Genomic DNA, 144179 nt, shown 5'->3' on the forward strand with positions numbered 1-144179 from the left:
CCACCTGCCTTGGTGCAAGCAGGCCAACACCAAGGGGGTGCACTCCTTCAGCAGGGCTGGTTTTCCAGCCCCAGCTCCTTGCCGATGGCAGGGACAAAGCCTGCAGGGCAGGAGTGGTGCCCTGCTCCCCTCTGTGGGGTGGTGGCTGTCTGCGGCTGGCCACGGTACAGTGAGCATTGCCCTGGGATGCCCTGGGATGCTCGGGGTGCTTGTGCTCTACAAGCCTGAGCGGTGGCCACAAGGAGAAGTGCTTTCTGGTGAGCTGCTGCTTCAACCAGGAACTCTACAGCCTTATCTTCTGCCTTGAAGGACTCTGAGAAAGGAAAAACACCACCTGTGGCTGGGGAGTTCCTGACTCCCTGTTTGCCTCTCTCAGCCTGGCTCCAGATGAGAAAGGCAGGAAGGGCAAGCACTGCCTCTTCTCTTAGATACATCTCAGTAATGAAGCAGGGAGGATCAGGAGGCAGAGATATGAAGGAGTCTCCTTCCTCGGAGACCTGCAAAAGCTGCCTGGACTTGGTCCTGCTGGCTCTGCAAGGGGGTTGGACCAGGTGAATGTCAGAGGTCCCTTCCAACCCCAGTCATTCTGCAATCCTGTGACAGGAGAACAAACCCTGTCCTGTTGGAACTGCTTTTGTCCATAGCAAGGAGACCTGCGTGGGCTTTGCCCAGGCCTGGACATGGCTCAGCGTGTCCTTCCCACTTCATGTCTGGCATGTGGCTGTGCAGGGCCTCTCTGAGAGGGCTCGGGCAGAAGAGGCAGCATGGGTTTGTGCCACCAAGGGTGCAAGCTCTGGCTCAGCTGGCACCTCTGGAGACAGGTGAGCAGAAGGGACTAGGGCAGGGCACTGGGAGCTTAGGCTGGGGTAGAGCTGCTGATGTGCAGAGACACGGAGATTTGGAGATGCTGAGATGAGGAGATGAAGAGACATGGAGGTGCAGAGATGTGTAGATGCAGAGATGTAGAGATGTCGAGGTGCTGAGATGTGGAGCTGCAGATGTCACTCCTCCTGCCCCGGAGCTGGAACAGGAAGCGTGAGTGAGCCCCATCCATTTTTGTTCCTGCAGTTGTGGGGTTTTAATAATGCATGATGCAGGAGAGCACTGCATACAGCTATTACTCATAAATTCCATCAAGCACATGTGAATGAAGACCTAAATATTAAGTTTGCCCTTAGCCCTTAATAAGGAACACGTTAAGTCCCATTTGTATCAGTGGTTTCAAGTGAGAGTTCAATGGCAAAATGCTTTTGACATATTTGCCAGCTCCATAGTTTCCAGAAGTTATCTGCTGCTGCTGTGTTTTCAGCTTCCCTTCTGACTCCGAGGGCAGAGTTTGCAGGCGTGATCTCCAAGAAGGGACATCCCCAGTTACCTGGCTGCTGGAGGCTGGCCTCCAGGATGGCACAGTGCAGACACTGGGAGCTATGTCCCGCTGCTGGCTGCTCTGGGGAAAGCCCAGGGACAGGCAGGAGAAGGGCAGGGATTCATCCACTCCTGTTGATGCCAACCCATTTCCCTTTTCAGGGTTTAACCTGTACGCTAGGAGGTCCTGGGTGCAAGCTCATGACTGAACTGACAGGACATGAGGTTGAATACAAAGCCCTTCCCTGATGGGTGGAGATGTCACAGAACTGGGGGGCTTTGGTTCACACTTCATGTCCACACATCTCCATCAGCTTGTGGGATGGAAGCTCCCTGCTGGTGGAGACCACTTCACTCTGTGAAAGCTGCTTTGCCAAATTTCCCAGTGTGTTTTATATCTTTTTGCATTTTTGAAGCAGGAGCACTCCACCACAGATACTCTTCCATTTTCTTGTTTTCCTTCCCTGCCGTTGACAATGATTCAGATCCACCGAGGGCAGAAAAGCCACCCAAGAACATAAATTGTGAAATGTAACGCTCAGTAATTAAATAAAAACTTGCATGGAGATTAGCCAATTTTCTGTGATTAATAACAAACTATAAGCTTTATTAATGAGCATTTCAACCAAGGAATGCATTTTCCAAGTCTATAAAATATCTGCTATGGTTTCCTGAGTTCCTTCATAGTCCTATAATTATAGAAGCCTGACGTGTTTTTATCTCCATAATGTAATTGTCAGCTGGGATCAGGAAGAAATTTGTCCTTATGTTATACAGCCCTGTCCCAGGTGTATTAGTGAGGGGGGTTGTGCTCAGAAACATGCCACTGCTGAAGAGATATGAGACCGGTGGTGAGTTCTGGTATCACAGTTTGTGCACTCCTCTGTGATCAGGGCATGGGATGTGGCTGTGGAGTCCTGGCCTCTGTGTCAATGGGATCTTGGTCCTTACCCACAAATGTGTTACGCTATGTTATGCTAAATTTGCTTTGTTTTCATTCTATGCACAGAGAGAAATGAGAAATGAGGAGTAAGTGCCTGACGAGAGGAGTATCCTGGGAGTTTCTGCTGGGGCAGGCCTGCACCAGCGGGCTGCATGGCTGGGCTGCAATACAAGGAGACCATGTACCATGTACGGCTGACCATGACCAGGTACGGGCTAGGCTCAGAAGCAAGGAAAAAGAAGAAGGGTGTTGGTGGGTGAGGGGCTTCCACCCCTGCAGCAGCATTGCAGGGAGCATCAGCAAGGCCAGGGCTTTGCCAGCGAAGGCAGGTAGCTTCTGAGGGCCACCATCCTGCAGCATCAGCATCAGGGATGTACCTCTGGGACATGGCTGGAGATGGATGGTGCTGTGAGGAGACACCTGAGGGCAAAGTCCTTCCCCCTGCCCTGATGGTCCCCGTCAGGTCGCTGCAGGAGGCACAGCATCCGCACAGCCCAGTTCCTTGACACCTTTCCAACAGAAGTGAACATTACTTAAATGGGCTGGAGGTGTTATGAGGTGATTCCCCAAACTTAAGATGCAGATGCTGAAGGAGCAGTTAGTGATAAATAAATGATGTGACAAAAAGGAACAGGAGTGCATGTGCCAGCGCTTCCATGTCTCACACACACGGGCTCGCTCGCCTGCACAGCACAGATTTTCCATGCCAGCTCCTCACAGCCTTTCTTTTCTTTATCCTTTCTGCTTCGTACTCATATGACCCTCCCAGTTATCCCTTGCATTGCAGATTGCTCAGACTGACCCATCTTTCAGATAATTTACTTACGCTCTTTCTTTGCAGTGCTGATCTTAGCAGAAATTGCAAAGTGCCTGTTTTTCTGCCTGTGCAGCAGCAAAAGGGGGGCACAGCACTCACGGAGCTGTTCTCACAGCCCTCAGACACACAACTAATCCTGCTGCCTTCATGTAAATGAAAAGTGCAGGAACAGACCCTTAAGGGCTAGTAAATACTCTACTCATGTTAATATTTATTCATTCTCATTTGGCAACTCAGCTTGCATGTTGATATGTAAATGCGGGAACGGAGGCATGGGGGGAGCAGAGCATCTTGCCAGCTTGGAGCTGGTGAGCACACAGACCAAGCAAATGGTGACATGGACATCTCCATCCCCACCTGATTTTCCTGCTTGGATTGCAGACTCCTTGGGGCTGGGTTATCAGCTGAGCACACCTCTGTTACGGCTGGGACTGGAGATAGCCGATAACAACAGGTGGTATTAATTCCCCTGAAAGTTAATTGCTGGATGTTCATCTCCATGGATGATTCATTATTAATGGTCTCAGCATGAACATGGCTTTTTTTTTTCCTTTTTTTTTTCTTTTCTCTGTAGTCCCTTTTAAATTCACTTACACAGATATTTTTTTTTCTTTTTCTTTTTTGTAGAGACAGTTTGTAGAAAAAGAGTTGCTGAATGAACATGTCACTGGCTTGTCACTTCTCCATTCTTCTCCGTGTCTCTGCCCTTCCTTTAATAGTCTGAACCAATTTTGGAAAAGTCTCTGATGCCATTGATGATACATTGCCTCAGAGAACCAGCTAATAGTCAACGTGGGCACACGGCTTGCTGCACGGTCACTGCTAATGAAAGAGCAATGTGAGTATGGGCAGCACTGGCAAGAACCTGATTATGAGTTGTACATGCTGCCACTGCTGTTCAAAAAATCCCATTTTAGTACTTTTATTTTTAACCCTATTAAACTGACATGCTGCTGATAGATCCCACACCTTTTAAAGAGACATTTCAGGCTGCACCAAAGGCAGCTATCACGTACAGAGGCACTGAAGACGTGACAAAAGAAAGAGGTGAATTTATTTTAAAAAATGGTGGCTTACAAGGAGAGTACTTCCCATCTGCTCAGGGTGGCCCAGCCCTGCTCCCAGCACTCCTGCTGGAGCAGGGGGATGTCCTCACCACATTTGCTTATGCAGCAGTAGCAGGGATGACGAATGGCCAGCCTGGTACCTTTGTCTCTTCCATCAGCTTCCATGAGAGTGAGGAAAAACTCAGGCAGGATGAATCTGCAAAATCCCGGGCTGCAGTCCTCTGTGGGTTTCAGCATCTGACAGATTGAGAAGAAAAATCAACACGTGAAACCTAGCCAGGCTTGAAAGATATTGAGTAAAAGTGAGTGGTGTTACTTAGGGATTATATTGGGTTATTTAACATCTTCTTTGTTGGTGACATGGGCAGTGGGATCAAGTGCACCCCCAGCAGGTTTGCCGATGCCACCCAGCTGTGTGGTGCGGTCCCCACACAGGAGGGCAGGGATGGCATCCAGAGGGACCTGGGCAGGCTGAGAGGTGGGGCTGTGGGAACCTCGTGAGGTTCAACAAGGCCAAGTGCAAGGTCCTGCAGCTGGGGGGGGTCAATCCCAAGCACAAACACAGGCTGGGTGATGGGGAATGGATTGAGAGCAGCCCTGAGGAGGACGCCCTGGGGGTATTGGTTGATGAGAAACTCAACATGAGCCAGCAATGTGAGTTTGCAGCCCAGAAAGCCACCCGTGTCCTGGGCTGCACCAAAAGCAGCGTGGGCAGCAGGGTGAGGGAGGGGATTGTCCTCCTCTGCTCTGCTCTCCTGAGACCCCACCTGGAGCCTGCGTTCAGCTCTGGGGCCCCCATCACAAGAAGGACATGGACGTATTGGAGAGGGTCCAGAGGAGGGCCACAAGGATGACCAGAGGGCTGGAGCAGCTCTCCTATGGGGGCGGATCTCCTATGGGGGCAGGTAGGAGAGCCATGGTAGGAGAGGCTCCGGCTGGCTGGAGGCAGGGCTAGCATCACACTCAGTGCCTCTGCTGTCGGCAGCTCCTTGTCCCGCTGCACACTGCAAGGAGCTGCTCAGGCCTCCTCACCGCAGGCTGCTCTCAGGCTGGCGCAGGAGGGCCACGCGCTGCGAACCTCGCAGTAAGCGTGCAGGCCGCTGCAGGGCAGCTGGCAGGGAGGCCTTGGCTCCTGCCCCGTCTCGCAGCCACCCAACCAGTGTCAGGCTGTGTCACCTTGCAGGGCAGGGCCCCTGTCACCAGCCTGGGGTGCCAAAACCCAGCAGGGGCCCTTCTGTCACAGCACCCACACAGAGCAACCCCAGGGCAAGCACGTGGATCAGCAGGCAGCTGGATGCTCTGCTTCAGACACACCCATCATAAACAAAAGCTCTCTATTTTATGGCTGACCCTCCTCATTTTACAACCGCAAATGGTAATTTATCTCTGGAGAGACTTATAAATTCGTGATGCCAAAGCCGTGGCTGTGGTTGGCAGGAGACACCTGGAACTGGGTGCTTCTGCTCCTGTGCTTGGCCCAGTCGGGTGGCCTTCCTGCCCGAGTCACAGCAGGGCTCAGAAAAGGTAAATCCGAGTCCCAGCCCTGCCAAACGTTTCCCCTGATCTCTGCAAGAAGGCATATAAACACCTGAGCTGCTGAATGGATTAAAAATATGACTTATGCTCTGTCTGGTCTGCTTAGACTGACCAGCCGCTTTGGGCCAAGAGATGCTTCTGAAGAGGGGCTTGTATGTCTGACCCCGTGTCTGGATGAACTCTTTTCTCCATCTATGACCATATACGACAGCCCAGGGAATAAGTGACGCACTCCTCCTGGGCTGCATTCACGTAAGAGGCTGCATAAAACACCTCTGCAGGGCGCAGGGTGCAGCAGCCCTTCTGCCAAATGGGGCTCGCAGGCTGGGACAGGCACCGCAGGCAAGCAGCTGAGATGAAAACAGGCAAGCCAGATAGTACACTACTAGTAAGATATGTATGTATATATATATAAATTATATTTTAAATATATATATATATTGCATATGCTTCTATACAGCTGGAGATAAAGTTGATTGGTGATGGCTGTAGAAAACAATGAGGAAACAGCGAGCTTGCCTCTCTGCCTGCCCCCATGTCATGCCCTCATGCATTGCCAGCACCCCGAAACACGACGTGCAGCTTGCTCCTGCTCATTCACCTCCAGTACCTGATGCTGAGGTGCTGGGACAGCTCGTGCCAGCCAAAACTTCATCCTGCTGTTGCAAGCCGCAGCATGCCATCGCTGCAGCCTACCCCAGGCACAGGGGAAATGGTGACACCGGCACCTGGCAGCAGGTGACAGCTCTGCTGGGTTTTAACATGGCCTGCAAATGCAGCTGCTGAGCAGCTGCTGCATCGCCCTTAGTCAGGCTGTGTTTGCTGAATGTCACGTCAGAGAGCTTTGCTGCTGTTTTGTCAGGTCGCTGATCCTCTGTGTAACAGTTCTGCTTAGTGCTTGCTTGCTATGTCAGTGAAATGCACTGCAAAACAGGCATTTGTTCTTACAGGGGTTAGTGTGATCCAAACACAATCTAGCCCATGTTATATACATTTTTTAAGAACATATCCACAACCTTCTGCAGAGCTGATAAGAAGAGACTTCTGGAAGTCATCAAGCTCCGTGAAAAAAAATCTTAAATTATTCCATTTGGGGAATTTCACTGGTAAGATGACACAGACTGATGCACTTCATTCAAGTGTCCTTGAAAATACATTTTTTTTGCATCACTTTCATGTCAGGAAAGTGCTGAGAGTGCTGCTGGAAAAATTCCAGTATTCAACCTGCTCTGCCTGAAAACAGAAGCTTTCCAGCAAGAATACAAGAGCAAAGCAAAAGCCTTGATTTTTACTTTATTAATATTTGCATGAAAATCCTCATCAGAAAACACTTAGGGGTGTGCTTGGAGATACCAGCAAGCTCTGTATGGGCAGTGGCCAGCTAGCGGTTGGGATAACATTTCCCAGTGCAAAAAGGCTCTGAACGAATATTTTGTCCCTCTTCCAAAGAAGCAGCAGCCCCTCTGAGCTGGCCAAAACTGAGGGCTGAGGCAGGAAACCTTCCCCGTGTGTCCTCGTGCAGGGTCTCACTGCTGCAGCCCTCTCCTGTTCTGCCTGCCCATGGGGCTCCCATCCCTGCCATCTCCGAGCCTCACCCGAGCAGGAGAAACACAACTCGCTTCTTTGTCTAGAAAGTGATTTTAATTAACAGCAATTTACTTAATAGTTCTCATTTGAGCAGTGAGAAGGATTAACGTCATGCACTGAGAACACACTCGAGTGACAAATGCGTTTCTGTTACAACATCTGATGGTGTTTCAGTTCCAGTGGGCACGGGAGGATCAGGCTCTAGTAAACGTGGTCCTGACCCAAAGCTACCTGAAGCAGGGGAATGTCTGTTCACACCACTGAGGTATTAATTACCCCGACAAACGCCTAGCCCCACTGAACTCTCCATCACCTCAGCCGATTTCCCAGCAGGGTTTGTGTGACAAGACACCATGCGTCCTGCTGAGGGGCATCTTCGTGCTGATGTCCCCAAAGCCATGCTGCCCCACAGAGGCTGCCCGTGAGCCAAAATGCGGGTGCTTTAGCCATGGTGCTTGCAGGAGGAGGGCTGGAGGAGCTCCGAGGTGAGGAAATTGCCTCCTCAGAGGTTTTGTGGCTGTGGTCACAGAGCGTGAATGAGAAGCGAGAGCCGCACATGCTGCAGGACACAGCCCCGTGTCCACGTGTGCAGAGTGAGGTGCCATGGGCGTGCTGCCCACATGCTGTGTTTTATAGCACCGTGCCCCACCCCAGTGCAGTGCTCTGGATTTGCAGAGGCTTTCTGCTTAAATTCACATGTTGCTAGCTAGCAAACATCAACTGTGCATCTTCAAGCAGCAACAGCATCCGCTGGGCAGCGGGCGAGCGGCGGTCAGTGAGAACAGAATGGACTTGAACGAGGACGCCCCAGTTGTTCGGGCTTAGCACTGCTCATTTCAGAGCAGGAACAGAGCCATTATCAGGGACAAAAATAAATGCCAGTTGTTGTTCAAAGCCTTCAAAACAAAAGCAGGAGCAGGGCACAGCGAGTGCCCTTCTCTTTCTGCTGCCACCTCTCCCATGAAGCAGGGGAAGACAGGCATGTGCACCCTCCGGACACATTTATTTTAGGAGCCAAACTCTGGGCTGAGCTTCAGAGGGGTAAAACGAGAACAAGCACGGGTGGCTGAGCTCTCTGGGAGCATGACAAGCGGTGTCTGCTGCCCCTTGTTGCAGGGGTGCTGCGTGGTGCCTGGGTGGACCTGAAGCTCCTCCAGCCCCATGAGGCGGCTGCGAGCCTCCTGGAGATGCTGGCTCCAGGTCAGGGAGCTGCTTGTTGTGGGAGAAGGATGGGCTTGAGGAGCACAGGAGCTGCTGGGGGGAAGGCTTGCTCAGTGCCCACCATGGGACAGTCTCCAGGGCTGGCTTCGTTGCCCCCTTGCTTGCCCTGATGCGGAGGAGCCAGGCAGAGTTCAGAGCTGCGGCTACCCACCGACCATCAGGGTGGGCTTCTCTGATCCCCAAAAGGGTCCTGCTGAATCAACAGCCTCAGAGCACATCACATAACCGTCTGTGGCATCAAAAAAATAAGCCAGCTGGTGCATGGTCCTCCAAGGAAAATAAACCCCCCTGTGCTCTTATCAGCAGGACCATAAGGAGAGAGCTTGAGGTGACTGCAGGACAGTCAGGCAACAGAAATGACACAAACAATTCTTTAGAGATAAAGGGGGAAAAGAAACAAAGAAAACTTTGCCAAGGCAAACACCACTGGTAGAGCACCTGGGCAAAGCAGAGCAGAAGGCATCTGGGGCTTAGGACGGGCAGACAGTGGCTGCTGCTCGGCTCTGACTTCTCCAGGCAGTCCCTGAGCCCAGAGGAGCACAGCACAGGCTGCAGGTCACAGGGAGACCACGAGCCCATGTTTCTGGCTGCAGAAAGCAGAGGCTGAAAGCACAAGGACTGGGGAGGCCGGGTGGCTGTGAGGGGCTGCAAGGTGAGCTGCTCCTTTGCAGTTCTCCTCCTGCGGTTCAAAGGATGGGAATTGTTCAAACCCAGCTGGGTTTCCACAGGAGAAAACCCCAAACGGTGCTGCTCCAGGGCTCTGATATACTGCAGGCACAGTTCCTACAGCTGCATTGCAACCCAAACCAAGGGCTCTAACTCGCTGGCAGGCAGGCTGGGGCTGGATGGTGTCACCACATCTAGCACCATGGGGTAGCAGCAGAAGAGGATTTTGGAGGAGTCCAGTCCTGAGAACTTGTGGCTGGAGCTGTGCCCCCAGTGAGGCTGTTTCCATGGGGTTTTGGAGCAGGCAACCCTGCTGGCTCTGCTCTCCTAAAGCTTTGTTCTGGATTCAGTTTCTTAGGATGAAAAAAATCATTACAGCGGCTGAGCTCCCAGAGCATAACATCTGTTTGTCATCCGAGGCCAAGAGAGATAAGGAGAGGAAGAGAGAGAAACAGAAAGCCGGGGGTGCACAAGGCAGGGAAAAAAGTAGAATTAAGCCAGTGCAGCACTCCCTTTTCCCAGCCCGGTGCTCACGCAGGAGTCAGGTAGGTAATGCAAAGCCTGGCTCCTGAGTAGGATCTCTCTGGAGCTGCCCATCCTGGTGTGGCTCTCCAGCCAGCAGTGATGTCCCCGGCCAGCAAAGCAGAGCTGGATGTTCTCCTCTTACCTGCTGTAGGAGATCCCGCGTCCTCCGCCTCCTTAACTGGTAAAAGCTGCCTGCACGTGGATGAGGCACCTGGAGAAACTCCCGCTTTTTGGGGAGATTTTTGGTTGCAAGCCACCCACAGGTGCCAGCTTGTGACTCCCAGCTCTGCCCTACAGTCAGCTCAGCTGGAAATGGACAGGAAGATTTACTTGTTTCACTCTATTTTCTCCGTTATTTCCTATTTATTCAATACAGGCAGCGTTGCTCATCCTATAACATTTCTTAATGACAAGGGAGAAAGAGCATGACAGAGATTCATTCACGCAGAGCAAAATTTATGTGGAAGTCTCTGTTTATTTACTGTGAAAAGAATTAAATTAAAACCAGAAGGGAAAGAATCGAAACTGAGAAAAAAATTCTCCAGAGACTTTCTCCTCCCTCGGAATAGGACGCCTGACTGTCCTTTCAATTTACTGCTCCGCTCTAAGTGACTGCAGCAGATTTATGCCAGTGTAAGGGAGCTATTAATTAGCCCCTGAGATTTATTTTCCTCTGGAAGAATGCAGTGTCTGGCTTTGTTCCAAGAGGGACAGGCCTCCTCGCGGGTAACCAGAGGCTGATTACCAAGACACGAGATTGGATGCTGCAAGAGGGCCTGTCTGAGGGGGCAGGCTGGGGAAAACGCAGTCCTTTTGAATCAGAGCTTTGCACAAGGCGTCGTTGTCACAGAAATCCAGCTGAGTCGGAGGCAGGGAGGAGAGGCAGCGTGTTGGCTTAGCTCTCACACCACTGGCTCAACAAACAAATGTTAGATGTTGCTCTGAGGTTCCTCACACTGACCGCTGGCTGGGTGCTGCAGCCACTGCACACTCCCATTGCTCAGGTCCTGGGTCCTGGTTTGCAGTGTCAGCCAGGGTGTTCCCCGGGGCTGATGTGGCAGCAGGACCAGGTGGGGACAGCCCAGGGAAGGGCGGACACAGCTTCACCCGAGCTCGCAGCGGTGACCCGAGGGACCTCACCTGCGTGTCGCAAGAAGTCGTTCTCCCAGTGCGTTCGGTGCTGGTGCAGCCTCACCCTGAATGCTGTGTGCTGTCTGGGCCCCACAGTACAAAAAGGGTGTTGAGGTGATGAATCTCTTTCAGGCATGCATTCACCCAGGATAAGGCCAGGATAAAGTCAGTGGAGGTGATTAAATAATAATAATAAAGAATAAACCCTTCTTTACACATGGCGAGAAAGTGGCTCTATGGACATCTTTAATTAAAATTTGGGAAGGAGAAGTGGCTGGAAAATACCTGTTCAAGACAGCTGTATACCTGTTCAATACCTATTCAAGTAGACAAAAAGCCTAGAAGACATGAATAATTGTAATTAAAAAAAGAGTTTAATTACTCTCCAGAAGCCATCTGCTGTGTGCTGGGCAATGGAGCTGTAGCAGAGAGGTAAAGCCTGTGGTTTTCTGAGGCCAATGCAGACTCCAGTGTGAGAGCTGGATGCAAAAGGACATTGGTGCTTCCCTCTGTAAATTAAAAGGCTCCAGCACGTGGCAAACCTATAGAAAACTCCTGTGCATCTGCAGTTCTTCCATCAGCACTGAATCCAAATGTAGGTTGCACCCCTGGAGTGATGCTGTTCACCTCCCTGGCCGGAGCAGGAGCAGCACGCAGGAATGGAGACAACCTGCATCTGGGAGAGCCTCTTGTGAAAGCGTGCTGCTGGCTTCCCCTTCTGCCCCCGCTCCCTCTCTGGAGCCACTGCAGGACTGCTGGCAGATTCCAGGGAGAGAAACAGGGAGATTTTTCCCAATAGCTTGGAGGGGAAGCGGGGAGAAGTGGCTTTTGTTTTTTCCAGAGTTCAAGCTGCTGTGCCTGATACACACAGATCAAAACCACACGAGGAAACCGGGTGCCTTTTTAATTTACATTAGCATCGCAGGATATGACAGATTAAAATGCTACAATAAACAAGGCAAATATACTTTAATACATTTGTGGTTTGGATTGCTAACAGCTATTAAGAATGGACGTCTTTTTGTGATGGAGAAAAGTCCAGAGTAAGAAATGTTTCCAGCAAGATGCTGCTTTATGCGATTCAGCGGAGTGAAGGAGAACCTGGTTTGTGCCCTGCTGTTCAGTAACAACTCGTTTGCAGGCCCAGCTCGCTCTGAGCACAGCAGCAGTGCAAGCTGCTTACCCAACTGCTGCAAAATCCCGTGCCTGCGGATCCTACCTGAGGCAAAGCAGAGGCTCAAAGCCATGGTTGCGAACCTACTTCAGAAATGAGCAGGGTTATTCCTACAGGAGAACAGAAAGCAGCAAACAAACACCTCCTCCTACCCACAGCTACTGGTGGTGCAGCTGGACCAACTTCGCCTTTCCCGGAACAGCAGAAAAAGACTGGGTTGAACAAATGTACGGGGGCAGGTTTAAATATCGGGTTGTGCTCTAAGAGACTGGCTGGGGAGAACAAAAAAGAAGCTGCAATTAGGGAAAGGGCCAGTTTCTGCCTTCCAACTGGAGGATATAATATGCAATATTTTAAGACCGTGAGTAGGAGTCCTTTTGTAGGATAATTCACAGGGACCGCTCATTACCTCCGCTGGAAAGCACAGCAATTCTTAGTCAAGCTACCGAGTTACTTTAGGACAGCACAGTGAAAAAAAATAAATAACAAAAACCCAACAAAGAGCCAGGTTTGCAGTATGCATCTCAAGAACTGGACACATGCCAGTCATTTAAAGGTTATTCGATCCAGCAGCTTACTCGATGATTTCGGGAGATTTGAAGCTTGCTGTTCCTCCGCTGAGGAGGAGCTGTGCAGGAGGCGAGGCATGAAGATGGCTGCAGCACCTGGCTGCGGGGCACGGCCCCACGGCCCTCGCCCAGAGCCATCCCCGTTGTGGTGGTTTTACTCGGGTGGGCAGCCGAGCTCCACCTCAGCCGCTCTCTCACTCCCCTTCCTCAAAGGAAAATACAATGCAAAGAGCTCAAGGGTTGAAATAAGGACAGGGAGATCACTCAGCAATTATCGTGACGGGCAAAACAGACTCAGAGTAGGGAGACAGTAAAATTTATTGCCTATTACTAACAACCTAGAGAAGTGAGAAACAAAGGAAAGAAACCAAAAACGCCTTCCTCCCATCCATGCTCTTCCAACTCCTTCTCCTGAGTGCCACAGGGAAATGGGGGTATGGGAGCTGCGGTCAGTCCCTAACGCTTTGTCTCTGCTGCTCCTTCACGGTCCCTCTCTGCCCCTGCTCCACGTGGGGTCCCTCCCACAGGATGCCGTCCTCGAACTGAGCCTGCCTCCACAGGCAGCAGCTCTCCAAGCACTGCTCCCACATGGCTCTGTACCACGGGGTCCATCCCCCAGGAGCAAACTGCTCCAGCATTGATCCCCCACGGGTGGGTGGCAGCTCCCCCCAGACCCCTGCTCCTGTGGGGGCTCCTCTCCACGGGCTGCAGCTCCGGCCTGGGGCCTGCTCCTGCAGGGGCTCTCCATGGGCCGCAGCCTCCTCCAGGCCACGTCCACCTGCTCCACCGGGGGCTCCTCCACCCATGGGGGGGCTGCAGCGTGGAGATCTGCTCCATGTGGGACCCATGGGCTGCAGGGGGACAGCCTGCTTCACCAGGGGCCTCTCCACAGGCCGCAGGGGAACTTGTGCTGATACCGGAGCACCTCCTGCCCTCCTGCTGCACTGACCTGGGGGCCTGCAGAGCTGCTTCTCAATCCTCACTCTCCCAGCTGCTGTTTCACAGCATTTTCTCCCTCCCCTTTCTTAAATCTGCTCTCACAGAGGGGCAAACATCACTTATTGGATCAGCTCTGGCCAGCAATGGCCTTACCTAACATGGGGCAGCTTCTGGATTCTTCTCATAGAAACCACCCCTATGCCCCCCCTGCTACCAAAACCTTGCCACATAAACCCCCCTACACCCATCCCCTCCAGGGTGGCCAAGCTCAAAACATCGGGGCAGCCCTTCCAGGGGACCCTGTGCCAAGCACCAAGGTCTGTTTTAAAAGGAAGCCGTGTGGAAATGACCACTGGTGACCACTGGAGCTGATAGCGACACCCTACTGCCTCTCCAAAAGGGACTTTTGACAGTCAGACAGTCACTGACAGTCAGACACAATCCCTGGCTGTGGGGAGGACTTTCTGCAAGAGCTTTCAGCAGATGACAGCTTTATCACGTAACACAAATTCATTTGCAGCTACCCCTTTTTGTACTTTGGGGCTTTTATTCATTACTTTTCTGCCTTTTAAAATTCAGTTTTCAGCTTAATTCTTAGCTATTACTCAATATTTTCATCGGTGTTAACTAAACCCAGGGAGCATTTGCGGGTTTAGCCCGGATTAAGCCTTTATTCCTCATTGTTCTAAATGCATGAAAGTCAGCCGGGTTGTTTTGTTTGATGCTCTCCATGCCACAGTGAATTCTGTGCAGCTAAGACTGTAAATGGGCCACATCACTCATGAATTACTAATCCCCGTCACTCACATTTTCTGGGGAATATATACTATATTTAGTCCTTAGGCTCGGAAAAACAAAGCTGGAGAAGTTTGAGGCTCTTTTTCTCATTAGGAGTCTTTCGAATGCTCCCTAAAAACTGGCAAGATAATTTCACCGCCATGTATAAGTGCAATTCATTAACCGTGGTGGAAATTAGACCCTTGAATTGAGAGGCTAATTAAGATAATTAGATATAAAGCCTGAAAGGAAACTACACAGACATTTCTTAAAATCTCATTTATACTTATGTAAATCTGGACCAACTCCACCGTCATTTTTTGGATTTATACCGCAGTAATTGAAATCACTACTGAGCTCTTTAAAGCTCTCAATATCAGCAAAAGGCATTGAAGTAAAACAATTAGTAGATAGGTTACGTTTTTCACCGTTACTTCTAGATGAACTTAATATCACAATGCTGTTATTTCCAAAGGTAATTTGCCATTCTGGTGGGTTATTTATTAAAAAAAGAAAAAAAGTTTGATGAATTTAGCAGGCCATCATCAATTTAAAGAGCTGCCAACTTTTACAGCATTAGCAAATGAAGAGAGCTGAGAGGTTTCAGCTTCGACTGCTGCCTCTTCCAAGATGGTCATTACTTTTAATCAGCGGCCTCTGCTGTGCTTCTTTCTGCCACCAACTGCACCGAGACCAGCGCTTGCAACAAGCGAAAACACTGAGTAAAAGCTCTGCACAAACCACATAGAAAAGTGGACAAATTCAGCTGGGGGTGGACAATTTAGCTAGACAGAGATATGAAATTGAACAGCGTGCCTCTTTTGTGCAGCTGGCTGCTGTGCAGTCCCCAGGACCATGAGCCTCTCCTGGCTTGTGTTTAGCAGGGAGCACTGGGCAGATTTCTGATGGCGTGACCTGCTCTCCCCTCATCCCATCAGTGATATTTGGCTGCAGACAGAGCTCTGCTGGTCTGTCTTAAATGGAGCTGATGCGAACTGAAAGGCAGCCTGCCTAGCCAGCAGCGAAACACCGAGCCCAGCAGTCTGCCTCTCCCTTACGCCCCAAATCCAGATGACTTCATAATTGTCATGAGGAATATGGAGAGCTTGTGGCTTCAGGGCACGCACCCCTATGCCTAAAACCTGGGATATAACAGCAGGGATTCAAAAAAACAGAAAATCCAACCTCTGTCCATTAAAAAAAAAAATCTACAACAACAACAAAACGCTGACAACAACCCCCCAACCAAATAATAACAACAAAACCCAAGCCATTCCATGCTTTGGAGCTATTTTTCCTGTTAAACCAACAGCCTGCAGGAGACCAGATGCTTTCTTGAAAGCTGCTGGCAATCAGGTTACAAAAAATGTTAACAGCAAGGCAGAACAGGGATAGGAATAAGGGCAGCAGACCATAGCAGAAGGACAGCCCTTTGCCTGTTGGTTTACACCCCCACATGTGTGCCTACAAAACATCTTGGTTCTCCTGGTTCCTCCATCCATTCCTTGGTGACATTTCAGGCAGACCAGCAGGGCAGGGAGCTGCACCACCTCCACTTGGTACCACTGAATGCTGTGATGCAGTGTCTGGGACAGTAAGGAAGGAAAAGGAAAAGGGAGAAGAAGGAAAAGGAAAAAAAAAAAAGAGGCTTCCCTTCATTCAGGGTAAAAAAGAGGTAGAGGGGAGCCAGCTTTCTTTTGTGCAAATGCACCTGCACAGCTTTTGTACAGGGCATTCAAGAGCATCCAGGGCACAAAGCAAATGTGGCAGCTGAGGTCAACATCTACTTTTGTTACTGATATAAAGTGTTGCTTTTCTTTTTTTTATTATTATTATTTAATTTCTTTAAATTTTCTTCTTCACAAGCCTTTCCAGAGCCGTTCGCAACAACCGAAGAGGGGCTCGCAGCCCCAGGGTGGGGGCTGTGCCCCCGGCAGTGCTGGTGGCTGGCCTCTGAACGCCTGCCAGTTCTGGCTCCTGCGGCTTTGGCAGCTTGGTGGGAACGGGCGTCATCGCCCTGCAGACAGCAGATATCCCCAGCTGGCTCCACAGGCTCGCTGCTCTGACTGAAACCAGAGATGAACACAAACAGCCCCCCTCGACCCAATCCCCACCTCCCCTTCCCGTTGCACACCACTGAGAGCCAGAGTTAAATGTGTTGAGTCAATGCAAAGCATCTTGTCAGCATTGTGAGTTTAGGATCAGCCCTTCCCAAGTGTCCTTGGCCTCATGCACCTGAACCCTTCACACCTCTGCCAGGGGAACCTGCACTCTGAGGAGTATCTTGCATGTAGGACACAAAGAAAGAACACATAAAACCTGAAAGAGGTCTCCTTTTCACCAAATACGCAGGGGAGTTTAGACTCCAGGATTGCATACCCTGTATCCTTTCCATTTGTGTCCTGGCATTTGATTTTTATTTATTAGGACAAACCACTGCACGTGACCTCTTTCAGCATGCAGTGAAGCCAGGCAGCTTTCCAGCTATGTGTAACCCAGGGCATGAGACCACTCTGTCCTCCTGGGCAAAGCCAAAAAAAAACATTCCCCACCTTCCCAACTCCATCAGTGCTCTGGCATTTAATGTCACCTGATGACACGCTGGCATGGCTGTGGTTCTCTGGTAAATCTCCTTTGCAGCAGCAGTTGGATTTTAACCAAAATCTGTCATTTGTTTTATGAGCAACAATATGCATCAACCATTTTTTTGAAACAGAAAATTGGGGTTTCAGTTGCTAATGGCACATGATTCAGTTCTCTCTGACTTTCCCATATAACCTTCAGGATATTAGTCAGCTTTTTAATACAGTCATGGCTCTCTGTTCTTTTACTTGCTGCTAGGATGCTCTGTCAAGGTACCCATGGAAATTAAAGTTCTGAACACATTAAACTCAGAACATGATGGCAAGCTGACTACACCTAACGTGTCCACTCCCATGAATAAACACACAACACCCTACACGTTCAGGAGGGCTATAGAAATGGCAGCCTGTGAATTATGGATTAGACAGCTGTCCCCTAACCAAGCTAAATCATCTTTGATACCAGAAAAACTCAATCCCCAAAACAAAACAAAGGGTTGGTTTTGGTTTAGTGGACAAAATCTGAACAAAATTGCTTCTTTCTCTTTTGTACATTAGGGCTGATGCATTGAAATCGAAGAACTGTGGATTAGGATCCCCCAAAATATCTGGTATTATTTTGAACCAGAGGTTTGGGACGGACCTGTTGTTAGTAAAAGCACAGTGTCTGGCCTGTTCAATAAATGTGATCTCCAGTATCTAAGGGGAAAGAAGCAAAATTCCAGAGATAAATGAGTAACATGTAGTCATTGGACGCATTTTAATGGAAGCAGTCTTCCAAAACGTAGACTGTTTTAGAAGGACCGTTAAGGTTTAGCAGTGAAAGCAGAATCCCAACACTTTTACCTGTGCCAGTGATGCACAGGAGCACACGTCAGAATTTTGTGACACGCACAGCCCACAAAACGGTCCCCATCTCTGCGCATTTAATGCTCACTGCCCTCCCGTGGGCCAGTGGCCTCAAAAACCCTCCAGACACAATTCCTGACAAGACCCCAGCAGCAGCACCCAGGTGCGGAGGCCAAACAGCGAGCTCGGAGCCCACGGCAGCACCTGGGGCCTGCTGCACGAGGCCTGCCCGTGCCCTGTGGCGGGCGCTCCTGGCAGCCACCAGGCCCTCTGCAGGCCCTGTGCCTCTCCTGAGGCCGAGGGTGAGGAAACCGGGCTCTGGCCTCGCTCTGTTTCTATTTCCTCGCCACAGTGAATGCCGTATGCAGCAGATGGGCGCGTTCCTCCCCACGGCTTGTTTGTGCCAGATACTCCACTCACAGTTTGTTCCCGGCTCCTTGCAGCTCGAGCCTTGTTTAGTGGCTCAGGGAAACGGGGGAACAAATGCACGGCTGCAGCGAGGGAGAGGGCCCGGCTTGTTAAAAGCACTGCATTTTAAACATTTCACCGTGCTGCGTGCAGAAATCCTTTCTGAGGGTTTTTTTCTTTCCTTTATTAGGAGGAAAGGAACATAAGAAATTGTGTCTGCTTCCTTACTAACGTCTCAGTTTTCCTACACTTGTCAGAGGTAAAAATCAGAACAAAATATCTATCTGAGATCCCAGTAAAAAGTTTTCCACAGCTTATGAAGATAATTGAGACACTGAGTGGAAGTCCAAATACTTTTATATTTTTAACACTCTATGATTGCATACGCATCCATCTTTGAATTCGCAGAGACTTAAAGCATGGCCTGAAACCTTTATGAATATGAAGCCCACTACTATCCCGTGATGAAAATTTAATCACAGAGGCATTAAGCGACTCACCCTAGGCTTTGCAGAAAATTAGTGGCAGCTATAATAAAACCCCAGGGTCTTCATATCTGTCTCCTGATCAGCCAATGTCTCTTATCCCATGATATTTGACAACCATTCCTGCAGAACACCAACTGCTGGTTAGTCATTTCACTAGAAATGTAGGTTGCTGTCTTGCCATTGCACTAACTATACCAATGGCAAACTACTTATATGATGACAAGGAACAACTATAACGACACTCTGGGAACTTTTGGTAAATAAAAGCCATTTTAGGAGAATCCAGCTATGATCAAGTCTAAGCCATTAATTACAGTGAGAAGTTTGAAAAGTTCTCAGGACTTGCCTTCTTTAAATTGAATATTCATACCTGCTATTCTCTATTGAATCATTCAATGACTCTCGTACTAAAATAATTTCTGAACAGGGTAATTAAAATATATGTGAACAGATAAGTAATAAGTCAAGAGACATTCTGACATCTAAGGTTTTAACAAAACATGACAACGCTCAACCTTGAGGAAAAAAATATGCATAAATAATGGCCAGCGTCACGTGGCGCTTCAAAACAGCAGAAGGCAGGCAAATCAGAGAGGGAAAACACGACTTGGCGCATTGTGGAAGCTGAAGAAAGGTGCACACACACACACACACCTTCCTACAGATGTGGGTGTTTTTATGAGTGGAACAAATTTATTCAAAGCTGAAAACTAGAGCGTTTAGAAGCTCACAATGACAAGTGCAGTAACATTAGGAGCTGTAGAGGCAGCATTTCAAAGCAGGAGCATTTATTCTAACTTCTGATGTTAACACCCACTCATTCTGACAACAGCAATCCAGAGGGCATAATGATGAGAAATTTATTTCTCTGCTTTTTGATATAGATTCAGACATTGTTATCAACCCGAACAGTACCAAAATGTAAAGGTAAAATTGTTGAAAAGCTTTGCAGTTTATGAGATACTAAACACAGCCTGCAGATGCTGCTGATCTGGGACCCCTCAGGCATACATTGTGATAAAACTCTAGAAGACAAAATTCATTGTTTTTTTCCCCAATGGTTTGCAGTAATAGATTTCCAAGATATTCAGAGGTGTTTGTCACATTTTTATTTTAATTTGATCTTTGCAGCTAGAGTGTTACAGCCAGAGTCAGGCAATTCCTGAATCAATACACAGTTTTAAAAGTCAGATATTAGTCATATTTATAAAAACCTCCAGACACCATAGAACGAAAGGTTAGAACTGAAATATGTTTTGTATAAAGCAAGATAACAATTTATGATCTTGTTTATGCATTTTAATATTTTTGTACTGTGAAAAACAATTAGAAGTATTAATTAGGAAAAATGTGTAGATCTATATAACATATAATACAATATGACAATAAAATATAATTAAAAACTGTACTGGTGTTCTACCCATAGGTTTGGTATCTTCAGTTTAAAATCACTTGAATACATCTGGATTAGAGGTTTGGGCATGAAGACGCAGAGGTAGATCTCTGCTGTTTTCAGCAGGGATGAACCACTAGACTTCTTTTTGTAGGTATGAGAGCCAGCTATTAAATAAACAGGACACTATCAATAAGAGAGATTGGTATATGAGTTGCTGAAAACCTGTGATTTCAGAATAATTTTTCCTCTTGAAATGTTTCAGTCACATGAGAAGTCAGAATGACATGAAAATAGATTATTTTTCCGTATTAATTCAATAAGGAGACTAAAAGCACTGAGTTCGTATATTTCACTATGTAAAATAAACTTAAATGCCCTAGACAGGCTTTCTACACCTAACACAAGTAAATTTAGATTAATTATCTAAGGCCTAGCAAGTGGCAAATTTATCAGATGATTTATGAGTTCAATAAGAGTTTGTGCAATTATTTTCAAAGCAATAAATCCAGTAGCTTCTAGGCTCCATGTCTTCCCATTTACCACATGCCTGTAACATAAGCTTGCCCAGCATTTCCCAGACACAAGCAGTCACACGAGCTCAAGCCAGGAACCCCTTGCCACTGAGGCCAGGGAGCAAACCCCAGTTTTACTGACGACTTCAGCGCGTATCTTGTAAATACCTGAGGATCAAAACCATTCCAGAGGCTCAGAGCAGTGAGGACAAGCTGTTCTATCTCAACAAATCAAATCCACACCCAGCCATTTCTGCATCCACCCCTAGACTCTTTGAGCTTCAGTAATAGAAATCTGAATTGTTATCTCAGGGTGTTGCAAGTTTATGGCCCAGACTGCTCTGGTATACACGGATGGGCTGTCTCCGGGGCTCCTCCCAATGCTTTCTGAAGGAGCTACTTTCATACTCCAACACAGAAGAAAAATAGTTTCAGGACTTTATTATTTTTTTTTTCCAATTTGGCAACCATCTCTTGCCACTTTTCCAAGCAAGCAGAATATGATGTCTTCCCCTTCTTACTGCATCCCCAGGGAAGGCAGTATAGAAGCTGTGGCTGCTTCTTCCCATTTATGTCTACCACTATATTTTTCCTTCTATATGACATGTCTAATGTCTATGCTATATTTGTCATTCAGTTTACATCTTCCCCTGTCCCTGCCTTTCAAACTGGGTCTTATTATCTCCTGTCTTCTCTTATTCTGGCCCCTCCCTCTCTCCACCCACACATCCATGCAATTACCCCTAAATTATACTGTCTCATGATCTCTACAGTCAAGCAGAGAGTAGAAGCGATAACCCAGTGATACAGGAGAAGAAATTTTCCCTCTTCCTGCCTGTTTACTAATCAGTTCCTTCTCATTGATCCGAGCCATCTATCTTCTATTACACTTAGGATTACAGCCAGGATGGCGAACTTTTGAAATAGGATATGTCACTGAGACACAGTGATGCTGATAGCACTCGCTAATAACCATCAAGGCTCAGAAAGTGCCTCTATGAATAATGTTGCAAGGTGCTAGAAATGACTCAGACTGCAGCGAACATACTACACATCCTGATTTCCAGTCCTTGCTGTGTTTCAAGCACTGGTTGTTTGGAAATTCCACAAAATCCCTCCACTTACCCACACTGTAGAGTTTGTGAACTTTACTGAGTTGGCCATATCCATAAATACTGCGGTAAGCTGCGCTGTCTCACAGATAACTAAGGCACAACAGGACTCTTCTTATACACAATTGAGAAGCTTTTGTATTTTTCAGTCACCAAAATGGATCAGGCAAGGAGACAGCCCAGCAGCACCTGATATCAGACCCAGGACAGGAAGCAGGAGATTTGGCTTCAGATTTTTTTCGCTCCCCGGTTCACATCTCTTTCCAGCTCTCTCAACAAAGAAGAAACTGGAGAACAGCCCTCCCAGCAGTGAAGTAAGGGGACTGCAGAGAAGCTCAAATACAAGATCAGATGAAATTAAGATGAAACAGTGTTGTTTTTTTTTTGTTTTGTTTTGTTTTTCTGTTTTTTCCTAATTCCTTTTCCTGAAACAATTGAACTGTTTGGCCGAAATTCTCCAGGTATGTCAGCAGGAAGCAGTCACTCCTTGCAGAGTGAGGGAAAACTTCTGCCCAAGAGAACATCCAGGCTGAATTACAAATGCTGAAAACTGATTTTTGTTATGGGAAGCACAGGTAATTGTAACCGAGAATTGTCCTTAAAGTATCACAGTTCTAAACCACTCTGGCTTTGATGTGTAGGTTATGATAAAAGGCTTCACACGTACAAAATCATCAATCAGAAAATCAAATAAGCTCCCCTTGACTTTGTTCTGCGAGCTAAGAATGCACTGATGAGAGGCAAACAACAGACTTCTGGAAGCTGAATGTACCAGCAAGGCTTTAGAAGTGCAGCAGCAGCTCCATGCTGGAGAGCAAGGCTGAGCTGCTACCCCCAGGAAGGGCAGCAGCAGTCCTGCAGTGGGGGGATCCACTGCCACAGCTGCCCCAGAAATTTAAACAAACAAACAAACAAACAAACAAACACTCTTGCCAATAAACATCTCTAACACAGTCAACACTGACAGCAGATTATATTTTTTGCAGCACTGTGTAATTACTCTGTACTTTTTTCAATACTGCATCAGTAGTGAAGAGCCTCAGAGTATTTCTGGGTTTAGGAAATGGATCCGCGTCGTTTATTTGCCTCATGAATTTAATCTAGCAGCTTCTACAATGACTTTCATTGTTCCAAAAGCCTAAATATAATCCTCATACATGATACCAGACACGTATCAATCCTGATGGTAAAATCTCAAGAGATGTAACTCTCATCTGGAGCTGCCTTTTCCCCATATACACACAGAAATCCCTGCCATGTGTTCACTCTCTGCATTTACATTTTAGGGTAATATTGAAGCAGATGCTTAGTCTGGAAAATGAAGACTCCCACTGAAAGTAGGTCATGATTATTACAAAAAGAAAGATCCCCGTGCTGAATTGTTTTACGGGAAATCTCAAAACAAGAATGGGTTCAAGACTCTGTTCTGTAAAACAACACATTTTTAAAATACCTTAAACGAAAATATTATCCTTTGTAGTGAGCTCTGCTGCAGGTGGCTTAGGACGCAGCCACACAGGAAGCAATATTACGGATGTGCCCCTAATCCTGCACTGAATCAAAGCTTCCGTGTAATAGTCTTTTATCTGCTGGTGGTTTCATGAGAAATAAACTGTCCACTAAACCAGTGTTTTCTGTCAAAAAACTATTTGCTACTCATTCTGCCAGAAGTGTTTTTAAACAGAGAGCACAACTCAGCTCTTTTTTTTCCCATCTACCACAGGCATAAGCATTACTTCCAAAGTGTTTTACCAATTTATGTAATAACGAAGCCACTACATATTAAATCTATTACATATTTGTGGTCATCATTTTTAGTCTTGGAGTGCTAAAATTAAAATTCTTACTCCTGAAAGCAAAAAAAAAAAAAAAAAAAAAGTAATTTGTATATTAGATCCAAGCATCTATTTCTAGCTTCATTAACGGAATACAAATGCTGCCTTACACAGAATGCTGCAGCAGAATTATAATTGTGTTAATTGCAGCCAGCATATTTCCAAAGCCACTGTTTACAAATTCAGACATTACTCTCTTGATTGGTTCAGTCTTAATCGTAATAATGAAATAAATAGCACAGTAAATACAGCTTGTACTCGATGTTAGTTTTAATGGTGATTGAAAAATTTACGTATTTCTTAGATTTCAAGATAATTCAAATGCAAAAGTCTCTTCACTTTAATATTGAGCTAACTTCTCTCTTGAGATTTAAAAGAACATTGAAAATAATTAAAAAAAAAAGACAAGGGGACTGATTAACGTAAACACTTGTAGAAAAAAAATTAGTAATGAGAAAGATAAAAAAACAGAAATGCAAAAGGAAGTTTCTACAGCTAACAGAAGACTTGTTACATAACCAAAAAAAAACCAAAAAACTAATACAAGCTCAGGTGAATATTACTGTAGTGCAATTCTAGTGCATATAACAAGGAGATATATGCAAGTGAAGAATTTAATCTTCCTTAATCTTCTCATGCGGTATGATTAATCACCCCCCTGTGGACTTTGGAAGACAGTTATAAAGATAACAAGAGAAACAGTATAAAAGTACTGCACTACACAATAAAAAGCAATTCACATTCAGGACTGTTTTAAGATAACCACAGAAAGCTTTTGGTTTAGAGGCAACAAAGAATACACCTTTGTAGCTAGCATACTTTAGACGTAAGCACAGTAAATGAAGAATGCAGCTGACTGATGATTACATCTGTAGTATTAAGGCACCCAGTGATTTCCAAACAGCAACTTTCATTTGGAACCAAATCTGCAATATCACTATGGTACCTATCTCCTATTTAAACCAGGGGAGAAGTATCTTACAGATTTTCTGAGCATGGGCCCTACTGTCTACATTAAGGCAGGTACCAGTTCTTCTTAAAAATGGTTCCTGCCTTTTTGGACATTTCTGCTTCACAGGATGAAAAAATTCCCTTATCATTTGATTCTAAACATATAATTTTCTCACAAATAAAATTAATCTTTCAAATATGTTTCAGTGACTCATAAGTTGTTACATATTCTTTGTGGCAAGTGCTTGTTATTAGCAATAACATCTTGGCAAGGGTATGCCTTGCCTTGCCTTTGCCTTACCCTTGCCTTGCCTTGCATCACATTATATATCACCATGCCACATATAAAAAAGCATTGCTGCCGAAACACCTCAAACACCAGCAGTAGATACACTATCCTGAAGAAGCTCAAAAACAGAAACCAACAACATAAACTAATGGGAAAAAATCTGATTTCTAGTTGTAAACATCTCAGATACAGCAGGCAAAATTTTTTGCCCATGATTTTAGATATCCTCACTACATTTTATTGAATGGTAAATTAAAAAAAAAAGTCAATAAATTCGTTATTCCAGCTATTACACAATACTCTCAATGGCACACAGAGAACCACTGTGATACACCCATCAGCTGTAGCCCTTCATTTACAAACAACAAGTTTTTCACACAGCACCAAAAGAGGTAAATTCACATCCTGGTAATACTAAGCTTAGAGCAAATCTTACCAGGGTGAAAATGCTGTGTGAAAAACAAACAAAAACAAGCAGAAAACAGAATACTCCTAGTAACTAAACTTGGAACTTAAACACTATCCTAGGTTTTCCACACAAAACTGCATTATTACTTGAGTAAATATTCTCCACGATTACACAACCTGCTTCTACAGGAGCACAATTCAGCCCAGAAGACCAAATACTTGTACTAAATAATGTCATGTAAATTAACTTGCCACAGCAAATGCTGGCCAGTCACTCCATGATTTTCCTCTTACTGCTACTAGTTTGGCTGATGCCAATGGAGCACAAAAACGCTGCATCTCACATGAGCTGGGCTGCCTTCACTGGTCACCAGGTGCCCACATAGCTGCTTACCTCACTGCTGCTCCTCAGCACAATGGGGCAGAAAATGCAATGGAAAAAGCCTCATACGTCGAGATAAAGACGAGATCTCTCACCACTTCCTGTCATGGGTAATGCAGACTCAGGTACAGGAAGATTACTTTATTGCAAATTAATAACAAAATAGGACAATGAAAACAAACAAACAAACAAAACCCCTGCATACCTTCCCCCCTCCAAACCCCCCCTCCTTCTTCGTAGACTCAACTTCAGTCTCAATTCTCTTCTACTGTCTCCAGACCCCAAAGGGTACAGGAGAATCGGGGCTGTGGTCAATCCCTTACTTCCACCCCTCCCTCACGGTCCCTCTCTGCCCCTGCTCCATGTGGGGTCCCTCCCATGGGATGCCGTTCTTCTTTAACTGAGCCTGCCTCCACAGGCAGCAGCTCTTCAAGAACTGCTCCCACACGGCTCCACACCACGGGGTCCATCCCTCAGGAGCAAACTGCTCCAGCACGGGTCCCCTATGGGTAGCAGCTCCCCCCAGACCCCTCCTCCTGCATGGGCTCTTCTCCACGGGCTGCAGCTCCGGCCTGGGGCCTGCTCCTGCGGGGGCTCTCCGTGGGCCGCAGCCTCCTCCAGGCCACATCCACCTGCTCCACCGGGGGCTCCTCCACCCATGGGGGGGCTGCAGTGTGGAGATCTGCTCCGTGTGGGACCCATGGGCTGCAGGGGGACAGCCTGCTCCACCAGGGGCCTCTCCACAGGCCGCAGGGGAACTTGTGCTGATACTGGAGCACCTCCTGCCCTCCCGCTGCACTGACCTTAGGGGCTGCAGGGGTGGCTTTCTCTACATTTTCTCACTCCTCTCTCCCAGTTGTCGCACGTCATTTTTTACCCTTTTACGTAAAACCAGATCTTTTCATTTCTAGCAGTGAATTTTGAAACATGACCACTTCACAGGAAAACACATCATGAAAAATATTTTTTATTTATGTTTTCAGAAATCATCATCTGAGTCATTATCCTCAATTTTTTGTAGGGGCCGCTTAACACCGATTATTAAATCAATACTGAGAAGCTCTGTAACACAATGAAGAACTGAAATTACTAACTGGTATTTGCAATACACTGACTCCAAGCCTTTCTCATTCACAGGCAGGGGCTGATTTTTCCTGAGGGCATTTGTGGTGTTGAGATAAAATTTGGCAAAGCTGTTCCCTTCTGTGGTCCCATATAAAGACTTTGGAATAATTAACAAAGCATCAGCAACTACGCTGGATATGACAGTTACTGCTGACTGCTGAAGCTGCTTTGCGTAGTACTGAATATAATAATGTAATAAGATTTCAAAGTAACCTCCTACTGGCAAAACTGATCCTGCTTCTATGATGGAGCTAGAATATTTCTGAGCAGGACTTACACAACCCTCTTCAGGTTTGAATGGAATGATACCACCGCTAGCTTTCTCTAGATCTTTACCGACATCTAGGCTGTCACACACGGTAACTGTGTTAGTGTTGTCTGTTGTTAATACAGCAGTGCTATAATTCTTATGATGGTCCACTGATAAATCACTTTCATAGCCCTTGTGCATTTCACCTGAACACTGGCATTTTGCATGTGGTTCTTGTGCATCGCTTGAAGAGCCAGCCCCTTTGCAGGGAACGCTTAACTCTTCACTGTGTGAGGCAGGATTTGAGGGTGTCTGCAAAGCTGTTTGCATACCTGCTGGATTTTCACTTCCCTTTAGAGTGGAGTCTACATTTTGTGTCTCTGTTTCACCCCTGTGTGTTTTCAGTTGATGTTCAGAAACCTGATTCCTGTTACAATAAATATTTTCTGTTGTAAATTGTTTCTGAGTAGCTGAAGAATGCCTGCTACAAGCATCTGAGGCATCATTCTGGCTTTCACCTTTGGACCCCCATTCCTCCCTCCCTTCAACTGTTTTAAACAGCTGTTGTAGCATGGTGAACGCCCCCTGTACGGCAGCAGCATGTTGCTCATTAACACCATCCACCGGCCCACAAAGCACGAGGCAATGAGGCTGAAAGGCACATGTGCTGCTGGCAAAGCCGATGTGAACGTATCTGTTGGAGCCCAGCAGCAAGGGCCGACAAAATGTCGCCACTGCAGTGTCTGTGATTTCACCACACCCCTGATCACCAGAAGGCGAGTAGGGCGAGACTCCCGTCAGCTCACGGATAAGGTCAACTTCTTCCGAGGAGAGGCACTCCACCAGGGACACGCCGTGCAGCTTCGCGTAGTAGACAACGGCGTCGTGCTGCTTCACGCTCGACAGCAGCAGCTTTACGTTGCTGCTCCGCAAGCGCTTCACCACGGCTTCCGTCCTGGCCTCGCACCAGCGCCGGGCAGCCTCATACTGACCCTCGGAGCCCACCACGAGCTCGACGCCGGGTGCTGAGAGGGCAGCGTGCAGGGGCTCGCTGACCAGCACGGCCCCCACGGCTCCGCTGCTGGGGCTGTAGGCGGCGAAGTCCCTGCGGAGGAGGACCCCGGGCAGCACGGTGGAGCCCTGGAGGGGCAGCCCGGGCACGGCGGCGTGCAGCGCCCCGAAATGGCGGCCGAGGAGGCGCAGGGCGGGCGGGCTGCAGGCGGCGCAGCGGGCGAGGAGCTCGCAGCACAGGCGGGCGAGGCGCGGCCGCTCGCCCGGCCCGACCCTGCCGCGCAGGTAGGCGTCCAGCAGCGCCTCCAGGGCCGCCAGGTCTACCCGCCGCTCCGCCTCGCCCCCGGGGAAGGCGGACAGCAGGTGGCGGCGCAGCCCCAGCGCGGCGGCCGGCTCCAGCACCGTCCTCTGGAAGTCGGGCAGCGCCCGCCCGATCCCGCCGGCCGCCCGCAGGCCGCGCAGCAGGGCGGCCAGCAGCAGCACGAACGTCTTGGCTCCGTCCCCCGTCGCGCCTCGGTGCCGGCAGGCGGCGGCCGCCATCGCCCTGCGGGCACGCAGAGCCGGTCAGCGCCAACCGCCCGCCCCCGCTGCCTCCCCTCCTCCCTTCCCCGTCCCCCCGCGGTACCTGGCCGTCGGCGGCTGCAGGCAGAGCGCCTCTAGCAGGCGCCGCCCGTCCCTGGTGAGCAGCGGCCGCCCGTCGGGCTGCAGCACTAGCGCCCGCCCGCCCCGCGGCCCCAGCGCGCCGCGCACCGCGCCCGCCATGGCCGCCGCCTCCTCCGCCAGCCGCCCCGCGGCCGCCACCGCCATGGCCGCGGGGAGCGCGGGGAGCATGCGCGGCGCCCTGAGGCGAGGGGGCGGCATGGCGGCACCCGCCCACCTCAACGGGGAGTCCCCCGTGGGGAGAAAAGAGACAGAGAAGGGAGTTTCTGTGTTTATTTCACTACGCGAGGGAAGCCGGTTCTCAAACACACAAGCCTTGACAAAAGGGGGGCGTTAGGTATGGCACAAAGTCGACAAACCGTACACCCGCGTCTCGGAACAGCGCGAAGCCCGTCGAGAAGGCACTGTTGACAGTACTCGAGTATCTGCGACATTCTCAGTGGTTTCGGGATAACCCTTCAAAAAAGGATCATTAAAATTTACAGAGGGGCAGAATTCTTGCGATACATCACTTACATAAACGGTGGGGAAATAACAGCCTTTAAGAAAATAGACTACACATCGAATCCAAAGTCTGTTTCATAAACACCAGTCCGGCAAATAAAATAAAACAAATCCCAAAGGCACAAGAGGGCAACAAACAAATAATAATAATAAAAAGAAACCACCATCATCGCATTTGAAAGGTAGACCTATAAAATAATTTCTTTACAAGATTAAACTGGAGGCAAAAACCCCAGGCTATGCCCTCAGTAAGTAATGTCACCTACTTCAAAGTAATCGACATGTGAAATGCAAGGAATGTCACCTGCTGCTGAAACTGCTACTTGCTACGTTTCACATGGCTTATTTACTCTTTTTAACCTTAGGTCATCCGTACCTAACTAGGCAATCTGTACCTAAATGGCAAATTAAAGGCTTAGAGTGCGTTTGAAAACAAAACAGAACAACAAAACCACATGGCAACAAAGTCTGAAATACTTCCTGTACAAGAAACAACAACAACAAAAAACATTTGTAAATCAAATGTGGAAACAAGTGCTGTTTTAAACTTTAAAAACCAGTAGGAGGCTACAGCCCTCAAAAATCTGCAAACTGTACAGTCAAGGTAGCAACTCTGTGCAGAGCTCAGTGTTAAGTACATAATATTCAAGATCAGCCACACGTCATGGTTAAATGGTGATTCTCTAGCAGTGGTGATGTGCTAGAGAAAAGGCTTCGTGCACCAGGCCTGTGACCAGCTGTACTGTAAGAGTCAGGCAAGAAATTGCTTTGTTCTACTCACATAAGGGAACATCATACAAAACCCTACCAAATGCTAGATTTCAATGTACTTTTTAGAATTTAAGAAATCTGACCATACCGTCAAGCAGAAGTCTGCAGTTTCAATTGTAAAAAGTTTCATCATGTCCTTTACCTTCCTGGACCATGATGAAAAACACTTTCACAACAGAAGTGACCTCTAAAAAATAAGTTGAAAAGGAAAATAAGCATAGGCATTTTGTTTCGTTCTGTTCAAGTTTTTCTCGTCTTGAACCACGCATGAATTTCAGATATGGAGCATTTGTTTAGTCTGATGCTGATACCATACAGCCTGCCAGCTAGCTGTGTCAAATCCACATTCACTACCATGCAGTTCATGTAGAAATACATCCAGTCTGTGTTAATAACTGATCTTAAATACACATGATTAAAATCAACATAGAAGGGCAGAAGGACATTTCTATTTACAAGGCAGATAAAAAGCTTTTAACTATCATTCAGGAGTTTCAGCACCACAAACTTAGCTGAGATATTTTAGTGGATTGAAGTTATTGCCCCAATTCTGATTTATTTTTTACCTCGCTCATTTCCTCTTATATTAGCCCCATGTACAGAGGGACCTGACTTGGATTGTAAGACAGGTGAAGCTTTGACATTTGACCACTATAGTGAATGGTCAAATTTCATCCTGAGAAGATTACAATAATACTATAATATTAGTAGTTTGCCATTTTATATATGGCAAACAACTTCAGTTTCTGTTAGAGAGCTAACTTAGGGATTGTTTCTTTTTATTAAAAAACAAAACAAAACAGAACAAACATCAGAAAACGTAACAGTGAGGGACTTTCTACATTCACAAATTCTGTCTCATCAGTTGTAGACATAATAGAGTCCCCATGCCTGAAAAAGACTTAAGAACTAGCATTTCTAACATGAAGCTGTAAGAAATAAGCTGAAGTCGACTGCTCAAGCAAAGAACTTTTACATCACTGAGGCCCAGAGAAGGGGAAAGGTAAAACAAGGTGAGGTGCTGTGAAGATGTCAGCTGCAGGAATGTAAGAGCTTGAATGACAAACAGCAGTAAATAATATTTTCACCAAATACTGGACAAGACTGATGCAGAACAGAATATGACATCGCTTGGAGACTCAGTAAGGCTGTCCATAGCAAAGGGATCGACAGAACATGCCAAAAAAGCCAAAAATGACCTCTGAACTTTCCACTGTGCAGGATGGATTTGATTTCTGACAGGATCCACTGAAAACAAACCTGGTTGCATTTTGCATTGTGCCTCCCATCCTCACATTGTCTCATCTGGGTAGCTGAAAGTAGCTTTACAATACTACAGCTCCTTTCTGACTTTATACAAAGGTGGAAAGGCTTGACTTGTGTAAGGAAATCACCAGATAAACACTGGCACCGATTTTTTTTTGGATGAAATTTTACAAGTTCTATACATGCATCTAGTTCTTCAAATTAAATGTTGCAAACCCTGCTTCTAAACTGAAACTTAAGCTTCACATAAATGTGTATGGCTCAGCTTAATGAACAGGTGCATCGGGGTGTTCAGTTAGCAGATACTGTAGGAAGGACAAATCTAACAAGCAGTGTTTCCCTATCGTTTGTTCCGACGTGTGTTGTTAGCTGTCCCACAGTTCCTGAGGCTGGTTCCCTTTTAAACACACACTTCTCATTTGCAAGTGAGATGTTAGTGGCCAAATTCTGTTCTACACAGTCTTTCCTTTGGGAAGCTCAGCTCCTGCTACATACTATGCATAACTTTGCATCTTCACATTTTGTTTCAAAAATAAGAGTCCTGGCATCAGCAGTCTGTCTTCTTACTGTGATATGGCGATACACGAATGTAAATTCAGAGCTGTTCATTTATCAAGGCTTAAAAAACATAGCCTAAGTCCTCAACATGTGCAATTCATGAATATGAGCGGACAGTTACCTTTCCAGGTGCTGCACTAGTAGAAATGTGCTCTGTACAGGAGATGCAGGAATGTAATTATGAAGAGTCTGAAGTTTTAAAACTACAGAATTAAAACAGCTGGTTTATAAGCCACTACAGTTATTCAGGATAAAAACCGTCATACCTCCAGAACAAATTAAGGACATTAAATTTCACAATTCCCAGAAACTTCAGCTTTTACTCAACAGTTCCTAACATTCATGACCTTTTTACAGTAACATATTTGTTTGACCTTAAAGAAAAGTTTACTTCCAAACATCCAACACCATTTACAAAAAATGTTGGTACGCATGGCCACTTTTAAAGTCACTTCGTTACAAAAATAGTAAGTTGAAATGTAACAAAGTCTGCTTGTTTATTACTCTACCATACCAGGAATCATGTCCTATCTACAGTGCCTGACCTCTGAATTTTCAATTTGATCTATTCCGTGGTGAAGATTCATCAGTACAGCGTGTGACGTGATATAAAACACAAGGCTGATGTTGTATGTCTGTGAGACAGAGGCACAAACCAGGAGCAAGAGTGTACTGGCACTTACACGATTCTTACTTCAACTGGGTAGACAGAAGGATGATTCTGAACCATGGACTCTGAGGCAAAAGTTCTGTAAGTTGTTGCTACAGGGCTCTTTTAAATAATATTGCATCATTTAAAGTCCAGCTTAAATATGGTCCCCAGTAACTGATCATTCCAGTTCCAAAAGGCCCTTGTTCACACTTCCTATTTGAACAAGAAATTAATGATAAGCTGTAGCAGAACCAGGAGTAAAATGAAGATATAGTGCTTCAGCTGCAGGAACTGGTTGTCCACAGTTGGTGAATTAGAAGTGACTCGATTTCGTAGAGCCATAATGTCCCTGTAAGATACAGAATAATATCCTGTAAATTCCTATCTAGACATTTTGGCATTTCTAGTATTTTAAGGCTCTCTACAGACCACAAACTGTGAGGAAAACTATGAAATACTGATGAGTAACTGACACTTGGGAAGAAGTGTAGTCGAACTACTTTTCCTACTCTTTCAATGACATCAAGGCTGTAAAGCAGAAAGATAGATACACACCAGCCTCTCCCCCAAAAAAACAGAGTAGTAGTATTCTCTAAACCCCTTTAAAGCATTTTATTCAGTACTACCTCTTAATGTCTTCTTGTGTTTCCTTTATAGATTCAATGGCACTCTGCAGTTCACCAAGATCCGCCCCTTTTTTCCTTATTCTTGTATTATGCTTCATGAGTTGTGCTAGAAAAATACAGAAGACAGATGTAATTCCCAGAATTACAGAAGTCCTTAGTCCAAAACTGAACAAACTAACAAGGACAAACTAAACGCTTTGCAAAAACCAGGAGGAAGCTTTCTAATCAAGTTTCTAGTGAAAACTAAAGCTTTATCCCAAAGTCCCGTATAGCACAGGGCAGCAAGTTAAGTGTTAGAAGTGTCTTACAACTCTCACTGTACTGTCAAATTTCTGCAAGCATTCTCAACAACAAAAAATCTGTCTCTATCAACATACTGATCTACAAATTAAAACAATTCACCTTGTTTTAAGAAAGAAAAGAGCTTACAAACGCAATTTGTTTTCGAGATACTAAATACGTGCAGCACTGAGGCCTGCCTTATACTACATATCGGTATTTAAGAGGACAGGAAAGGCAATTAAGACCAAAAGCAGCCATTCTGCTGCTTTTGTTTTTCCAGAATGTGCTTCGTACTGAAGTGTTATCTAAAGCACGTATTATTTTGTAATACAAACATCTTGAAATAAGAAGAGTACGTGTGACTACAGAACGCTGTTTAACTGTCAGATAAATTTATTATATTTGTACAAAAACATTTTTTCCTACCTTCACTTCCAGAGGAATCCTGATTATCAGGCTCAGGGGATGAGAAACCACACTCCCCCTTTTTCTGGCTGGTTGGTTTTCGCTTGATTTTTGGAACACTAACCTACAATTAAGCTTATGAATTATTTCCAGAGAACCAGAACTGTAGCAAAAGCAGCACATTCTGACAGCAATAGTTAAAAGCACAATATCTTACAGAAGTCAAAGCTAAGATTGTTGATAGAAACATAACCTGAAGTTTGTGCATCTTTCTGTTTAAGGGAAAGGTTGTATTAAACTGTCGAGTTCAAGTTTGCATTATTTCATATCCCTACCCAATTAAGTCATCCCTACCACTCAGGATGCATCACAGAAGTGAAAGACTATGGACCAGATAAATTACATTTTTGGATGGTAAAAACAATATTTTCTAACCCTCCCAATGCTCTGAGGATGTTCATACACATCATGCAATATATCTGAGCACTTGTATATATTGTGTGAATCTTTCTGTACTTGTTAACAAAACTGCTACATACCATTGGTGTCCGGTGCCGAACTTTTGTTTGGATTGTGCCATCTTTTTCAAATTGGATCATATCATTCAAAGGGTCCCATGGCCTGGTACTAGACAAGGTGAATACAAATGATTAATACCACAGCAGTTTAAATGAGAAGTATTTTCTTGCTCCGAAACTAGTCAGTACATATAGGTTAGTGATCTTTTTCCCTAAGCAGTGTTAAGAATACAAACCATCATATTAACCAACCATATTATTATGGAATCATCTGGCCAGAGCTATGTACTCGTCAACATAGAGAGGTTTTCTGCATAACATAGTTATTATTCTAGAACTACAGGGAAATGAGGGGATTTTTTTATTATTATTACTTTGGGCTGCTTTTTTGCCTTTTTTTCTTCCTTTTAAAAGAGCAAGGTAAAGCAGTGGATACTGTATGTTATTGACTTCCATAATAACTCTAACACTTTTGTATTTGTGTTTGCCAGTATGCCTAGGAAGATGAGATTAAGACTCAGTCACCCCTCTCACTGCTTACATTCCAAAGTGGCTAATGGTAATCAACACCAGTCAAGAGGCAGCACTGAGCTACGTACAGTTTGCTTGTTCAGATTTTTAAGAATGTTTTTCCAGGTGCAGGTTTATATAAAATTAAAAAAAAAAACAAAAAAAAAAAAAACCAAGGAAAAGACAGAGCTCATTGGAGAATGACAAGTAGCCAAAGGCAAAGACAGACATCCTCACTGAGCACGGCCTTTCCAGGACAGAAACTGCAAGTCAGCTGCATGGAGATCATTCTGATGTGCAGCTTCAGCAACTGCAGATTAAACATGGATTTACTTTCCTCTCTTCCTGTATGCCTTTTAAAACATTTGCATCTGTTTCAGATGTCGTAAACATACACCTGCATTTACATCTCAGCTTAAGCTGTCTTGAGTTAAATGTCACCTAAAGTTAACTGGGTAAGAACAAGGCATTCCTCTCCCAAAGGTCTTTCAAATCTGCAATCCAGATACCTATATCCCTAATCCTGGCTTCTAATTCAGGTATCTTAAATTCCACAGCTCACTGAACACATCTTCACAGTGAGCATTAAAGACTCTGCTCTCTATGTGGACCAGGGGGTGAGTTGGCCTCAGATGCAGAAAAAGAGTCAGAAATTTATTCCAGAGACTGCTGACAGCACAGACTGCTTTCTAGCACATTCTAACACTTCTGTGGCATGTACTTGAACCACAAGGCCACAAGGAGACAAGAAATATGAACAATGCATCCCAAAGCACTGTGCCCTAGAAAATTCTAGAATATAGCATGAACGTGGAGGGGCACATAACCAAAAAAGAAAAATAAAATAATAATAAATAAAAAACAACAACATAGAAAAGCACATTGCAATGATTACATGAAACATATTTTCCTGATTTAGCAATCACTGTCTTTTCAGCATTATTTATTAATGCCCTCTCTTTGGTGAAGTTCAGCCCAAATTCAGCTAAAAAATTATGGATCCTGGTTGAAGCATATTACTAGGAATATTGAGTAGCACTGCATATTTGTCGAGTTTAAACTCGGATAACTCTGAGTTTTTGTGCTCCCGGACACGTAGCAAGAGCTTCAGAGGCACTACCCAGCATTTCAGTAGCAGTTTTGGTATAAGCATTCCAGCACTCACTCAGCATATTTATAGTGCCATTCTCCTGTGACTGAATCCTGATCAAACAGCTTGCATGTCCACTCTTCACCCTTAAGTTTCCTCTCTCTGGCACTCCTTCTCTGAGCTTCTTCCAGAACATATTTCTCTTGAGTAGCTTCTGTTTGGTCTTTATTATTTATTGCTTTAGTCACTTGCTGCCAAAGCCTGACAAATAAGGAATACAACGAGTTACAATCTGTTTATAATAAGTGATTGAAAACACTTCCCTAATTATAGGCTAAGTGAGGGGATCAACCTCTAAAGAAGACATTACTGTATTGTAACATACATTTTATCTACATTTCCAACAAGACCTTCTATGATTGTAATACTTATAAATTATAAACTTTTAGTATTTAACACTATTGCTTTCTTGTTTAACAGCTCAGTATCAACAAATACATGAAGGAAGGAAAACAACTGCTACTTGCTGTTTTTTGTAATTTGGAGAAAACAATGAGTTCTATTTTGTAAAAAACAGTTGTAAGTGCTTCCAAAGTGAACTTACTTCTCTGACTCAAAGTCATCTTGCTCTTCAAACTTCACGGTGTATCTAGGTAACCTACGCTGCTTGACATCAGACGTTGGGTTCCAGAATGTCTCCGACACATCTGTTTTCTTGTCCCTAATAGTAACTTCACTATCCTGTAACAGATCGAGTTCAGTTACCTTCACTGTAGTGATCTCAAAAAGTGTCAAAATAATACAAACAGAAGGAATAATCAACTATTTTTTCCAACAGAATTTATTTTGTTTCAGATGCATGCAGTTAAAAGTAATTACATATGCTAGTTACAAAATTTAATTTCTGCACTCTGCGCTGGCTCTACCTTGGAATAGGTACACAATGGAACCATTAACCACATCCAACAGTGGCACCACTGTCATCTCACCAGAACTAAAATTTAAAAATTTCATGCTGATGCCGGAACAATTCTTCATAGTACTAACACTTATATTAAAACATTTTACAAGTTGAAAAGTATTTTCATCAGGAACTACTCAAACATACTCAACTTTTCCACCTGTAAGGGCTGCAATTAACAGTACATTGAATCCAAGATAATTCTTGAGAACCGGTTAACTATAAAAAGGTATTTCAATGCAAGTGGCATTTAATCATTTATTTTTATTTTTTTTTTAATTTAGTTACAAAAAAAGATACCTAAGTGTTATTTTCACTTGCCAGAACTTACACAGCACTATCACTCACTACTTACCCAGTGACCTTCCAAAATAGCCAGAACTTCTTTGCCAAGCTTTATTTTCCCTGATATTTGATTAACACTGTCGTTGTTACCTAAAAACGGCTGCAAAACAAAACGAAATGCCTCCTGTTTATTTTAATAGCAAATTACTGGCATACATGTTGAGCGTTAAGGAACGAAGTGATTTAAGAAATCTGATGTAAACAGCCCTGATTGCTTTCAATATCACAACCTCTGTCAAATAATCCCAGAAATAAGTTGTTCTCTCTGTGTTTTCTCAAAAGCTTTACAGAACAAAAGCATATGAATAGTCTAAGCAATCTGTCAAGAAAAGGGCAAATAATGCAGAAAACAGCGACATGATGATATCTTGGAGGAAATTGTCATTTGCTATACAAATCTCACCACTTTGCCAAGGACTCTTTGTTACTAGAGATTAACTCTGAAAAAAAAAAAAAAAAAAGCAACAAGAAAAAATGATTGCCGGGAATTTTCTTCAGCCTTTTTGATAGTCTGCACATGTATCCTGTGTGTGGCTGAGGCAAAACTTCCATTAATACAACCTCCTAACTTTTAAATTTCCTCTATAATCTCAGCCGAATACAGTTTTCCTCTTCATATGCACATTTCTCTTTAATGGCTATTTGCTTAACTTTGAATCAGTTTCTGCCTCAAAGATGGCAAACATATTTTTCAGAATCTCAAGCTATTTACATATAGTTGAGAAACCTTTGTTTAGCCTTTGCAACTGGGTGGGTGCTTCTACAGCAAACAGAGCTGCCAAAAATAGTGCGCATAACTCCTCCTTAATGCTGGGCATTAGGCTGATCCGAACGTTAGCAAAAACCCTTGCACCACCTCTGTTTAAAGTTTTATTCAGGGTGGAAGAAGGGAACCTGAGTTTGAGCTCTCCAGATTAAAAAGGCCCTGAATGTTTTCAGAGAACTAAAAATCTCCATGAAATATTCACAAGACATAAAAAACTGAGCTGCTGATCAGTTCCTGTGCAAGGTGCTCCCCTGCTCTTGCACACTTTCCCAGACACACACAGATGCCACTGCTGGAAATGAGACCAACTGTTGCTTCCTCCTGCCCCTGCCCTAGCCAAGTTGTTCTAAAGTTTCATAGCAGTATGTTAGCACTGTGACAAAAGGGTCCTTATGACAAGAGGTTAAGGCAGAGCTGTAAGTTTCAGTCAAGACCTTTGGACACAGAAGAGTACACTAAATAAACAGATGACAATATAATTCCCTTTTTAAATTTAATCACTATTTGCTAGATACACATAGCTAGATACATGGCAATTAATGAGAATTCTTCAGTTTCCAGAGAAGACAATTCCATATTAAAGAAAAGGAAATGAGATTGTATTATCAAGCCAAGCCTTAGATAAAAATATATTTAATATTCTAACACTTATTCTCATGCCCACTCGCAGCGTTCACTGACCTTGAGTTTGAATTCAATTGTTGCACTGTAGCCTGTTTTTTCACAGGTGATATTGACCGTTCCCCCAAGCTCTAAGGTCATTGTGCCATACAGAATTCCTGCAAGAAAAAGCCAACATGTAAATTTCTAACCGGACAAGATAAAAATTAAAGTTCTTTGGGCCCAATTCCTAGAGTGGGATTCCCCTGCAATCCCACATTTGAAACACTGAGTACATTTTACATACAACAGATGCCTATGCAAGCATGTGCATGCTGAAAAAACATTCTCCCTCCCTGAACGTTCTTCCACCTTTCTCCTTCTCTGTCGGCATTACTAGTCACATTAGTTCTTCTTCCTGTTTGGTTTGATTTGATTTGATGCATGTAAGGTGCTTTTTACCCGTTACACATTATTTTCTCACCAAAACCATACAAAAAAAGAATCTGATAATGTTAAAACATTCACAAAAAATAGAAAAAGAGCCTACCAAAATAATGTCAAATTACATAATTCTGCAAACTCATTTGCCATACATCCCTAAGAAATCTTAGAGTTGCTGATTCTGGCTTCTGATAAACAAATTGTGGCAGAGAATGTGAAAGAAGAATGCCCAGCAATGCTGCAGTGTATTTTGTACAATTACTAACCTTCCAGAAAGGAACTACTATTTCCCAACAGCAAAACTAAAGACAAATGGTCATGTTTTGCACTCAAATCACACAGTGAGGTGTAGATACTACAGACTTTTCCAATAGGAAAATATTGGAGAAACTCAAAACTATTATTTAAAAAAGAAAGCAACTCAAACAGTAAATTCTCATGTCATGACAGACAGCTATATATGCTCTTAGTATTTATGAAAAAAAAATCCATTTCTATGCCAAAAATAGATGATTGCTTAAACAACATTTTTCTCACAATGAAGTATGTGGAAGCATAGAACGACCAATGTTGCCCGGGTTTAGAAGATTCTTCTAAGATGACAAGCTCGAATCTGACATGGTAATAGAATTTATAATAATAAACTATCGATAATGATAGACTTCTGTTCTCACAACTTTGCCATATAGAGAATGAAAAAACCAGTACCTTTACAATGAGCATATGGCATAGTCATTACATAATCCTCTCCCCTGTTTAGGAACGTTAGCCGTCCTTCTCCATCTAGTATGGCAGATAATGAATTCCCTGAAATTCAAACAGAGAAACCCATTTCACACCCTGCAAGACAACAGTCAACATTTCCTAATAACTGAGCAACAGAATTAAGAACATCAGTATATTTAGCACTGCAATATATGCTGTCTGGTGAAGCCACCATAATATACAACATTACCAATTAAAAATTAAAATACTGTAAAGTAGAAATTAAAATTCTAAAGACCAATTGTAAAAACTTTGTAAGACAAGTATAATACAATAATCAAAACCCTGATTCTTCTAAAAGTCTCCCTTCATCCACATGACAGAACTCATTTGCACTGCTTTTATACTCCTCAGTAAGAGTACAACCAAAAAAAAAAAAACAAACCACCAACCAAACCAAACAACCCCCCCATTACTTACCATAGAATTTTGATTTGGCCAGAATGCTACCACTAAGGCAAAAACCATCTTTGCGGTTGCTAACATAGAAGGCAGATATTGGAGGATGATGGGATACCTGTTGAAAAAAAAATGCATTTGAGAAAACAACAGGCAATATAATACAAACCTTGAGCTAATAAAGACAGAACGCAAAATTCAAGTTGCACGTAATAGAATACAATTAATATATGAGACGTGACTGTAATCTTACAGATCAATATCAATCAAACATTTAGTGAATTTGAAGAATTAAGAAAACTACCTGACTTATACTAGAGAAAGACAACAGAAATGGTAGAACCACCTTTCTCTCTGTCTAAGAACTATGCTCATCAGGAGAGCTTTTAGGATACTACACATCCATATAAATACTGCCACATCATTTGTCTAGCACAAAAAGGTCTGACACATTTATTTTTCTTAAAAATATTTGTGCTGGTTATATCAGCTACCTGTTCTGCAATGTAAAATGTCTTGCTATTCGTCCTGGGATGAATCCACATGCAGCGGAAAGTCTCACCAAGTATAGGATTGTACGGCTTTTTTAATCCCTAAACAGAAAGAGAACAGACAGTAACCATACAATGCAGGTAGAGAACTCACAGAATAATTTACCAGTCTGTCACTGAAGATTTAAAAAAAAAAAAAAAAAAAAAAGCATAATACATCTGCTAAATCACATTGTACTTGATTTTGACATTTGAATATTATGCTCAGTTATTCTATTCGTCAAACTAAGGAAACTAGCACAGAAATCTGTGTATCTGCTAAGCCATTCCAGGCCAGAATTTAAGCAAACAGAGTTTAAGAATTGATGCAGAATTAATATAGACATTGTCCCTGAAATTGGGTAGTAAGCAGCCTTATCTTTCAGTACTATTTCCTGCCAACATAATTGTAAAGAGTATTGAGTATACAGCTATTTCCACTATAGTGCAAATATTACCCCTCCAACCACACCATGCTATCACTGAAGAACACAGAAATGGCTCAACTTTATGCCAAAATGTCCATGGACAAAGGTCCATGATGCATTTGCACAAATGAAGACTTAACCTTGCTTTTTAAAAAAATGTGTAACAATATAATTAAACAAAAACTCCAGCACATCCCCAAGCCCTCATACTAGAGACAACCTCTAAAGACAAAATAATATGTGAAAAAACACCTTTGGTTTTTTGTAGAATCCGGACAGATACCACTTCACTACTTTTTTCATGCGGTTGTAAGCATTCTCTTCAAGAGCAGCTCTACAAAACAGACAAAGAACAAATCAAATATCGGTATTGTTTCAATTATAACACTATTTAATTTATTAGCTTTAATAATAATCTAATTTGTTATAACAATATTTAATTTATTAGCTTTCTTTAAACAGGTAAATAAATTCTAAATCTTAATGGAATTTAACAATTTATTAAAAAAAAGGCTAACTGATACTGATCTACCACTATAAATATGCATTCCAGAGAAAGGAAAGGAAAAAATAATAACAATTTTGAAAATTCTTCCAGTCAATCTCCAAAACAGCAATGTTTGTAACACAATTAGTATTAAATTACTAAGAGGGAACAGACTTCAAAATGTACCTTATAAGCTCTTAGGCCATTAATTTTCAGAACAGAAGGGCATTTGACAATTGATCAGGCAAGCATTCAGACTAAGCAGTCCACGACATTATTTAAGTAAACCACAACAAGCAACAAAGACTTAGGTATCTCACTGGTCTCTCATTTCAGCTTAAAAAAAAAAAAAAAAAAAAAAAAGAAAACCAGAAAGAGGATTGACTCACTCGGAGAGGAAATCTGCATGGTAGTAGTAATCAGACAGCTTGTCAAGGAAAGAACGAGGTTCCAAGATAAACGTAGGCAGTACAACCTTGGACAAGTCCATTCCTGGACGGACTTGCTTCAGCAATGTCCAGATCAGACTTTTGTTTTCTTCTGACACTACTTCTGTCTGAGCAGCCTCCCCTGCCTAGGATGAATGAAAAACTGCTTACAGAAAGGAGAATGAAAATAATCCTCCAAGAGACAGGTCAGTCAATACATCCTAAGGATGCAGTAAGAATGGAAAACATACTCAAAATGAAATGCTCAGAGAAGTAGAAAAAACAAGTTGCTATAAATATACTTCAGATGCATATTTAATGCAGGATGCTAAATTACTATTCAGCATGAAAATCTGCTTTTGTTTTATCAGCCCTGAAACAGAAAAAAATTAGATATTGTTCAAAAATATCTTCCTTAGCCTTTTTCTAGATATCAACTATGTTTTTCTGTGTTCTCACACAAGGGATTTATAAAGCAAAGGACTGTTCATTCTGTCATTTTTTCCCCACTGTAAAAGTTGTTATATTTATGCTTTTCACTACCTTGACCAGTCAATAGTATCAGCAGTTTTCCTCAAAGAAAACCACTGCTTAGGGGTAAGTAAGCATAAACAGCAGCCACACACGGATACGCTCTTTTTTCTCCAAGGAGATATTCTTCCTTACAGTCTCTGAAATGTAAAAACAAGGGCTGTAGGAAAAACATCTCTCTTTCCAGAACAGTTCTAAAAATGCAGATAACAAGAATTCATTGTCAACTTGAACTCCTCAGCTTTTCCTAAACCATTGCTTTTTCTAGAAACAATACTGGAAAGCAACAAAGCACAAAGTTTATACATCCGGTAGATATACGTGCATGTGCGCATGTGTGTGTGTGTATAATATATAAAACGAGGATTATGTAATAACTCATACTTAGCACTTGAGAAAAGGAGAGAGATTTTAAATAAGATTTTAAATAAGTTAATCTCAATTTCTTCTTCAATTTTTAGTACCTTTATAGCAAGTAAAACATTCAAATCCCTCTCACATTTGGCTGTGTAGGTGTGTAAGACTATCTGCAGAAGTGGAACAGAAACTTTGGGCATCATAATAGAACGCAAGGGGAAATCAAAAACACAGCAAGCCTTCCATTGAATTCTGTAAACTCCATAGCTGCTTAACTTCCCTCTTGCAGTAAAAAAAAATAGATGTGCCAGCTTGCATTAAACTTCAACTTGAGTATTTTTACTTGAAGAAAAAAACACAACAAACACAACAATAGGAGTTAATAAAAAACAGAAATAGTAACAAAAGTATGGGCAGATATGGTCAACTTCTGCTGCAGGTGGCCCTTTCAAAACGAGCTTTTTTTTTCTGAGGAATACTCCAAATAATCTCATTATCTTTCTTACAGACTCAGAAGCACAGAAGTGGTGTAGTAGAGCAGAACAATGGTGGACAGATTTTTTCCCCTCAATGTTGTTGAAAATATGAAAGGCAGCTTTCAAAGGCAGCTTTCAAATACAGTATGCCCCTTAAAATATCAGCTTCCATTTGGCAAAGCAGCCTGTTCACTACATAAACAGCACTTTTACCTCCCCAAGTTCTTCATGACTTTGCTCCAAATAAGTAGTTTCCTTGATATCAATTGGTTCTGGATCAACATAAGAATCATCCTGTCGCTCTGATGTGTCGCTGTCACTTTCTTCGCTTTTCCCCAATCCATCATTATCAGATTCATCATGATCATGATCATTTTCCTTATCAGATTTATCAGAGTACATATCCTGGTCTTTAAAGTGATGTCTTTCAATTTCACTGTCATTTAACCTACAAAAAAATACAAGCTAAATTAAACTTTTAGCTCCACACAATAATCTAATGTTTCCTGATTAAAACAAAACAAACACACAAACAAAAAACACACACAATAAAAGTACCAGTATTAACCCTGATCTGGCAGCAAAATCAAACTTGCTTTGCTGGAAATACACAGCATGCAGTGTTCTCACTGAACCGTTAAATACACCAAGGTTAGTTTGCTTTTACACTTAGCTACTATATTTTTAACCTCTGAAATAAGGAGGGGGAAGAGACCCTCTACTGGAGACAAAGAAAGATAAAGTGAAGAGGGGATTCCATAACTGACGTGATACTTCACCCGAGGCACTAATTGGTAGGTAGAGAACATCACCACCTTTCCCACATTACAGCAGTATAAATAAATAATGATTTTCAATTCCTCATTAACTGCCCAACATAGTTCCTTCTGCAGGTTATGCAGTTGTTCCCAGGAAGGCTGACGCACCCTCTGCTGTGATGTCATCAAAAAATGCAAAAGGCTAGCTCTAAAGTGCTTTCACCTTTTTCCCCTCTCCTGCCTACACTGTTAAAACTACGTCTGCAGTTTTTATTGCTTAGATAGTTAAGCACACTGAACACTCTTACAGTATGCTATATCCAAAGATCTATTTAATTAAACTATTAGTCTTAATTAGACTTAACAGACGTAGCTAACTGCTCTAATCGTAATCTGGGCCATCTGATTATATTAAACTATCATTCACAACCAGAGACCTCCAGCTGAATTGTACGCAGAGGTTTTATTGTTTCCATGAGACGGGGGAAGGAGTAAAACTCTACCTGGGCAAAACACTGCATGGTCATCTTGACCAGGCCTTGAATCTGGTCTGGAAGCAACAGTTTGCCTTTTCTCAGCTTTTCTAAGACTACCTATGCCAGAAAGAATTGCATTTCTCCTTATGCATGCCTTTACTTTTGTTTCAGATACAGGAGTGTACTCTTCACAGCAGTACCGCAGTTCTGCCTGACCAGAACAGACATAAGCAGCTAAATCTTTGTGTAAGAGGGATTATTCAAAGTGAATTTATGTCAGTCTGAAAGGATACTGAATTGGTGGAAGATCACTGAGAAAAAGATCACTGTGCAAAGTGCAAGCTTCAGACCCAATTATTTCAAATAAAGGACTAAATCTTTTATATTTTTCTAATGCACTTTGGTGCTACAACTGAAGCGCTTAAAAAAAAGCGCCACTCATTCACCCTGCTTGTTGTTGATGTATTTTCACAAAAGCCTATATTCCCCCAAATCTGGCTGAAGTCATTTATTGAAATGAACAGAGTTAGCTATTCATGGGCGCTCAAACATTTAATACAGGTAATAACAGATGATTTCAACTTTTGTTTAATTTAATACAATAGGCTGACTGAAGCACGATTGATCCTTCTAATGATTCAAAGCTGAGACATAACTAAAACCATTTAAATAACTTTAGCATTATTCATACTTTAACCAAAGAACTGCACTTATATTCACATCAGCCTACTTTTGTCACACAAACAACTTTTTTTTTTCATGTGAAGAAAACAAGAGAGACCAACTTCAGGATAAATAAAATTAAACTTTAATAGTTTAACTGAGTACTTAAAACTTACTGATGTAATAAGCAACTTTGAGTTACTTGGGACAAGCTGCCCTCTGTATCTGCTTTGCACAAAATATATATTTTTTTTCATGTTATCCACTTGTAGAAAAACAGTATAAATAAGGCATATAAAGAGAATTCAAGAGCAAAAGGAACTGCAGCCTTAAAAAGAGATCCTCCCTTTGGAGAAGTGAAGTTATTGCTGCCAGAAGAACCAGGTTTAGTAATTCATTTACTTACGGTAAGTTTTCTCCACTGTTTAAGTTGTTAGCACGAAGCAGACCATAGAAAGAGACATGAGCACTGTCTGATGAAGAGTTCAAATCATGTTCTTTACCTTCCCTAATCATTGTACGTTTAAGTAGACTTGAACATTTCAAAGCCAGCTCCAAAGCATCCATCCAACACCTGCCTAAAGAGAAATTTATTATTACACAAAAATTAAGGATTTAACTGAACTGTACTACTTCAGTTTCCTAAATTCACAATCCTTTTGAGTCTGTTTACTTTATGCTTTGAAGACGCACTTTGGAGCTGTTCTATGTTACGTGCACTGGATTTTATGATCTGGTAGGGGCATAACAGCAGCTCACAACTACCCAGCTCTGGTAGAAGATATTTCAGGGCAGGCCAAACGAGATAAATCATGATTCAGTCACAGCATATTCTAGCATTTCTTCCCTAATGCAAGTATGGCTCCATTAAGGCCCTGACTGTTGAATTTCTTCAAACTTGCCTGCAGCCCTGCTCTACTTTTGAAGACTAAGTAACTGTGTCACTTAGCATAGCTTTTTGTTAGCGTAATACAATAACAATATGGAAAAGAGTTTTAACAGTATATAAATACCATTTCAATATTGGATATTCTATTTTTTTAAAAGCATGTTTTATCCTCTCATCTCTTCATTTCCCTGTATGTAATCAATTTTCCAAAGTAGTAGTTTTTCATAAACAATAAAAAATAAAAGCATTTAAAATTTAAAAATGAAAGACAGTACAGTTTTACACTTAATGATGAATAGAGTATAAAATCCCAAAATATTACTTCTATTTCTCTTCAATACACTACATTTAAAAATAATTATGTATTGATTTGAAGGCAAATAGTTTTACTTTTAAGGTCTTCAGGGACCTTAGGTTTAATTATCATTAGAAGAAAAGCAGCTGTTAAGAAGGTTATACAAGTCTTAAATTGTTTCCATTTTGCATCCTTTCAAGATGGTTGCACCAGTATTAACCACCACCTTTCCTCACCGATGAGGTAAAAATCCTATATTTAGAGGGAGCTCTTGCTACTAAAACTCTGCAAAACTGTTGCATTTTATAATACAACTAATACTTTCAACACAAAGAAAATACATCCACATTTGTATTTTTGAAAGCAATTAGCTTGAATATTTAGAAATAAATTCATATAATTAAGTCTGAAACAACCTTTTCCCCCTCCTCAACTCAGCCACAGCTGGGGAACTGCAAGGAGTTCAATGACAATTTATTCAGTTCCGCCTCCTTAATGACTACAAAAAACCTCCAGTACCAACACAACCAAAAGTACAAAGCTAAGGGAGACCTTTTGCCAGCACGGAACTGCAATCGCAGTGCTGTAACAGACAGTAAGACAACCGAAACAGTCTCTTTCTAATAACTGCCTGCTGTCATGGTGGAAAAATACTGAAGTATCTATTTACCATCTGATTCTGAAGCGGCTCGGATGATCAAATAACTGCTGGGTAATGGCTGAGTTATAGAACCAACTGCTTCACCTTTCGGACCCTTGAAATACACAAAACAAGCAACAGCATCAGGCATTTATATTCAGTTTTAGAGTTTATCATTCATGTAATAAGCCGACACACTGCAGGGCTATTTACTGTCACTCAGCAACATCTAATGAAAACATGAATGGAAAGATGAACAGCCCTCTTTTACTGGGTTTCTTCTTCAAAGACTTCATGCTACACCTAGCTCCCAATTTATCCCCATTTTAAAGAGAACAGTCGTTGGGATTCAAATAATTTTTTTAATTTTTATTTTTGGTAAATCCGACTTGCCATAATAGCTTGGAAATGCTCTGCTGATTCCACTTACATCAAAAGGACTAAAGCATCAAAAGCAATGCTACAAGGGGTCACATTCTGGTGAACCTCACTTTCAAGGGACTGCAGATAGGTACAGAGAGATCACATGGGGCAAGTTATTCCTCTTCAACTGTGCATTTCAGATGAAGAGGTAAGTTTGAAAACAAAAGACATGTCTGTGGGGTGATTTAAGGGAGTTGATCTACAATCAATGTTGTCTAGCAAAAGACCCCACATTTTTAAGGTTGCTAACTCTTCCCCCTCTGGTCCTCATTCCCTCTTGATGAGGGCAGAGAACCCCACCAATTCCTGAGAAGATGCCATGGTTCAGAAAATGTATAAAGACACAAGGGCAAGGCAAAACACTGCAGAGAGCAGGCAGCTCTTCCATGATCCACTTCATGCTTATTTTACATGAGAATGCGTTGGGAATCTCAGCAGCTATGCTCCAGCACTGCATGACTGTTGCCTGTCTTTAGATAAGAGTCAATGACATTTGATGAGACAGATGAATCTATCAATCTATCAATATTTAAATAAAATGGAGGTAACTACTCCCACCCAAACAGTAGGCATTGCTACATGAACCCACTCTTCCTTTCTTGCTTCCTCTTTCCCTTCAACCTCTCTACCACCTGATAGTCAATCCCAAAAATGTTTAGATGCCTAAATGTATCTAGATGCCTAACTGTAGACTTGATATTTAAAAGAGAGCAAAAAAAAAAAAAAAAAAAGATGATGCCCAGGCCCATAAGAGATTTAGATGCTTAAGTCCCTCAATAAAGAGAATCAGCAGGACATCGTGACATTGAGTTCAACCAGAAGAAACACAGAGGATGTCAAACACCAAAGTTTAATTTTCACTATCAAGTTTTTCACATTCAGAATTTAAAAGATAAATCCCAAAGACCCTTCTATTTTTTTCAAGCTTTGCTTTGAAATAAAATACTATGCAATCATTTTAAAGCCCCTTCAAAAACTTTTACCCATGGGAACATCAAAGTTACTGATAGGCAAAGAGGGCTGTACTGAACACACTTGAAGCTATTGTTGACAGCTGGGTTAAGCCTACCTAACTCATGAGTTACCATACTTTGGTCTTGATTGATTTCCTCACAGAAGCCTAATGAAAAGCCAGTACGAGGCTTGGAAGAGGGAATTTGAAAGCCAGCAGAAGTTTTGAGCAAAAGCAGAGATCAGCAGATATTTTAGAAGCAAGCATATGGAACAGCCAGAACGTTTCTGAGGGTGAGAGGCAGCTAACGAGGAGTCTTGGTGGTGCTTAAATACCAATGCACACAAGCTAGTGCTGGTGTCAATGATGTTCAGGTACTTCTGAGTAATACAGAGTAGAAGCAACCTGGGTGTTAAAAGCGAGATGCTATGTTACAGTCTCCCTTCGGAGCGAGACAAAAGGTGCTCCTATGCCAAGTGGTTGGTGAAGTGGCAACTTGGGGATTAGGAGTTAACAAGAACCAGGAGACAACACCATGCAGAGCACGCCTCGGCTTGGCTTGAGGGCGGGCCACTAAGGACCTGACATGCTGTGGGAGGCAAGGGAGAGGTTTCACTGGGCCCTGGGGGACAGAAGGGGTGGGAGAGGTCCTGTGGCGCTGCACAAAGGGGATGGCACGATCCTACGGCACCGCGCCAATGCCTCAGCCACCAGAAGGCCTCAGCACTGCCTGACCGGAGGGCACAGGCAAAGGGCAGCGCTCTGCACCCATGAGAACTTCATTTAGGGCTATATTAGGGGCATACAGGGTGTGTTCCTCTGTAACAAACAACTGAAATTTAGAGATTAAGGCTTTTTTTGTTTGTTTTTGTTTTTTGAGAAACCTATACTCCCTAGATGCAGGGACAATGCGACAATTAAAACTGAGTTAATAACCTGACTAAACAAATAAGTAGGTTGACTTATTTTGGAGTAACTGCTCGTACATTATGATTTTCTTTGATTAATATTCCAAAAGCACTGGACATTTTTCTTTGGTATCACTCATCATGATTTCAAAATCAATTTTCAGAATATTAATGTTCTGTACAAGAGAGACATTAGTTTCTATTTGTTAGGTGACTTTGTTTGAACCGATTGTACAACTACTCCAATGCCAGGTAATGGACAAGTCAAAAGTTCCACTAAATTAAAGAGAAACTTTGAAGCTTACTTCAAAATTACTTAGAGAATATTCATGCCAGCAAAACTCAAGTGCCATGAACATTCATAGAAAACAGCAAAATCAGGTAAGCAGTCACACGTAACTAAATCTATTTATGAAAATTTACTTGTGGTGACTTTCCTAGTTATTAATCTTAGAAAACTGAGATGGCATCAGGACTGGGCACGTGAGGAAGAAAGAACAAGGTACAGTGCATTGGGTACCTCAGAGCGCAGAAGGAACAGAAAGGCCACGACGATGAAGGGAGCACGTTAAGTGACTGGCTGCAAACTACTGCAGACGAGAATTTGCAATCTGCCAGAAGGACACACTATGGGAATTGCGTTCAGGCAAGAAAATCTCCTGCAGTACTTATGACTGTGTAAATATTTCTTGCAGTGTCATCGCCCTACGCTGATGGCAAACACTTTGTCTTAGACTCCTCGCTTGTTCTGGTGTAGCTACTCTGTAAATCAGCCAATTGCTATTATGCTTATCAAAGTTTGCCTCACAGTAATAAATCCGTAACTAGGAAGTTATAATTGACTAAGAAAACAGGGCAGAAAATAGTTTGAAACTTTAAGGCCTCTCATCTAATTAAGTCCAGTAATTCTCAACTGCAAATAGCCATACCAAAATGAACAAACGCCACTCCAGCTCTCAGCACATTTAGAATGGACAATATCAATTTGTTCAGGTTCAAAATTTGACCTACCTTAAAAAAGTAAAAATCTGGTGGGGCATGTCCTCTAAATTCTAAATATCTAGTTAAAAAAACAAACAAATCCATTTCTCATTGCCAAACAATAAAGAAATATAAGACTGATTTGTGATCTTCTGCAGACAGGCCACCACTTGGCAAAAGACCATAAATAATTAAATCACATTAACAACAAACCCTGTATTTTTCAAAAAGGATATGAAGTTTGTGTTTGCAAATGTGAGATCACCACTACGTAGTGAAAAGTCTTCCTAAGCAGCATTAAAATTATTCAAATGGAACTAAAAATGATTTGATGCAAGTTTAGTAGATTTAGATAATACTGAGAGTAATTCAGTGAGAACATCACAAACATCAGGAATAACACTAGCTGGCTTCCCAGTTTGATATAAGGAAGAAACAAAACCAATGCAGCATATTCTCTAGATGTAGCAGCACCACTTATATAAAATTCATAATAATATCAGTCATAAGATACATTCTCACAACTAGTACTAGTATTATGATGTATGTTGCAGAGACAATAATTAATTTATTATGACAAGGATTCTAATATTGTACAGTAATTTCATCTGAAGCAAGATGTCATTTCAGGAGGTAAACACGTTCACTTGTGCTGCGCTTCCGCACCCCCTCTCCGAATGTAAAAACAAAACAAGGACTACAATTGTTTAGCGAAGTATAAACAATGAGTAATAGTAAACATTAAAATAAAAATGCTTACAAGAAATTGCAATAACTCTTTGTGGTGCAGAACACACCGTGCTTTTCAACGCTTGCAGCTAAGAGCTGCTGACAATATTACGCCATGTATGGCAAAGCAAACAGACACCAGAAGGGAAAGGGAACATTTATCTTTCTAAAGCCCCAAACAAACACTACAATTAGCTAACTAGTTGCAATATATGTTGTTATTGTACAAGGAAGCTATTTGAATTTCTACTATTATACGCAAATTGAACTAGACTGACATTTCATTACATGAAAATCGGGTTGGAAACTAGGAAATACTTATAACACATCTCGACTCTTCCATTTTTTCAATCACTTTCCTCCATAATTTCTTAGACTGATGCAGAATGCAGTATCATATTCTCATTCCTTCCACTTAGATGACAGTCAGTGACAGCACTACCTTCTTTAATGGCATCCCTCTGCACATCATATGTCTCAACTATATAGAGCAGCAAAAATCAAACACTTTTTGTGATGAAGAGGACTACGTGTTAGTTTTATAGTCTGAATAAACAAACCAAATAGAAGTTATAAAAGAAAACTCAGCTCAACTTTTCATTAAGGTTGACTTTGCTCATTGTTGGCTAATATTAGTCACCCATTAAGAACCATACATGCTACCACTAACCTTTATAGCCCATATGGACTGCTCCAAAGGATGAAAAAGTTTGAAACAAAAGCCGTCTTTTTTAGAAGGTCTCTCAATGAGTTCACAAGCGTTCAGGAGCACTGTTCCTACCCACTGCCCATTCTTGGGGGTTTTGTAAACAAGCAACACTCCTGGTTTCAGTACACACCACAGTTTGGTCCAGCTCTTCAAGGTGCCACGAATCTAGAAGATAAATAGTTACAGCTCGTTAACCCAGTACACCCAGCGCTAAAATCATGCCCTTTAATCAAATGGAAATTAAAATTGAAGTTATTATTTTTTATTCCAAGCAGAGTTTATCGAAGTCTATTCAAGTTTATCCATTATATCAAAGACAAGAAAAAGGTATAATTTCGGTGCTCATTCTTCTACTCTTCCTTGGTGAATCCTTATTCTGCAGAAGGATATCCACACATCAAGATATGTGAAGTATGGAGATTCATCTGAAACCTTCATGAGTTTTTCTACCTCAAACATATTTTATCACTAGTATAGATACAATAATCTTTGGAAACAGAGTTCCTCTGAAAACAGGACAGACATCTGACCAGAAAAACAGGATATTCACAAAATAAATCAGATATATTTAAATTTCATAGATAAAATCTCTCATAAGCAGCTGTTAATATCATCTCATATGTGCTATGTAATATCCTTTCAAGTCCTTGAATTTGCACATCTGGTTAGATTGCTTGAATCAGTTTTGTCAACTTTGGGTTTTAGTTTCTTCCGTTTGTAGGGCAAAATGCGAGCTTAACCTCAGAACAATGTTTTAACCTGTTTACGTGGACTTTGCAAAAACCCGAGAAACTTCCCAGACAAGCTATTGTTTGGAGCTAAGTATAAAATGGGTAAGAGATTATTTTTTTTCTTGTACAATTTCCAAGGAATACATTTAAATGTCTAAGGAATTATGACTACCATCTTTGACAAATTAATTTCTCACCTTTTGTACAAGTATTAGAGAACAGTTAGTTCTTAGAGAGGAAAGGAAAATTACCAGAAATAAATACAAAGAAATAGGTATATCTAATATGACTTAACCACTTCCACTGCTGGTAACAGATATAACAGGACTTTAATTCAAATCGCAAAATAAAAATGGCATTATTGGAATTGTAAAGTTAACTTATAAGAAGTTGATAGCTATACATTCAAGATGCATGTGACTATGGCGACTGCAATAAATGGGAGTAGGTTCCTCTATTATTCCCCTAGGATGTGAGGACAGAGACTCTGGGACGCAATTAGTATCTGCTGTGTTTATAGAAAAACATTAACAGCAACTAAGCGATCAAGCCTTTTCTATTCTGGTCAGAAAGCAGCAGCTGCTCGATCTTTAACTCAAGTTTCATGTTTAGGTTCTGACCTTCAGCCAGTCAGCCATAACAATGACTGATGGGTCTGTGATAGTGCTGAGTAATTCTTTTGTAGCTCTCTTCTTTTCTTCTCTGTAATTTTTCTTTTGAACCTGTAAATAGTAACAAAAATATTTATAATGCCAAAGACATAAGCAATTAATCAGAGCTCAAAAAGACATCTACAAATGCAAGTTGAGGTAAAACCTGCTCAATTCCATTTGCAAGAAAGATAGAGATAAGTTGCTTTAAAACACAGTATTTGATCCCAAAATGTAAACAACTATTCCATGCTCTATTTCAAAAGCTGCTACCAATGTAGCAATGTACCAAATTCAGATTCTTCTGCAATTTGCTTTTAAGACTGAGGACTGTGAAACTCCTATTAGAATCATGGGGGGGGGGGGGGGATGGGATAGACCAAAACAAACAACATTACCCTCTTCCTTTCCTGGTGTAAAACACAAAACCAAATTTAGGGTCAGATCCTGATCTTTACAGTAACCTTATCTGATGAGTAATTTTTCTCCACCTCTTATTTCCCTCCCCAGTAGAAATTCGCAGCAACATATATTCCTCTTTTAGTGGCAAATAATTTAACGTTTCCCTGACATGGTATTTTCCAAACTGAAGAGTATGGTCTTCCTACAACACAGGGGTAACAAGTCAGTAAAAAAAAATAAAAATAAGTACTGCATGCAAACTCTAACTTTGATATTACAGTTTGTCATTTCATTGCGTGTAGATGTCCTGAGGCCCCTGGCAACCTGCATTATTTTATAAGTTTCTGAGTTAACGTACAATTTTATGCATTCTCAAAGACTATGCTATAAAAGCTGACTCTCAAGTAACAGTTCAATGAGATTTGAAAACTGAAGAGAACCAGCAACACTAATTTTCACAATACTCGGATATTTCAGAGGTCTCCTCACTACTAAGCATTTCTCAATAGAAATATATGGTAAAACTTTGTACACATATTTATGGAGATTAATTCACCTTGAGAGATTCTTTTTTGGTAAGCTTGCTTGAAGATAAAGAGATGTCCTTCTCGGAGCCATTGAAAAGCTTGGATTCAGACTGAAATTCACAAAAAGGCAAATTAAAAAAAAAAAACACAAATAAATAGCGACAGATATGAGGCCATATCACTGTTTCAGGCACTTCTGAAACTGAAGAGTATAATTATGTTTGTAAGTTCCCCGTTCCTATTCACTCTTTGGCTGTTTCTCTCACTCAATAAAACAACAAAGCCTGTAACATGAGCTGTTCAATACCTGTTTGAGTCATTTTTCATAAAGGTTTTGGGGGAAAGAAGCCTGCAATTACTCCAGAAGCTGAACTATATACAGTAAATATTTAGGCCTTGATATGTCACAGTCTTGGCTAGGTAGGTATTATTTCAGCGGAGACACAAGGTTTTAGGAGAATCCTGGTATTTAAACACAGGAATCGTTCCCATGTCTGACATGTGAATCCCAATATCTTCCTAACTTGCGAATTCCTCAAAAGTCGATTGCTACAAAGGCACTTACCCTGTGACCCATGATGGAAGATACAGCCTCTTCAACCTAGAATTCAATGCTAAGTTACCAGAGCACAACTGACCACTACTGACACTTGTTTCCGCTCTTTCCTCCCTAATTCCACACTCTGGTTACTCTGTAAGTCATCTTAGAGAAGCTCTCTGTGGTGATAGGCAGGGGAAGACGACTCAAGTTTATTTATGAAACCCAAGTCTTTATTCACGGCAGAACAACATGCTGCCTCAGCACCATGTGGTTTCTGCCCCACAGCCTCTCCCCACATCTTATAAGGTTCAAAGTTTTATTTCTTGGCATCTGCTGACCACTAGTTGAAAGGGAACTACCAAAGATTCACCCTGGGATACAGAGCTATTTTTGTAAAACAGGAGGAGACTATCACAGAGTTATCACATGCCACTCCTCTTCCAACTCAGAGAACACTGTATAGGCATCCACTATACGTAAACTTCAGATAAATTACAGAGTTAAATTTCTTTGTGCGCTGAAATGTAAATCTGATGGGCCCAAAGTCTCTGCCTAGTCAAAAAAATAAATCAATATTACCTCCTGAACTGTATAAATTCAAGGGCAGGTTTCTGAGAACTGCTTCTCAAGCTGTTCAACGTTCCTGACTAGTCATTTCAAGTCTCAGACTACAATGCAAAGTTAATTCACTGAATTCCTATAAAATGACAGTCAAAAAAATATTGCACGTTCTGAGAATGGTTACTTCAATAACAAGAACAGTGCACTTGCGCACTCATTTTTCTTAACGTGCATTACTCAAGCCAAAGAAATGAAAATTAATGATCGACAAATGAAATAAAACAATCTAACCTTGATGTCACACTTTACACGAGTATACTTAGATAAAAACATTAGCAATAGTATCAAAAAGACAAGTGCAATAAATGGGAAAAAGTAATTTTAACTCCAAATCCTTTTGGGTAAATGACTTCATAAGTAATCATTTACCCAAATCGTAAATAAGTAAATGTTCCCTAACTTTGATATTCATCTTGGAAGCTGGGGGCCATCTCTTCATTTTGTATTAAAGATATGTTTTTAACACTCAAAACATTTAAGATGAGCACGCACCTTGAAATGTAATTCCTCTGTCTAGAAGTTAGAGGATATACAGAACTTTAAATGTAATAACAGAGGGGGGAAAAATGCTTATCATTGTCAAATAGGAGGTAATGAACTCATTATGCAAGGTATAATGGAGCAACGCAAGTAAAACATTCATAAATACTCTAGTTGCTCACTAACACAAAACTAATGCAATATAAAGTCCATGCATACAAAAGCCCCAAAGCAGTGAGTATCACAGGTCAGAGACTCACTTCCTTGGTATCGGTTACAAAGCTCACTAGTGTGACACTGAGGGAAGGTCCGTATTTACCTGTCTAATGGATGATGAGACAGATCGGTGATGCGGGTATTTTAAGCTAACGACCTTCTCAGTGTTACATCCATACACAGGGAATGGGATCAAAATTTACAATAAATCCTTATTTAGAAAGAAGGCTTGCTACTTCACCTCCATAGCTGGGAGTTGCCATCTTCTGCTGGCCTGATGTTTATTTTGAAGTTTATTTGTTGGGTATAAAGGAACCACTAGTCTTTACAGGCCCCATTGCAAAAATAAGGATAAAAAGAATTTTTATTAGGAGAAGCAGGAATATCTCTATCTCCTCCTCAATAGCAGAAAAACACAAATAGAAGTAACAGCAAAAATCATACAAAGGAAAAGAACCAATAAAAATAAGGAAGAGAAAAAATAGAAAGAGATGAATGAAGTTTGAAATATATGTAGGTCAAAAGAAACAGTATTAACTTGATTTCCAAGCCAAAAATGATTTAGAGATTTCTGGACCAATGAAAATATTTTGATCTGAAATGAGCTGGATGGTAAAGTATGCTTTCTTGATCTCCCTGAATACGATGCTGAAAAACTGGAACACTCACAATTTTGTGATTTTAAGTCAGATGGACGATACCAACTACATGAGATGCTTGGCTCTGACATCGCAGAATCGCATCAGGCGCAGAAGCTAACCTGCTCTCCCACTGTGCAATTCTGATAACATGATTTTAGAAGGGGACTGTTACTATAATGTTTAAATCAGATTGATTTTCCTCAGTTTCCATGTAACATTTCTCCTGAAGTCTCAGACACATGAAATACTGCAGAGAAATTTGTGTCGAGGCCTTGAGTGTACTCCCCCCTACTCCTCAGGCTGTGGCTGCCTGTACCTACAGCCAGCTCTGATGCACCACACTTGTGATCCAACCTTGGATCGGGCTGCTGTGAAGAGAGCTGTGCCAGAAAGTAGCCATCTCCCCCACCTCACCTGGGAGGTGGATGCAACGAAGCTCAGCTCCCAGCCCCTGGTGCCAGCCTGATCTAGGCTACAGCTGTGCCTGGCTGAGCACCTTGCTGACCCACAGATTTCAGCTCTTGGCTTGGCCTCAGGCCTGCCTCTCACTATGGATTTATGCCACAAGCTGAGCCTAGTTCTCACCGCCAGCCCTGCTCTGCTCGAGGTGCCCGGCTGCACTCCTGGCACTGCTCCTGCCTGCCGTGCTGCCACTCCTGGCCAGCCCTCCCTGCAGAGCTGCTCACTCCTGCTGCTCCCTGGCAATCTGTTTGCAGGGTCTACTATCACCTTTTTCCTCCCTGAAAGCCAAAAAAGCCAGTGGATGCACTAGCAGAAAATACCAAAACATGTAATTGAATGATTTAAAGCCTTTAAACTCTATCCCATAGCAATGCTTGAATATGAAAAGCAATTTAACTTAGCTACTCAATTCAGCAATCAAATGATATAGAACTTTCTCCTCCACAAAACACTATCTTTCTCCTCTTTAAAGTCTTAGGGAGAAAAAGCCATCTGTTTTAAAAATTAGAAACATTTTTCTGGAATTTCACATTCTAAATATATAGAAATAACTTGATAAAAAAATTAGTATTTTGACATACCAGGCACTTTAAGAGTTAAAGGCAATATATAAAAAATGTTGCATCAGAGCAGCCTGTACAATGTCTTAGCATTTAAAGCTTCTGTAAGTGTAATGTATAAATTTAAAAGGATTTGGGAAAGAAACAGATAGGTAAGGTAGATTTTTTGCTATATTACTACAATGACTTTTTACGTTATATGCATACTGTATGAAGACCATCAAAAAGAACACTTCATTCTGAATGAGAATGTTATTGCAATCCATTTATGTAGGTAAATGTGATCAGAACAAAATAGTTCTGGAGAGAAAAAAAAAATGAGATCACTACTGAACAGGAGTCTTTTTTGGTTACTGCCACATGTCTCCCAACTCCATTTCATCCGTTCTTGGTTTTCACTGCATCTCAGCACATCTTTCTCATCTTGGGACTACAACATTATGATTATGAATTTGCAAGGCTCCTGCTTTTTCCATTTCTATTAATAAAGACAATCAAAAAGCATAAACATGCACTACCAATTACATCTGCTTTAATATACTGCTGATGGTTCAGCTGTACATTACATTTGGTGAGGCAACATCTGCACCACGATCAAAGTGAGAGGACTCCACGTTTCATTTTCACTAATTTGAACTGTATACCTTCATGTGATGTCATCTTGAGAACTACATTAAAGTTCATTTTGGTCTTTATCTACAACCACATCTGAAGAGTAATCTCCAAGATTACTTGCAATGAAAGTTGAATACATTTGCATTTATTAAAATAGACACTCAACTCCTTTGTATGCTGACATTTTAAACCCTAACCAAGGCTGCTTTCCTTACCTTGCTTTTTGACATAGAATGTGCTGTATCCTCTTTATTTTGTGACACATCATCCTTCCCTTTGTCAAAACCTTAAAGAAAAGACAGCATCATTGCAAATGATTTGAGTGCTTTACATTTTACAAGAGCTAGCCTTTGAAATAAATTTGCAAACTGTATTTAACATACAAAGCACAACCAAATCAGATTTTCAAACATCATATACATACTAGATCATCACATCAATTGAAAACGTATCAGTTATTGCTGTATAGGCTGAATTAAAACCCTCCGAGAGGTGAGAACAGTCCACTGCATTTGGACGGTGCTGCACCCAACCCAATGACCTGACCAGCTGAAAATACGATCAACAAAATTTGTCCTTTCAGCTCCCCATCTCCCTTACCCGCACACACAACACCAAATAAAGTCAGTTTGGGTTTGTTCATTTCTTTAGCTACAAATAATCATTAAAATCCACACATGTGAAAGCAAATCTACAACATGGATTAAGATTGCCAGTCGATTTCTTACAAGTGTGTTTCTTACAAGTACATGAAACAGGTTGCTCGTATTAGCCTCGAATTTATACTTTTGCCTCAACATACCTTATATTTAAAGTTCAAAACCCCACACTAACGTGAATGACTCACAACGCAGCCCCACCAGTTTCTCAGCACCCACAGAGCACAGTGAGTCACTGATGGTGGCCGGGACATGTGTGGCAGCAGAAGGGGGCCCACGACCTGCAGAAACGCTGCTGTGCAGCTGCCACGTCCCATGGGACAGCACACGGGGCTCTCCTTCCACGTTCAGAAAAATAATCTTGTGCAGTTACCAGACGGAACACATTAGTGACCCATTTTCTTTGAGAAGGTTGGTTCTAGCATAAGGTCTTCCAGACTGGAATAAAACAAATCCCTCGATGCATTTATTTGAGTCGAAATGCCACCACTTGCATGCCCCCCTGCCACACGGCAGAGCTGAAGGCAAGGAGCAGCCCAGGCAGCTGAAAGCCCGGAGGCCGGGCCCACCAGAGGGCACCACACCCGCACAAACTGCGGGCAGGAGGAGGCCCAGGCCCCATCCCAGCTCCCCCTGTCCACCCAGGCCACAACTTGGTCGGAGAAATTGGCCCTAACTCCTCTGACAGGATGGGATTCACCAGAGAGTTCACTTCATGTGCTTCAGGGGAGTGCATGCATGAGTATGCATGTGTGTGTAGGCTCCGTGCGGCCCACAAGAACTGAAAGTTTCTGTAGCAGTGTTGAGTAGTTTGTTTAATGAGGGATTTTTAAATTATTATTATTTTTTAAATTAATATCTTCACCCTTCCACCACTTACACCACCCAGAAATGCTAAGACAGCACTAATACCTCTATCACAAATACACATCTTGGGAAGTTTCAGCAAGTTATTGGGAAATCAGGTTGCTCTTCAGGTTATGTGAGAAATACAAGATTCCTCTTAGTTTTCATTCAGTAACCATTTTTTTTTCTTGTTATTTTCTTCTTTAATTTATTACCTTTTGCAGAGATTCTGATGAAGAACAGACTTAACTATATATATACATACTGCAATACAATTACATTTTACGTCTGTCTACACAAAACTTTACATGTCTTTACAGAAGCCCTTATACCCAGTTCATTAAACCCTTCCTTTTGACATGCTTTTAATGCATCTGTGAGGGCTTTGTTCAGCTAACAAAAACGTATAATGCAGAAGGCTATTTGGCCACAGGGAAGAAGTACCTAGACAGGCAGAAGATCTGTAGCACTGGGGAATTTGGCAAAAAATAATAATACAAAAATAATAGACGTGTCAAGATCCATAGCACAGAAGCCATGTTGGATACCTAAAACCAAATACTAAAGCACATTTTCAACAGGAACAGTAATTAGGTGCTGGAACAAAACAAAGGCCACCTCAAGCCTTAAAGGACAGGCCTACGTTCAGTGAGAAGTTACTGGATGTGATGCCAGTCTCAGGCAGTCAAACATGCACTAGAATCACAGTAATGATGTCTTATCCTCACCCCACACCCAAAACAAATCTCTAATTAGGAACCAAGTTCCACTGAAAATGTAACGTAGGGACTTCCTAATGACCTTCCAGGTTTCATTTATCTCTTTAAACACAGGCACAAAATACCTAGTGATGGGAATTGCCGAGGAAGTGCTATGTCAGGGTTGTGCTAACAGAAGAGAAGCTGTAATTCACAGCTTTCTTTATAAGCACAACAGCTTTAAGGACTTTATACACCCTTATCTAACATACACACATTTTGATTTTTATAAACAAGCTTTTCATCAGTATCACCAAGCAGAAATAGAACAGAGCAGTGTCAGAGGTGAAGACCAAAGCTGTGTTCCTGAACCTCACCTTCTCACTCCCAGTGCCTCAAGGCCAAGAGGTACACGCACTTGCTGCTTTACAAATGTGCCACCACACTTACTGATCCCTCCCTTAGCCACACAAACAGCAAAATGATGTCTGAGGGACTTGCTGGTGAATCCCAACTACTGAAGTCACGGTGCTGCAGAGTCTGGATCACTTCGCTCTATCTTGTCTCGGTTATTAACAAAAACCCAAGCAGTCAGCTCCATGTCCTGAGCTATCCTTTTTCTAGCTCCCCTCTCAGTGGAAGGAATAAGCTAACCCAGAATACAGCAGAAGGCCTTTCTCTCCATGTGACAAAATGTATGTTAAAAAAAAATATCATTATTCAGGTGCTACTCCAGTCACAACCTTCCTCAGCGTAACACACACTTTTGCCAGTGCATTTCCATAAAGACAGGGGCATGTCCATGCAGTAAATAGTTTTGTTTCTTATGAGAATAACTTGAGATGATACTTGCAGGGAAATCTGTACTGAAACATCACAAAAGGCTATATACAGGCCCCAACTGAGGACAACACACTCTGCTGGAGAAATACTTGGTCAAGGAAACAACAACATCCAAACAATTATTATTGATTCTGTGTATATTGTAAATGCTGTTTTCTCCCTTCCTGCTACCAGTTATGAACCAGAAGTTTCTCTACAGATATCTGACAAGGATAATAGCATAGCCAAGAACACTGTGCCTCAAAATGATGCTTTGTGTTATTGCTCTTCTTGTAGTTTTGTTAGCCCCAGAGGTACTAAAAGTTATACTTGATATTAATAAACACAAAAAAGTCACTGAAGTCACTGCCTGGAGCACAGGCTGCTAGGGCAGGAGGTAGTCTCTAATAAAAATAAAGTGTTTCAAGTTTTTCAATGTTTATCATCAGTGGTTTGAGGCTTAATATTTTAGTGTTCTTGCTACTTCCAGTCCTATAATTCAATAGGTAACTCTTTAATAGGGTAACCTTAACCCACCTTTCACAATGCAGAACTTCAAGTGATGAATTCCTTTTCTGTCACTCCTCACTATTAAATCTCTTGGATTTCTCTATCATTTTTTAATTTAAACTCATGAGAGCAATCTTCAGATGTAATAGCAAGCAAATGCAGTCTGAATTAGCCTTCAGAGCTGCAGATTAAGCCCCTAATATTATTTAAGGCACTTGCAGATTTATTTATTTTTAAGCACAAGTTGCACTACTGTAGCCTCTAAAGCAATTCTGGATAAGAGTTTCTGTTCAGAGCAACACTGTGTTTTAACAGAACCAAAACCCAGTGAAGTCAGCTATAGTTCATGATATGATCTTAAGAGTCCAATGAAAACTTTCAATGACTGTGTTCCCATTGGGTCATTCTAAAACTTGTAGGCTTAAATTTAGATGAAAACTGACAATGAACTTCCAGAAAGATAGGAGAGTCGGACAACTGCGTGCAACTTGAACAACCAGAACTTCGTATGTGCAAGATGATGTTTTTGAAACAAAAAAAAAAAAGGATGCTTGGCAGGGGGGGCTGGACTAGATGATCTTTAAGGTCCCTTCCAACCCAAACCAGTCATAGAATTGACACACTGTCAATACCAAAACAAAGACAAGTCCCCAAAACATCATCTTGGTCAAAAAATTCTGAGTAGAAACACTGCAAGATTAGTGTTCAAGAATCTTTAGGATTAAGTCTATGGTAGGGTACATTTTAAAACAGAAGTGTTTGGTTAAGAAACTTTGATTTTGAAGGTACCATTCTTTGAATTTGTACCTGCAGTCTGTCTCTTAATCAATCTCAAGGGAAGGGGAAAAAATAAGCAAACGAACCATGCAATATCTTCTGTATCTCAAATATTGCTTTTGTACCTCTCAACAAATATCACCTGCAGCTAGAATACCTTAGTGAGAAAAAAAATATTACTTCTTAATACTAAGTCTATTTTATCCAAAAAGAAAGAAAGAATTGCTACCCACTGGAGGTGGTTCTTTTTTTTGCTGGTGGTGGTGGTAGCATTATTTATTTATTTATTTATTTATTTTCAATAGACAAAAGAACCAGTAAAAAAAAAAAAAAGGCAATAGAATGCATGAAAAAACAGCAAGCTAAGCAACAATACTACTAACTTGCACATTAAAAACAAGGAACAGACTGATTTGCTTACTGGTGTAATGTGCAGTTCTGAAGAAACAACTTATTGAGCTGAAAAATGATACGCTTCTGGAAGAACAGAGTAAGCTAAACTTTCTGGGAGGTACCAGAACTAGTGCTATTTACTGAACATTGAAAAAAAAGAAAAGAAAGATCTTTTAGGATTCAATCACAGGAGACAAGTATTTTTAACTGAGTGATTTTCAGAAGCTTATTTTGACAACCAGTTTTAAGAATATAATCCCATATTGATTTATTCAGATTCCTCCATGGATTTTTAAACTGAAGTAATCAGAAGAGCAGGCAAAGCCCTTTAACCTATCTTCTCAGTCATATTTCCTTTTTCAAACACCATAGAAAATGAAATCATCATAACCAAAGAACTCCCTCAATGTTAGGCAATAACTACTCCTTGCTTAAACCAAAACTAAGAGTATACCTTCCAGTATATTAATCGTTTAAATTACTCATATATATGGAAGATTCCAGGAGAGAACACATCTCCTACTTGCGTGTTAACACCTGATTTTATTAACTAAAAGCTCATTTCCGTTTGTTCTGCATTTTAAGAAGTCATTCATTGTTCACTTACAGACGCTGATCAGCTTTGATGTACAATCCCATACAGGAAGGAAATAAATAGGAAACTAATCTGTTTTTATTTCAGTCATTTCCAGATTACATGCATTTATTTCAAAGGGAGGGAGGATCTGTCTAGCTGCCAACTCCATGCTTTCAAGGTTTGAGACCTTTTATTTCCTGAGCAGCTTTAATAAGGCACAGTGTTAGATTCCTGGTAGAAGGCTGATCATTTCCTGACACACATGGAAAGGAAATGTTATATTGTAAAACAGGAGGGTTAGGAGAATGTGGTCTTCCAAGGGACTGCCCCCAGCTGCCAGTGGCTGAGCATGCCGCTCTAGTGATTCTGCAAGCCACGAGCCAGTGGTTCAGACAACTCCTAAATTGCCAGTCCACAACCTCCCGTACACTCTGCACCCCAACTCTTTTTCACAGCTTTGGAGCCAAAACTTAGGAAGTCAGTGAGATATTCTGTGGGATGCACACAATAAGAAGTGAAAGCTATTCTTTTATTCCCAGCATTGGGGACCCATGGGAGTGCAACAAACTGTGCACGTGCACACGCACAAGACAAATCACGCAGAGAATCATTCTGCTAAGAACGCACAATTTTTACAGTGTGGCTTTTCAGAAAGAGGTGACCTTGTATGCAGTTTCAAGGACTGAAGTTTACTGAAGTAAACTACTGAAATTCACGTATCAGCAATACTTATGGACAACAAACCTCTACATTTCACTTCAATATTCTAGCACAGACTTTCAGGAGACAACAATCTGACCAAAAAGAGAATCAAGCCATTTCTTATGTTACATTTCTTTAAAGTCTTGCAGTACAGAGTTTAGCAAAGCTATGGTTCTAGCCTTAATTCACTCTATCTTGTCATTATATGTCAAACCACTAATTACAGGCAGGCAGATTCTTCAGTAGCATAAAATCCTTATGCCCTGTCCTGTTATTTCAAGGAAAGTACAGGGAAGGAAGAGACTTATAAACCACAATACAGAACTTCAGTCATAAAAGCCCCAAAAATCAAAACAAAATATTCCAGTCGGCACCAAGTAAGCAGTATCCTTTCAAACAGATATTTGCTGCAGGGTAAGCCAAATTATTTGTTTGCTTATCTACAACAGCTCTTGCTACTACAAAGAGCTATTATCTAGATGCATACAAGCAATATTCCTTCTGATTTCTGTTAACGGTGTCTACCAACGTCTCAGTAGATTACTTTCATTCAGGTTGGAAAATTTGATGTGGAAATTGTATTCACTTCTTTACATTTTAAGAAATGCAAGACCAAAACAAACCTGGTGAAGCAGGAGAGAGTTCATAATATCCTCCAAATGAAGCATTCCGGACAAGTTTTCGGCCATCAGCTCTTGGAGAAAACACAGATGAAATCCCAGCACATGAGGAAAACCTACGTCGCAGTGGACCCTCTTCCTTCATGAGTTAAGGTGTTTGTGTAAGGATTATGTTCTCTGTGAAAGCTGGTTAGCATTAGCTGGTTGGAACAAGAGTGTTGCAGTAACAGCCTTCTACCTCATATTCTGATGAGTAAGATACAAAAGGAAAGAAACAAACGAAGGGCACACGTGAAAAATGCAGCGAAGAGACAGAGGCTGCCAAATCAGCAGCAGCCAAGCAACATTACACTGTCCTCGTCAAAGCCATTAGAACACTTAAAGCAGAACGGCTCTGTTTCAGCTTCGCTTCTCCACAACAGCAGCAGCACGTCTCATTTTTTTACATCTCAGTTTTGGTCCTACTCAGCTTCGCTTTCTAAGCACATAAAAAGAATCATTATTTAGGTTTTACAGATTCATAATCTCCCCCCCCCCCTTTTTTTTTTTTCCTGTTAGTCTTTCAAATCCCAAACTAATATTGCACTCAAGAGCTAAGGTGGCTTCCTTATTTGATATCTACTATGGGTACACTATGGGTACCTCAAAATAGAATTGATGTGTTGCTTTATCTTCCTTCTTTAGGCACTTGCCTAGCTAGTTTTCATCAGCTGTTTGCCATGGTTTCTATATCATCATTTCTTATTTAATAGCTGAAATGACAGCTTTTTCTAACACTCTGCCATATTTATATACGCAAACTGTGTGACTCCTGGAACAGTTGCACAAAATAAGCTCCACAAAAAAAGCTTTTATTTTTAATGCCCCAAATGTTTTATGCAATGAATACAACAGTTAAACTAATCAACTTAAATTTTAAACATAAAAAAATCCCAGTAAATTGTGCTTCAAGACTAGGAATCAAATGATCCAAACAGATCTAATTGATCAGTGCCAGGATGAAGTCAAATAAGCTCTCCCTAACCCCCTTCATGCATTGCTCAGCTGATGGGCTGTTTCTTTGCCCTGACAACTAGTGTGCATGACCACTTTCTTCCATGCGTGGAATATTTCTTCCTGTCTCTGCTAATTCCACTTCCTCATCATACCACCTTTCTGATGAAATACACTTTGAAACCTACTCTGTTTGCTGGAAAGTAGAAAAATAAAACAATAAGAATATACTTGAAAACAAGACCTTATGCTCTCCCTTACTCCTACAAGAGGTCTTCTTACAATGTGAAATGCATCCCCTAAATCAAATTAGTGGTAACATGAATTTGATTAATCCTTTAATAATACTGTTTACTCCATCTGTTTATGTAAACAAATGCACTATTTGCAGATGAGTAATTTCAGTTCACATTGGCTGAAGAATAATACATCAGACTGAAATATTTTATAACCTCTACGAAAGGTTTTGACTGTGAAGAATGGCCATCAGTACATCTGGTAAGGTACATACAGAAACCACTGAAAGTAATTTTTCTGATTACGAAGCATAGTAGCTTCTAGGATGCTATGAATTGCTTGAATTTCTTCATGTCTCTTACCAGAAAAATTTTCCAGTATTATGTCAAAGAATAGAAACAAAGAGGGAAAGATGCAGCTGAAATAACCAAATACAAGCCATCAATAGAAATTATTACCTGTGACATGTAACCTTCACTTCTTTTGTAGGAGAAGTGAAAAACTATTTACTTGAGCACAGTGTGGGGAGAAAGTAGATGAGTATGTCTTGTATTAATGCCTGTTTCCATTTATGCATCATTTCATTTAAATAAACACAACACCACATCAGTTCTCCAAATTTATCTTCTGGGCTACAAAACAGTGCAAACCACCATGGTATGAATTTTATTTTTTTCTAATTAAAACCATGAGAAACCTACAAAAGAAAAACTCCCCTTGAATACAGAAAGAAGCGTATCATCTTATTACAGACCGATCTTGCCCAATTAATGTCTGTGTTAAGCACTATTTTGACACTGGGGCTTTGACCCTGCCCATGATCACTGTACTGACACTGGTCTCAGAGGATGCTTCCCACATCCTGCCCTGGCACAGGAGGGTCACACAGGCTGACAGGAGACTACCATCAGCCCTCCAGACCACTTCTTCTGCATCTCCAGCTGGCATGCCAGCTGGTTCCGGAGCCACTCCCCAAAATATTCCTACCAGGCTATTAGATTCCTTCCCTTTGTATTCTTCTCTACCGCACTGTGTTCATTTTACTGAGAAGTGGCTAGACATCCAGGGGTTGGAGGAAACAATACAATCCTGAAGGTTTATCCCTCATTTCTTCCCATGCTCTCTCAGGTCCCTTGGCACTGTTCACGTAGCCAAGCTGTAACAGAGTACAGACTAAAAACCTGTTTCTCCTTCCTATGTCCCTTTCTCAATTTAGAAGCAAGCCTAAAATCTTTGGCTAGAATTCCAAGCATGATAATGTTACAGTCATGTTTCCCTTCTCTGAAGCTATCTCCCAAACGAGGCAGCTGCTGCTAAGAAACTTTTCCTTTATTAACAGCAATACAGCAGAGGCAGACTGTGCCTTTTGCCAAAGATGACTGTCTCACCATCACAATGAGACGGGGAAAAATAATCTAATTTAGATTTTCTCCTTCATCTCCCTCTCCCCCACTGTGTCATCTTCATATTTCACTTAAACCTGCAGTGGTAAACCAGTTCAGGACATGGTTTGGCTATGAAAATTCACTAGATCTGCACTTTTGCAACAGCTTCTGATTTATTATGCCCACTAGTACTTGGACACATATGTTCATTTCCTTCAGTTACTTCAACGCAGTATACACTGCTGGAAAGATAACTGATACACAACAGAAAGGCTGTTAGGTCAAAAGAAAGCTGAAACTTTTAATTAAATGTTTATTATGACTCTTGAGAATCAGCCTGCAATATTAAAGAGGTTTCTGCTCTCCATGCACTCGGTGTCCAAAGCTTCTAGAAACCCTCCTCATTCCTTGCAACAAACTTGATTCCTGAAGCTTCCTGAAAAGGTATTTCGAGTAGTTTGGAATTGCTGCTGTTTGCACGTTCTGCAGGTAACAATGGCAAGGTGCACTTCATTAACCACCATATAAAGAAAAAAAAAATCCTTTTTCTCTCCAACCCCAACCTGAAAATAAATTCCTATGAAATTAACTGATCTATTGATAAAAACCAAACAGCCATCATTCATTAGTCTAGCATCACAGGAAGGCTTCTACTCTTGACAGATTTGGTTCTTGGTACCTTAATAATTTAATAATTGAGCTAGAAAGTGCGTTAACATACAAAGCTTGTAAGTTTACATGGTTTCAAAATATTCACAAATAGAACTACAGCCAAATCCAGCCGCAGAAGGCAGACTTATGTAAATGTCTGTGTAAACAGGAAAATACTTGCATGCTAGCCCAGATGCATCCAGGTGCATGCCCCAATGTATCTGTGCATGAGAAAAAGGAAGATTCTTCATACGAAAAATTAAGTTCTTCATAAAAGCAAACTTAAATGGAGAAAAAAAAGCTTTATGGTTTCTGCTTCACATAATATCTACATCAGTAGAAAGAAGAAAATGCCCATGACTGAAATACTTAGTTTATTTATCTCAGACAAAAAACAAACAAACAAACAAAAAGACCACAAAATCCAACCCCCATCATAATCTGTTAAACATCTCTTTAGAGGAGGAAAATTTATACCTTATATGTATATTCTAAAGAACAGAATGCCTTTCTGCTATCAGCTACTCAATTCAATCAGGGCTTCTTTAGTAATAAATGCTGGCTGAAAACCAAATCATAATCCTGTGCTTAAGACATTCTTTCAGGATATTGCCTGAGGCAAAACATAAATCTCTGCACACAAATGAAAAGGACAACGCATGCCATTCCAACAGCATATGAACACTTTTGACAAAGCCTGGTTTTAGTTTTAAAACATTTCTCCAATTGGTAAGTATTCACAGCTGAAAAAAAAAAAGCACAGGCTTATTAAAAAAGACCTCTCTGAGCTGCACAGGTATGAGTCTCCATGCATGGAAATTGAATTCTAAAAATCAAATCACATTCTGAACTATCCTACTGAGGAATTTTAAACACTGTTAAGTTTTTACATAGATTTTAGTAATTTAAAATGATGAACACTGAACAAACTGATACTGATTCAATAATACAACTCAGGAGTACATCTAGTAATGCAGAGTAAAAAATACTCCTTTTCCCCTTAGAGTTGTGCAGGCAAAGCCCAAAAACATTCATGAAACCAAACTCTGTACAAGCTAAAGGGAGGAGCACAAAGAAGGAAAACTGAGAGTGAAGCAGAGAGGACAGAAGCTTTTTAGACTCACTCTTCAAGTCTGACAATCATCTGCTCTGACATCTCGACAACACCACGTTTCCAGCAGGATCCTCACCCCAGTTCAACAAATGAAAAGCCCATAGATAACTCTCTACGCGCAGTATAGACACATTCCATACAGTTTGCAGAAAGCAGGAAAAGCAAACTGCTAGGCTACCATACCTACAACTGGGTTTTATCCAACATAGGATTTTTGCTTGGGGACTTTAAGCAAAAGTGTTTTTCTCCCATTTAACAGGAACAGATAGTAAAGATGTACTTGCCTTCAGACACCAATATTTGATTCACAGAGAGACATCTGAACCAGGAGGCTACAGGTTGTGGTAGTTTACAGTAGCAAGTTTCTTTCACCAAATGCTCTTCTGTTGTCTAGTATTTCCGTGTCAAGACCAGCCTAGCTGAGGAGTAATTCCACAGGCATGTCTGAGAATGGTTTATGAACTAACACCAAGGCTCCCAGCACCCCAGTGGCAACTGTACTTGCCTCCACCTCCCTGCTTGCTAACACTCCTGCACAGCTCCACCCACCCAAAGTAAATAGGCTTGCTCACTGCTCAGGTTTCAACACTTTTCTTCTCAACACTTGCAAAATTCAAGGTCACAGTTCAGGTTCAAGTACGCCAGCTTTGCCGAGATTTACATGGAAAAAAAAAAAGAACTTGTTTGCGAAGTTTCACAGTAATCAGCCCTGCTGTGCCCTTCCAACCCTGCACCACACTTTCACAAAGCCATACCCCACACAGAAAGGAGTACGTGTAATTTACCCAAGCCACAAATGCTGGGTGGAGCAGCATTTCAGAAACAGCAAGTTTTAATAAATGCACAATGACTTGCAGAGGAATGTGCCAGAGAATGCATTACAGTAAGAAAGCAGGACAGCAAGATAATAGATGCAGAAGACTAACCACACACAGCACAACTTCAAACATCCACATTCACAAGAAAGTCAGTCTGGCAACACAAACTGAAAACAAATTATATAGGGTCAAACTCTTCCTTCTTTATTGTGAACAAACCTTATTCACATCCTGTTTGACACAAGTGTCAGTAAAGCTGTCCCAAGTAAGTCGCAGATTTACAGAACTGGGGCTTCACCTCTGTCATACTGTGGCACATGCAGCAAAAGACAAAATAAGACAAAACAAAATACCTCAGCAGAAGAGACCAAAACAGTCCACGTAATAGGGGTTGCAAGATTTTAGACAAAATTCCCACATTGCACTCAAAAGCAAAAGTAACATTTACTGTTAATGTGGAATTGTTAAAAACGGGGGGGGCAGCTTGTCAGGGAACTTCAACAAACCCTCAAGCTGTTTCCTTTCTAGTGCTGAGTCAGTTTTAAGGGAAGATAAACTCAGGTAAAATCAGCATGACATACTCAGTAATAAGTGGCTCGTAATGGGTCAAGGTAATCAATTATTTAGCCATTCTTCAGTTTCTCTATTCAACAAACAGATACAGTGGAGTGAAACAGGAGATTGCATCAAGTTATTTGCATGATTAAGTCTGTCAGAGAAAAGTCAAAGGAAATGTGAGAAGAAACACAGAAATCATTATCAAAAGACAGTAATGTCTGCAAATCTTGTGTTTTCTTGGTCATCACGGCTCCCAAAGGCATCTCATCCCTCCAGCAGGTAGCAAATTTTCTTCAGGAACTAATGCTTAGAAACACTTATTTTTCACTCTTCACTTTCTTTCTAATGCAAAAAATAGTTAAATGTGTATTTTCTCTCCAAATGCAGCATCTTACAGAACAAAATCTGTAGGATTTTAGTCCTTCAGATGTTTACTCCAGAATAAACACCCCTAGTACAAGCTCCACACAACCAAAACCACCCTTATTCTCCCCCTCCCAAAGCACTTCAAACTTCTCCTTTCTATTCGTTATGATTTCATGATCATTACTGGCAGACCAATCATTCTGCTTCCACTGTCACAATCCATCTCCCTGCATCTAAACCACTTCTGTTTCTAAATCACATAACACAGCCTACATTTTCATCCTAGTGCAAACTGAATTAACAGCTGCTTCTTGGAAATGAGGGGCAGATCCTACCTCTTAGCTCAGCTCAAGCTCCTGGAAAGACTTGCCCATTGCTTAGCCTTCTGTGATGAGCATGCACTTAGTCACACAGTAAGGCAGTCTAACACATAAAACAACCAAACCCTTAAAGCTGAGCACAAAGAGAAGTGCGTTAAACACAGAGCTGTTAATTTACCTCAAAGGTCTACGTTTCTACAACATATCTTAGTCTTTATCATCCTAACATACTTTTGCCAGATACTACTCACGTTTTCACTCCCTCTGCATCTTGTTGGAGCCGTGGATAAAGATAGGAGATGTTCTGATGGTTGATGCATTCAAATTGATGAGCTTGTCTGCAAAGGTCACTGTTCTCCACATGAAAAACAGAACCTAGAGCTCCAAAACCCTAATGCATTATCTGCTGAGTTGCCAGCTATAAAGTATAAGCTTCAATATTGTCCACATGAGCATCATTACTGTTTGTTCCATTGGTTTGTTCAGATCAGTTATCCTGGTGTACTCAGCCTCCTGACCTCAAAGTCTGGGACAGGGAGCAGAATAACCCCCCCACGATTCAGGTGGAAGCAGTTAGAGACCTGCTACTCCATCTGAGCTGTCTGGCAGACATGACTCCCAAGCCCCTTTCCATCATCTATCAGCGGTCATGGTCAACCGGAGAGGTCCCAGATGACTGGAGACTCGCTAATGTGATGCCCCTCCATAAGAAGGGTTGTTAAGGAAGACCCAGGGAACTACAGACCTGTCAGCCTGACCTTGGTGCCAAGGAAGGTGATGGAGCAGGTCATCTTGAAATGCAATCACACAGCATACGCTGGACAACCGGGGGATCAGGCCCAGCCAGCATGGGTTCATGAAAGGCAAGTTCTGCCTGACCAACCTCATCTCCTTCTATGACTGGGTGACCTGCCGGGTGGATGAGGGAAAGGCTGTTGACATAGTCTATCTGGACTTCAGCAAGGCCTTTGACATGGTCTCCCACAGTATTCTCCTGGAGAAGCTAGCAGCCCGTCACTTGGACAAGTACACGTTTTGCTAGGTTAAAAACTGTCTGGGTGGCTGGGCCCAGAGAGAAGTGATGAATGGAGTAAAATCCAGCTGGCAACCGGTCACCAGTGGTGTTCCCTAGGGGTTGGTGTTGGGGCCCATCCTCTTTAATATCTTTATTGATGATTTAGATGAGGGAATTGAGTGCGCCCTCAGTCAGTTTGCAGATGACACCAAGCTGGGGGGAAGTGTACCCTCTGCTGGAGGGTAGGAAGGCCCTGCAGAGGGACCTGGACAGGATGGGTCGATGGGCAGAGGCCAGTGGGATGAAGTTCAACACCACTAAGTGCCAGGTCCTGCACTTTGGCCACAACAACCCCATGCAGTGTACAGGCCTGGGGCAGAGTGGCTCAACAGCTGCGCAGAGGAAAAGGATCTGGGGTGTTGGTCAATGCTCCTGAACATGAGGAGGCAGTGTGTCCAGGTGGCCAAGAAGGCCAACAGCATCCTGGCTTGTATCAGCAATAGTGTAGCCAGCAGGATCAGGGAGGTGATCGTCCCCCTGTGCTCTGCTCTGGTGAGGCCACACCTCGAGTACTGTGTTCAGCTTTGGGCCCCTCACTACAAGGACATTGGGGCCCTGGAGCATGTCCAGAGAGGGGCTACAAGACTGGTGAAGGGCCTGGAGCACAGATCCTATGAGGAGCAGCTGACGGAACTGCGGTTGTTTAGTCTGGAGAAGAGGATGCTCAGGGGAGACCTTATTGCTCTCTACAACTACCTGAAAGGAAGTTGGGGGGAGCTGGGGCCGGCCTCTTCTCACAGATAACTAGTGATAGGACTAGAGGGAATGGCCTCAAGGTGCACCAGGGGAGGCTCAGGTTGGAAATAAGGAGATATTTCTTCTCAGAAAGAGCAGCCAGGCACTGGAACAGGTTGCCCATGGGGGTGGTAGAGTCAATGTCCCTGGGGGTGTTCAAGGAAAGGTTGGATGTGGTACTTAGGAACATGGTTTAGTGGGTGACATTGGTGGTAGGTGGATGGGTGGACCAGATGATCTTGGAGGTCTTTTCCAACTTTAATGATTCTGTGATTGTTCCTGTATAAGTCTGGACGATGCTCCCATTATCACAGCTTGCAAATTAAGACTCCTCATTCAAATCCACAAAAATCTAGAGCAGCAAAATTCTCCTATATTGAATATTGTGAATTTTGCACTCCTCTTCATGGATTTTCATTTCCTCACACTCTTAAAAAATAAACTCAGACATTATATCCTGAAGAAATAAATACACGTGCATGCTATGAGCAAGTTTAAAACCAAAAAAGTATTTCATCATATGCACTTTGTAACATATACTCAAAGGCACATGAAGAACAACAGCACAAACTCTCATTAATTAAAGCCATAGGGATACAACACAAATAACAGTAAAAAAACAAAAAACAAAAAACAAAAAAACAACAAACTGAAAAATATTTTAAAATGTCTTATTATAGAACTTTTAATATTACAATTTGATTAGATTTCTGTCTTTTCCACAGGTACAGCTTATTAAACTAAGTTGTTTTCATAACAAGTTTGAAATATGTTTTTACTGCATATTTATGAGTTGGAAGATATTAAAAACCATTCCTGAGGAGACTGGTGAATTTTTTCATGTTTTCAGTGATCACTATTTCTACTTAATCCATTTTATCAAACACAAATAAAGTGGTATTCTGATGTAAGTCTAAGTTAATAAGATTTACAAGAATCCAATTTACCAGGGATAATTTGTGTAACAACATAAACAGCTTACATCAGCAAGCACTGTTCTGCTTTACAGCTTTTGAAAAATGCAATCTTGAATTCAGTATTTTTATGCTCTTTTTTTTTTTTAACTGCAATAAAATACTTTTGTCAAAGATTCGTTTTTGTCGCACTTGCATTAGGTTAAAAAAGTGATGATCTTGTCTCATCACCAAAAATAATCTCAATAAAAGTTTAGTAGTTTTCCCACTAATGGTTAACAACATTTTCAGTTATAGAACGCAAGCACAGAAAATGAGCTAAATTAACATTCTTCAATCTATGGGATGACTGCCAGAATTGAAAGTTGTTTTAGCAGTCCTAAAATCTGTTATGTGCCATCCTGTTACAACAATATGGTCTTGGTGAGGTGGCAAGGCCATGCTAGCTCACTACAGTGCTTAAAAATTCAGTCCTCCAAAAGTACACAAAGCTCTGCAGCAAAAAAATAACAATCCAAATCTATCAAAGTTTCCATCAAAAGGCTGCTGAACTGTTTAAGTTCAATACCAAATCTGTCTATTCTAAAAGGAAGATTAAAAAAAAAAAAGCAGTATGATCACTTAGTATGTTAAAGGCACAGAGAACTAGGAATGTTTCATTGCCAATGCAGAGTTCAAAAGAAAATGTATAATCTGAATATGAGATATAATGGAGGCAACATTTACATGCAATATACAGCATTGATAAATTAGAGACCAGCTTAATTTGGCAGGTATTATGAAAGGATAATTACAAGGACTTCAAACGTTACAGTTAAAGACCGTGTGGGGTAAAGTAAAATTTGCTTGAAAAAGTTTGATTGTGCAAATTATTGCCAAATGTTTATTACTCTTCAATCTCTTCCCACCTCAATTTGAGAAGCAAAGTAACCCTTTTGAGTGAGCTGTTGAATGCAAGAATCTAGAAACTGCTGTCCTAAACACATACAATGCAAAGTGGTGGGGAAAAAAGTCAGTAAACATCTTCAAGATGAATTCAAAGTGGAGCTGCTCAAGCCCACTCTCAGAAACAACCCCTCCCGAGTTTCAATGCTAAGGTCCGTAATTGGAATGCTTTCCTCTGTGTATCTGATCTTAGTGCTCCCACAAAAAGTTGTATTCTTGGTTTTCTAGAAAGTCAGCTCTGTGCCTTTACTAAATCCTTTCTTGCATGCTGTGATGCAAAAGGCTAGTTTCTATGTTTGCTTTGATGTCTCTTGAATCTTAGCACATGAGTGTCTCAGTCTTAGCACTAGATGGCACTTGGGTTTTAGGTACTACCCAACTGCAAGCCACTGACATTTGCAGGCTCAATACATTTTTCTTACAGAACAAATTGTAATTGTAGGGTTATTATTAAGACTGGCTTATTCTGACACTCTGGATAACTACTAGATGGGCATAGCAGAAATAAATTAAGTCGACATTAATTAAAATTACAAGTCCAGCTAAGAATCAAAACTACACAGAGCTGAGTTGACTTCTCAACAGTAAAACCCTGAAGTTGCTGTGTAAACTGGTGAGATCATACAGGCATAATCCCCACCATCAGTTTTTCTAAAACACTTTTGTCAAAAAACCTTGCTGAACCTGTCAATGAAAACAAGTCTCCACGACTTTAAACCTCTTCATACAAGGAGAGGCTGAGAGAACTGGGCCTGTTTAGCTTGGAGAAGGCTGAGAGGGGATCTTATCAATGTGTATAAATACCTGAAGAGAGGGTGTCAAGAGGACGAGGCTTGACTCTTTTCAGTTGTGCCAAGCAACATGACAAGAGGCAACAGGCACAAACTGAAGCATGGGAAGTTCCAGCTAAACACAAGAAAACACTTCTTTATTGCGAGGGTGACAGAGCATTGGCACAGATTGCCCAGTGAGACTGTGGAGTCTCCTTCCCTGGAGATATTCAAAACCCACCTGGATGCCATCCTGTGCAACACGCTGTAGGGGACCCTGCTAGAAGGTGGTTGGACCAGGTGATCTCCAGAGGTCCCATCCAACCTCAGCCGTTCTGTGATAAACACACTACTCTTCAGCTTCAGAATGAACTACATTGCGTTTTCAAGGATCTTAAAAATATCACATAAAATAAAAAGGCACAACTTCTACGTGCGAAGATTATGCAGAACACTGATAGTGTATATAGACTTTTGCTGACTGCTTACTGCCAGACAGTGCTGTACTCCACACTGGATTACAAAAAGACAGCAGCTGGTTTTGGCTTTGATAACATATTAAGTTCCACCTAAAATACCACATGCAAGTCAAAGCTAAAAAAAAATAATCTTCATTGAAAAAGTCGCAGTATCTTCTCCTTCACTCCTTCTGAAGAGATGAACGTTGATAAATCAAAATTGACAGTTTGCAATATTTCCCTGAATTTAAAAGGGAAAACCTTGGAGACATTTTCAAGCATTCATTTTTTTTCAACATTTTGTCAGGTACAATATTTTTAAGACAAGGTGATTCATTTTCCTACTGCACATATATACTAGGTAACGTGCACAGAATTTTGTTATTTAACACAGAGCATGACGCGCATGAGCATAAATGCACTTCATGCAAGTCTTTGAAACTAAAACAGGTGCCTGGGCTAAGCTAACTGCTCACTATATACAAGAAGGAAAGGAGCGAAGAAGGAAGAAGTCATGTTTTAAACCACGAAAGCAAGTGCAGGAAAATAGAAACTTTCTAAAAGCAAGAGCTACTTCCACATAAATTAAAACCCTGTCTTTATACACAGAAAGACTTACGAAATACACACCACTTACAACTTCACAGTGGCATGTTGTATGGCTCACCCTTTGTTCTAAACAGGAAGCCAATAGCCCAAACTGATATTTGAATATTAAATTTTAATACAGGAGAGTAGAGGTAAACAGTTAAGTTCTCATCCACTTTCAATCATACTTGTAATACTTGCCATTGGATCTTACTTCAGACATGAGCAGAATACACTAATTAACTTATTCCAGTAGATGAGCCAAGTGCTTGCATTTTTCAGTTCCAATCCTATTTTATGCTGTGCCTGCTGTGCTTTCAGACTGTTTACATTGCCCACCTCCTAAAGGTACATTCAGGTGCCCATGACTAGAAGCATCTCCATTTAGTTCATAGTAAATGCCTTTAAATACTCTATCTAAACATTTCCCATACTTCTGCATATTCTCATCATACAGTACTATGGGAATGTTCTACAGACCCTTTGCTCGTCAGATGTTGTCAACTAAAACAGTCAGAGTCCAGTGCTCCACCATTTTAAACTGTGTTCCACTTCACGTTTTCAGGTTTGCACAGTGTCTCTTTATCCCTATGTAACAAGCTCACATTTTTGTCATCACTGTCATATCCTTGTAGGAATAACCAGCACAGAATAACCACCCAACTTCTAAATGTGGGTCAACCAATTTCATAAAAATCAAACCTACACCTCCCAGGTTGCAGATATGCTAGAAGTCAGTAATTACAGGTTGCTGAAGCCTAGCCCCATATTGTACTACTGTTTCACTACTGAAATTGACTGTAAGCCAAATTCCTTGTTTCACAAAACTACAGGAACATTTCTAGTAGCATTCATGGAAGACAAAGGCTTAGAGTGATGCTAAGAGTCACAGATACATTTAACATCCTTAAAATCACTTATAAAAGCCCTGGAATAATCAGAGTTAAAAATCAGAAGAGAAGAGTTATTAACTACAAGGAGACTGACATAGTACTATCAAGTCTATTGGCGATTTTTAAGCCCATTTTCATGATTTTCCTGAATGAAAGCCCTTAAAAAGGCACACTAGTTTGACTTCATAAATTAGTAGGAATAGCAACGGTAAAAGGAATGTGTTTGCCAGAATATCCAAATAAACTTACATAACTACATCCCTTGTCAAGTAAGGGATAAAACAGTACACATAATAACCAAAAATTCATTTGAATAACATAAAAGTTACAAACAAGTCATTTGTATATGCTACAGAAAGTATTTCCAGACTAAGCACCATGTAAGCCAGAGAACGTCAAGCACTGTTCCAGTGAGATAACAGCAGCTTTTAGAAAATGTATCAGAGCTAGCTGTGCACTGAAAACACTACTGTAATTCTTAAAAATATGATAAAAGACTGCCAGATTCAACATAGTAACAACCATATTTGTATTTAAACCATTTCCCTCTTATTCGAACGGCACTGAATGGGAAAACAGCAACATGATTCAAAGATGCCTAAGAAAGTGGCTTTATTGCTATGACAGACTAACAGCATTACTTTGACAGTACAGACTACAGGAGTCAGGGAGGCTTGTACCAAACCACCTTAGAAACAAGAGCTAAAGTAAGCATAGATGATTAGCATGGTTGTCAATAGCAAAGAGGAGTATAAATTTTAAAAAGTTTTCACTAAGGACTGCAAACACCATGACAAACATCTACAGTTATATTCGAGGCAATAAAACAAACACTTTTAAATACAAGTAAGTACAAGGAGAGCAACTGCAGCTTGTTTTATTTTTGCCTTTTAAACAAATTATCAGCACATCAGGTCGACTGGCAAATTTCACTTCGGATCCAATCACTTCACACAAATCCATGTTTGTTTTCAACAGGTATAGCAAAACAGAGAACTGTTTGAAGACTGGCAGATAGTGCTGTGATTCTTCCCTTTCAAAAGGAGAACAATCTTTCAAGAGAAGTCATTGTCAATGACCTCTATAACAGGTTCCGTGCTTAAGTGGTGTATCATAACACTTCTGCACAAACACACAGCTTAAATACTTGAGACGTTAACATGACCATCAATTACCGAATTATACACAGATAATGATTTACCATCTGGTGGACTGTTCTCTCACAAGTCATAGCATACTTTACTGAAGTAGTTTACCACACATTGAGCTTTTTTCTGTTTCAGATTAACACATAAGGAAACAAAAAAAAAAAATTAATTGCCTGCAATATTTTAATACACTTTATTCCTTACCTCTTTATTGTGGAGGGCAGTGTTTTTGAACCAACACTTGAAATAGGTAATTAATGTCAGCATTTAAGTTCTTTAAAACCTCTGTAAAAAATAGCTTTGTCTTACCATGGCTGTGGGTAGTTGCTGGGCTGAGAGATGGTTGGAGTAACTCTTTGGTTGGAGTAAAATAAGCTTCTTTTCCCTGGCGCTGGCTCATTTTTCCCGGAGTTAAAAGCTGTGATTCATCACTGTTTGCTACGACTGCTGAAATACAAAATGGATGCTCAATGTTATGTACTTGTGCATAGATTTCTATTAACAAGTTCACTGCTATTTATGACACTGGTATTCAAATGCTGACTTGAAAAATTCTTTCTAGAAAGTGAGGATTTCAAACCAGAGATTTGCTTTGGAGGGAATGGCAGAAAGGAGCCAGAAAGATTGGTCTAAGATGTGAGTCAGAAGATGAAAACAAAAACTACTGTGTGTAGGAAAACTGCATGCTGCTACTGAATATCACAGTCACGGCACTGAGATGTTACTTCTGAAATCCTGCTTTCTTTGCCGCTTTTTTGACTTGGTTTAACCAGCCACAAGACAGCTAATCCAGGAAACAACTTGCCAGATCAAGCTGCACCACCGCTCCAGAAAACCAAAATGAATGTATACATGTACATCAAAGAAACATGTCTTACTAAGGAAGATGATGTAGAGACTATACCAAGGGAAAGGTTTATATCAGAAGAGTTTTCCTCCTTGAACCTTATCAGTCTGAAAAGGCCTTGTTTGATCTCTTCTAGCTATTTGTAAGATCCACCTGTGCAGCCATCCTGCTTATGATGTTTGTGCTTATCCTTAAGCTGCACACAACAGAGCTCTAACTTTTTTGATAGTGGAATAATGACTGACTCTGTAACATCTGTCCTGTGGAAGTAGAGATATTGGCAAAAAAAAGATTAGAAGGAAAACAGAAGATGCTTACTAAAAACAGCCTGGCTAAAAAATTGTAATTTTTAATGCTACTCACTTCAAGAGTTCTCAAGCTTTCCTCAAAATAGTTTTAAAAGTTCAACAGAAGACTGAGTCAAAACAAACAAGGTCAGTTTTCTAGATAGAAACCACAGGTACAGAGGCCCTCTTAGCTTCACTACTCCTATTATTACAGTAACTGAAACATTTTTTAAGCAACATCTAGAATAAACAAAGGTAGTGTGATGAATGCAAGGATGCCAGGATACCCACCTGTACTATTTATCTGTATCAGACAAACCATCTAAAGCTCCACTCTGGACAAACTACACCATAAGCAGACTGGTGCTTAGGAAAAGTAAGAAAGGAGGTAAGACAAGCGAGGCAAAAAGCTCATTTCCCTATCTCAGAGTTCAAATTTGTCAGTGACAGAAAGTCAATACTTCAGAGGCGGCTGGCATTGTTTTTCTTGTAGTACCAAATTAGATTTTTTATTTTCCTACTATGTACTACAAGAAAAGGGAGGGAGGGTAGAGGTAGGGAGCAAATTTCTAACTTTGGGGAATGACTGCACACGCACATTTTGGAGCTAACGTCCAAAATGAAAAAAAATAAAAGGGGAAGGCTAAAAAGTGACTGCTTCACAGACTAACACAGAACAGGTCCCTGTAAAGGAGCGAGCTATACTGACTTGTTTTAAAAGTGTTTAGGATGCACTGAAGTTTCACCAAGTTAGCTGAAAGCTGCTTTTGGAAAGCCACCAGCCCTCTAACTGTGTCAGAACCGCCTTTCCCTGCCCAACAGGATGGGGTTCAGGGCACGCCAGCAGCAGGCAGTGCCCCGCAGGCAGCCGCTCCGCAGCACGGACAATGCTTCCTCAAGTGACCTTTGCAGAAGGATCTGTTCTGAACAAGCAGAGTGCAGTATTACTAACTTTTTAACCTTTAAACTTCAGAAATTGTGAAGATGTAATAATTTCTCAGACAGTATTTGCCAGTCACTTAGTGGAAGCAACCTCTCTACGCAAGTTCTCCAAACTCATGAACTGAACTCAGTGATGTTAACTCAGTAACACCTGTAAGGGTTGCAAGCTTCAAATTCCCTGTTAAACTCATGCTCCTTCCTCAGTCTGCAGACTCAATGTGGGTCCTGCAAAGACCACTAGCACTGTTGGAAATGCTCCTTCCCTATAAAGAACAGGTTATCTATCCCCCAGTGTATAGTATCTTGTGGCTGAATTTCTTAAATCAAGTGGGCTTTTTCAAAATTCAACTTGTAAAGCTGATGGATGAAGAGCGGGAGTTATAAAATTTATTTGATACAAAGCATTATAAAAGTATTAAACAAATGGCAATAAATCAGTTATAAACATAAATGTCTGCACATCTGTGCTGTAGCAGCCACCAGGAAGTTGTCCCCCTACCTGCAAATTCCTCATCCCGATTCTCAAAGCCATTTGCTCTGTGGTGAGGGTGAAGACAAGGACTGGCAGAACACAGAATCACAGAATCATTTAGGTGGGAAAAGTCCTTTAAGATCATCAAGTCCAACCATTCATCTAACACTACAAGTCCAGCACTAAACCATGTCCCAAGTAACATAGTGGTTACATGGAGTATGGGACAACAAATACCTTTACTGAGGACTTTCATCTTTTTCTTCTACAAAAGACAGATTAATTATATGATTTTTAAAGATGCCAGCATAATTACAAATGTACAATCAGTAAGACCTTCAGATGGTTGGCAATCTACATAAAGATACACCTTAAGCATCTTTTGGCAGGAGCTCTGGAACCTTAGAAGACAGAAACAAAGAAAGCTATTTCAAGGAAAAAGTAGTTGGGAAGGAGTGAGGAGGAGACGTTATGCTAATAATGAACCTGAGTTTTTAAGGTGTCATTAAATCAAACACCTACCACTTGGAAGCAGATCTTTTATTTAAGAGAGCAGATTTAATTATTATATATTAATAGATAACAGCAATTTGGACAGGCTCTTTGGCTGCTGTTTATAGCTTCTGATGGATTGACTTTATGAACGCTATAAAAATTTATGGCACGTACTTAAATTATCCATTTGCTGACTAGGCTTGATGGTCCTGTAGCTAATTTTTAACTCACTTGAAGTGAAGAATGATTTTATCTGGGAATTTCAGTACATTCACAGAATAAAACCAAGTAGTTTCTCTCTCTGAAAGAGAGCAATGGTGATTTATACTAGTGGCTTTGCTCATTTGTGGAATAAAAGTTAAACTTGAATGAATAAATGATGCTCCTAGTCAGACATGTTTTGCTTCTCATTTGCAAAGATATCAGACTTACAGCTTTAAACTTGTGTGTCCACAGGTACCTGTAGTGAAATCTCAGCAAACTAATCAAATGTTATAAGCCTCAAAAACATCACTCGTTTTTTGACTGATCTTCAAAGCACTCACACTTTCCAGTGAGCGAGGTCTTAGCTTCTTCGTCATAGCAGTAGGTCTTTGTGACATGCACAATATATATGATTTTTCTAATGTTCCTGGGGAATGTTTCACTTAATTCTTAAGTTTCATGTGCCATCTTTGCAACTTGAAAGATAATTTAGTAGGTACACGCTTAAAATGTACAACAAAACCTACAATGGCATTGCCAACCACTCCTTCCACTCGGTGGCCTCAAAGTGGTTATGTCCTTTTCGAATTTAGCTCAGGCTTCAGGGTGCTCATCCAAGAGAGCGATGATCTTGGTTCATCCCATCCTTTACCTGAGTAGGTTTAAACTCATACCAGCTATCTCCTTGAAGCTGAGCAGAGTGCTATTTTAAGGAAGAAACATCAAGTAGTAAACATCAAAGCCCCTTTGTGAATCTCCGGAGGGTACATTTGAATACCAACAGAACAATTAGAGTTGATAATTCATACTTTGCTCTATTTCTTACTACTAGCCATCAAATTAGTAATTATAGTTTGTCAGTAAGATTTATGCATCAGAAGAAACACAAATTGAGGTCGTTACAGCCAATTTATTTCATCAGATGAAGTTATAGGAAACAAAAATCTCTGAAGTGGCAGGCTCCCAATTTTTCCACTCCATAATGAGCATGTTAATGAGCCTACCCACTTGAAAACAGCACAAGGACATGAGATACAGGAAAAGGTTTATTAAAATTCAGTTCTGCGTTACTTTTGACTGTCTTTAACTAGCAAGATCAGCCCCACTTACAGGAAAAAGCAGCAAAATGAGAAGTTGGTAAGTTAAAAGTATTATTTGGGTGGTAGTTTTTAGCAGTCAGTTTTTAAATAACCTGCTTTTAGGAATCTTCCAGCACCTAGTATGGTTACTTTGATGATCAAAACCACTTGAAAAAGAACTTTAGGACCTGGGAAAAAAAGGTTTCAGGAACTCCATGCATGAACATGGGTACACTCCAGTAATTGCTAGCTTTTCAGATTGCATATTTATATAGCACAGCTGTCTGATGTTTTTTCCACAGAATCACAAAACGGTTGAGGTTTGAAGGGACTTCTGGAGGTCATCTGGTCCAGCCCCAAAATCAAGCAGGGACACCCACAGCAGGCTGCCCATTTTTACAACAGATTGTGAGCTTTCTTGCAATAAAAAGTCTGTGAGACTTCTTGTACCTGCTATCTACAGCCTACAAGAAGGAACAGGACCTAGCAATGCCATTAACTGTACCATCGATTCACTGAAGAGGCCAACAGCAGCCTTGAGATTAATCTGCAAGACAGCATTAAAAACCTCAACTAAGTTTGCTTTGTACATCTATTATAACAGAAAGGAGCAGGATGGATTAATGTGAATAAAAAGAATGTTTGAATGCTAATGGAAAGAACTCTTTCCATTAGAAAATCTTATTATTTCAACAATGAAATACTGTTTTAGCATTAAAAGTCTGTCTCATCAAAAATTGATCTTCAGAAAGGGTAAACCTCTAACTGGTATAGGGTAATTGAACAGCCCGCAAAGACTGTTGAAGACCGTGACTGCTGCACAGGCTTCTCATGAAGGAAAAAATTTTGCCCGCACCTTTCCCTTCCTCGCATAAGCAAACTCTAAATCCCAGGCAAAATTATTCTGCCAGTAATATGATTACACTAGCACACACAAATCAATTGCACTAATTGAATTTTGACTGCATGTACATACAGCTGAAATTTTCCCTACCAAAACACCGGAGAACATCTTTGAGTATTACAGTATCTGCACCTGTTGATTTCTGATGATGTAAATTTATTGAAATTAAATGAACCATACAGTACTATACACAGGCAAGCTCAAAAATTCAATTATTTCTGAAGGACATTTATTTTCAACATTTCAACATTTATTTTCAACAGAAGATTTTCACTGTATTTCAGCTTCTCAATTTGAATACAGAAAACCAAATATTTAGCCCAGTGGCCTATTTATAAAGAAATATGTTGGCTATTATGAATATATGTCCAAAATACTGTAGTAAAGGGGAGTTCACTTACTTGATGGTCCATGAGAGTCTCTGTTATCCCCATGATGCTGCGTACACATACAATTGAAGAACAGCAAACAAAAAAATCCAGGCCAGGAAGAAGCAAGTGCACAAAAGCAGCAGCAGCAGCGGGAAAGAAGAAGGACAATGAAAACAGTGTTAGTTCATGACTAAAATACAACATGCACCTCAATACAAAAGGCGAGACCTCAAGAGACTTCGCAGTTCAGGAAAGTCGAAGCAACAAAACTGACAAATACACTAATAAAGAAGCCAGCATTAGAAGCCATTGTCGTACATGGTTAGTGAACAGCAACTGCCCCAGCTGCTAATTCAGAGTGGAACCTCTCAGTGTTCCCATGGTTTGATACATAACATATCCTAAGAAATTTTCAGCTGAAACATTTTCAGAAGACTAAAGCTCCAAAGAAAGTTGAAAAAACACAAGATTCATTTCCAAAACTGCTCCACTTTCAGCCAAGTGCTTTGGAAATACAGAATATTTTCAGTGATCATTAATGTTCAAATAAGTGCTAAGGCCGTATCAAAGCCTGGTGCATTTGGCACACAAACATGAACTTAGAAGCCACGGAATCAGTTCAACAAAAAACAGAGTAACATTTTAAATTGTTTAGGATGCAAGAGAAGCAGTGCAATTTTAAATGTAAGAAAACATTTTGTATCAAAGTATTCCCCAAGAATTTATTTGTATAAAAATAAATGTCTCCTTCCCATTGAAATGCATCAAATACAGGCACCATATTAGAATAATTGCATAGTTATAGCTTGCACTTCTTCCTGTTGTTTGAGTTGGAATATTTTATAAATCACTACTACCCAAAGCCACGGTGGGGTTAAGATCCCACTGTGCGCAGCAGTGTACAGATACAAGTTAAGTTCCACCTGTCTCAAAAGGTTTACTACATTTGAGACACACAAATAACAAAAAAAAAAAAAAAGGGAGAAAGCAAGCATACTGATCAGCATGAACAGACATTTCCTCCTTAAAAAAATAAAATCCAAACACGCTGTGTCTTCTATACCTCAAACACAAGTCTTGTGCTCCATTTCCATAAAGGAGACAAATCCTTGCCCTGCTTTAAAGAGGATCCAATTTTGCCTGTGATCAGGACTAAACAAGAGGAAACCTGAAAAAAAAAATCTTAGCAAGCAGGAATCTCGTCTTACACTCGTGACCTTAAAACATGGATTTTTATCCCTCACAGCTGCCTGGGGCATTACATTGTTATTGCAATGCATAAATGTAAAAGATCACAACAAGAATCCTGGAACAGCAGTACAAATCACAGGGAAGATGAGGGAACACTTCTTTCATAATTTTGTACTTCGTGGAAAGGGACTCGATTGAACAAGAGAAGCTGAAATAAAGTGCACTTGGTAAACAACCTCCTGCCCCTTGCCAGGGACTCTGGGTCAGAGGGAAACACTGCTAATGAAACTCATGGACTCACCGGACAGGCTTAGATATTAGTGTATGAAATGCTTTTTTTTCTTTTTTTAATGTATGGTAGTAGCATATTGCAGACTATGAGAACATTTCTGTTTGACCTGCCTGTGTTACCCGATGCTGTTTTAGACTGTAGAGAAGGACTGACGAGAGCAAGGAAAGCATTGGTGTTCCCAGCCCTTCAGCAAGGGACTGAAGGGCTGGGAACACCAATGCTCAGCACTGGTCTGCTTTACTTCACACCAAGGTTGGAAAGCAGGAGGAGAGAAGTGGAAAAATAAATTATTAAGAGACACACAGGTGAGAAGTTTCTGATACTCAGCATGTTCGCTAGCAGGGCGTACTTACACGTTGAAGAAACACAGTGAAGCAGCAGCAGGCTCTGTCTCACTGCTTGCCTCTCAAGAAGTCTTGACCAAGACACAACGTGACACCACAGAGCAGGGCAACTGGTCACCCGAGATGATGCAGGGACTTGTATGTAAATATTTTAGCATTGCATGGGTAATCCTATGCACTGGTACAAACAGCTCCCATGCCGGGGACTGAAACACAAGCCTGCCTAACTCTGTCCCTGATCTCCCCCACTAAATATTCTGTTTACGCATCAAACTGCATTCCTTGCTGGTCAACACCCCCTTCCCTAGAAAGATTTGGTCCTGTGCATTTACCTAAAACCAGCCGAATAGGTATTTGAATATGATGCAAAACATTAAAATACTGAAATTAAATTATTTAGGCACAAACGACCTCTTTATTTTCCAATAGCCTATTGCACCTCACCCATCTGCAATTCATATCGCTGCAGATGAGGAATTCAACCCCCCTAAGGAAACAAAAAGAGATCATTTCACTACCTTGGTGTTTGCTCTGAAAAGAATGCATTCAGGGCCTTCCTGTTCATCATCTGCCACAGCTCTTTAAATATACAGAATTAAGAGAAATAAATACATATTCCCAGAGACACAACCCACCCGTATTTTCACATTTACTTAACTGATGGCAAATTTCAATTACAGAGTAAGTCCTCTGACAAGGGAGGTTCTCAACATTAAATGATTTAGTTAGCTTCTGCTCAGGCACATTCAATTAAAAATGTTTCTGCCAAAACATATAAAGCCTAGCCCTCCTTCCAGTAACATTTTAAATATGTAAGACTACAGAATAAAAACAGCAACATAATCCACCCCATTAAACAGCAGCACTACTGCTGTTATCACACAAAAGCTGCTCTGTGCTTTAGAAAAACATTATTTTTAGATTTCCATTTCTCAGGGATAAAGCTCCTAAGAACTGCTACTAAACCTAAAATTACATCTGCCAATTTGTCCTATAGAACAAAATCCTTTTCCTGTCGAAGATTAGGGCAAAAGCAAAAAACACATGTCATGCTAGCATGTCTCAACCTCACACCATGAAAGATGAATTTGTTTAAAATGTTTCTTAGGTTTCCAATCTAAACCTACAACTAAATTCTTAACAGAATTTGAATTCACATTCCAAAGCCATGTTAGAGTTTCTATACCCTGCTGAAGATAGACTTTTCCAGGGAGCACTCTTTATTACATATAAATCATTCAGTTTAATCATGTCACATTTAAATTCAGGACTGAGCCAGCCTTCAAAGCTTATACCAAAAAAAGGCCAATATTCTGTGCTTCAAGCAAAAAAGGTACTTTTATGGCTGTTGATGTATTTAAATAACAAGGACTGACTGTGCAAGTTTATACCAAAGGCACCTCATTTATAAAATACCTCTTGGTAAAATTAGTCAACTAGAAAGTCTTTTAAAAACAATTTAGAGAAAAAAATGGTTTCCAACAAACATTCCCATGATATGCTTTGTATTTTGTCCCGATTAGGCTTGTTCAAATTATATTAGTATTTAATAGAAAAATAATCAAAAGATGCTTTCAAGCAAGAAGTTAAACCAAAGTATCTAGAGTATTTTGCACTACCTTAATAGCGTCAAGTCTGTGATAAAAAGTTTGTTGAGCTGTCCTAACATTTGTGTTCAGATACAGTATATTTCACCTTAACCACTTAGGATAAGCAATCTGTATAAAACTTTTCTCCTTAGATTAGATTCTGGAAAGAGAAGTCCACAATATTGAGTTCTGTGATCCCAGGTACCTCCTATAAATGCTCCAAAGGATTTAAATTGTGTAGCAAGATGTTGATCACTGTTCTTCGTGCATGTTTGCAGTTCAAGTATTTCATGAATTGGACAAACGGAACTTGAAAAAATAGGTATCAACAGATTGGAGCTAAAAATCTGGAATACTGAACAATCTCAAAATCTTAAGGATAAATCTGATCTGTGATTAATGTAAAAAACTTAAACTTGTTAGTTAAAAAAAAAAAATGTCATAAAGTATGTATTTCAGATTTCAGAGGTAGCCTAGAGGAAAAAAAGGCATGGAACAGACCGACTCAACAAATGCAACTAAGCATGGTTTGAACTGTGAACTACAACTTTAAATTCTTTACAAAATATCTTCACTAAGAACTTATTCAGAAGTCCTGTCTGTGATTAATTACTAGTTCTGCAGTAGACCCTATGTGTTCCCCAATGCTGTAAGTCATTAGCAGGTATGAAAGCATAGGAAGCAAGAATTAACCTAAACCTAAACATTTTCCATATAACACAGCTTGTGGAAAAAATAAGTTCATAAATAATTTTGACAATGTGATGATGATTAAGTGTCCCAATACCACAATCTTTTCCTGGTTTGTAACTTGTTCTTAGAAATAGAGCTGGTAGTTTCGCTACTTCATAAAGTTTATTATGTGCACAGATTACCAACTTTTCCACATGAAATCATCCTAAGAATATATAATTACCACTCTTCCTTTTCTGCCTGTCGTTCCACCAAGAAATACATTATTTTCTCTTTGTCCACAGCCAGTAACTAGTAAATTGCTGAGTAGTGAGACTGCCAGGAATATCTTTTTCTTTCAGGACTCAGAGGCTCCAAGTATCAAATCCAAGAACCAAATGCTTCTTGACATCCAGCCCTCTTACGATAAGAATCTATCAAATTATAGATGATACTACATAATGTTCGAAGTGCGTTTACCAGAAAAGCAGCAGTTCAAACAGAAACAATTCAGACTGTTTAACCCTTTTCCCCATAAAACCATCTTTGCCTTCATTTGAATACATGACGCTACATTTAAGTTACTCACTGAATTTCTATCCAGTTCCCCGTCAAGCAGAACGGTCTCCATACTGGAAGAGCGTGTTGCCTCTCTCTCCTTCAATTACTGGTCTTCCATCCTGATACTCAATATCCTGGAGGAAAAATAAAATAAAATAAATAAATGAATAAGTCATTTCAGTGGCTGAAATCCATTGGAAATTTTCACTTTTGTAATCTCCCAAGACAATAAAGAGTTTCCTACGGTACGTTATGGTTCCTTGCAAAATGCACACGCTAGCTCATAAAACTCAGCCTTTTAGGAATGAAGGGAGAGAATAACTTCCCATAAAAAGGCCAAAACAAGAGCTATTCCACACACACTCACAGAGGCAAGCCTCTACATTTAACCACACTTGCACCAAATGAGGAAGAGCTACACTGGAAAACATAAGCAAAAAAAAAAGGGGGGGGGGGAGGGGGCTAAAAAAAAGACTAAAAATCCTCCTCCTCCACACCCCCCCACCTTTTTCCCTTGGTTCGAGACCCCAGCAGCAGCATACCACTTCCAGCCTGTAGGCACAAGCACACACACAAGAGCTGTTTGGGTACGTAACAGCTCTTCTGGAAGAGGAAGAATGCAGAACTTCGTGATTTAACATCAGAAACAGTCACCTTTTGATTTGTGGGGCTACAATGGAGAAATTACATTATTCACGCCAAACAGCACCCTCTGTGGCACTTCTGGACATTCAGCATGTGGTCACCACGCTGGCAGCTGGAAAACAATGCCTCATTCTCTAGACACTTCCTATTTGCTTTTCTGATAGAGAATGGGAGCTGTAAGAAGCCTCAGTACTCATATCACATTTAAAGCCACTGATGAGACAAGAAAAGGGTTTGTCACCAAGCATAACTCACTGGGCAGACGCATGCCCTAACTATTCACTCAGTGGGTTCGAAGAGGGAAGCAGATGAAGGGAAAAGAAGATGGGAAAGGAGAAGATAGGAGAACATACACCAACAAGACCGTGCGGTTCAATGCCTGCCTCAGGAAATACATACTCTTGAAAACAAATTCACAATCAAGAAGAACCCAGTGTTTTAAAAGTTCTTCCTACCCTAGTTTTTGTTCTTGTATTATGTGAAGTATATCAGAATTAAAATTCCCTTATGATGAACGGGTAGAATTAACGTACCGCAGCAAGCTGAAACACTAGGTTACCAGAACATGTACCACCAAAACACAAAAGGAATCATTAAATTTTTAAAACCGAAAGACATAGCATGATGTAGTGCTAAAGAAATCGGAAAGGCTAGCGTTCCCTGTGACGCAGTTAGGAGCAGCAAAGAGGACCGTGCTCAAGTACCGGAGCAACTCCTGAGATGACACATAACTGGGAAGCGTATGCCTAGATGCTTTTATTTAAATTAGAAACAAGATGAATTTGAAGGGAGATTATTACGAGCCATTAATTCACGTTACTGAAGCAGAAGCTAACGTTACCACAGGAAGAGCAATTCCTCGCAGCAGCTTTATTTCCAGGAGCAGCAGGCACAGCTTCCCTGCTAGCAGAGGGGATGCAGAGCACCGAGGCACGATTAATGTCTCTTGGAGGCGGCTCCTTTTCATCTCTTCACCTCCACTCCCATTTCAGGCTCTGTTATTACCAGGCTACTCAACAACACCAGGATGGCTGCAGACACATTCAATTTACGGAAACACCAAGCTCTCTTTAAACAGGATGAAAAACGAGTGACACTGCAAACAGATGTATACACTGATATCTAAAGCAGTTTGCTCTTTGAGTCACACGGACTTGCTGTCGTGCCCAGTTATCCAAACAAACAGATCTTTCCTGACACAGGGACATTAACCCTAAACCTGTTTTCAACACATCTTTATTTTTAACAGGTATTTTTAACTTCTGATTTTTACTGGTAACACTGCTGGTGTATTCTGGTCCTCTTTGTTCACATAACTACAGCCACTCCGTCCTTCCTCGTGTCAGTCTCAAGGGCAGCATCGTGACAGGTACCTTAATGTCCAGTGCTCAGCATTCGCTGTCTTCCATGGTCACCAGGAAGCTAATAACCATCAGAGCCCAGTACGATACAGACAAGATAACTAGGAGGGGATGAGAGAAAATACTGCCTGCTGATGTTTGAACAGACACCCAAGAATAAAGCAGGCGCAGAAATGGTTAAGGACTGCATCCCCTCACATTGTTTCACTTATGAGAAGACAGTGAGCCTGGCTTATTTTACTTGGCAAAAGGAAGGCTGAAAGTGAACAATATTGCTGCTGAAAGATGCCAAAATAAACACCAAGGAAGGGAAAGGGATCACTAACAAAAGGATACTGCCAGAAAGGACAAGTAAGTATCAGCTTTGAGAATAAATTTATTTTGAAAATTACAGACGTAAGGAAAGGGAATTCATTTTTCAGCTGCAGCCAGGTCACTATCAGGGTGCTTCCAACACTAAATAAGATCTGTTCTACAGAATCAATCACAGAATTTCTAGGTTGGAAGAGACCTCAAGATCATCGAGTCCAACCTCTGACCTAATTCTAACAAGTCCTCCACTAAACCATATCGCTAAGTTCAACATCTAAACATCTTTTAAAGACCTCCAGGGATGGTGACTCAACCGCTTCCCTGGGCAGCCCATTCCAATGCCTCACAACCCCTTCAGTAAAGAAGTTCTTCCTAATATCCAACCTAAAACACCCCGGCGCAACTTTAGCCCATTCCCCCCCCAAAAGAAGCACTCACACAACCCCTGAGAATCAGCAAGAGCTGTTTATTGCCAGGCAAGCCTGTGGGATGCCCGTGGTGTTTGGTGGCTCCAAGCTAATGCTTGTGATGGAGCCTGAACACTGAGTAGGGGGCTCGCCGGGCACTCCTGCAATGCTGTCGGTGCTCTCGGATGGCAGAGCACAGAGACATGCCGCAGTACTCCCGGGTCTGTCAGGGCAGAGGTGGATCCACTTCCATCCGTTCCTCCACATCTGGTGGATACAGCTTCATGAGCTCCATGAGCTCCATGGTGTTGGGCAGACGGCTAAGCCAGCCCTTGCCCAGGACTGCCCAAACGGTGGCTGTGTTGGGAGCAGCCTAGGAGATGCCCTCACATGGACAGGGAGGAAGGTTGGGGGGGCTGGGGGCCCCTTTTCTGGGGCTGGCTCCCCCAGGCCATTTGGCTTGCCAGAGAAAAAGGCTGCCCCTCGGTCACAGGGACTGCCCTGCACCTCCCATTCTGTGCCCTGGGTTTATTTTTAACACTGGTTTTTAGGTAATTTCATTCTATTCTTTACAGAAAAGGCCAGAAGCAAGGTGCATCTTCAGCTCTAATTCCCATGTGTGCTTCATGCTCCGAGTGAAGAATTTCTTCGTCACATCACATCTAACCTAAATCTCCCCCCCACTTGTTCAAAGCCATTATTCCTGGTTCCACGGCTACCCTCCCTGACGGAGTCCCTCTCCAGCTTTCTTCTAGGCCACTTTTATGGGTAAGGTTAGGTAGCAGGACCTAGCAAATTGCTGCCTTATGTACCTTGTTCCATACATTCCACATGACGTTTGAAAACACAACCCCGACATTAAATTACTACCATTTTAGCTTTTGGGAGGCATTTATGATATGCCTTCTCTGTTCTTGCCAGCATTGGTTAACGTGGAGATTTGGTTGTCTGCCTCAGTGCTTGGTTTGGGGCTTTTACTTTACAGATGCTCCTACTCCGTCACCACAACTCTTAAGACCTTAAATGTTCAGAAGGGTACACAAATTACAATCCTCTGAAGAGAAATATATGACAATGCTCCAGCTAATCATGCTTCTTTTATAAACAAGAGCTACAGAAAGGCACTTAGCTGTTGCTCATTTTAACGCAGATGTATCAGTCAGACAAATCTTGCCATAAAATAAACTATTTCTCTCCAACTGTGACGATAACCCAGGGCCATCAGCGCAGAGGCATACATTTAAGGCAGAAGGGAGGTCCCACTTAGCACCTGATAAAAACCTGTCCTGCTAACATCTGTATTTCATTCCCAATATTTTTGTTTTCTGTTTCATCAATGGACCAAGTTACTTGAACACTTGCGGACTGTATGTTATAGGTGGGTTTTAGCTTTGTCCCTAAGTATTATCACCCAGTCATCAGATACTCCCTTCACACCATGCTGCTGTTTGTGATCTGTTGTAGCATCACGGCAAGCTCTCTTACAATCCAACATCCTAATGCGAGTGTACGGCCTCGTCTGTGACCTGCTACGGGGCTGCACTGAGGGCACGCTGAAATGGATACTGCGTGCTGCTCTGGCCTGTCCAAGAGGGAAGCATTCTCCAGGGCTCTGGCCTCAAAACAGACCTGCTAATCTCTGTTGGATGCCTGCCTTTAAGGCCTAGAATAAGTGAATGCAGTGAAAATGCCCATGATGGGTATCAGCTATCAGTACACTCTAAATGTTGTTATGATGACACAGGTGCAATTACGCGACTTCTAAGTTCAATGAGGCAACAACCAGGGACAGGCACGGTAGCAGAAACAAAACCTAGCTGTTGTTTATATTGGCATCAGGAACAGAAAAAAAATCGCTTAGATCCTTGCAGAGTCACAACAGCACCTGAGAAATGCTGCTCCACAGGCAAACACCAAATCACTGATGCTGGCAGGGCCCTCAGGAGCCCACCAGGCCCAACACCAGCCCAAGAAGGGCCACCCAGCGCAGGCTGCCCAGGGCCACATCCAGGCAGCTTCTGAAGGTCCCCAGTGAGCCTGTGCCAGTGCTCCTTCACCCACGTGTAAAGAAGTGCTTCCTGACTTTCAGATGGTACCTCCTGTGTTCCAGTTTGTGCCCATTGCCTCGTCCTGGCACTGGGGACCACTGAAAATAGCCCGGTTGCCCTCTCTGCACCGTCCCGGCAGGTATTTGTAGACACTGATGAGAGACAATGCCTTGAACCTCCTATTGCCCAGGCTGAACAGGCCTCTGAGCCTTTCCTCCTAAGAGAGGTGCTCCAGTCCCTTACCACCTTCATGTCCCTTCACCAGACCCTCCCCAGTAGCTCCATCTCCCTCCTGCCCTGAGGAGCCCAGAAGCAGACACAGAGCTGCAGGTACAGCTGAGCAGAGCAGCAGGATGCCCCCTGCCAAGATGCTGGCAGATCTCCTCCCTTGCAGCCCAGGGCACCATTTGCTGCCTTTGCACCAAGGGCACGTTGTTGGCTCATGTTCAACGTGGTGTCCACAGGGACCAGCAGGAGGCCCTAGGCAAGCACTTCTCAGGTGTGGTTATCGGCACATTCAGTGCAGTAAGGTCTGTAAGGAAGTTTAAGACAGTACCCTTGAGAAAGGTAGAGGTACGTAAAAAAAAAAACACTACATATTTCTTAAAAATTAAGAGCTAATAGGAATAGGACAGCTTTTAAGGGAGTCAAGAAAATCTAAATCTCAAATCTAACTAGGGTAATCAAACCAAGACTCTCAAATAGTCTCAGTGTCACTCAGTCACACAACAGGGTGAGGGCACTTTCACTGTGCTCCATGCAGTGGGAGACAAGCAATAACACCGAGCTGTGAAGAGGCAAGTGCCCTCCATCTGAGGATCCTGAATTCAGTGTAGCAGAGGACAAAATACAGCCCCCCGGCTGCAGCACAAGACCACACGCCACCTCTTTCAGCTCATAAATCCACATAGCCAGCACGGCGCGTTAACAAGCTACAGATCAGGCCAGGTTCTTGCCAGTGACACAATGTCACCTCATGCCAGGGACCGCGTGCTTGTGGAGAGCAGTTCTGAGAAAGCAGAAATCGAGACGGAGTTACTGGTAAAAATGGTGCCTGGCCAACAGGGTCAAAAGATTGAGTAAAAGACCTCTGGTTAAAAAAAAATATATATATATAAGCCCCCAAGTACATTATGATTATGTCATGTTGTAAGCCAACAAATACACCCTTATGAAATGTTTCCTTCCCCCCCAAATTTCATCACCTGCCTTCTCATTTCCTGAGTAAACAGCTCACATGCAAAGAAAGCTGTTTCCTCTGTTTCTGTATTGCTCTTTTCACACAGAACAAAACAGGAAGGGTGAAACACTTCAGAAAGACTTGAAAAAATTTAATCTAGAAACAGCTTGGAAAGTAGAAGCACAGTCCTGATAGCTCAGCTGTACTTTGAGAGCAATAGATGTCAATGAATAGCAAGAAAAAGATACCAGGCTTCTGAAAATCAACTGCAAACTTTAATAAATTGCTGTCTTAAACAGGTGTCTCACAGGTCCCAACATTCACTCCCAACATTCAAATTAGATGTTGGTTTTAATGGTAAAAATGGCTATTTCTTCACATAAGGGATGTGTAGTTATCTGGAGTGTTCGCCCCGTTGCCTCCACAAACCAGTTTTATCTAAGCTCCGTCTAGCTTTTGAGCATAAGAATGAGAGGCAGGAGAGCACACCTATGAAGCACCACAAAATATTTATAGGAGTTGTTCTGCTTTGTTGTGATGATGTAGGGGAGGAAGATTTAATCAGACCTTACATTGGCATGTCTAGCACTTCATTTTTACATTTCAAAATGCTGCAGTACCAACCAGCAACATAACCAAGTGGATGCCAAACCGACCTCACCGCAGATACACTTCTATCAATGCTAGCACTGCTTACACAAGGTTACATCAGTCAAGGACAGCCTTTGTATAAAGAATAAAAAGAGGTGCTCAAAGCAGACACCTTTGAAACTGTTTTCCTTTCAGAACCCCACCCTGGGACTTGAGGGCATGTTTGCTATTTGGCCTTCGTTACCTTGGGCAGGGGAAACACAACTAGAAAAGGTTTCACAGAGTAACATAATAAGTTCAATCATTTCAATTTAGGGAATCCTACCTTTCTTCTAACAGTGTTAGGAATTTCTTTTGCAACTGCCAACGTGCTACTAATGCCACACACCCCCCTTAGCTGGTCAACTCAGGTTCATCTCATTAGAGGCTTGCAGCAGAAGCCAAGATACTCAAATTAATACCCCCCTGCGCTGAGAGGAGAGGCCAGCTGGAGCTCCCTGTGGTTTACCTCCAATTTTGACACCTGTACAAGGCTGCAGCACCACGGGTGAGGCTGAGACAACCGGTCCTCTAGGCCTGCACGCCTCTCCACGGGCTCCCTCACCCCCACCACCCACACTGCTGTGCCTTATTTGAAACGGACACACAAAACGCACAGAAACTGGGCTAGGGCAAGCCACCCTTTACCTGCTGTCCTGCTTGCAGACCTGGCACAGCCATGGTGCAGGACCACCGTGGGGCATCCAGCCTGCTCCAGCTATGCCAGTTTGTGCGCGTGGGCTACGTTTACATGGAGCCACCGCCAGGGACTGCAGACTAGTGCAGGAAACGAAAGGAGTCAAGCCACGGGAAAAGGAAAAGCAATGTTTTTGTTAAAGGCTTTTTCTGAAATGAAAAAGTAAGATAAGTCAGCAGAGATGTTTCTAGAGACAAGATGGATAGGGGGCAGAACATTTCCTTCCAGTTCTGATGCCAAAGTGGAATCAGTTGCAGCTCCGATACACCGGGACAGATCCGAGTTTCCTTTGCGTGGAACTTTCCAAAACAAAATCCAACCTTGCTTCTCTGAAAAGGAACATTTTTCTCTTTTCCCCTTGGCAGACGTTACTGTCAGACAGAGTCAAAGCATTAAAGAGGATAAAATAGAAACCTACTATTTCAAGCCTATGAAAAACATTTTAGCCATACACGGTAGGTAATGAGATCTAATCCATCATGCTGAAAAAGCCTCAATAACGGGATGGTTAAAGTCTGTTTAAATACCTCAAATACCTCAAAGTCTGTTTAAATACCTCAAAAGAACAATATCCTCAGTGATGAAACGCTCTTAAAACATCTGGGTTACAATACACTCATAGATACAAAGTCTCACCAGCTGTCCAAGCACCACTTCTGTTAATTTTTTTCATCTTTCCTCTGCACTGTGTTTTGCTGCCTCTCAGAACTGAAAAGGATGACAAACTCATTTTAACCGTTCTTATATTTTCAACCCTGTCAAAAGTAAACTTTACATTTTATAAAAGTGGGGTGAGAGGGCGGGCAGTCGGTCCCACACAGGGAGAAAAACCTCAAAACGTTACTTGGTGCCTCACTAACACCTGCCTAAGGAGAATTCAATGTTTTGAACTCTGAGTGTGCTGCCATTGAACTCCAGTCATTTAGAAATAACACTGGGCTAGAGACTTCCAAAAAGCTAACAATGGAAAAGCACTTTTTTTCCATTATTAAGCACTGTTAAGGAATAACATTAGTATATAGAGAATAAAAGAGACCATCCATCTTTCCTTATCCAGAGCTACCAAAGACCCCTCAGCACAGAACTTTTAAGCAGCAGCTTGGTTTAACCAAAGAAAGAATTGAGATTATTTCTCAGCTCAAAAGAACCATGAACAGACCTCCACGGGGTTCAGATAAGAGACCAGTTACAATCCTAAATTCTGATCTGAGATGCATAAAATAGAAAATCAATGCAAGATGTAAGCCCTCTTTCATGCTTTTAGCCTCAACACAGACAAATCAATCTCAGGTGAGCTGTGCTTGCTGCCCCCCGGTTACATTGTGACCCGGAGGTTTTCATGAAATGGACATTCTGCAGGATTAAAGGTGGTGGGAATTTCAAACAGGAACATAATGTTTATTTTCCAGTACGATTTAGTTTTCCGTATCTTAGCAGCAGTGGCTCTTCTTGATATTAAAATAGAGTTGGTGACATAAGAGGTGGCCTTCACTCGGATTTCTTTAAGCTAGTGCTAGAAAGTAGTTCCCACAATTTCAAGGCACAGGGTATCTGCATTACAATTTAAGAGCAAAATGTCAGAGAAGCACAATGAAAAGGGAAAAACCCTAAAAGTTCTAACTTAAAGTAGCAACAGCTTTAAACAAGTAGTGATAGCATGTGGCTTACACATCCTGGTTTATTCAAAGGACTTCGTCTCATTTAGATTTCCATTGCTTATGCCAAGTTCATTTTTTTGATTGCCTAATTAAAATTGGTTGATGCACCTAACTTCGGCCTTTTTGTGTGTCAGTCCTTTTCAACGTGTTTGCAATTCAGGATCTTCCATACGGCTGCTTTGGTTTTGTTTTCTGTTCTATTATTATTTTATTAGCTATTTTATTTAAGTTGTGAACATATATATCAAATTCCCTACGTACAAATTTAGGGATGACCGGTGCTTTTAGTGCCAAGCATTCAAGCTTGTCTTTCTGAAGCGACTAAGTCACTTTGATTTGGAAGTGTTATGGAATCCCATCCAGCTTTTAGTTTAACAGGATGAACAACAGCAATTAAACAATACAACCTGGTCCGCAGGAACTATCAAACACCGCGGCGTTCCGGCCTTTGTCAAGTGATCCTGCACTTATTTTTTGGACACGTAACCTTCTCCTTCAGGGACCAGTGTAGAAGATATTAAATTCCTTCAAATGGAAAAGTGAGTATGTGCCATGGCCAGGACAACAGGGCTCTTTCCTTTACCACCAGAGAACGGTCACAAGGTCACTTTACACTGCACAACAAAGCCTTGACGCTTCCTTGGAAGTTCTTTGAAATGTTCCAAAGAAAACAAATAGAGCAAAACCCAGTGTCTTGTTCTAAGGAAGAACTATTCCATTAATGCCCAAGGAATGCTGAATGGAGAAGGCATCTCCGCCCTCCCTCCCACCTGTCTACTCACGCCCTGGATATTCAGTTGCCATAAAATGGATTAACGTGGTCATCAGAGAGCTTGAGCAGGTGATGTAAGGGAATGCTGTCCTCTGAACGGCAGTCCCATAGGCTGGGTAACAGGAAGCTTTGAATCCTGCTTCCCCATCACCCTCCATCCCCTCAGTAATCAGCTCATTGAGGGGCATCAGAACACCAAGGTCCAGGTTTAGTTTTCAAAACAAAACAAAACAGAAAAAAAAAAAAAATGACATCTTTCCCTTCACAACATTACCTCAGTCCAACATGGTCACCAAACCCGACAAGACGTCTTATCAGCTTTTAATGGCATGCTATAGTTTACTTCCATATATAAAATTGCACCCAATAGTGAGATATCACTATCTTAACTACCAAGATAATATTAGCTGGAAGCAATTCGAGACGTGTCTCCCTGCCACGGCAGTTCAGTGCGCCCCCAAGCATCACGTTACATGCCAGGTTCCTTTGAAGGCCACTCACACACTTATCTCACAGCCTGGCACCCAGGCAAAGAATAAAACCCTCCCTCCCCTTCTGCATTGTGCAAATGGATCTGAGCAGTGATGGTTCAGGTGCCAGAGCCATAACAGACACGTCCCTGACGTCCTCATGGTCATGCTTCCCTCTCTTTGGGCACGTACGGTCTCTGACACATTTTCAAACACAGCACTGACACGTCAGAAGAAGGAAAAATGAACACATCGGTTTAGATTTCCTGCAGAAGTAGCTAGAAGAATATCTGGAGCTGTGTTTCCAACCACGAGTTATGCCAAAAGGGGCAACTGGAAAAATCTGGTGTCACACATTTTTACTCCTTTTCTGACTGAGAGCCCAGACTGAGTATTCAAAACCAGTGGTCAGAAATGCAAACCAGGGAAGTTCAGCAGATACACCACACTTATAACTAAGGGCTTTAAGTTTTAAAAGCTCTGATTTCTCTGAAAAGTCCCATAACAAACATGCTTTGTTTTCCCTAAAAAAAATGGCACGAAAAAGCGTGTAATTTCGATGAAAGCAACAAGTTTGCAGAACCCCTTGGTCTCAAAACCACCTTGGCATGCACAACTTTTCCTGCAAGAAAGTATTTCCTTCCTGCGTTTTGCAGCCCTCAGCAGAATTCAGGGAGAGGTGAGCTGCCTTCTCCTCCTAACAATCACAGCTTGGGAAGAAATAAGATAAATGAGTAGTTCTCAATGCAATGCCATGTCTTACTTTCCCACGACAGCTTTTAGAAGCCTCTGACATTCATAAATTAAGCTTTTCATATCCAGATTATGTGAAATACACGTGCAATATGAAGTTATGATCTGGTAACTCCAGGAATGCTATTAACTTCAGAAATTCCAAATGGCTTTTCAGTTCTGATCTGGACATTTCAATGTCATTTATAAGCACCAAGTGTAAACCAACCAACAAGCTTGCCCGTCCAAGCCACCTACCCAAGACACACGTACAAGCATTCCAGTCACATCATGCAGAAATAAGCCACTCGCCCCCCCCACGAGAAGAGCACCGTGCCAATACGTGCTATACAATGGGGCTGACTGTTTTCAGCTGGTGATAAGTATAATTAACCTTCATAACCCTGCCTGTGGCCTTGAACGTTGAAGCTGAATTCATCTTGAAAACCAATTAAAATGCTAAGCAGTCTATACTCTTTGGGACTAGAAAATGGCATAGTGCATTCAATAAAGAAAGAAAAGAAGAACACAAGTGTCTCCTTAGCATTGAGGATTTGTTGATTAAGTAAAAATCATAATTCTTAACTAAATCGCTTTTTTTCAATAACTGAAGAATTCTCCAGTTCTCTATTAAGACCCTGGAACATTTGAGGTTTACGAAGGGATTAATCTCTTCGATCCCAACACAACTCAAGTTTTAACAGAAAAAATAGGCATAGAAACCAAGGATAAAGATAAGTTGGGTGTGTTACACAGCTGGATTCTGCCCTCCTGTGCCCATCCATAATGACAGACACTGGCTGTATCAACACGGGCCAGCTCATTTGGCACAGTTCACGTGGGGAGTTTAACTTCATTCAGCCCCAGCAGGGTGCCCGTGTTCATTCTCCCCTGCAGAACAAGTATCAACAAGGAAAGACATGTAAGATTTATGTTACTGAAATGGCCTTTTCTAGGGCTGCTGTCTTGAAATTAGCAGAACAACTAGACAGGTAGATGGATCTGGAATTTAATTTTTCTGGCTGCTGCCTCCCAAGATAAGAAAAGCATGGAAAATCTTGGCCTACAATACTTAATCGCAAACTAAAGTTTCAGACAGACCTCGCAGCCAGCTAAAAGACTACGGATTGAAAGTGTTTTTTATTTTTTTTTTTTTATTTTTTTTTTAACTACGAAAGCATATTTAAGAATGGTACAGTCTCCTTGGAGATCACCTCTGTAAATCCAACTAGCTTTAAAATAGTAAGAAACGCCCCAAGATCATAAGCAACCACCCATTTTCAAGACTGTTTCTAAGAGCTGCAGCATTCCTGTTTAGACACACAGTGCTCCAAGCTAGACAAAACCAGTTCTGAACTTTTAAAATATTTTACTGAATATTAGTGCTTTTTTTAATCTCATTGAGACAAAAGCATTTTTAGGAACTTCACAATGGATATCATATATCCACTTATAAAATAAGGATAAATCATGTTGACTTGCCATGAAATTCAGAAGCTCATGGGTCTCTGACAGTAGGTTGGGTTTCTTTTTTGGGTTCTGTTGCAGCTGGGGCGATCAGTATGTTACTCCATTACCACATCATGGAATAATGAAGGGAATAGAAGATTACAGTCACATCCCTAACTAATGAAGGGAACAAAAGATTGCAGCACACCAACGTCCAGACACTTAACAGAGCATTTCAGAATACACATGCCCTGAACAAGTGCTATTTTGCATGTCATAATACCAATACTTCCACGGATGGAGAGCAAAAGCACTCTAGCTTTGCTTGAGAACAAATTACTATCATCATTTCCTGCTTTCCACCCCTCCTGATTTGAGCTTTAAAATTATAAGATTTTAAGCCAAGTATGAAATTTTGCTTATTGAGTAACATCACAATTTTTCAATGCTATTCTGTATAAGAGGCTGCCGCATCATTTCAATGGAAGAAAAATCCATGTATCTTTCTCGTTTCATGTTGCATCCATTCCTTCATGTTAATCATCATTATGATTTGCTCTGACACTAAAAAATTAATTCATGGTGTTGTTTCTTGTTTTGTTTTTAATTAAAACACTAGGTAGAACCATTACTTTTATTTATTTAACAGAAAGAAAAGCACATAAAGTGATGTCTGATTCTGCAATGAACCTGAGCTGCTCACCAACATTTTAAAGGTAATGCTCAGTTCTCACAGCAGAACTTCACAGTAGCTTTACAAGGTGTCTAAAAGTCTTCCCAGAATCATCTTCCAAAACTTTAATATCACATTAAAACCTATTCAAGCATTTAACCCAGATGAGGAGTGAGCTTGGTTGCTGTTACCTCAGACTACTATCGTACACAGTTGTGCTGTAGATGGCAGTGTTTTATACAGCTCACCTCTCCATCTTAACTTCAATAGTGCAATACAGAGAACGTACTGCAAGGTTGTTGCACGAATCTTCAGTTCAAGCACTTGCAGAACTTACCATCTGCAGTAAGCAGGTACACAAAATGCATCAATTTGAAAAGCAAAATCTGGGTCCCTTCCCAGCTGACTTGGTAAAGACCTTCACCTTAATACTGATCAATCATAAACATTTTAAGTCAGTGCTGCTGAGAGAAGAACATCCTTCAAAACAGAGACCCACAAACTGTTCATGTGTATGGGATCGGACGTTTTACTTCAGCAGACCAAAATCACAACAAGCTTTCTGTACTAATTTAAATCCTCCATGTTTCCAGTTCCCCTGGAATCAGGGCGCAAACTTCCCATAAAACACTGGCCTGCACAGCACTTGAGTTTCACTCTGGGCTTTCCAGCTCTTTTCTTGAAGATGACCCTGGCCCATCAGCCCCAAGCTTTCCATGCAGAACTTCCCAGGAGTGACCACTGCTGTCTGCAAGTTGCCCTTGCCCACCTCACGACCCATATGGCACAAGCTCTGCAGTGTCAAAGAAGCAACAGAAGTCAATTTCATAATGGCTAGCAAAATGGATCAACCACCAGCCAGCCAATAGCTAAGGAACCACCCCAACAACAATTTCAGTGCTCCCCCAGCTAAAAACCTTCTGCTTGTCTGCATCCCAAACCCTGGAACAGGCCTCCCAGTGAGGTGGTTGATGCCCCGTGCCTGGCAGTGTTCAAGGGGCATTTGGGCAATGCCCTCAGTAACGTGCTTTAACCATTGTTTAGCCCTGAAGGGGTCAGGCAGTTATCTCAGGCTGGTCTCTGAAGGTCTCTTCTAATTGAACTATTCCATGTGAAAGAGAAGTATTTACATGCTAGCTCAAAGAGGTTCTCTGAGGAGACCGAATACGCAAGCTTACCAAAACGCTCCCGTGTCAGAATTTATAACACACCATCACTTCCATTTCACATGAGAAAGGACAACCTGCTTCTCTTTAGATCAAAATTATTGTCATCTCTACTCAGCAAAACATTCGAAGGGAACTACAAGTGCAATGAGACATCAGGAATGGTGATGAAGGACAGGCAAAAGCCAAGACACAATAAAATACCATCCTTGTTAAGTCTGCAGTCATGAAGTCCAAGGCTGCACTGGAGAACAGACTGATACAACTGCGTTCTGCCAGAGTATCAGCAGTAGGACTCCAGAAATGTTATTTTCTTGGCAAATATGTTTATGTCAATAGTAACCTCCCTGTGCATAATGCACACTGGGAGGAGCAGGGAATTACTGTCGTTGCTTGTACAGCTCACATTTGTAGTAATTTGGCTGGAGAGAAAGGGAGGGAGGGAGGAGGCACTTGCTGACACAAGCACCTCCACTGCAGCTTCTCCCACAGAGTTACACCAGCATGATCTCTGCAATACAAGTTAAGCAGCAAAGATTAAACAGCACAGAATTCAGGCAGAAACATTCAAAATCTCACAACAGCACAATACGCACGTATATTGCACGCACAAACCTTACATACACCGGTATTGTTCTCCAGAAGGTGATGAAAAGAAGGCAGAAGAATGCCACCAGGTGTCTGAGTTGCTAAGTCAGTAGGCCAGCAGCCAGGAAGAAAAACTTATATACTATCATGTGCTTAACTGAAAGAAGAAAAAGGACGGTGCATGCATGGGCTTGAAGATAAAACTGCTATGGCCACGGATGATCTGAAGGAAGATAGGAAGATGTGGCAGTCGTGCATGGTGCCAAACAATGCGGTCATCAAAGCAGAAACCTGAGAACAAAGCTCAGACGGAGAAAAGGCATTTAACAGCGCCAGACAAATGTGACTGAAACAGTTAACAACACAGGGCAAGAGTCTGAATGATGGCTACAAGACAAACATGGAAAATAAAAAAAAAAAGGATTTTTTTTTTAAATTAAGAACGTGAATTCCAAGCTCTCCTGACTCTGTAAGAAGGTGGAGAGCAAGTCCACAGAGCTGAAGCAGGCTTTTGTTCAAATAGGGATGGCAATAGCAACATGACATCACAAGAAGAGGGCAGATGCTGAGTCAAGTCAGCAAATTCTGTCTACTACACCCTAAAGTGAAAATATAAATGCCCCATTGTCTCTTCTCTCCTCCTTCAAGACTCAGGTCTTTCTGGGACCCCTCACACTAGAGGAAATGGGGCCTGGGGCAAGGGGAGAATTCAGTGAAGGCTTTCAGACTGCAAGTTAAAACCCTGGTAACATCCACACACATTCCTTCCTTCCCTCAAGATGTTCTCCAACTTTTCATTAAGATCACACTTGCTCAGAAATTACTTCTCTGTTCTCTCAGATCTCACTACCCGGCCCGTTCAGCGCCAGCAGGCGGGGAGCAGGCTGCAGCAGGGTAGCTTATATCGAGTTACAAGTGAGGAAAACACCAGCTGCTCCCCGACAAGCACAAACAAACAAAACCAAACAAACCAAAAACCAGCAACACACCACAACAACGAAAACAAACCTCTCTTCCTTCCCTCCCACCATGGGTTCACAGATAAAGGGGCAAATGCAAACATCACCTCTCTGAAGGCACAGAACTATATTCAGAAACGTGTTTTAGGAGTGAAGAGCTTGCTTCTCCAGCACTTCCCCCGACATCGTTCAGAATTATGAATCACAACAGATGCTACTCGTCCTTCGAGACAACCTAAACTTCTCGAGTCCGAACTTAAGACAGAAATATCCTCTAAGGGAACAGTTTATGTTTTATTTGCCTACAAGAAGTTAAGATTAAAAAAAAATAAATCATGAAATGAAATTGACTGTTAACGCTGGAAGTGAAAGCATTTCTTTCAAAACCCTCCCTGATGTCTAGAATGAATAGCATGGACTCCTAGACGCTATATGTGGAGAGTGATGTCAAGGCTCTGTCACTCTAGCTTCTTCTTTCTCTACTGACCACCAGTACCGATGCTTTTGTACATGCTCTCTCCACAGAAGTTATGCTGTCAGACAATATTCCACGTCCAGATTTTAAAAGACAAAATTGAAAACTTTAGTCTGTAGTTGTCACAAACAACAGACAAACAAGCTACTTTACCTAAGATGCAGCAACCCGTCATTTCCTAAGTTTAAAATTAAAACCAAAACTGAAAGACCCCAAGGTTCAAGAGCCCTAAGCCTCCCAGTCCTACCCAGCAATACCACGTGCTCATGGTGCTGCAGACAAGTCACAGGTCTTGTTCCAAAAGCAGAATACACCACCAATAGCTTGATTTTTCCGCTGGATCTTTAGTAACCTGATGAACAAGTTATCATTGCAAGTTGAAGAAGAGCCGATGTATTAAAAAGATATTGTTTTTATCTATCCACAGCATGAGAACCACAAAGACTATAAGAATTTCAGAGGCATACGCAATTCTTGTACACGTGCTAAGAGGACAAAAGACTCCCCAGTTTATCATACAGCTCAGCTAGTGAACGGAGTTCAGAAATAAAGAAATCCATGTAAAGGAACAAAGAAAAGTCACAATGAAAGAAGATAAGCAGAGAAAAACCTGCTATATCTATTTTTGAGCTTTCTGTTGGCAATGGAAGTCCTGTTCATAAGAGAATGGTAGTTAGAAAAACAATCTGTCAATCAGAAGAAAAAGTAACAAGCAGTTTCGTTCTTATTTTAATTGTACTTAATTTCATTAAAAATAAATATCATTTGATAATAAAACACAATCAAAATTGTGTATAAAATATGTTCTGGCCACTTTTTTAATTACTTTATAAAAATAGCTATTTATACTCACTATGAGCTGCAGCATTTATTCATTACTTTATTACGCTTGAAAATAATAACCAGCTACCAGAGCTCTACTCTTCCTGTTGATATAAATCAAGCTCTGTTTGGGAAGAAAGTAGAAATCCACGATAAGATATACAAGGACAACTTTCAAAAGTTCACTGAAGAAAAAAACATTGTCCGGGTGCCAAAACCAGGAAAAACGCACTAAAGCTTGTTTTAATTCAACGTAAACATGGCTCTTAAAAGCAAAGCAGCACAATTTGTAACCTTCCAGCTGAAATGGCAGCGACCAAAGCAGAGGCCTTCTACAAATAAAAAACAAACAAACAAACACCTTGCACACACCGCAGGGCTCCCTGCCTTACACCTCCTGGCTTACAGAAAGCCTGGCCTCCTGTTCCCAGCTGAGCATCAAACGGCGCTGGTGACATTGAGAGTAACTGACCATTAGGCTGAAAAGGAAATATTCTTGATGTTCATAGAGGAGAATATCAAGCACTGCTCCTTAAAGCACTGTAATAAACGTGTACCATTAATATCCACTGCAAGTAGTTGACACGATACAGACCTGTCTGTTCACACTCTCAGATCTATTTTCAGCAGTTTTTCCCTCATTTTACAGGGCAGCTCCTCACGCTGTTTTCTGTCTTGATTAGCAAGCATAAGCTTGATGCTCAGAGCTTCTGTACCTCGGCGAGGCTTTCGCTTTTAATGGGAGGAGAGCCTTTCTCAAAGGAGGGCAATTCTTTCTGGTTGACAATTTTGAAAACCTGTCTTAAAACTTCTCCTTACACTCAGTAGTTTGTGCATTATTCAAGGAGACAGAATCTGCATTTTGCTTGTAAATATCAGAGGCCTTAAAAGAGTTTCTATTGCTGGCATGTTAACATAGCTGTTTGCATTACGATTTGTCCACTCTCTTCTCGTGGCAGCACAAGTCAGGGACAGCTCAGTGTAACTACAATCCTATTTGCAAGTGAGAACCAGGGTACTGGCTTTACAAACACCACGCAGCAAATCTTTACAGCTAGGGAAGCACAGGGTCCTTAATTTGGCTTACAAAACAAGATTCAAATATAAGCTTATTGGCTTCTCTCTGCAATCACAGAGACTGCATTTTTTTTTTTTTTATTACTGATGAGAATTTCATTTGATCACAAAAGAAACATCACAAAATTGTAATTTCAGTACAGGAGAAACGTACTGTTACGTGAATCTCTCAGCCTCTACCTGGCCAAAATAGCCAATCTAGTAAAATCTGTAGTAGAATAATTGAAGCCAGAATTACTGGCTTGGAATTGCCACTTTTCATATATTGTGCAAACTCAATTTAGGAAATCTTTTTAAAGAGACACTAATCAAAGCAACGAGTTATCTTCAAAGCCTACAATTTGCATCTTCGGGATTATATAAAGTTGCTTTGCGTATCCACACAAAAGCCTCTTTTTCTAAAGGAGCCTGCAAATAATATGAAGGACTTCGGGTCACATTAACCCTTACAATTGTGTTAACTTCAAGCCCTACCTAGCTGCGATCTCCAACTTGATGACGGTCAGCTAGCTGTTCAACAAAAGTTATCTGCTTCTAGTATTACTAGTACAGCTCTTTTACACACACAAATATACACATGCTCACACACAGATTATGTTCTACACGCTTAGCCACTCCTTGCAGTAAAGCAGATGCTCCACAGGCCCTGTCTGTATCATCTGCAGACAGCAGGTGCCACTGGCTCTATACCACCTGCAAGTATAAAATAAAAATAAATAAATAAATAAGAATCCACCACCTAACCAAAACACCAGAACCATGCTAGGACAAAAAATTATCCTCCCAACCCAAACTAGTAGCCCTCCACAGCATCTGAGCTATCAAGAAGGAACACAAGGTTATGATCATGCCCCCTTCTAAAACTATTATCTTCTGTAGAAAGCTAAAGCTTTGATTAGTCATACGGTGCCCAGAGTTGCAAGGAATGAGACAGAAAATTCCCTGCAGCAAGTTAACCACGATCTGTGCAGGAGACCAAGGCAGGAGAAAGATCACAAGGAATCAAGGAAATCAGAGCAGGCAGTTTAGCTGGAGTTGCAGAAAAAAAGTAGGCAGGTTGTACATGACAAGAAAAAACAGTCCCAGATGTCCTTTCCTCAATAAACTAACACATGGAAGGTCCTCACCATCCTGCTTAGGCAGCGCAGAAGAGAACAAGCCACTTTGACTCTGGACAGGGAAGGTCCACCAGGTGTATGCACATCTGCTCTTCAGGAAAGCTGTGCAAGTCTTTTTGACTTCCAAGAGGTAAGTGATGAGCACATTACACCCACCTCAGGCACCTCCCATGTCAGCCACTTGCAGCACAGTCAGGCACAGTCACAGTAAGCTCACCCTACACGCTGCTGCAGTAAGGATTTTACAGCCTTCCTCAATCCTCCTTCTTCCTGCTCCTGCGTCGCTTTATCTTTACTAGCTGCTCCAGCTAGAAAATAACACAATCAGAAAAAAGCAGCGATACTGCAGAGAAGCACAGAGCACTGTGAGCTCTCCCCATAACAAAATCAAACAGCAGAAGAGCACGTCCTATTCTGAGACCACTGTCTGGAGAACTGGAAGACACCTAAGTCTGAGCACCAGTATTGATCCTGAAATTTCTTCCCGAGGACCTTGATCTTGGCTCCCCCATACAAGATCTGAATTCGACTCCTGATGCACAGACCCCTCTCTTCCCTTCCCAAAGGTTTTCTATATTGAATTCTGTTGGCAGACGACTGATTACTCAATTTTATAGCTCAAAATGGCAAAATGAAACATTTTCAAAATTTAGATAAAACCTGGCATGCTATACTCAGGACAAAGGTTGGCTTTATAATGCATGTAACAATCCCAGAGGCTGGTCAAAGCCAAATTATTACAGCATCTGCCCCAGGTTTGCAATGCAAAGGCCGTTAATGGTGTGGCTGATGTGCAGTACCTCACCGCCTCAATGCCAGCTAGAAGGGGACCGAGCAGTCAGAAACCCTCAACTCACACCAAGGCGAAGCCCATGTCCATAAAACTGTTCCAATTTTCCCTTCCCAATCACACAAGCCACTATTTGAGTCTTTGACAAGTTATGTTTGGTTTATGTTTCAATTTATTTTTCCTTTTAATTTCGCTTCAGCTACTACACAAACTTTGTTTCATCTAGACTTGGATCAAGCACACCAGTAATAACTCAAAGATCATAGAATCATAGAATATCCTGAGTTGGAAGGGACCCTTAAGGATCATCAAGTCCAACTCTTGACACCGCACAGGTCTACCCAAAAGTTCAGACCATGTGACTAAGTGCACAGTCCAATCTCTTCTTAAATTCAGTCAGGCTCGGTGCAGTGACCACTTCCCTGGGGAGCCTGTTCCAGTGTGCAACCACTCTCTCTGTGAAGAACCCCCTCCTGATGTTTGCTAAACAGCAGGAGGTGCGTCACGAGTCTTCAGTTCTTGTCATTTTCATCACACTAATAATTCACCTCAGGGCTACTCCTGTATTTTTAGGACTAGTATATCAGGAAAAGATAAAACTTCCCTTAGGTACCATTCTCATACATCATCCTAATGCCCTTGGATACTTTATTTACACGCGGACTATGCCCTAATCAAAATCAGTGTTTTTCAAGTATTTAAAGTACATGTACTTTTTTTTTTTTTTTTAAGTTAGTCTTGTAGATAATAAAAAACAAACATTGAATCTCGAGTGCCCAATAATCCCTCAAAGAGCAGAACAGCAGCTTTTAAGACTTGTAGAAAAACATAGCAATGCTGCACAAGTCTTTTACCCCCAAGCAGCTCAACTAATGGATTTGGAGAATGCTTTGTGGGACAAAGACTGCACCTCTGCCCCTCCCATTAAAACGTACTTATAACCTAATTTATTTTTCACTGTCTTGTGAAAAATTAAGGCAGCGCAACTCCATTTTTCATATAAGCCAAGAGCTTACTCAAAAAAAAAAGCAGTTAATTATCAAACTTTGCCATTACAAGGCAGGACATCAAGCAAAACCCTTCCTTCCTGCGTAGCACCTGGGTGCACATGCCCACTGCTTGGGGAAGACTATGCTACACCTAAGAGATTTGCTGCAGTGATGCCTGTCATATATTGAAGTCAGGAACTTCAGCAGGCCCCTACTAGGTAAATTCATTGCTATCTTCTGGTGTTCTAACTTAGGACCAATCTAGCTCGATGCTTTTGAAGTCTCCTTAAGAAAAAGTAAGACAAAAAGCCACATTTCACACTCTAGGAATTTAATTCTTTACTGGAACGATTTTCTGGTACATTATTTTCATCCAAAAAACCTACGCAAAACAAATCACAACAGGTTTTTTGGCCATACAACAGAAATAAACTTAGCCCCATTTTGCTTGCTTTTTGTTGTTGCTTTGCTTGTTGTTTTTAATTACACAGGCTGTAATCAATTGAAGTTGACTGAACTGACTACAGTGAAATATTAAAAACTATCAGAATGTCCTTGGAGAGCTGGATTTATTTTTTATAATAAACTAAGCTGAGTTATTTGAATACATATTTATAGTCATTCATTACACGCACTATTCATGCAGATACTTTAATTAACATAACGCAACGTTATGAAGCGTACTGTGGGGTTGGGAAAAAAATAGCAGAGGCAAGTTTTCTGAAACATGGAAATACTGAGCTCCTACAGTAGCAAAATTGAAGCTCAAGGCAAATGGATTCAGGGTATTACATCAAAATCCGCACAGGAGCAGCACCAACAAACAGGTACAAAATAGGCCAGTGGAGATAAATTGAGAGCTGTTTCACAAGCTAATTTTTCTCACTTGTCACAGCTTTTTTTTTTTTTTTTTTTTTTGCTGAGCACTCCAGAAGACAACTGCTTTGAAGATTTTACAGCTAATGTACTGCTTTATAAAACATGTGCCAACGGCAAAAAAACAGCCTTGGAAATAGTGTCAGAACATAGCTTGGATTTGGACTATATGTCATGCATGCCAGTTGTCCAACACATAAAATACATGGTGAAAAGGTAAAAAACTTAAAACTGTGATTTTTTTTTTTTTTTGCTATACTCCAAAAGCTGTCTCTGCTGTCGACAATAAGCTCCACCACCCAGTTTTCTACAGAAGTTCATTTAGCAATGGAAATATATTACATAGATGCATCTTGCACAGCTTCTACAGAGATTATACCCCTTGGAGAGCGTGTGGCAGAGCAGAAGCCACCCTGGCACAGCCTTTCCTTCTTTGTACTGAAGCTCTATGGCTCTGTAAGAATACTACGGTATAAAAGAGAGTTTTAAATGTATAATTTAGAGCACAGAGCAGGTGACTTCTTCCAGAAAGTGAATTTGTACATCTACCTACTGAGGGGAAGAGAGGTCTGGTTTCCAAGGCGCCTGGCTGACTTCGCAGGCTCTCTGCAGCTGGATAAGGCTGCAGCATGAAGAAAACTTTCCCCGCTCCATCCATGAAGGGGCCTAGCAATTACACTGAGCTCGGATGCCACCTGTAAAGCCAGAGCTGAGTAAAGCACACACACACACGTGTAGCTTTGATGCAGCTGGAGCGCGGATGGCAGCGCAGACAAGGAGCAGACACCACTGCCATCCTCCCAGGCGAGCAGCACGCTCATCATCTGACCCCATCTGCAGGCACAATGGGACACTCTAAAAGGGACAAAAAGCACAGTGAACCCATTAAGCAAATGAGTTGCCTCCATTTTATGCTACATCTGAGGGTATTGATGAGTGGGAAGAAGAACTTAAATGGTGGGCACTTTAGAGTCCGGCCCAAGTAACACACCTTACCTTCTGGCCATTGCACAGTAATATATTTGTTTCGACCAATACATTTCTGTGCATTATGTAGTTGTTTGCACTGCTCTAGAGAGATATCTAAACTGGCTCAGTTCTCAGCAGGACACCAATAAACTAATTCTTGTGATGGCTTCCCACTGGAAAAATACCAAGAGAAACATCACGAGAGCTCCTGGTAATTCAAAGGAAACTCCTTACATAACGGAGCTCTTATCGGGCACAGGTAATGTCACGCGAGTAAGGAGAGCGGCCGTCTCCTAGGGGCACGTTAAATATTTGTTTTCAGGCTGCAGCCACGCTTAGAGTAGTTCTCCAATGACAAATAATGGGAAACCCATTCCCCTGGTACAGCACAGCAAGGCAATTTTTGAACCCCACAGTTGCAAAACACAGAACTGCAGCTTGGGCAGCCAGACCATCTCAGTGCCCGCAGGATGTCCCATCTATCCCTCCTGTGCTTAAGAGCTGCACCTGCTTTATGAAGGGTACAGGCTCACTGCCACCCAGACACCTGCATGGTGAAGGAGGCCTAGCAGTAACATCCACCAGCTCCCTCAGCACTCGTGGGTGCACCTCATTGGGACCCTTGGATTTGGGAGTGTCGGGTTTGCCTAAAGGACCTGACGTCCCTGACCAGATGTAATTCTTCTTTGCACCCCCACCCGCTCTGACAACATTCCCATATTCCCCCCAAGCAGCCTTTTCCATTTCCTAACTACAAGAGGGAAGCTGAGCACTCAGGTAAGCGAGTTCCTTAACTCGGTGCCACTTGATGAACATCTAATCACAGACTTAGAGCATCATCACACGCTTCTGTGAACCTGCACAGACTGCAGGAATGTACAACCTGAATGTGTTAACCAGAGCATGAGATCACTTGGTGCAATACTTGAGCAAACACTGCCCGCGCTTCACCCAGAGGACTCGCTTCACCTGTGGAAGCATCCTTTTTTACTACGTCTTAACAGTAATTAGAAAAAAATTTCCCCATAAAATCTCAAGCGAAGGAACCTGCCACGTACCTGCCAAAAACTGTTTCACAACTCTCAAAATGAATCATTTCTGCTTTAGCACGCAGCCGAGAGCCTTCAATAATTTATGAATTAGCCAGCCACCAAACCTGCATTTACCACACAAATCTCCCATTAATAACACTCCCACTACTTCACATCATCAAGTTTTGACTAATGCACTGTTTGCCTCAACTCTCCAAATCATCTGTAAAAATACAACACCTAAGGAACACCTCTTTGTGGAAAACATGCCAGCTGGTGAGATGAGGCACTGTACGGGTATTTAGAGAAAAGCCGACTGTACACGGGACAAACCCCGTGTTGGAATGATGTTTCTGCTGTTTGAAGAGTCAGGTAAATCATTTACAAGCTTTGTTGCTTTGGGGGAGGGGAGAGGGCAGGGTGGAGATAAGTTAAAAATGCTATTTAATTTACTAAATCTATTCCTGATAAAAAGATAAATAAAGCCCAAGCCACAAACAAGTATCCTCTTTGGTTTATTGACCACCAGCTTACTATCGGTTTCAGACAAATGAATATTAAAACCAATGCATAATTCCTTAAATAGAAAATGATGAAAAAATTACCTACAATGCACATCTCCCTAAGTTGTGTCACAACACTGACTTTGATTAAAAAATATTATTTTTTTTCCATGCGTTTAATGATGATCAATATAGTTCCCCTCCCAAACCCAAGTCTTTTAAAAAAGCAATCTTCTGGTCTTCAAAATATCGTGGCTTCTATCAGCAGGCAAGGAAAAGGTAACTCTGAAAGAAGCAAGCTGCCTTCCCTCATCTCAGCAGAATAGTCGTATTACCGTCTTTTGCAGTACTTCAATACAAACACTGGGTGACAAGACTATTGCACTGGAAAAACGTGTGAACATGCAGATAGGGCATGAAGTAACCCAAGCTTAGATGCTGCAAGAACACTAAAATGAGATATGAAGGGAAACGGGTGAATGAAAAAACAGAGGAAGATTGGATACGCACACTCCAGCATCGTGTCAAAGTCACTGCAAACTTAGGAGCTTTCAGAGATACAGATGTAACATTTTTACTGGCTGAAGGACCAACATTGCACACTGAGGGAAAAAGCTAACGCAGCTAAAACTCCCATCTACAACCAAGGGTGTGAGGAAAATGAGGATTATTTATTCATCTTGGACCATAAGTAAAAGCTACTTCTTCAAAACGAAAATCTCGCTTCCCAAATGCCTCTTACCATCTGTCAAACACTTTTAGCTGCTCTCAAGAGGCTTTTTATGCTACCATATACATTACATCTGCAACAGATTTTCTTGTTGTAGAGTACAGATGGAATAAAACATTGTTTTACAACAAACACAGCAAAACACTGCATGGGACTTTGACTGTGTGCAATCCAGAACCAGCCACGCCGAACAGAACCCTTCTGACTAACATCCAACCCTTCTGCTAATCAGCACCCTATTACAACAATTGTTTCCTAAACACTGCTCAGTTCACAGGGTTCAACACCTGACCTCTAAAAGGAAAGCACGCGTGCAATGGCAATCCTCAAAATACTAAGCTCCGTCAAGTCAACAGTACGAAATTATAAAACTGAATTGGCTGAAACAAACCAGTTGGAAAGCGCGCGACTTGCTGTTACCATGAGCTGGCCAAGTGTTTCTTTAAGATAAAGCCACGAGGAGCTGCTGCTATTCTGCTTCAACTGATGGAGTTTGAGGCAGAGAAACCATGTCCTTGAGCAAAAGTTAATTTAATAAAAAACACGTCCAAAATTTTGCAGATTGTACAAGCTTGGGGTCAAAGTAAGCGCACAAAGTAACAACATATTGTCTCTACTAATTCTCAATATTGTAAATGTTATTTTTTCAAAGGAAACAACTTACTTTTTTTTCCATTTCTGGTTACAATTTAGACCTTCTGACACCTAAAGAACTTGCAAAAGCTATGCTAGTCTTAACATCTGCTCAAACATTTTCCAGGGAAGTTCCAAGCGTGACACAGGGCCTGCTGCATTGCTCCAGCTGTAAGCTGAGCTCCACTCCTCATTGTGTATTAGTGGAGAGCTGTCAGCAGCAGAGGGAAGGAGGCAAACCCCGGGCAGGCTGAAGTTAAACAGAAAGGTTATCAACTTCAACCACAACACAAGACAACAGAAAAAGAAATCGCTCGAGCAAAATCCAGAAGCAGCCCTCTAAAAGAAACTGAAGCCTGTGGAAGAACTTCCCCCCCTCACCAAGACTGTGCCCATCACCTCCTGCATCTCAAACAGAGGCACTGCTGAACCATACAGCTGTCAACTACAGGTTATAACAAAAGCTAACTGAACGGGCTGTTTAGCAAAGTAGAAAAGCTTTATTAACTTGACATCAGCACAAACACGGAATGGGAAAGGAGGGGAAAAACGACGGTACCGTTCACTTAGTGCAGAGCTGCTCGACATCTAGCAGCTGTACTTCTTACTTCCTCAGCAGCGTGCCGAAACAGCCTAGGTGAAGAACCACGGTATTGCGTTTCCTGTCATGACAGGGACTGCGCAAGTACCTGCCACAAAAACCTCTCAGCTGTTCCCCGTCTCTTCAGCAGCACATCTGCCACGCAAGCGGGATCTGCATTAACGGCGTAGCATATTAAAAGCTATAAGTTACCTGACCAAGATTTCCGCATTACAGTTTGGGGAATGCCATCAAACTTTGATGCTTGCAGGGCTTCTGTTACACTGAGCGCAACTGAAGAAACCCCGCGCTCTGAGGCAGTCAGGCTACCCGGTTTCCTCACCGTGTCTTCACTGAAGGTCCTTTCACGTTTCCTTCACAATTCTCTCATTCGCTGAACACCACACGTTGCCGTTCTGCTTTTAATCACAGACCTGATTACCTCAGAGCTTGATGTAGGCTCGTAAAAAAACGCTGCCTGGCCCACCCGGGAGCTTCATCTCCGCGATGCCGTGCCCCTTCTGCAACAAATTCATCTTCTGCTCCCTAACAAAAGGCCAAGGGACCAGCACCAGAAAGCACCGAGCCCCCTAGCAGGCTTCTCGGTCACTTGGACATGACATTCACAGCCTGTGGGCACATCTCCCACTAACCCCAGCCTTTCGGTTTCCTCAGGAGTGACACCGGGACCACGCAGCGGGACCACTGCCGGTCCTGACCCCATTCCCTGCCCCAGCCCCGCATTTTGCTCCTGCAGCAGCACAAACTGCTCCTCGCCTCTACAAGTTACGGAGCCCGAGCACCGCGGGGAACCCCAGCAGCGCATCTGGGGCGCCCCGGGGCTGGCAGCCGATGGCCATTTTCTGAAGGCGCCGCGTTGGGGCGATTTCAGGGGAAAGCGGGCTTCAGAGGCGCTCTGCCCCTTACTTATGTCTGGGGGAGGGAAAAAGGGGTCTGTCCGACAAGGCTCCTGCACGCTGCGGCGGGGCAGACCCGCTCGTTTCATTTTATTTATTTATTTTTTTCCCCAAAAATTTCCCCAATCGGGTCGGTACCGAACGCGAGTTACCGCCCCGCTGCCCAAGCCTCGCCCCCCGCACCCCGCTCACCGCTCACCTCGCCTGCACCCTCCGGCGAAGCGGCTCGGCTCGGCTCGGCTCGGCTCGGCTCGGCTCGGCTCAGCCCGGCCCGCTGCGAGCAGAGCGGCGCCGTGCCCGTGCCCGCGCCCCTTCCCCTCCCACCCCCGTGCTCGTCCTCGTGCTCGGCCCCGGCCCCGGCGCGGCCCCGCCCCGCCGCTCCCCGGCCGCGCGCGCGCACGCGTAGGCGCGCACCCCGCTCCCCGGTCGCCGCTTGATCCCCTCATCCGCCGCCGCCAGCGGGCGGGGGCGAGCGCAGGCCCGCCCCGCCCCGTCACGGGGCTGCCGGCGGAGGGCCCGCCCCGCGGCTGAGGGGGCCGTGGGGGGCTGGATCCGCGTTTGTTTTTTAAAAAAATCGCACAGAACCATTAAGGTTGGCAAAGATCTCCAAAATCATCTGGTCCAACCGTCCCCTACCACCAATGTCACCCCCTAAAGCATGTCCCCAAGCACCACATCCAACCTTGCCTTGAGCACCCCCAGGGACGGTGACTCCACCGCCTCCCTGGGCAGCCCATCCCAGTGCCTAATTAGTCTTCCTGAGCAGAAATGTCTCCTCATTCCCACTCTGAACCTCCCCTGGCACAACTTGAGGCCATTCCCTCTCGTCCTACCACTGGTTATCTGCGACAAGAGGCTGACCCCCAGCTCCCCATCTCATTACAGGTCCCCTCATAGCAGTTTTAAACGTGCCACTGGCAATATAAAACCGCAGTGAGCAGCTCACATATCACATTCCCATCTTTAAAATAAAATGAAAATGTACCTCAGTTTTCATCACCTGCCAGCTGATACAACTGGAAGCAGCTGCAAACTGCTGAGTAACTTTTGGAAATGCTGAGCATCTTCTTTCCACTTACATCAAGAGAAAGTACCGTCAGGGCATTCAGAAGCGTTTGGCACCTTTGGCACTGCCCAGCTAACTAACGATGCAGAAAGTTGTCAAAGGATTAATGTTTCTGACCCCAAAAATAAGACTTCCAGCTCAATCTATTTTTCAGAGTATTATCTGCTGTACCTCATTATGTAGCAGTGTCACTAGGAGTCCATTATCTTGGGCTAATGTTCCACTCACAATCTTTTCATTCTGTTCCTTGAATAATCCGAGTTAATTAAAAGGCTGAGTATCTTTCATCAGTGCCTTTTTTTCCCTTTCAAATACTTCTGTAGAAATGTCTTGTATGTATTCCTGGCTGCAGCAGATTGCTTTTTTTTTTTTTTTTTTCCTTCCACAGCAATTAGGTACAAACTGTTGAAGAATACAGAGAACAATTATTTTCATTATTATAAATTATTTGAAGTTTCTTTGTACAAAGCTTTGTATAACTAAATGCTACTTCTCCCCAAAGGAAGGCTGTGGAAGGAGATAATTCACTCGTTTAAGAGTTACCCATGCAGGTTTTCTCCCTGTAGAGCTTTAATTCATGAGTTTAGTTGTGGTCTGGCTAACGGGCTGAGCATGGCTTTGGGCAGCAGTTCTGGCCGTGCATGCAATTCGTGACTCATTCCCACCTTGCCTTGTGGCAGAGCTCCTTTCTTTTGCAGCTATTTCCACAGTCACCAGATTTGCTTGGTAGCACCCTGAGAGCTCCAGCAAAAAACGTGCTCTTGAAGTCGTCCTGAAGAGCCACAGCAGGTCACGGTGTCCGACACAAGGAATATGACACCGGGCAGGGGGGGCAGCTAGGAGTCGGTTCACTTTGCAAGTGCGCGAGGTGAACCCATGCTGCGCTTTTTGCTTCTCCTGGAGGTCACCAGTAAACTCCTATTACTCATTCCCAAAGTGCTTTCTTAGCATTACAGTGCTTGTATTTTGATCTGTGGTAGAAGCGTGAGGCTGTCAGCACACCAAAACAGCAATCATTTATGGAGAAGCTCAGTCCTCTGCTCACATGGCTTAAACTGAATCAAATAAATGCTGACATGGGTTCTCAAAGGTTGCACAATCGTGGATTATATCACAGACATTTTGTTTAGGGACCTCTTATGGTGAGGGGAAAATAACCACAAACCATATTTTCATATCTGAGAACCTGGAATGCTAATAAGTAGTGGGAGTTTGTTCCTCACTCATTTGGACTGTCAGGTGGAAGAAACACTTAACTGGCACCACAAATACATTGAGTGGTGAAAACATTTGCCTACATCGCATGTGCCTGTGTAACAGATCTGCTGTGAAGCATGCCTGTGACCAGGTATCACGTAGCAGAGGGGTAACAGAGGTGGCAGGGCAGGGTCCGCACCAGCCAGGCTGCAGTTTCACAGCACCCAGACAGGACAGACATGGAGATGGTGGCCATGTTCAGCCAAGCATCCAGGGAATATCACGGTGAAGAGGTGGGTTCAAGGCGAAGCCAGGAATGAGATGCCTAGGCCACAGCTGGATCAGGTCCAGTGACTGCCGGATGAAACAATAGCAGTAAGACTGAGGTGAGGTCCAGCAAGGAAGTCAGCTCACACGCTGCGATCTGTATCAAAGGGCTCTGTGACCAAGAATGGGCAAAGCTGTAGCTATCTGCAGAACTGCAGTCCTCTAACACAGCTCCCACAAGGGTGGAGGCCCAGCTCTGAGCCTAAATAGAGATCCTGGGCCCATGGAGGCTTCTCAGGGCCATTAGGGCTTACTAGTGCAGTTAGGGCACACGGGTCATCTAGCACATTTCTTCTTCGCAGAATAAAAATTGCAATAATACGTTGGAGCGAGCCCTTCAGTAACCTACAACTACTCTGGCAGAACTCTTATAAAAAAAACCAAAACAAAACAAAACAAAAAAAACAGTGAAATGGTGAACTGGGGAGACGTACTATAAGCTAACATGATGCTCAAATTCAGGCATCAACAGCCTCTACCCAGAGTGTGGGAGCTTAGGACAGCGCTGCCATGTCATAGTTCCTTCCTAAGTTCGTGTGTTCTCTGCTGTGCAATCCGAAAACAAGATAAAGCGCTTTACAACATAAGCAGAACATGAAAAAGGCAGAGTGTTTTGCTTTGTGGTTGTGCCTATCTTTGTGGGCTATGCTTATGGCCTGCAGATGCTGTAAGAATACAAACAAGTTCTGTGAAGAAAAGAAGATAAGAAAATTTGCACTGGTTTCAGATAACATACTTGCAGAGTCACTAGAGGATAATTCATTGTAATCCTGCTAAGTGTTATCTTATTATCGAGTGGTAACACATACTGCATGGGGCTTTACTGGGAAAATAAAACAGAGAAAAACTACTAAAGGCAACACTAGAGCCTGAAGTAAAGCGCGTTTTCTGCATTCCCAATATGAGGGAGCTTTCTGCATGCTGACTTTTTTTTTAATTCCAGTTTCTCTGAAGTGCACAGCATAACTTCCTGCCTCATCTGGAGGCGCAGACAGCTCTGAACATTAGAGGAAAAGAAGAAATTAGCCTACATGGAAATGAACTGGAAATATTGTGTTATGAATCATTAATATGAGGGATAGCAACAGATTTTTTATGTTTTCAGGGTAGCTGTTTCTTCATTGCTCTTCCTAGAAATTTCAGCTTCCCACATTTCTCAAAGAGAACTAAGGAACTAAGGCTTTTTTTTTTCTTTTTCTTTTTTTTTTTTTTTTTTTCTCAGCTTGAACACGTTTTTACAATAAAAGTTAAAATTGTGCTCTTGGTTATAATTAAAAGAAAAAAAAAAAACTTGGTTATAATTAAAAAGCAAATGGTATTGGACGGGGCAGAATAGCAAAAGCCTTCTAGCTTAATGATCATTGAAAATGTTTTCAGCCTCCTGCTTACGAAAACGACTTTCAGAGAGTCTCCGTTGCCCTCTACGGGAGAGCCTTAGCATTGCTTAGAGAGCCGTCAGCTCTGCAGCCACCGAGCTCTTCTTGCTTTGCTGCATTTCCCTGGGATGTTTTTGGGGAAGTTATTTGCATTGTGACATTATTAAAATTCGAATTAAAATGTTAAAAGAGTTATTATTTGGTTCCCAGAAGATTTTTCTTGATAGAAGTTAATAGTACCATTAATAGTGCCATCTTTTTCACAGTGCTTGGTAACATATGGTCATTTTAGAATAAATGTTTTGAAACTACTTACATTACTAATAACAGCTTTTTTTTTTTTTTTTTTTTTTTTTTTTTTTTTTTTTCTGATCAGAAGTCTGCACTGAAATTAGAAGCAAGATGGCATTTCAACTTTGTTTCCAATTTGCATTACAGTAATTCTCATTGTCTTCAGTAGGCTGGCAGTTGTGACTGCTATCCTTGTGAAATGACTTTTGTCCACAGTAACCCAGAAATTACTCCACTGACACATGGGAATAATGTAAAAATCCCAACTTATTTTTCTGCCGTTAGATCACATTTTTATTTTATAATTTGCTGGAACTGCTCATCCTGTCATAGGCATTGGCACTCCAGAATGTCATTACATATGTTCCTCCTTCCTTTTGATCTGAGCTTGTCTCTGTGAAATATGTCAGTCCTGCTTTTCTGTGTTATATTTAGTTATTTAGGAGTAAATATTATTTTTATTTAGAACTTAATTATTTATAGCGTTTTGGGGGTGGGGGTATTCAACTAAGGCATTTTTCAAGTAACAGTATATTTTTATTCTTTTGCATCCGCAGTGTTCAAGTATTCCTAACCCCGATCTGGTTAGTCATTTTTGCAGGTTTCAGTATGCTCTCGTCTAACAAGTCCTCTTTAAAAATCTGCTGGATCAGCTCCTCTGCTGTCTTGGAAAAAAAAAGCTCCTTCTCTCCACGTGGCTCTGTGGCTTCCATTTTCTTGCTGAGTGCAATTATCTTTTCTAGCCTCCAGCTTCCATGTGGAGAATCTCACATTTGTCATGCACAATGAACCAAGCCTGATAAGATTATATTTAGCTGTATGAGTAGGATTTTAATCCAGTAATCCTACTGAGAATAAGTTCTTGGCGGCAAGGAGACCTAAGGCACCTGTTTCATCTGCTATTTAGTTTGTATACTTCTGTAGCCTGTTTCCTCAGAACCTTTTGTATTAGTATTTGGTACTGTGAAAAATGGTTAAAGGTACAAAAATGATGTACATGTAAGATGTAAATGAACATTTCATACAGAAAGCCAGCCCTTTCCTGGGTTTGAATAATCCTTTACAGTAATGAACTTCTTAACTCCATATTATAAAGGTCTCTGCCACTACCAGGTGCCTCAGACTTCAGTGACACCATCAGGACAGCTCTTCAGACTTTTAGTTCATTTGTTTTGGGAACTCCCTATTGAGCAGGTTCTTGAGGGAGAGGTGGGGAGCAGAGAGGGAGTAGCAAAAAGCACCAATGCACTTGTTAGCATACAGCTGTATCTGGTCGACAATAGCATGGACTAGAACCTGTTCAGGGCAAGACTACACAGTCATTAGTGAGTCCAGATCTGAATTGCACAGCTGGGGAGTATGGGGCTGGATCTGCACCACCACATGTCATTGCAGTTGTTCCTAGGTGGAAACATAGATAATTCTTCCCCTGCCTAAGAATAGCTACGTGATTAATATCGTCCTCCCCTCACCCCATCTAAAATTATAATCTGAAAGAGTTTTGCAGTGAGAATTCAAAAAAAGATCCTTGCTGGAGAAATAAACAAATCTCTTAAAATATGAGATACTTATTGCAGAGACGGAAACTTCTATTCCTTATAATGCTATCACAGGAAACCAAAGTACATTTCGGAACTAGACTAGTGCAAGGATGAGATCAATCTAAGCTCTTTTCAGCTATTAGCTGATGCTGACAGCATGGGATTCTTGCAGGTGCTGTGTATGCCTCTGGAGAGTCTGGTCAAAGTCAGCTCTGCTGCTACCAAGGGGATTTTTCTGTGACGACTTCTCTGAGGTGCCAGTCTGCTCCTTGTCCAGGACCTAGACATATATCACAGTGTTCAGGCCACCACAACTGGATTTCCTCACAAAACATTTCCAAAGCTTACCACTTAGCCCTTCATTTACCTACCACACCCTGACTCAAAGTCACTGGAATGTTAGAGAAATATAAATCCAGCACTTACTCCAAACTTGCATGGTTTGACAAGGGTTTATAGCAGCAGTTTATACAGAGATCTGTGGGATTGCTGGAGTACCATTGGCACAATTCCTCCATCTCATGCTAGCTTTCAGGAAAGATAGAAGACATGCACACTTTTAGGTCCAGGTGCTCCAGATGGGACCTTCTTTTCCAGAACTTCTTCCTTGCTTCTTTGTGTTTTCTTCTTCAGTGAACAGAACATGAGAAAACAAAGTCATAAGTCTGTCCTCCAAAAGGAGTTTTCCTGCTTGTGGGGGAAGGAAAAGACTCCATAGCTGTGAGACTTCTTTCTGGTTCCTCATTGAGTCAGTGGGCAATATCTGCTGTTCCCTCAATAACAAGATTTTTATCAAGGCTCTTGGTGTTCTTCTGTGGTTCTTTTTGTTCCATGGGTTGACTCTTCCCCCTTGTTTTTTTCACCAGATGTCTGTTATACTTCATGAAATACCATCTGTAGCCTAGCTCAGGACAAAAGGGAGTGTTTGTAAGTTGGAGTGAGTGTGGGCCAGTCCTTCTCCTAGACCTTTCAACAATTTCTGGAGAAGCAATCCCATTCGGCTAGACCATGACAGCTACAAATACAGTCCCCTTGTGACTGGCTGCTGAGACTGATGCTTTAGGTGAAGCAGCAACTGCAATTGATCCTTAGAAGATTGCCAATTCCACTTTCTATCTTGCTACAGGCCTCCCTCCTGACCTTCGATTGCTAGCTCAGTGCATTCCCATAATGTATGTATTTTTTTGTGTGTTTATCTTGGATGTCCTTAATGCATAATTCTCAAAGCATACTCTATTTCCAGACCTCATCCTAACCGTAGGCAAGGCTAGTCATGTCTCAGCCCCTTCATTTTCTTGGTAGATAGCCGAGTTCAGTTACCATCTAAATGCTTGGTCCCTACCACATCATTACTGAAAACAAAAGTTGTATATTCACTGTTCAGAGTGCTTGGGGGATTTTGCCGAGAAAAGTCTACTGCCACATTTGGCTTTTCTTTCACAGACAAGCATTTATTAATTCAGAGCAAAACACGGGCATCTCTCACGGTCTTGTTAGGATTTTATTTAGCATAGGGCAATTGAATCAAGACTCCATCCACCTCTGCAGATGCGTATTGTGATTATGTGGTCCCTAGCCTGTCAGAAACATTTTCTAATCAGGGAAAGGCAATCAAGCAATTTTTTCTCTATTTCAGTTCTTGTACCAAACAGCTCTTGTATTATCTGACACTTATTTCTGTCATAAGAAAGCCTGAGATGTAGAAAACTATGCAGAAGCAAATCATCCGATGAGTTTCCATGTTATGCAAGACTGTTTTTCATTGCTCACCATGTTTCTGTTACCTTCTTAATATATTAAAGGCTAGTGTCTCACATCTGGACCTTGACAGGCTGATGCTGATAAGCTGAGAGTTATGCCCTCTATTTCAACATCTGCTTATTAGCTATAAGCAAATGAGATATGATGTGTATAGCTCATCATTGCCCCAGCTATAGGAAACTTCTTGTCATCCCTCTGTGCTGCAACCTTGCAGTCTACAAATTTAGTTGGAAGTTGCCTGGATGGTCCTGCATTTCTGTCTCATAAAATGTCTGAACTGTCGTTTCTTTTTAGGTGTTATCTGTGTGAATGCAGTTGTCATGAATCTTGCCTGAGAACTGCAGCCCAAAAGACTCGATCCCTTTATGTATTTGCAGAAGAAAATAGCTATAAACTACTAATGATAATTCAAGTAGCCCCAGACATCTCAATATTGTGTGTCATATCTTACCTATAGGGATATTTGTGAGGGAGGTGATAAATTGGCCTTGCTATCACCAACTGTGTGTGCATAGTTCAAATAGCATTGCGGGAGCTAATGTATTATATCATCGAGGATGGAGGAAATTCTAGAGGCTTGCAAAATGGAAATCAAAGTGCCCATTTTTGAAAGTATAGATAGGGAGAAGAAGACAACCAAAGGAATTACACTTACTGTACTTGCTGTTTCTAGAAATAGACAAAAATAAATTATCTATTTGTAACCACTAGAAGACAACAGGGTAATGAGCAACAGCTGACAATAATAAATCAGAACAAACCATGTCAAATTAATTTCCTCTATGTGAGGAACTTTCTGAATAGGGGAAAAATGTGATACATCTTAAATTAAGTATTACCTTAGTAAGTATGAAAATACAGTCTGAATAAAACTTCTGTAAGGGAGGGGTAAAAGGCTACCCTTAAATCTCTGGTTTAAAAAACAGGAAAGTTATCAGTGGTTCCTGTGGGTTCAAGAAAAAGGTTGAAGGAAGCATGAGAGTACCGTTAATTCCAAGTACTCTGTTGAAATGAATCTGTGAGTTCTCTGGTAGTGATAGTTATGCTGGCTTTAATTTTTCTCTGTCATTAAAATGTGGAAAGTAATAGCCCAAACTGAAATGAAATTATTCTTCCACAGGTAGCACACTGAGCAGGTGTTGTGAAGAACAAACTTTTGAACAAATTAGAATCTGTGAGTAGACCGTGAATTATTGCTTAGCTTGAATAGAGGTCTTTCCAAAATATGTAATTCAGTGGGAATTGTAATTAAATCATCTAACTAGCACAGTAAAAACAACAACAACAACAAGCTATATTGTAAATTTCTGATAGTATCCCCTATATGATTTTTTTTTGCATCTTTGTAACGGTTTAGAGTATTTAATTGTTTCTTCACAAAGAAGTCCAACGAGAAACAGAAAAACACACAGGAACCCATCAATCTTAATTTAGCTCTGTGAAACTAAGATGGAATAAGGCTGAAATCTGCTTACATGTTTTATTGAATTCAAGTATTTTGCTAATATAACATAAACCAATTTCTAATAATAAAAGTTTTCTGAGAGATGAATAAATGGAAAGAATACAGAGGAAGACTGGGAATATCTGCTAGGCAGGTGGAGCTATGAAACCCCACACAATGCAGGCATACTATACCTAGTTTTGAAAAAACTCAACTATATCCAATAAAAATGTTAAAAACACTCATTTCTCACTTGTGTTAAAGAAAACTTCATGAAGCCAAGCCTGTGCACAGTGTTTGTCATCTGAGTTTCAACTGCCTTCAATAGCCATGAAAACATAAAAAAAAAACGCTCCATGGTTGGATACTTTTTTTACGTGTTCTCTGGTGTGTGTTTGTAGCCTAATTCTGCTCTGTGACACTTCTATACCAAGGCAAGGAAACATCCCCTTCCAATTGAGTTGCAAGTGGGTCCAGGCTCAAGCTTACTGCATTCAGAAAGCTGAAAATAGAATTTCATGGCCTGATTTTGTGTGTGTGTGTGTGTGTGTGTGAAGGTTTTAACTTATCAAATAGCTCCATTGAATAATGTGTCTCGTCACCAAAAATTGCTCTATCTGAGCCTAGATGATTACTTCCAGTAAATTGCAGTGGTCACAAACACGATCCTGCCTTTATGGGTAAGGATTCTCTTAAATCAGTGGGATGATCATTGCAGTATAACCATGGGCAGGATTAAGAACGACCACCCCTTCCCTGGCACTTCCCCTGCTCTCCTAACACTGCCGGCTAGGAGAATGCATCCTGCCCTGGCAGCTCTGCAGCACCTTAGACAAATGACATTGCTGTGAAGTACGGAATGAAAAGCAACAGCAGAGGGAGGCATATGAATAGTTACAGGACAAAATACATGGAAATGAGCCCTGAAAGCAAACGAGAGGAAAAGAGAAAGCTGGCAGGACAGAGGGAAAGAGAAGAAAGGATAGGGCTGCAGAAGTGGGAGGGGGAAGAGGTTACTGCACTTGGGAGTCTCAGCAAAACCAATCCACTGCTGGGATTAATTAAAGGTGGGAGGACAGCAGTTCTGAACTTCCAGGAATTGCAGGCAGGAGGTGGGGAAGCTGAGTTTGGGGATTTTTCTTTGGGTCCTGTTGCAGGCAAAACACTCCACTCAGGGGAGTTTCACTTAATTCATTGCCATGGGATTTCTCTTTTTCCACTGTTTCTATCCTTTCTACTTTTGTCACGTAAAAAGGTAGCTATGAGGATACTAGTTTTGGGAAGAACGTCATGGCAGCTTTCCCTGTGTGGATTCACCACGGTTTCTGTTACCATTGAGGGAAAGAGGACAGCAGACAGCCCTTACATGTTAGGCTCCCTGGCTGCTAAGCAGAGCTGTAGCTTTCACAGAGAGAAAGAATCTCAAAACACTTGTGAGCCCTCAGACTCTCTCACGTATTGATTGCTTTCTAGTTCTAATACATCCGCATGTTGTTATATTAGAACTAGTGCTTACATCATTTTCTAATTTCATTTCTCATCGAATATTTTCCAAAGCACATACAGTCTGTTCATAGCAGACAGACCTGACAATGCTCCAAATCTACATGAAGCAGTGTTAAGGTGTAGTGTGAGCCACACCTGAACTATTACAATTTGGACCCATCTCTAGTGTGCATAACCAAAACAGTATTCAAGCATGTGCTTCGTATGTCCTAAAATATGGCCCAGCTTTCAGAGTAATGTGCAGTCCATTGCACTGTAGAGTGTGTTTGCCTGTTAAAAGCAAGATACAAAGATAAAAATCTCACAATATCGATATGAGGTGAATAACGTATCTTTACTATTATTTTTTTATTGATGGAAATATTGAAGTAGGGAGTCACGCAATTCGACCAGAGTTACAGAGGATAAACATGCCAGGATTTATGACTCTATGTCTCAAGCATAGCAGAGCTTTGCCCCGATAAGAGCAGCATATCTGTGAGTCATACACTGGGCTATCACCCGCGGACCTTCCTTCTTCAGCAAAAGATCAAGGTGAGCTGCTCTTCCCAGGCAGCTTAAAACCTTCATTACAGCTGCTCACATTACACCTCTGCTGTAGCTCCTTGCCATTTGTGTAGTGAGGAATCCTCTTGCTGGTGTCAAATCCAAATAAAATGAATAGACTGTAGAATCAGCGCATCCAGCTTGCAGATGGCTCCTATAAACACTCTCACTTATCTTCTGTTCCTGACTATGCATAAATCACTAGCTCCATCTGCCTGCTGCTTCTTTCAGTGTCTGGGGCATTATAACTCATTAGGAGGTTGCAGGGAAACTCATCTCAGGCTGCAAAGGTTTTTGCCAAAAAGCACAAGACACCGAACCCAACCCTCAGGAAAACACACGCGTCAGCATTTTGCTGATGATTCCTTTGCAGAAAGAAATGCCTGGTTTATTTTAAGCTCCTGTCAAGGTAGAGAACAGGCTATTTGAAAGCCTAGGGTATCAGGGAAGAAATCTTCATTCCCTATTTTCCTGTGCTTCACAGTGAGAGGCAGTGATGGCAAGCACATATCCTGACAGATTTCACCATCATTCTTCTTGGCCTGGAGTCACTTTCAGTCCCTCCTGTGCCTGTGCTTGCCTGCTTACTATAAATAACTTGCTCTCAAGAAAAAAAAAAAAAAAGTAAAAAAAAGTAGCTTCTTAGTCTGTTGCTGGCAATGGGAAGCTATTTTCATGCTGCTTGTCAAGTGTTTGGGGCTCTGGCTTGGATTTCTATCATCATGCCAAAAATAAACAGATTGGTTGTGCTACATGTTGGGGGTGGTTGCAACACACCAGGTGAAGGAAGGACTTAAAAATGCTCAGCCTCAGAGAGGGAACAATATAGGATGATACAGTCTGAGGCAGAAAAGAGTGTAGGAAAAAAATGAGGGTTAACCAGAAATCCTTAGGGTTTGGGAGGAAAAGAGCTTGTGAGTGAGGGGAAGACATCTGTGATGGAGTGTGGCCAAGCACAGCGACTGTGGGTGACTGTGGCCCCAACACACTGAGATGGTAAAGGAGCTCTTGGGTGAGAGTTCTCATTTCTACTTACGGGTAGCTTTTTCTTATTAAAAACCTTGACAATTTTTTTACTTATTTGAACATGATTTGGAAACTGAATTAATATTTCCCGTCTGAAAGTTATTACTAGCATATGTAGCTTATTAAAATGTCCCTGTTTTGCCCCCTGAAGGCACCTATTTCTCACTCACTATTGCTCAGTGCTAGTCTATCCCAGGGCAGACACATCCTCTTTGCATGAGTTGGGATCTGAAAGTTTGGCTAGCTGCCACACTGGACTTGTTTTTGCTGTCTGATGGAGTAGCTCATGGCAGGGATATTCTCTCTGCAAAGGACAAGATCTAGCTGCTCTGGCATTTCATGGTAGTTTGTTGGGATCAGGTCACCATTATTCATTACAGATCTGTCTTTATTTATTTATTTGTTTAAACTCCCTGTCCTTCAGAGACCTGTGTTCTTACCGTAGGACTTTCCTCACCTAAAAAGTGGCTGAAGAAGCTTCTTCTAAGCAGTTGATTAGCCATCATGAGGCTGCACCCTCACTCAGTGAGTGGACAGGCTTAACTCAGGCCAAGAGGTGAAGCACGATGCACGCACTGTTTGCTAGCCTAGCATGGATTTCTCCATGACTTTCTCCTTGCTTCTCATCTCGCCTTAAACTTTCTGTCTCCTCTTTATCCTTCAGACAAAGTGACCATCTCACTGTGCCACCGTCTGAAGCCACGGGGCTCTGGGTGTGAAGGTGGAGCAGCCTGTTCAGTCCCTGCCCTGTCAGGGGCAGGTGCAGCCATGTCCCTCAGAGGCCTATAACTGCTGGTAGAAAAACGCATTTTTCTTTAACTTCAGCTTCCAGAATGATGGAACTGATATAGGCACATTCCCCAGAAGTATTTTTGCTATTTTGATCAATTACAATGCAGTGAGAAACATGTATTTTAAATCTTATCCTTACACAGAATTTAATAACATTTTAAGCAGTGGTTTAAAAATAACTACACAGGTCATTATGTAGGTTCCCTGAGGATGCTCTATGTTGATTTTTCTAAAACTGGTTGTCCAGACTAACAACTGATAAAATAACACTGATAGCTGTATAGGAGTGTTACATTAGATAAAGTAATTCAAAGCATGATTTAGCTGAACCAGTAGGGGTGTGTCTAGTGTGATTTTTCTATCCTCACTCAAACATCATAAGAATTTGCTGTTCTAATTCTTCCAAGTGTTTTGTTGTTGTTGTTGTTGTTTTGTTTGTTTGCTTTATATTTCTACATCTTTTGTGCATCCTCCTGAATAGCATCTCATAATTAGATACACACAATTTAAATTATTTATCATATTGATCCTTTCTGACACCCCCTGAGAAAAAACATGATATTCTTGTTTAGCCTACTTTATGCACACTGAAGGACCAATTTTGGTGTAAACAAATGGTTTTTCTAGCACTTTTTTTTTTTCATCCCTGTGTGTTTCTCTAGATCCAAAGAACGCACTTCCTGTAGAACCTAGAGCATCACCAAATTGCAGCCTTATTATCCTTTCTGGTTGTGTGGCGCAAGGGAGGTACAGTCTACAGCAGTGGGAACAAGCTGATAACAAGAAAAACGTCCTGCCAAACGCCCAGCACATTTCAGGCAGGCTGGCTGGCTGCAGCTGTGCATGAGGTGTATCTCACAAATACTGCTCCAGGCTGTGGCTTTGTAATAAAATCTCCCAGAAACCTTGTTCTCTGTCAGCTCTTACTTGACTTCCTTTATTTAGAAAATACCCTGGGAACCCGATGATCTGCCAGAGTGAGATTACTCAGCCTTTGGATGCACTGTAGAACTCATCTCGCCCTTCACTTTACCCTGGCTGCTCAAGCAGCAGGCTTTTTTTGATTTTCACCTGTTCACAGAAAGGATTTTGGACCGTTAGATGTGGGTCCTTTGCACGATTTGGAATCCTTATTATAGGTGTAAGACACACAGAATCCAGAGCAAAGCCTACTGTTTTGTTTTATGTACTTGAAGAGGTAAATAATATACATGTATATGATCAAAGACACTTTTTCTACTTTCCTGGATTTTTATGTGCTTCTTTTTGTTTTACTGTTTCATAATGCAGACAGCTACTTATCAGGCTGTAATCATTCTGCTTCTTTTGATGGTGTTGCTGCATACACCAAAAGCAGAAAAACTGTTCAAAATATAGGTCACTTTTCTTTTGGTTTCCTTACTTTACATATAGTAGAATGAATAAAATATGTATTTTTTTTAAACTGTGGCTTACAGACTTCTGGAAGAGCTGGAGCTTTATACAGTAAGATGATAATAAATAGAATTTGAAAACTAGGAGTCTAGATATGTGTCAGACTTTGGGGTTATATATAAATATATATGAATGATATATTTTTTCACTAAACAGTAGAACTGAGGGAGGATGGGGGAAAAGCTTCTCTGTATGCCTGGTGTCAGCTCTGGGTTTGTTATGGTACCTCACTGCATGAAGGTGACATTCAGCTTACCGTGCTTTAAGCATATAAAGGGCATGTGCTCCACTCTGGGCTGGGGTCTGGAAGAAAAGTGAGAAAAAGTGCCTGCTGTGACGAGTGCTTTGCTCAAGCAGCTCAGTTCACCTGCAACATGGGCTGGGATTTGACGTGCTGGCTCGAGTCGCTTCTGTGCCAGCAGCAAGGCACGGCTAGGCTGGCTGCCCACAGAGCTGCACCAGCCTGGAGCACTGCTGTTGGCTTACTGAGCTTCTCTCCTGTTCCAGTTGGCACGAGAAGCCTGCTTCGCAGAAACGCACTAGATCAAGTCACCTTTGACCTCAAGAAGTGATAAAAACATGATGAAGTAAGCATTTTTCCCCCCAGCATGATGCTTCTGAATGAGGTGAGGCTGTGTTTGCCTCGCTGTGAAACAAAAACAGGAATTAAAGAAGGCAGGGAACATCTGAGATAACAGCGTGTGGGTGAACACAACATGACTTAGCCGAATCGTTGGGCACACGGGACTATTAAACCATCGTCTTATTTGAAACAACAGGGAAAACAAGAACAACAAAACATCATCAACAACAGCAAAAACATTGAAGCAAAAATGAGACATGACCACATAAGATGTGGGAAGATGAAGTTACAGCTACAGAAATCAGAGCAGATTTTCTTCTCTCCAGCAGGTGGTAGGATTTTCTCAGCTACACGCAGGCAGTAGCAAGAAGAATTCACTCAGATCCTAACCTCTGAAGAAGCAATCCCCTGCCTTTTTTGACTTGGCAGATTCCTAAAAATTCCAGTGGAGTCAAGGATAACAAACTTAAGCCACTGGAAGAAATTTGCACGCTACCTGGCATGACTGCTATCAGTAGTCCCTGTAACTGGGATTTAAACCATGTGATACAGCTTTTCCATACTACGTGTGAAAGCCCACAGACAGCATTTTCTCACACAGTTTGACATGCAGTTAGGGAGATCAGATAAAAAAATGTGCCCTGTAGAAGGTTATTTCAGCTTTTGAGTCTGAACTTTTCTGAAACCCTCAACGAAGGGCAAGTCTTTTGTTCTCTTAATGCAAGCAAAAATTAAAATAGATGGAAATTCAAGCATGTTTTCCCACTCTTCAAGAAGGTAGTAGAAGAGGATTGAACAAGGCAGTGTGGTTTCTGCATGAGTACACTCATTCTTTTCAAAATCAAGGTCAGTAGAACAGAGAGAAAGTCACTTAAAAATTGGCTTTTGTGTTTTTCTTGTTCTTTTAATGAGCCAGATAAGATGAGGGTAAGGAAGAACCAATTTATCCCTACAGATGTGGAGGTTTTATTCATGCTCTTTGGTTTCTGGGTGAGTCTTACTGTCTGTCTTTTGTGCAGGCTTAGAATTTGCGGATCAGCAGAATTTAGGGGTTGCCATAATGCTTCCCTGTAATAGCCACTCCTGAATAAATAGATATTCAACCATCTGCCATGTACAGTGTTTAAGAGGTGGCCAAGCCACAGTACTGGCTCTAGGCAGGTAAGATGCCCAGAATAATTTTCCTGCTGCTTTTACTGTGATCATTTGCATCTATCTGCAGTCCCTGGAGCATCACGGATGTCCCCAGAGCTTCTAAATCTATTTTCCATCTGTTGCCTGCTCACCTACAACAGCACTAATACGCCCCAGAAGATTTTGCTGCTTTTGTTGACAGCAAGAGCAGCACTGGGAGCCTTCTGCTGCGTGCTAGTGCTGCCGGGAGCTGGCAGGCAGCAGGAATTAACAGCTTCAGAGCCCTGCAGATAGGGTTAGGCGGAGAGTCAGACCGTGTTCGAAGCCATCTACTTGTGCAGGGAAATGAGAAGCTCACAAACAACCCGAAGGGCTCTGCTGGGACCTGACACCTGCATGTTCAGAGCTGTTAATGTGATTGTCCCCTCCTCGTGTAGCTGGGCTGAGGGCAGACTTGGATCTCCTTGCTGGTCAGAGCAGCCGACCCAGCAAATAAAAAGCAATTTACTGTGCTGCACCCAGGAATAAGGAGGAGGAGGAAGGGTGAAAGCAGATTAGCTGTGTCTTTGGGGCATAAACATCCATGGGATGGCTTGTTGTCCCCTCTGCTGCTCAGCCCGGCAGCTGCAAGCACAGCCGAGCTCCCTGAAAGGAGCGGGGGAATGGAGAACTGAGGGGATGCTTCCTCATGTTGGGGGGATACAGCTGGGGGCAGGAGGAAGGAAGGAGCTCTCAGAGCTAGCAGAGGGAGAGATTTGGGAATAATATCCCCCCCAAGAAATAATATTTACTGATTAATTGATCTGTGCTCTGCCCTAATAAGTCCTAAACTATTAATTCCCCTCCTAGTGGGACACTGGAGGATGTTGCCATACTGCCTTTTCTGTCACAGCTGGATTTATGGATCCAGGCTTCACAAAGAAGCTGCTGGTCATGCACAGAAAGCAGCATTTGAGTGCTCACTCTTACTTTTCCCAGGTACCAAAGTGCATCACCAAACAGCCAGACAGCTATTTCCGAATGTTACTTTCCTGTCTAAATGACTACGGCTGTTGTGGTATCGTGTGATTGTGATGATGTGATGGGAAGGCATCAGGAACATATTTCTGAGAAGCAGAGACATCATGAGCGAGTCCGAGAGGCTGACAAGTCTACTGATAGAAAGGAAAGGGATAAATGGAAGGGGAGCCTCCCTTCCCTGGTTTCAGGAGCCAAAAGGTGAAGAAAAGTAGCTATTTAACAGAGCAGAGCTGGAAGTGCTGTGGTAGGGATGTATGACAAATCCTGTGCCATAACAAAGCAGCAGTGACTGTTGCCACCACCATTTGATTCAAGGCCACTTTGAGAAATAATCCAGCCCCCTGCTGTGATCCCAAGAGCCTCCCTTGGCAAACACTGATGCCCAGGTTATCCCAAAATTCAGGGCAGCCGCGGTGAGGCCTCCTGCTGCGGCCCAGCTGGTCGCACAGAAGCTCCTGGTCCTGGCAGCCTCTCCTGGCTCTATGGCAGCGGTGCTGCCCCGTACCTGCTGTCGTTGTGCCTCTCCTGGTGGCTGTGGTAACGCTTCCTACACTGCTGTGAGAGGCGGCCTGAGGGCGAGGATGGTAGGGAGATGATGCAGGCTTGGAAGGTTTCCTGTGGGAGAGACTGACTCAGCTGGAGCCCTTATCTGTGCCTCTTGCACGTGATGTACAAGTGCCTGCTTGGCATGGGGTGAGCTCCCCAGGGGCATCGTTGCACAGACAGGTTCTCCTAGTGGCTCTCCTGAGACTTAACATCTCCTGGGGCCTGTCTCTGTAGGTGTCATCATGCTTGCTGACACTGACAGAAAGAGCTTAGCAGTGTACACATATGCTTCGTTACAGGAGTCTCTGTGTTTTTTTAAGCCACAGTGAGAGAAAAACTTCATTGCTTTTGGTATTACTGAGGATGGACTAGTCTGCATGCATGGACTTAAGCCCTATGACGAGCAGCTGAGGGAACCGGGTTTGTTTGGTCTGGAGAAGAGGAGGTTCAGGGGAGACCTTATTGCTCTCTACAACTACCTGAAAGGAAGGTGTGAGAAGCTGGGGGTTGGCCTCTTCTCTCAGGTAACTAGTGATAGGACCAGAGGGAATGGCCTCAGGTTGTGCCAGAGGAAATTTAGGTTGGAAATTAGGAGATATTTCTTCTCAGAAAGAGCAGTCAGGCATTGGAATGGGTTGCCCAGGAAGTGGTGGCATCACCGTCCCTGGGGGTGTTCAAGGCAAGGTTGGACATAGTGCTCTGGGACATGGCTTAGTGGGAGATATTGGTGGTAGGGGAATGGTTGGACCAGATGATCTTGAAGGTCTTTTCCAACCTGAACGAGTCTGTGATTCTATGACTTTGAAAACCCGTTGTGGCCACAATATGTGGCAGGACCCATCTGCCCAGCAAGCACTGGACAGACATGCTGAGATCTTCACAGGAGCCACGTCCAGCTCCCTGACCACATGTTGCATTTCCAGGTGCAGCTTGCACTAGCTGGGCTGGCAACAGCCTCAAGAAACTTGCATATGTCAGCCAGGGACCAGCAACACTGGGAGAGCATTTGGGGTTTCCAGGTTGGGGCACAGGAACCAGTTTTATGCTGCCTGAAGAGCTGGGGAGGTATTCCTTAGACAGTTATACTCCTTTCTTGTCAAGAAGAACAAAAAGGTAAGCAACTTCAACTGTACTTTAAAAATCAGCAAGATAAATTTCTGAAAACAAGAATAATGGAAAATACATTTTTGGTCCACATTAGAAATAAATTCTCTGGTGCTTTACTGCTTTAAAGATTGAAGTTGATACTTGGCAGGGGGATGCCCTCAAGTCAGAAATCCACTATTTTCTTGTCTCCTGACAATAGACCATTTTGGAAAGGTTATAAATCGCTGTGATAGCTCAGCCAACATGCTCTCCTTAAAGACTTGTCAGTGTTTGGTACCCATATTCCCAGGAAATCTGATCTGCAGCAAGCACATATGTTGCCTGAGCTGAGGTACAGGGACTAAAGCCCTGCAGCAGCTGCTTCTGGCTGATGCAGGCTTTGTGGTACTTGACACCAGGGCTGAGAGCAACAAGGCTGCCTTGCGGGGATTCCCAGGGCTCCTTTTCCTGGAGCAATCCTGGCAGCAGCAAGACAGGAACTGGAGAACAGCCAGGAGCAATGGGGAGGTGGTGGAGAGGGGCAAAAACGTGCAGAGCACCCAGCAAGGAGACTGGAATTACTGGAGAGCGCTGACACTGGGACCTGTATAGTGCTGGATAAAGCTACGGGACTTGACTCAGGTGTTTTGAGAAAAGAATCTGGAATGTAGGAAAGCCGAGGCTTTCCCAAGGAAAAATAACCATAATGTGACATGATGAAAGACAAAAAAAAAACCACTTTTCAAATGGAATGGAAGCAAAATTCACAATATTTCATTAGTAATGGGAATTAAAAGATACGGGAGACAAGAAACAGAAGAGGGAGTAGCAAGAACACTGAGCTGCAAGTATGCTGAAAGCATCTGGATACTGAGGGGGAGGGCAGAGAGAAGGGAAGAGGAAAGTAATTTAAAATGTGAGGCTGGTCATGGATAGGAAAAATAAACATGAAGATGCCAAGTGCTCTCATGAGTCTTTACATATCAGCTTTACAACCTGAAGCAGCAAGCTCCTTCACACCTACAGGAGTGTACTACATAAGTACCTTCTCCTATACAACCGCTCTTCCTAGACTATGCCCTCCAGCTTCCTATGCTAATTGTTGTTGTAGGACGGTTGCATCCCTATGATTTCTTTTATGGTGTTAGCAATGTAGAGGAACCGGTAATGTTCAGTCATCAACAAAATCATCAGAAGCCTCCCGTTACTTCAGAGTGCTCCAGGCACAACGAACAAAGGAAGGGAGTTCAATTAACAGGGTACTGGTAGCTTCATTACTCTTTCTACATAAAGTGCTTGCAGAAGGACTAAACAAAATTAACTGCGGAGATGGAAGCTGAAGTGGAGAATGAAAAGCGAAGAACAAAGAGAGAGGTGAAAATGGACTCTAGCATGTAGCTATCTGATCAGGCATTATGTTGTATCCTGTGTGGGACCAAAAGAAAATCCATCCTCGCTGTTAGCCCACTGACTACCGGGGACAGAGCAGTAGAGAACATAGCCCCAGCATTCTCAAATGTATATTCTTTTCACAGTGAGCATCTAATTGTGCCTATGTAGAAAAAATGTGGGAGAAAAATGAGATCCTGCCAATGAGGTTCTGACTGGCCAGAAAAATGCTGTTTATATGGTTAACTTATATATAGGATTGCCTTTCTGCTGAGACTGTGTTCATTGTGCCAGGCAGAAGATGTGTGCTCTGGGACTCAGGGAGTCCAACATTGCCCTGTACTGCGGAGCACAGAGATGGAGCGAGCTCTCTGTATGGCCCAAGGTCAGGAGTGAGATTTCAAAAGTAGAAGTGTTTGTGTTGTGAAAAAAGATCAGGGCACAGCACCTTCTCTTGCAGCCATTGTGTTTTGTTTCCTGATGATAAAAGGCCTCTGTGAGAAACCACAAATGGCACATGGCTCCACCACAATTTTCAGTGCAAGCAGGAGCTCAGAGTGGTCCTTTTCACTGCCTCTTCTGCACTTCACCTGTGCTTCATTCCTCCTGCCAGAGGAATACTGTATGGTCTCATCCATGAATGGCTGGAGCCCTTTGATCTTTGGAGGAAAAGCTTTACAATGACAACTGCTGCAATCCGATATTAATCTCTGGATGTCCAGTACAGATGGGACAAGCATTTGTATGCATTATCCAGTTTAATAAAGAGCAATGTAGTATTTTCAGCAGATCCCTGAATGACCTTTCTAGGCTTTAACAACTGATAGATACAGATTTGTTATGCTTTTGCAGCACCATCTTCTGCTAATATTTTCTCCTAGATGGGTAACCAAACACCACCTTACTCAGTCAGAAGTTTAATATTGCCAGTCCTGTCCTGTCCTGAGTCAAAATCTCATTTCAAATAGTAGACTTACATGAAGATGCTTTCACTTTTTTATTATTATTTTTATTTTTAAATGCTAACTTGTTTGGGTTCAATTAGGACCACACGTATTACTTGGCACTAAATATTTTGCATCAGCCTAAAGCATCTACCATGTTCTTAAGACCACAGAAACCAGCTTAAATCGTCAGACCCCCCTGGATGCTGTTGCCACTCTACTCTCTAAACAGAGAACGTGCCTTTGGTCTCTTTGCAAATCCACACATGCAGATCTAGTTATGTACCTGCATAGGTTTCCAGGGAGAAAGAAAAATGTGATAGCTTGGAAAGGCAAACAAGAGGCACACATGCCTGAAAAGAACAATTATTGCTAAGTGAGGAGGAAGCGTGTGCCAAGGTGCACAAGGTAAAGAAAGGCCACGTCTGCCAAAAGGATGTCTCCCTATGGCACATGCCTGGCTGGGTGATAACCAGACCAATAGTAGATGTGACACTGATGGATAACTCGGTTACACTGCTGACATAGGTGAGGAGGAATATCAGGTATGTTCATTCCCATACAGATACAGGGCTAAGCCTGAGATGCACAGGAGGGTGTCATGTAAGTGCAGAAAACCAATGAGAGAGTTAATATGGCCTACAAATATGTCTCTCACATTAACTTTTAACCCTTTCTCAACTTGGGGTGTTTCCATAGACAGACCAAATATTTAAATATGGGAAGTCAAGCTAGAAGACCCTTCAAGTTGTAGTCTAAGAAAGGGACCTGTGTTTTTTAGTCTTTCTGTTGCCTTACACTTAAAATTCTTAATTCAGGCAGGTTATCAGCTGCCATTCTCTCACTGCAATGTTAATTTTTTGAGCCCTTCAATATCGTTTTTCTTCCCTGTGGTCTGCAAGGTCTGTACCATGCAGTGTGGACCTGAACAGAGCCTCGAACAGAGCAAGGGAAGCGAGTGCCCGGCTGTGTCCTGCATGTGGCGGAGCGAGGCTGACTGTGTTACTCGGTGAAGGGAGCCTGGGAGCTATTAGGTGATGTGGTGGAGATGTTTGACTCCTTCTGAGGAGGAAGAGGGCACAATTGGGTCAGAACTGCTGGGGAGAGAGACGCTCACAGAGGCTTTGTACGAAGTCATCAAGCAGTGGGATACTGACTGCGGCATGGAGAGCAAATTAGGACCCCGTCTGTAATTGGCACCAGTGAAGTACTGTAGCTTGTAAGTACGGGTAGTCACACCAGCTACTGGAGCAAGTTCATGCTAATAATTTGACCCTCTCAGCTCATTAAAAAGCAAAACACAAGGCAGAGAGCAGCAGAGACGTTGAATAAGACTGCTCATTACTCAAGTCAGTTGAAACTGTGTGAAGAGCTGGAATGTATTCCCCAGAAGTGACAAAGAGAAGGCAATAAGCATGACAGCAGATGTGCTAGGCACTTGCCTCCTTTGTAAGAGGAAATTTCTTATTCACACAAAGAAAACGAAATGCAGGAAATAAGTAGTCTGGGATGGTCTGAGAAATCTCTGTTCCCAGGTGGGAACAGTTGCTTTCAGTAGTTCTTGTATGTTACAAGGGCCTTGATGCAGTGTTACATGCGGCAAGATGGCCAAAGAGCATGAAGGTTCCTTCTTATGTGGCTCCTGATTGCTCAGTGAGTAAACAGCATGTCATTTTTATCTATTTCTTCTTACTGCAAAGACCCTGGTGTCGTGGTTTAACCCAGCTGGCAGCTAAACACCACACAGCCGTTCGCTCATCCTCCCCCCTCCCTTTCTGGGATGGGGGAGAGAAATGGAAAGTGAAGCCTGTGAGTTGAGATAAAGACAGTTTAATAAGACAGGAAAATAATAATAATAACAATGATAATAATAACAATAATAATAATAACAACAATGATGATAATAGTACCACTACTAATAATGTGTACAAACAAGTGATGCACAATGCAATTGCTCACCACCCCGCTGACCGATGCCCAGCCTAACCCCGAGCAGTCCGGCCCCCCTCCCCCGGCCAGCCACCCCTATATATTGTTTAGCATGACCCCAGATGGTACGGAATACCCCTTTGGCTAGTTTGGGTCACCTGTCCTGGGTCTGTCCCCTCCCAGCTCTTGCTGCACCCCCAGCCTGCCCGTTGGCAGGACAGAGCAAGAAGCTGAGACGTTCTTGGCTTAGTATAAGCACTGCTCTGCAACAATTAAAACTTTGGGGTGTTATCAGCACTCTTCTCATCCTAAGCCAAAACATAGCATTCTACCAGCTACTAGGAAGAAAATTAACTCTGTTCTAACTGAAACCAGGACATCTATATCCACAAAACTTAATTCCCAGAGCTAGATCCTCAAATCCATACCTGAAGGTAGGAATCAGTGCTTTCAGCAAGGGGAACTGGAAATTCAGAAATGGGACTAAGAGAAGCCTGTGTGCTGATAAGATGGGCTGAAGGAACTAGCCACTAAAATACATACTGCAGGGGGTGTTCCTGAAATCCCAGCTTTCTCCTAATGCCAGGACTTATTGCCTTTTCTCATAGGTGCCTAACCTGACTTCTGGGTACCTTCCTTCCTCTTTACTCCTTTAAGAGGAGCATGGCATAGATGAAAATTCAGCATTTTGGGGTCAAGGAAGAGCTTGGACATAGCTTAATGAGGAGAGAAAGACAGGGTGGGAAATGGGCTCCGATTTCTATTCCTAATCAAATCAAGTCTTTTTCTCACTGGGCTTCAGGTTCACGTTTTCTCTTGTTTTCTGGTTCCCCTGCCCTGGGTATTTTCATCTTTGCAGCAGGCTGGTCCAGAATTAACAACCACATTCAAGTCACCTTTATTTATTTATTTGTTTATTTATTTATTTATTTATTTATTTATTTATTTATTTATTACCATCAGTATCCTGGTAAACAGGCATGTAAACACTGCTAGCGATGAAAGATTATTTACTTGGGACAACCCATCCAAAACAGAGACTTTAATAGAGGTCTTAGTCTGCCTCCCCAGAAGCTGAATTGCAGAGTCCATCTCTAGAAATGTCTTGACAAACTGATCTCACTCTAGTAAATCTTCAGCTGACTTTAGTGTATTACCTTACACCACGATACAGCTCACACTTAATTAAGTTTTCTTTGAAGAGTCCATCTTTGGAATCCTAACACAAAACACTGATTTTTTGTATTATTATTTTTGTTTTTGTAACCTGCTAGCAGTTGAAATACCACTACAAAATAAATCAGTAAATAAATAAAAGTTGAGTTTAAAAAAATAATTGAAATACTGTCATTGTGTCATCAGGTACCTAATGGGTGACTTTGTCTGAATTAATACACATTGGTGTTTTAATAACTACTCCATGACATATGTTAGATCCTCTACTTGGAAGGAAACACTCCTTCTCTGTTTAGTTATTCATTTATTTTAGCAGGACCTCTAGCAATAAAATCAGCTGTGTATGTTTCATGCTGCTATAATCAGAGTTTTCTGTACTGGTTTCAGAAACTGTATTTGTGAAATACTGGCTTAGGGCTGAAGAATAAAAGGCACCCAGTCTTCAGAGACGACAGAAAGGGGGAGCAAATATATTCTTACTTTGAGTCAAGTCCCTCAAATTGTAAGGATTCCATAACCTGATTTTCTTTTGCCCCGACTGCCCACAACACTTCTCAGCACAGCAAACAGAGGCGTACTTGGGCTTTAATAATATGCACATTAAACTGCAAGAGACCTGCCTGGACTGTTCCCTGGGAAAGCTTTCTCAAACAGCAGCCACTCTGGGCTGGAGCAGCAGAAGCTTTTGTTAGAATTCAGCAGCTCTTTGGGACATGTAAGAGTGGCTTAATTATGTGCAAACAGTAGCCACTGTGTTTGTAGTTGGTGGTAGCTGAATCCCCTTCCCACAGCCACCATCTATCACAATGTCACTGCAGCAGGCTTACCAGTCTGAGCTCTTCCTCTGCCCCTCCAGCTAGCAACATCCACTTATGCCAAGGTCACCTCCACTATAACTGATTGTCAGCACTTCTTGCAGAACAAGACTTTTGATGTCATCAGAGTTGAAATGTTTGTCTTCTGCAACAGAAGCACAGCAGATCTGTTACACATCATGCTACAGACAATTGTGGTTACATCTGTACCAGTACATCTGCAACCCTGTCTGCAAGCTGAAGGTACACAAAATAACAAGAGAAGGTTGTACCAAGCTTTCACAATATCACAGGGTATTATTCTTAATTATATGTGCTTTAAAAGCATTGGACAGTCCTCTGGATTTGTTCAAATGCATAGTACTATTTATTTCTACTGATCAAAGAAATATCATTTTATTTATTTTATTTTATTTTATTTTATTTTATTTTATTTTATTTTATTTTATTTTATTTTATTTTATTTTATTTTTTATATAACCAATTTCTCCATCCTAGCAGGTGAAAAGCAATTCTGGTTCTACAGAAGCAGCTTATCAGTATTCACATGCACAGAAATATCTGGTGGAAGCAACAAAGAGGAGAAAGATTGTCCAGAAGACTCTCTTAGTACAGAAAAAAGGAAAGATTATTCTGTGTGGCTGGAAGGCAGGGTTTTGTGTACCCAAGCCACCACCATAATATAAATGAATTGGCAGCTGTTCTACACAGGGTGGTAAAACTTGTAAAGTAATACCTAGAAATATTAATTGAAATACACAATTAAAATAAAAAATGAAAAAAAAAAAAAAAAAGAACAATGCTTTGATGGTAGCTTTAGTGTTTTTCTTTTATACATATCTGTAATGGCAAAGTGTCATAAAAGATTTTCAGTGGAAGCTGTATTTGTTTGAGGCCATTCATTAAGCATCTGTTGCTCTGATTGCACAAAGGTGTAACTCCCAGCATGCGATGAGACTTTTCCCTTGTGCAGTTTGCATTTTTTGTCTGCTTTCTATACTTCAGCACTTACTGCACATTTATCTTTTTAGATAATACTAATCAGAAATCAGAAAGTGACTTCCATGCCAGAGTTAAATAAAATAACTTTTTTTTTTCTTTTCTTTTAAAGCAGAACTCTTTGCAGTGTCTGTAGTCCAACAGAGCACTTATCTGAGGTTTGTTTTGCTGGGTGTCTGTTTCTAAAAGAAGAGACAGTCAGGAAATGACAGGTAAAGGCACACAAATGAGAGCAACAAGCAGAGTACTCAGAGATATCCAGACACGTTTGACATTGTCATCCACTAACAAGACTGTCAAGTGCCTGTCGAATTTCAGATGTTTTTGTTTTGAGGCTTGGCAATACCTATAAGCACTGCTGACAGTTTGTTAAAAATAACCCCAAGAGCGCACCCTTTCTGGGTCAAAACCAACTGTAAGCTGAGTGCACTGTAATTACAGTGCACTAAATGAGTTACAGCTTGAGATAATCACACCCCACTGCACTAAAAAGCCGTAATTACACAGAGATAATGTGAGCTTGGCAGCATCTCCTATGGCAGTCTATGGCTTTGAGTGAAGTTTGATGTCCAGGTTGCTGGTCACTGCAGGCTGAGCCAACACACAGTTCAACAGGTAGAATAAACTGAAGCTTGTGCTTAACAAAGAGGAAAACTTAATAGTGTTTACCTAGAAAAGTTGATATAAAGAAAAGTTGAATGGCAAATGTACTTGAAAATTTGCATCCAGTGAAGGATATTTCTCAAACCAGTGAATGTTAAGCTGGTTTGTTGCAGCAGGATGCTGTTCTTTGAAGGGAGCTAATATAGTTTACCAATGTACCTATGTAAAGAATTGGGGCTTCTGTACTTTTCATGTATTTTACATTCTCCTCTTATGTTAAAGCAGGTGTCTGGATGAGTTATTGGATTTAGGGCTTCACACTTAATTTTCAGTTTCTCAGTTTTCTGAGTTTTGCTTTACCATGACTTTCTGGAAAGGTTCAAAATACTGTTTAGGCAAATTTAACCTTGTGCTGTCAAAGCTTTTCATCACTGATTAATAAATTGATTATTTTGGCTAATTTGTAATTAATTTTGGCCTGTGTTAAGAGCAGAGTATTTGGCAGACAAGTCTTCCTTAGCACCATAGAAATCCCAGAGAGAATGGTTCACAGAAGTAACTATATAAATTTTCAGTAAAATGCCAGATTGTCGGATTTGTTAAGAACCTCATGGTCAACCCTTCTTCCTGATGGAGTAAAGCCTTGATAAAGGTCAGTAAGAGTGGATAAATTTAATTAATATTACACAAATATGAAGATAAGACATAATAGAAATTTCATTAATAAAACATTAGGTAGTTAACCTTGCAGATAAATGGTGTACTGAAATACTGCACATGAGAGACATAGACATACTGGAAAGAGTCCAACACGGGGCCACCAGGATGATACGGGCCTGAAGCACCCCTCCTATGAGGAGAGGCTGAGAGAGCTGGGAATGTTCAGCCTGGAGAAGACGAGGCTCAGGGGGATCTTGTCAATGTGTAAAAATATCTGTGGGGAGTGTGCAAAGAGGGTGGAAGCCTATTTATCAGTGGTGCCCAGTGCTAGGATAAGAGGCAACGGGCACAAACTGGAACACAGGAGGAACCATCTAAATACCAGGCAGTACTTCTTTATGTGCAGGTAAAAAAAGCACTGGCACAGGCTGCCCAGAGAGGCTGTGGAGTCTCCTCCTCGGAGACCTTCAAAAGCTGCCTCTGGACGTGGCCCTAGGCAGCCTGCTCTGGTGGCCCTGTTGGGACAGGGCTTGGGCCAGGTGGGCCCCAGAGGCCCTGCCAGCCTCAGCCCTTCCTTGACTGTAAAATTACATTGCATGAGGTGACTGACTCCTGAGCTTCTAGCTGGAATATTGCTGAAGACCTGGGAGACTGTGTTCTCAGTAGTGTTGACTTGTAGTCTTCATCCACAGCTTTAGCTGAATTTAAGAGCTGAATTTAAAATTTGTACTCATTTCAAGTAGTATCATATGCAAACCATTCTGCT

The 144179-nt window shown here is 42.1% G+C and overlaps 2 protein-coding genes and 1 long non-coding RNA gene across 8 annotated transcripts; all 3 read right to left on the bottom strand.

Annotated features, from left to right (window-relative positions):
* Positions 1-4157: 4157 nt before the first annotated feature.
* Positions 4158-13212, bottom strand: LOC140001428 (uncharacterized). The gene is made up of 2 exons (XR_011806646.1): positions 9870-13212; positions 4158-4429 (listed from the first exon to the last, which is right to left on the bottom strand). It is a non-coding gene; the product is annotated as an uncharacterized lncRNA (long non-coding RNA).
* A 13268-nt stretch (positions 13213-26480) lies between these two features.
* On the bottom strand, positions 26481-28761 carry BBS10 (Bardet-Biedl syndrome 10). Its single transcript, XM_027454789.3, has 2 exons — positions 28541-28761; positions 26481-28459 (listed from the first exon to the last, which is right to left on the bottom strand). The coding sequence occupies exons 1-2, from the start codon at positions 28744-28746 to the stop codon at positions 26509-26511; spliced, it is 2157 nt and encodes a 718-aa protein (XP_027310590.3). The 5' UTR covers positions 28747-28761; the 3' UTR covers positions 26481-26508.
* Positions 28762-28834: 73 nt separating this feature from the next.
* On the bottom strand, positions 28835-116579 carry OSBPL8 (oxysterol binding protein like 8). 6 transcript variants are annotated; one of them, XM_027454754.3, is made up of 24 exons: positions 116422-116579; positions 88994-89099; positions 84347-84383; positions 79025-79159; positions 58359-58429; positions 54037-54117; positions 53049-53150; positions 51659-51862; positions 47026-47110; positions 45578-45749; positions 43488-43722; positions 41872-42056; positions 41248-41329; positions 40532-40630; positions 40059-40155; positions 39582-39680; positions 38511-38608; positions 37074-37163; positions 36362-36498; positions 35833-36018; positions 34179-34266; positions 33661-33763; positions 32953-33058; positions 28835-32675 (listed from the first exon to the last, which is right to left on the bottom strand). In XM_027454754.3, the coding sequence occupies exons 2-24, from the start codon at positions 89033-89035 to the stop codon at positions 32540-32542; spliced, it is 2670 nt and encodes an 889-aa protein (XP_027310555.1). In that variant the 5' UTR covers positions 89036-89099; positions 116422-116579; the 3' UTR covers positions 28835-32539. The 6 variants fall into 6 exon arrangements, with proteins under 6 accessions (XP_027310555.1, XP_027310542.1, XP_038036946.1 ...); XM_027454741.3 differs by having other exon boundaries at positions 79025-79162; XM_038181018.2 differs by lacking the exon at positions 84347-84383 and having other exon boundaries at positions 79025-79162; positions 116422-116571.
* Positions 116580-144179: the final 27600 nt, after the last annotated feature.

Source organism: Anas platyrhynchos, chromosome 1, assembly GCF_047663525.1.
Source record: "Anas platyrhynchos isolate ZD024472 breed Pekin duck chromosome 1, IASCAAS_PekinDuck_T2T, whole genome shotgun sequence".
NCBI lineage: Eukaryota > Metazoa > Chordata > Aves > Anseriformes > Anatidae > Anas > Anas platyrhynchos.

Bases quoted from the DNA above. Each gene is read 5' to 3' on its own strand.
- BBS10 (XM_027454789.3), bottom strand. From the start codon at position 28,746: ATGCTCCCCGCGCTCCCCGCGGCCATGGCGGTGGCGGCCGCGGGGCGG. The intron at 28,460-28,540 runs GTACCGCGGGGG...GCGTGCCCGCAG, and splicing joins CTGCAGCCGCCGACGGCCAG to GGCGATGGCGGCCGCCGCCT.
- OSBPL8 (XM_027454741.3), bottom strand. From the start codon at position 89,035: ATGGAGACCGTTCTGCTTGACGGGGAACTGGATAGAAATTCA. The intron at 54,118-58,358 runs GTAAGGAAAGCA...TGTGAATTTCAG, and splicing joins ATTCTATGTCAAAAAGCAAG to TCTGAATCCAAGCTTTTCAA. The intron at 51,863-53,048 runs GTCAGAACCTAA...TTTATCTTCTAG, and splicing joins TTATGGCTGACTGGCTGAAG to ATTCGTGGCACCTTGAAGAG.